Raw genomic sequence first — 144,179 nt, forward strand, 5'->3', positions numbered from 1 at the left:
ATGTTAGTGTGACGCCCTGGGCAAGCCAGGGGTCACAGGTCATAACACCACCACACCCTACACCCCAGTTAGGAACACCAAAGCTAACCCAAAAATCCTTGTTGCCTTCCTCCAGGAGCTGGTGTCCACACCAGGGGGTGGGCCAGGCGGTTGGCTCCGCCCACCGAGGAGTTCACAGCTCTGGAGGCGGGAAAACCAGGCAGATAGAGTTGAGGAAGAGAAGAGATCAGTGAGGGAAGTGAAGGAGTAAACAGTGAAGTGGAAGGAAGTGGTAGAGGAGCTAAAGAGAAAGTGACAGAAAAGGAACAGTTAAGCAAGCCTAAAGTTGGTCCAGGTGTGTGCCTCGGACTGAGACAGCAAGGTCAGCAGACGGCGGTGACCGTCTGGAGGGGTGACTGCTTGGAGGTTGCTGGAAGGGACCGCGGACGGGTGGTGGCCCGGCGGTACCGGAGCGGTATACAAAGAGCAGTCAGCACCAGGGCAGGGGCCTTTCGGATCCCGGCAAGGCTAGGAGTCGCCATAATTTGCCAAATCCGTCAGTGAAGGGGACGACTGTCTCCCAACAACCAAGTCCCGATTGAAGGCAACAGTCCAACCGTAACCAAGAGACACCGCCACCGCCAAGGCACCAGTTTCTCAGGGCCAGCGCCTGCGGGCAAAGTAGGGCTCCTCCGGCCCATATCCAAGCCGGGGAGCGGGTTACCGGTGGGAACCCATCGCAACCATCATCATCTTAGGTGCAGGGAAAAGTGACAGTCACCGTCAACTACTGGGAAAAGCAAGTGCAGCCGTCCGTGGGAACCGTCTTTCCAGCCGTGTGTTTTACCGAGAACTGTGTCATCATCTCAGGCTGAGTGAGTACCACAGTGCCGCAAGGCACAGAGCTGCCCCTGCACCCCTGCACCTCCACAGGCCCCATAACCCGCCTGTCCACCATCCCAACTCCACCATTGGGCCCCGGGATCACCAACCCCTACCCACGGAGGGGCAACACAACAACTGGCTGCTCCATACCATCACTCCCGGGATCCCCATACATAGCAGCGGTGGTGTCACCAAAATCACCACAACCGTGGGTGGCGTCACGGACAATAAACAATCCCCACACCCAAAAACCCCCCTTTCACTCACGGGCGAGGAGCGCCGCTAGAGTCCCCGGGATCCGGCCCATCGCTCGAGCCACCGAGCAGTGGCAGGCCGCAGAAGACGCGGCAGCCGGACCCGAGCAGTGGGAGAGCGCGGCGTCCCCTCCTCCGCCCGCGACATTAGCACGCCCACTGGGATGTACTAACATATGTACTAACATAGAGCCAACCAGCCAGGGAACCCTGATTGTGGCCTTGAGCAGCCGTGTTCTCCTGCGGACATCCAGGGCGCAGTGAGTCCTGATCGTGGGCACATAGCCTAAAATGGTCCAGGTGTGTGAACATCACAAACTGTTCAGGTACAGCAAAAATAAGTAGTGATAATATTCACAGTGGTGTGGATAACAATAAAATGAAGTGGTGTAAAGTGCACATGTGAATAAGATAATACCGGTGGCCATACACAGGACATAGCAAGCCATGGGGCTTCCTTGGCTCTGAAATCCATCATAGTACATGGAAATATAACAGGGAAAATAGAAACGCATTGACTAATCCCCTAAGAGAACTGGCCTAAGCGAGAATCGCAATAGCCAGCTACGGAGGAGAGAGGGAGAGAAATCCCTCCCTCCCCTCCTCCGTGCCGACCCGCCTCTCCGCAGCACTGGCTCGCCCGTCCGCAGCGCCGGCCCGCCCCTCCGCAGCTGAGGTCCGCTCGCACAGTGGGACCTCAGTCGCATGGATACTAGCATGACACTCGGCTCCTGCGGTGCTGCCAGCGCGAGCCGAGTGTCATGCGAGCATCGCAATAGGCCAGGGCCACACGGGGTTATGTGCGAGTCCTCGCATGACACTCTGCTCATGTTCGCAGCACAGTGGAAACCGAGTGTCTTGCAAGGGCCATGCAATGGTGGTCCGATTGTGCAATCAGACCATAGCTGAGCAGGGGAGGGAGGGATTTATCCCCCTATCTCCTCCGTTGCTGACTGATGCGAGAACCGCACTGCTTTTGTGTTACACCGGTGACTTGTATGGGTGCAAATGGAACAAGATCGCATTCTACCTGCAGCATGCTGCGATTGTTTTCTCGGTCCGATTAGGGCTGAGTAAATAATCGCTCATGGCAGCTGCTCCATAGAGTTATATTGGTCTGAGTGGAATGACATTTTTATCGCATTCCACTCGCACCGTTTTTCTCACCGTGTGTCCTAGGCCTAAGCCGGTGACTGAATATGTGCTATTAGGCTTGGTCACAAAGGCTGAATATACTGTATCATTATCATGCATGAACAATAATTAGGTTACTCACCTTTTGATATCTAGTAACATGATGATTCACCATAATTATTTGTTTATAATTCTGTAACTATAATAAAGCTTGTATTTGTTTGTGGTAATCATCTTTACAGGTTTATTATGTATCATCCATTTGACCTTCTATTCTGTTGTCGTTAACGTGCTACTCTGCAAATAGCCACTAGATGTCAGCAGAGCACAGACTCTGCGCCTCTCAAGCTCAGGCGTGATAAATCGAGCAGGATAGTGTGTAACAGTGCTAGACACGAACAATCCATTCCCGAGATGAGCTGAGTGACACCTGTGAGTGGATGTGACGCTGTGTCTCCCTGGTAGTATGTGGGCTCTGTTTAGGGCACCGAGAGGGGTCACCTGCTTCATAAGGGCTCCCTGCCACCCGCGAGCTGCAGTCTCCTGTGTCGGCCGCTGTGTTACACTGAAGGTGAGTCCTGCTTGTGATGTGAGGACCTGCATTATGTAAATTCATGCTGACAGCACATGGAGAGCAGTGTAGGGCTCGCAGGGGGCGGTGCCCTGAGCACTCATCTGATAGGCTGAGGTGCAAGCATGACCAGTCACATGACTGGGAATCCCAGCGATAACCGTGCTGCCGCCTATGTATATAGCGTCCACTACTACAGCCATAATATACAGCTTATGGTACAGGCAGCATTGATTGCTCCTAGGCTGTGTATACAGTGCTGCCGCCTGTGTATATACCATGTACTACAGCCATAATATACAGCTTAGGTTACAGGCAGCAGTGATGGCTCCTAGGCTGTGTATATACCACGTGCTACAGCCATAATATACAGCTTAGGGTACAGGCAGCACTGATTGCTCCTAGGCTGTGTATACAGTGCTGCCGCCTGTGTATATACCACTACTACAGCCATAATATACAGCTTATGGTACAGGCAGCACTGATTGCTCCTAGGCTGTGTATACAGTGCTGCCGCCTGTGTATATACCACGTACTACAGCCATAATATACAGCTTATGGTACAAGCAGCAGTGATAGCTCCTAGGCTGTGTATACAGTGCTGCCGCCTGTGTATATACCACTACTACAGCCATAATATACAGCTTATGGTACAGGCAGCATTGATTGCTCCTAGGCTGTGTATACAGTGCTGCCGCCTGTGTATATACCACTACTACAGCCATAATATACAGCTTATGGTACAGGCAGCAGTGATTGCTCCTAGGCTGTGTATACAGTGCTGCCGCCTGTGTATATACCACTACTACAGCCATAATATACAGCTTATGGTACAGGCAGCATTGATTGCTCCTAGGCTGTGTATACAGTGCTGCCGCCTGTGTATATACCACTACTACAGCCATAATATACAGCTTATGGTACAGGCAGCATTGATAGCTCCTAGGCTGTGTATACAGTGCTGCCGCCTGTGTATATACCACTACTACAGCTATAATATACAGCTTATGGTACAGGCAGCATTGATTGCTCCTAGGCTGTGTATACAGTGCTGCCGCCTGTGTATATACCACGTACTACAGCCATAATATACAGCTTATTGTACAAGCAGCAGTGATAGCTCCTAGGCTGTGTATAGAGTGCTGCCGCCTGTGTATATACCACTACTACAGCCATAATATACAGCTTATGGTACAGGCAGCATTGATTGCTCCTAGGCTGTGTATACAGTGCTGCCGCCTGTGTATATACCACGTGCTACAGCCATAATATACAGCTTATGGTACAGGCAGCATTGATTGCTCCTAGGCTGTGTATACAGTGCTGCCGCCTGTGTATATACCATGTACTACAGCCATAATATACAGCTTATGGTACAAGCAGCAGTGATAGCTCCTAGGCTGTGTATACAGTGCTGCCGCCTGTGTATATACCACTACTACAGCCATAATATACAGCTTATGGTACAGGCAGCATTGATTGCTCCTAGGCTGTGTATACAGTGCTGCCGCCTGTGTATATACCACGTACTACAGCCATAATATACAGCTTATGGTACAAGCAGCAGTGATAGCTCCTAGGCTGTGTATACAGTGCTGCCGCCTGTGTATATACCACTACTACAGCCATAATATACAGCTTATGGTACAGGCAGCATTGATTGCTCCTAGGCTGTGTATACAGTGCTGCCGCCTGTGTATATACCACTACTACAGCCATAATATACAGCTTATGGTACAGGCAGCATTGATTGCTCCTAGGCTGTGTATACAGTGCTGCCGCCTGTGTATATACCATGTACTACAGCCATAATATACAGCTTATGGTACAAGCAGCAGTGATAGCTCCTAGGCTGTGTATACAGTGCTGCCGCCTGTGTATATACCACTACTACAGCCATAATATACAGCTTATGGTACAGGCAGCATTGATTGCTCCTAGGCTGTGTATACAGTGCTGCCGCCTGTGTATATACCATGTACTACAGCCATAATATACAGCTTAGGTTACAGGCAGCAGTGATAGCTCCTAGGCTGTGTATATACCACGTGCTACAGCCATAATATACAGCTTAGGGTACAGGCAGCACTGATTGCTCCTAGGCTGTGTATACAGTGCTGCCGCCTGTGTATATACCACTACTACAGCCATAATATACAGCTTATGGTACAGGCAGCACTGATTGCTCCTAGGCTGTGTATACAGTGCTGCCGCCTGTGTATATACCACGTACTACAGCCATAATATACAGCTTATGGTACAAGCAGCAGTGATAGCTCCTAGGCTGTGTATACAGTGCTGCCGCCTGTGTATATACCACTACTACAGCCATAATATACAGCTTATGGTACAGGCAGCATTGATTGCTCCTAGGCTGTGTATACAGTGCTGCCGCCTGTGTATATACCACTACTACAGCCATAATATACAGCTTATGGTACAGGCAGCAGTGATTGCTCCTAGGCTGTGTATACAGTGCTGCCGCCTGTGTATATACCACTACTACAGCCATAATATACAGCTTATGGTACAGGCAGCATTGATTGCTCCTAGGCTGTGTATACAGTGCTGCCGCCTGTGTATATACCACTACTACAGCCATAATATACAGCTTATGGTACAGGCAGCATTGATAGCTCCTAGGCTGTGTATACAGTGCTGCCGCCTGTGTATATACCACTACTACAGCTATAATATACAGCTTATGGTACAGGCAGCATTGATTGCTCCTAGGCTGTGTATACAGTGCTGCCGCCTGTGTATATACCACGTACTACAGCCATAATATACAGCTTATTGTACAAGCAGCAGTGATAGCTCCTAGGCTGTGTATAGAGTGCTGCCGCCTGTGTATATACCACTACTACAGCCATAATATACAGCTTATGGTACAGGCAGCATTGATTGCTCCTAGGCTGTGTATACAGTGCTGCCGCCTGTGTATATACCACGTGCTACAGCCATAATATACAGCTTATGGTACAGGCAGCATTGATTGCTCCTAGGCTGTGTATACAGTGCTGCCGCCTGTGTATATACCATGTACTACAGCCATAATATACAGCTTATGGTACAAGCAGCAGTGATAGCTCCTAGGCTGTGTATACAGTGCTGCCGCCTGTGTATATACCACTACTACAGCCATAATATACAGCTTATGGTACAGGCAGCATTGATTGCTCCTAGGCTGTGTATACAGTGCTGCCGCCTGTGTATATACCACGTACTACAGCCATAATATACAGCTTATGGTACAAGCAGCAGTGATAGCTCCTAGGCTGTGTATACAGTGCTGCCGCCTGTGTATATACCACTACTACAGCCATAATATACAGCTTATGGTACAGGCAGCATTGATTGCTCCTAGGCTGTGTATACAGTGCTGCCGCCTGTGTATATACCACTACTACAGCCATAATATACAGCTTATGGTACAGGCAGCATTGATTGCTCCTAGGCTGTGTATACAGTGCTGCCGCCTGTGTATATACCATGTACTACAGCCATAATATACAGCTTATGGTACAAGCAGCAGTGATAGCTCCTAGGCTGTGTATACAGTGCTGCCGCCTGTGTATATACCACTACTACAGCCATAATATACAGCTTATGGTACAGGCAGCATTGATTGCTCCTAGGCTGTGTATACAGTGCTGCCGCCTGTGTATATACCATGTACTACAGCCATAATATACAGCTTAGGTTACAGGCAGCAGTGATAGCTCCTAGGCTGTGTATATACCACGTGCTACAGCCATAATATACAGCTTAGGGTACAGGCAGCACTGATTGCTCCTAGGCTGTGTATACAGTGCTGCCGCCTGTGTATATACCACTACTACAGCCATAATATACAGCTTATGGTACAGGCAGCACTGATTGCTCCTAGGCTGTGTATACAGTGCTGCCGCCTGTGTATATACCACGTACTACAGCCATAATATACAGCTTATGGTACAAGCAGCAGTGATAGCTCCTAGGCTGTGTATACAGTGCTGCCGCCTGTGTATATACCACTACTACAGCCATAATATACAGCTTATGGTACAGGCAGCATTGATTGCTCCTAGGCTGTGTATACAGTGCTGCCGCCTGTGTATATACCACTACTACAGCCATAATATACAGCTTATGGTACAGGCAGCAGTGATTGCTCCTAGGCTGTGTATACAGTGCTGCCGCCTGTGTATATACCACTACTACAGCCATAATATACAGCTTATGGTACAGGCAGCATTGATTGCTCCTAGGCTGTGTATACAGTGCTGCCGCCTGTGTATATACCACTACTACAGCCATAATATACAGCTTATGGTACAGGCAGCATTGATAGCTCCTAGGCTGTGTATACAGTGCTGCCGCCTGTGTATATACCACTACTACAGCTAGAATATACAGCTTATGGTACAGGCAGCATTGATTGCTCCTAGGCTGTGTATACAGTGCTGCCGCCTGTGTATATACCACGTACTACAGCCATAATATACAGCTTATTGTACAAGCAGCAGTGATAGCTCCTAGGCTGTGTATAGAGTGCTGCCGCCTGTGTATATACCACTACTACAGCCATAATATACAGCTTATGGTACAGGCAGCATTGATTGCTCCTAGGCTGTGTATACAGTGCTGCCGCCTGTGTATATACCACGTGCTACAGCCATAATATACAGCTTATGGTACAGGCAGCATTGATTGCTCCTAGGCTGTGTATACAGTGCTGCCGCCTGTGTATATACCATGTACTACAGCCATAATATACAGCTTATGGTACAAGCAGCAGTGATAGCTCCTAGGCTGTGTATACAGTGCTGCCGCCTGTGTATATACCACTACTACAGCCATAATATACAGCTTATGGTACAGGCAGCATTGATTGCTCCTAGGCTGTGTATACAGTGCTGCCGCCTGTGTATATACCACGTACTACAGCCATAATATACAGCTTATGGTACAAGCAGCAGTGATAGCTCCTAGGCTGTGTATACAGTGCTGCCGCCTGTGTATATACCACTACTACAGCCATAATATACAGCTTATGGTACAGGCAGCATTGATTGCTCCTAGGCTGTGTATACAGTGCTGCCGCCTGTGTATATACCACTACTACAGCCATAATATACAGCTTATGGTACAGGCAGCATTGATTGCTCCTAGGCTGTGTATACAGTGCTGCCGCCTGTGTATATACCATGTACTACAGCCATAATATACAGCTTATGGTACAAGCAGCAGTGATAGCTCCTAGGCTGTGTATACAGTGCTGCCGCCTGTGTATATACCACTACTACAGCCATAATATACAGCTTATGGTACAGGCAGCATTGATTGCTCCTAGGCTGTGTATACAGTGCTGCCGCCTATGTATATAGCGTCCACTACTACAGCCATAATATACAGCTTAGGGTACAGGCAGCAGTGATTGCTCCTAGACTCTGTATACAGTGCTGCCGCCTGTGTATATACCACTACTACAGCCATAATATACAGCTTATGGTACAGGCAGCATTGATTGCTCCTAGGCTGTGTATACAGTGCTGCCGCCTGTGTATATACCACTACTACAGCCATAATATACAGCTTATGGTACAGGCAGCATTGATTGCTCCTAGGCTGTGTATACAGTGCTGCCGCCTGTGTATATACCACTACTACAGCCATAATATACAGCTTATGGTACAGGCAGCATTGATTGCTCCTAGGCTGTGTATACACTGCTGCCGCCTGTGTATATACCACGTACTACAGCCATAATATACAGCTTATGGTACAAGCAGCAGTGATAGCTCCTAGGCTGTGTATACAGTGCTGCCGCCTGTGTATATACCACTACTACAGCCATAATATACAGCTTATGGTACAGGCAGCATTGATTGCTCCTAGGCTGTGTATACAGTGCTGCCGCCTGTGTATATACCACGTGCTACAGCCATAATATACAGCTTATGGTACAGGCAGCATTGATTGCTCCTAGGCTGTGTATACAGTGCTGCCGCCTATGTATATAGCGTCCACTACTACAGCCATAATATACAGCTTAGGGTACAGGCAGCAGTGATTGCTCCTAGACTCTGTATACAGTGCTGCCGCCTGTGTATATACCACTACTACAGCCATAATATACAGCTTATGGTACAGGCAGCATTGATTGCTCCTAGGCTGTGTATACAGTGCTGCCGCCTGTGTATATACCACTACTACAGCCATAATATACAGCTTATGGTACAGGCAGCATTGATTGCTCCTAGGCTGTGTATACAGTGCTGCCGCCTGTGTATATACCACTACTACAGCCATAATATACAGCTTATGGTACAGGCAGCATTGATTGCTCCTAGGCTGTGTATACAGTGCTGCCGCCTGTGTATATACCACGTACTACAGCCATAATATACAGCTTATGGTACAAGCAGCAGTGATAGCTCCTAGGCTGTGTATACAGTGCTGCCGCCTGTGTATATACCACTACTACAGCCATAATATACAGCTTATGGTACAGGCAGCATTGATTGCTCCTAGGCTGTGTATACAGTGCTGCCGCCTGTGTATATACCACGTGCTACAGCCATAATATACAGCTTATGGTACAGGCAGCATTGATTGCTCCTAGGCTGTGTATACAGTGCTGCCGCCTATGTATATAGCGTCCACTACTACAGCCATAATATACAGCTTAGGGTACAGGCAGCAGTGATTGCTCCTAGACTCTGTATACAGTGCTGCCGCCTGTGTATATACCACGTGCTACAGCCATAATATACAGCTTAGGGTACAGGCAGCATTGATTGCTCCTAGGCTGTGTATACAGTGCTACTGCCTGTGTATATACCACTACTACAGCCATAATATACAGCTTATGGTACAGGCAGCATTGATAGCTCCTAGGCTGTGTATACAGTGCTGCCGCCTGTGTATATACCACGTGCTACAGCCATAATATACAGCTTAGGGTACAGGCAGCATTGATAGCTCCTAGGCTGTGTATACAGTGCTGCTGCCTGTGTATATACCACGTGCTACAGCCATAATATACAGCTTATGGTACAGGCAGCATTGATTGCTCCTAGGCTGTGTATACAGTGCTGCCGCCTGTGTATATACCACTACTACAGCCATAATATACAGCTTATGGTACAGGCAGCATTGATTGCTCCTAGGCTGTGTATACAGTGCTGCCGCCTGTGTATATACCACTACTACAGCCATAATATACAGCTTATGGTACAGGCAGCATTGATTGCTCCTAGGCTGTGTATACAGTGCTGCCGCCTGTGTATATACCACTACTACAGCCATAATATACAGCTTATGGTACAGGCAGCATTGATTGCTCCTAGGCTGTGTATACAGTGCTGCCGCCTGTGTATATACCACGTACTACAGCCATAATATACAGCTTATGGTACAAGCAGCAGTGATAGCTCCTAGGCTGTGTATACAGTGCTGCCGCCTGTGTATATACCACTACTACAGCCATAATATACAGCTTATGGTACAGGCAGCATTGATTGCTCCTAGGCTGTGTATACAGTGCTGCCGCCTGTGTATATACCACGTGCTACAGCCATAATATACAGCTTATGGTACAGGCAGCATTGATTGCTCCTAGGCTGTGTATACAGTGCTGCCGCCTATGTATATAGCGTCCACTACTACAGCCATAATATACAGCTTAGGGTACAGGCAGCAGTGATTGCTCCTAGACTCTGTATACAGTGCTGCCGCCTGTGTATGTACCACTACTACAGCCATAATATACAGCTTATGGTACAGGCAGCATTGATTGCTCCTAGGCTGTGTATACAGTGCTGCCGCCTGTGTATATACCACTACTACAGCCATAATATACAGCTTATGGTACAGGCAGCATTGATTGCTCCTAGGCTGTGTATACAGTGCTGCCGCCTGTGTATATACCACTACTACAGCCATAATATACAGCTTATGGTACAGGCAGCATTGATTGCTCCTAGGCTGTGTATACAGTGCTGCCGCCTGTGTATATACCACGTACTACAGCCATAATATACAGCTTATGGTACAAGCAGCAGTGATAGCTCCTAGGCTGTGTATACAGTGCTGCCGCCTGTGTATATACCACTACTACAGCCATAATATACAGCTTATGGTACAGGCAGCATTGATTGCTCCTAGGCTGTGTATACAGTGCTGCCGCCTGTGTATATACCACGTGCTACAGCCATAATATACAGCTTATGGTACAGGCAGCATTGATTGCTCCTAGGCTGTGTATACAGTGCTGCCGCCTATGTATATAGCGTCCACTACTACAGCCATAATATACAGCTTAGGGTACAGGCAGCAGTGATTGCTCCTAGACTCTGTATACAGTGCTGCCGCCTGTGTATATACCACTACTACAGCCATAACATACAGCTTATGGTACAGGCAGCATTGATTGCTCCTAGGCTGTGTATACAGTGCTGCCGCCTGTGTATATACCACTACTACAGCCATAATATACAGCTTATGGTACAGGCAGCATTGATTGCTCCTAGGCTGTGTATACAGTGCTGCCGCCTGTGTATATACCACTACTACAGCCATAATATACAGCTTATGGTACAGGCAGCATTGATTGCTCCTAGGCTGTGTATACAGTGCTGCCGCCTGTGTATATACCACGTACTACAGCCATAATATACAGCTTATGGTACAAGCAGCAGTGATAGCTCCTAGGCTGTGTATACAGTGCTGCCGCCTGTGTATATACCACTACTACAGCCATAATATACAGCTTATGGTACAGGCAGCATTGATTGCTCCTAGGCTGTGTATACAGTGCTGCCGCCTGTGTATATACCACGTGCTACAGCCATAATATACAGCTTATGGTACAGGCAGCATTGATTGCTCCTAGGCTGTGTATACAGTGCTGCCGCCTATGTATATAGCGTCCACTACTACAGCCATAATATACAGCTTAGGGTACAGGCAGCAGTGATTGCTCCTAGACTCTGTATACAGTGCTGCCGCCTGTGTATATACCACGTGCTACAGCCATAATATACAGCTTAGGGTACAGGCAGCATTGATTGCTCCTAGGCTGTGTATACAGTGCTGCCGCCTGTGTATATACCACGTACTACAGCCATAATATACAGCTTATGGTACAAGCAGCAGTGATAGCTCCTAGGCTGTGTATACAGTGCTGCCGCCTGTGTATATACCACTACTACAGCCATAATATACAGCTTATGGTACAGGCAGCATTGATTGCTCCTAGGCTGTGTATACAGTGCTGCCGCCTGTGTATATACCACTACTACAGCCATAATATACAGCTTATGGTACAGGCAGCATTGATTGCTCCTAGGCTGTGTATACAGTGCTGCCGCCTGTGTATATACCATGTACTACAGCCATAATATACAGCTTATGGTACAAGCAGCAGTGATAGCTCCTAGGCTGTGTATACAGTGCTGCCGCCTGTGTATATACCACTACTACAGCCATAATATACAGCTTATGGTACAGGCAGCATTGATTGCTCCTAGGCTGTGTATACAGTGCTGCCGCCTGTGTATATACCACGTACTACAGCCATAATATACAGCTTATGGTACAAGCAGCAGTGATAGCTCCTAGGCTGTGTATACAGTGCTGCCGCCTGTGTATATACCACTACTACAGCCATAATATACAGCTTATGGTACAGGCAGCATTGATTGCTCCTAGGCTGTGTATACAGTGCTGCCGCCTGTGTATATACCACTACTACAGCCATAATATACAGCTTATGGTACAGGCAGCATTGATTGCTCCTAGGCTGTGTATACAGTGCTGCCGCCTGTGTATATACCATGTACTACAGCCATAATATACAGCTTATGGTACAAGCAGCAGTGATAGCTCCTAGGCTGTGTATACAGTGCTGCCGCCTGTGTATATACCACTACTACAGCCATAATATACAGCTTATGGTACAGGCAGCATTGATTGCTCCTAGGCTGTGTATACAGTGCTGCCGCCTATGTATATAGCGTCCACTACTACAGCCATAATATACAGCTTAGGGTACAGGCAGCAGTGATTGCTCCTAGACTCTGTATACAGTGCTGCCGCCTGTGTATATACCACTACTACAGCCATAATATACAGCTTATGGTACAGGCAGCATTGATTGCTCCTAGGCTGTGTATACAGTGCTGCCGCCTGTGTATATACCACTACTACAGCCATAATATACAGCTTATGGTACAGGCAGCATTGATTGCTCCTAGGCTGTGTATACAGTGCTGCCGCCTGTGTATATACCACGTGCTACAGCCATAATATACAGCTTATGGTACAGGCAGCATTGATTGCTCCTAGGCTGTGTATACAGTGCTGCCGCCTATGTATATAGCGTCCACTACTACAGCCATAATATACAGCTTAGGGTACAGGCAGCAGTGATTGCTCCTAGACTCTGTATACAGTGCTGCCGCCTGTGTATATACCACTACTACAGCCATAATATACAGCTTATGGTACAGGCAGCATTGATTGCTCCTAGGCTGTGTATACAGTGCTGCCGCCTGTGTATATACCACTACTACAGCCATAATATACAGCTTATGGTACAGGCAGCATTGATTGCTCCTAGGCTGTGTATACAGTGCTGCCGCCTGTGTATATACCACTACTACAGCCATAATATACAGCTTATGGTACAGGCAGCATTGATTGCTCCTAGGCTGTGTATACAGTGCTGCCGCCTGTGTATATACCACGTACTACAGCCATAATATACAGCTTATGGTACAAGCAGCAGTGATAGCTCCTAGGCTGTGTATACAGTGCTGCCGCCTGTGTATATACCACTACTACAGCCATAATATACAGCTTATGGTACAGGCAGCATTGATTGCTCCTAGGCTGTGTATACAGTGCTGCCGCCTGTGTATATACCACGTGCTACAGCCATAATATACAGCTTATGGTACAGGCAGCATTGATTGCTCCTAGGCTGTGTATACAGTGCTGCCGCCTATGTATATAGCGTCCACTACTACAGCCATAATATACAGCTTAGGGTACAGGCAGCAGTGATTGCTCCTAGACTCTGTATACAGTGCTGCCGCCTGTGTATATACCACGTGCTACAGCCATAATATACAGCTTAGGGTACAGGCAGCATTGATTGCTCCTAGGCTGTGTATACAGTGCTACTGCCTGTGTATATACCACTACTACAGCCATAATATACAGCTTATGGTACAGGCAGCATTGATAGCTCCTAGGCTGTGTATACAGTGCTGCCGCCTGTGTATATACCACGTGCTACAGCCATAATATACAGCTTAGGGTACAGGCAGCATTGATAGCTCCTAGGCTGTGTATACAGTGCTGCTGCCTGTGTATATACCACGTGCTACAGCCATAATATACAGCTTATGGTACAGGCAGCATTGATTGCTCCTAGGCTGTGTATACAGTGCTGCCGCCTGTGTATATACCACTACTACAGCCATAATATACAGCTTATGGTACAGGCAGCATTGATTGCTCCTAGGCTGTGTATACAGTGCTGCCGCCTGTGTATATACCACTACTACAGCCATAATATACAGCTTATGGTACAGGCAGCATTGATTGCTCCTAGGCTGTGTATACAGTGCTGCCGCCTGTGTATATACCACTACTACAGCCATAATATACAGCTTATGGTACAGGCAGCATTGATTGCTCCTAGGCTGTGTATACAGTGCTGCCGCCTGTGTATATACCACGTACTACAGCCATAATATACAGCTTATGGTACAAGCAGCAGTGATAGCTCCTAGGCTGTGTATACAGTGCTGCCGCCTGTGTATATACCACTACTACAGCCATAATATACAGCTTATGGTACAGGCAGCATTGATTGCTCCTAGGCTGTGTATACAGTGCTGCCGCCTGTGTATATACCACGTGCTACAGCCATAATATACAGCTTATGGTACAGGCAGCATTGATTGCTCCTAGGCTGTGTATACAGTGCTGCCGCCTATGTATATAGCGTCCACTACTACAGCCATAATATACAGCTTAGGGTACAGGCAGCAGTGATTGCTCCTAGACTCTGTATACAGTGCTGCCGCCTGTGTATGTACCACTACTACAGCCATAATATACAGCTTATGGTACAGGCAGCATTGATTGCTCCTAGGCTGTGTATACAGTGCTGCCGCCTGTGTATATACCACTACTACAGCCATAATATACAGCTTATGGTACAGGCAGCATTGATTGCTCCTAGGCTGTGTATACAGTGCTGCCGCCTGTGTATATACCACTACTACAGCCATAATATACAGCTTATGGTACAGGCAGCATTGATTGCTCCTAGGCTGTGTATACAGTGCTGCCACCTGTGTATATACCACGTACTACAGCCATAATATACAGCTTATGGTACAAGCAGCAGTGATAGCTCCTAGGCTGTGTATACAGTGCTGCCGCCTGTGTATATACCACTACTACAGCCATAATATACAGCTTATGGTACAGGCAGCATTGATTGCTCCTAGGCTGTGTATACAGTGCTGCCGCCTGTGTATATACCACTACTACAGCCATAATATACAGCTTATGGTACAGGCAGCATTGATTGCTCCTAGGCTGTGTATACAGTGCTGCCGCCTGTGTATATACCACGTGCTACAGCCATAATATACAGCTTATGGTACAGGCAGCATTGATTGCTCCTAGGCTGTGTATACAGTGCTGCCGCCTATGTATATAGCGTCCACTACTACAGCCATAATATACAGCTTAGGGTACAGGCAGCAGTGATTGCTCCTAGACTCTGTATACAGTGCTGCCGCCTGTGTATATACCACTACTACAGCCATAACATACAGCTTATGGTACAGGCAGCATTGATTGCTCCTAGGCTGTGTATACAGTGCTGCCGCCTGTGTATATACCACTACTACAGCCATAATATACAGCTTATGGTACAGGCAGCATTGATTGCTCCTAGGCTGTGTATACAGTGCTGCCGCCTGTGTATATACCACTACTACAGCCATAATATACAGCTTATGGTACAGGCAGCATTGATTGCTCCTAGGCTGTGTATACAGTGCTGCCGCCTGTGTATATACCACGTACTACAGCCATAATATACAGCTTATGGTACAAGCAGCAGTGATAGCTCCTAGGCTGTGTATACAGTGCTGCCGCCTGTGTATATACCACTACTACAGCCATAATATACAGCTTATGGTACAGGCAGCATTGATTGCTCCTAGGCTGTGTATACAGTGCTGCCGCCTGTGTATATACCACGTGCTACAGCCATAATATACAGCTTATGGTACAGGCAGCATTGATTGCTCCTAGGCTGTGTATACAGTGCTGCCGCCTATGTATATAGCGTCCACTACTACAGCCATAATATACAGCTTAGGGTACAGGCAGCAGTGATTGCTCCTAGACTCTGTATACAGTGCTACCGCCTGTGTATATACCACGTGCTACAGCCATAATATACAGCTTAGGGTACAGGCAGCATTGATTGCTCCTAGGCTGTGTATACAGTGCTGCCGCCTGTGTATATACCACGTACTACAGCCATAATATACAGCTTATGGTACAAGCAGCAGTGATAGCTCCTAGGCTGTGTATACAGTGCTGCCGCCTGTGTATATACCACTACTACAGCCATAATATACAGCTTATGGTACAGGCAGCATTGATTGCTCCTAGGCTGTGTATACAGTGCTGCCGCCTGTGTATATACCACTACTACAGCCATAATATACAGCTTATGGTACAGGCAGCATTGATTGCTCCTAGGCTGTGTATACAGTGCTGCCGCCTGTGTATATACCACGTACTACAGCCATAATATACAGCTTATGGTACAAGCAGCAGTGATAGCTCCTAGGCTGTGTATACAGTGCTGCCGCCTGTGTATATACCACTACTACAGCCATAATATACAGCTTATGGTACAGGCAGCATTGATTGCTCCTAGGCTGTGTATACAGTGCTGCCGCCTGTGTATATACCACGTGCTACAGCCATAATATACAGCTTATGGTACAGGCAGCATTGATTGCTCCTAGGCTGTGTATACAGTGCTGCCGCCTATGTATATAGCGTCCACTACTACAGCCATAATATACAGCTTAGGGTACAGGCAGCAGTGATTGCTCCTAGACTCTGTATACAGTGCTGCCGCCTGTGTATATACCACTACTACAGCCATAATATACAGCTTATGGTACAGGCAGCATTGATTGCTCCTAGGCTGTGTATACAGTGCTGCCGCCTGTGTATATACCACTACTACAGCCATAATATACAGCTTATGGTACAGGCAGCATTGATTGCTCCTAGGCTGTGTATACAGTGCTGCCGCCTGTGTATATACCACTACTACAGCCATAATATACAGCTTATGGTACAGGCAGCATTGATTGCTCCTAGGCTGTGTATACAGTGCTGCCGCCTGTGTATATACCACGTACTACAGCCATAATATACAGCTTATGGTACAAGCAGCAGTGATAGCTCCTAGGCTGTGTATACAGTGCTGCCGCCTGTGTATATACCACTACTACAGCCATAATATACAGCTTATGGTACAGGCAGCATTGATTGCTCCTAGGCTGTGTATACAGTGCTGCCGCCTGTGTATATACCACGTGCTACAGCCATAATATACAGCTTATGGTACAGGCAGCATTGATTGCTCCTAGGCTGTGTATACAGTGCTGCCGCCTATGTATATAGCGTCCACTACTACAGCCATAATATACAGCTTAGGGTACAGGCAGCAGTGATTGCTCCTAGACTCTGTATACAGTGCTGCCGCCTGTGTATATACCACGTGCTACAGCCATAATATACAGCTTAGGGTACAGGCAGCATTGATTGCTCCTAGGCTGTGTATACAGTGCTACTGCCTGTGTATATACCACTACTACAGCCATAATATACAGCTTATGGTACAGGCAGCATTGATAGCTCCTAGGCTGTGTATACAGTGCTGCCGCCTGTGTATATACCACGTGCTACAGCCATAATATACAGCTTAGGGTACAGGCAGCATTGATAGCTCCTAGGCTGTGTATACAGTGCTGCTGCCTGTGTATATACCACGTGCTACAGCCATAATATACAGCTTATGGTACAGGCAGCATTGATTGCTCCTAGGCTGTGTATACAGTGCTGCCGCCTGTGTATATACCACTACTACAGCCATAATATACAGCTTATGGTACAGGCAGCATTGATTGCTCCTAGGCTGTGTATACAGTGCTGCCGCCTGTGTATATACCACTACTACAGCCATAATATACAGCTTATGGTACAGGCAGCATTGATTGCTCCTAGGCTGTGTATACAGTGCTGCCGCCTGTGTATATACCACTACTACAGCCATAATATACAGCTTATGGTACAGGCAGCATTGATTGCTCCTAGGCTGTGTATACAGTGCTGCCGCCTGTGTATATACCACGTACTACAGCCATAATATACAGCTTATGGTACAAGCAGCAGTGATAGCTCCTAGGCTGTGTATACAGTGCTGCCGCCTGTGTATATACCACTACTACAGCCATAATATACAGCTTATGGTACAGGCAGCATTGATTGCTCCTAGGCTGTGTATACAGTGCTGCCGCCTGTGTATATACCACGTGCTACAGCCATAATATACAGCTTATGGTACAGGCAGCATTGATTGCTCCTAGGCTGTGTATACAGTGCTGCCGCCTATGTATATAGCGTCCACTACTACAGCCATAATATACAGCTTAGGGTACAGGCAGCAGTGATTGCTCCTAGACTCTGTATACAGTGCTGCCGCCTGTGTATGTACCACTACTACAGCCATAATATACAGCTTATGGTACAGGCAGCATTGATTGCTCCTAGGCTGTGTATACAGTGCTGCCGCCTGTGTATATACCACTACTACAGCCATAATATACAGCTTATGGTACAGGCAGCATTGATTGCTCCTAGGCTGTGTATACAGTGCTGCCGCCTGTGTATATACCACTACTACAGCCATAATATACAGCTTATGGTACAGGCAGCATTGATTGCTCCTAGGCTGTGTATACAGTGCTGCCGCCTGTGTATATACCACGTACTACAGCCATAATATACAGCTTATTGTACAAGCAGCAGTGATAGCTCCTAGGCTGTGTATACAGTGCTGCCGCCTGTGTATATACCACTACTACAGCCATAATATACAGCTTATGGTACAGGCAGCATTGATTGCTCCTAGGCTGTGTATACAGTGCTGCCGCCTGTGTATATACCACGTGCTACAGCCATAATATACAGCTTATGGTACAGGCAGCATTGATTGCTCCTAGGCTGTGTATACAGTGCTGCCGCCTATGTATATAGCGTCCACTACTACAGCCATAATATACAGCTTAGGGTACAGGCAGCAGTGATTGCTCCTAGACTCTGTATACAGTGCTGCCGCCTGTGTATATACCACTACTACAGCCATAACATACAGCTTATGGTACAGGCAGCATTGATTGCTCCTAGGCTGTGTATACAGTGCTGCCGCCTGTGTATATACCACTACTACAGCCATAATATACAGCTTATGGTACAGGCAGCATTGATTGCTCCTAGGCTGTGTATACAGTGCTGCCGCCTGTGTATATACCACTACTACAGCCATAATATACAGCTTATGGTACAGGCAGCATTGATTGCTCCTAGGCTGTGTATACAGTGCTGCCGCCTGTGTATATACCACGTACTACAGCCATAATATACAGCTTATGGTACAAGCAGCAGTGATCGCTCCTAGGCTGTGTATACAGTGCTGCCGCCTGTGTATATACCACTACTAATGCCATAATATACAGCTTATGGTACAGGCAGCATTGATTGCTCCTAGGCTGTGTATACAGTGCTGCCGCCTGTGTATATACCACGTGCTACAGCCATAATATACAGCTTATGGTACAGGCAGCATTGATTGCTCCTAGGCTGTGTATACAGTGCTGCCGCCTATGTATATAGCGTCCACTACTACAGCCATAATATACAGCTTAGGGTACAGGCAGCAGTGATTGCTCCTAGACTCTGTATACAGTGCTGCCGCCTGTGTATATACCACGTGCTACAGCCATAATATACAGCTTAGGGTACAGGCAGCATTGATTGCTCCTAGGCTGTGTATACAGTGCTACTGCCTGTGTATATACCACTACTACAGCCATAATATACAGCTTATGGTACAGGCAGCATTGATAGCTCCTAGGCTGTGTATACAGTGCTGCCGCCTGTGTATATACCACGTGCTACAGCCATAATATACAGCTTAGGGTACAGGCAGCATTGATAGCTCCTAGGCTGTGTATACAGTGCTGCTGCCTGTGTATATACCACGTGCTACAGCCATAATATACAGCTTATGGTACAGGCAGCATTGATTGCTCCTAGGCTGTGTATACAGTGCTGCCGCCTGTGTATATACCACTACTACAGCCATAATATACAGCTTATGGTACAGGCAGCATTGATTGCTCCTAGGCTGTGTATACAGTGCTGCCGCCTGTGTATATACCACTACTACAGCCATAATATACAGCTTATGGTACAGGCAGCATTGATTGCTCCTAGGCTGTGTATACAGTGCTGCCGCCTGTGTATATACCACTACTACAGCCATAATATACAGCTTATGGTACAGGCAGCATTGATTGCTCCTAGGCTGTGTATACAGTGCTGCCGCCTGTGTATATACCACGTACTACAGCCATAATATACAGCTTATGGTACAAGCAGCAGTGATAGCTCCTAGGCTGTGTATACAGTGCTGCCGCCTGTGTATATACCACTACTACAGCCATAATATACAGCTTATGGTACAGGCAGCATTGATTGCTCCTAGGCTGTGTATACAGTGCTGCCGCCTGTGTATATACCACGTGCTACAGCCATAATATACAGCTTATGGTACAGGCAGCATTGATTGCTCCTAGGCTGTGTATACAGTGCTGCCGCCTATGTATATAGCGTCCACTACTACAGCCATAATATACAGCTTAGGGTACAGGCAGCAGTGATTGCTCCTAGACTCTGTATACAGTGCTGCCGCCTGTGTATATACCACTACTACAGCCATAATTTACAGCTTATGGTACAGGCAGCATTGATTGCTCCTAGGCTGTGTATACAGTGCTGCCGCCTGTGTATATACCACTACTACAGCCATAATATACAGCTTATGGTACAGGCAGCATTGATTGCTCCTAGGCTGTGTATACAGTGCTGCCGCCTGTGTATATACCACTACTACAGCCATAATATACAGCTTATGGTACAGGCAGCATTGATTGCTCCTAGGCTGTGTATACAGTGCTGCCGCCTGTGTATATACCACGTACTACAGCCATAATATACAGCTTATGGTACAAGCAGCAGTGATAGCTCCTAGGCTGTGTATACAGTGCTGCCGCCTGTGTATATACCACTACTACAGCCATAATATACAGCTTATGGTACAGGCAGCATTGATTGCTCCTAGGCTGTGTATACAGTGCTGCCGCCTATGTATATAGCGTCCACTACTACAGCCATAATATACAGCTTAGGGTACAGGCAGCAGTGATTGCTCCTAGACTCTGTATACAGTGCTGCCGCCTGTGTATATACCACGTGCTACAGCCATAATATACAGCTTAGGGTACAGGCAGCATTGATTGCTCCTAGGCTGTGTATACAGTGCTACTGCCTGTGTATATACCACTACTACAGCCATAATATACAGCTTATGGTACAGGCAGCATTGATAGCTCCTAGGCTGTGTATACAGTGCTGCCGCCTGTGTATATACCACGTGCTACAGCCATAATATACAGCTTAGGGTACAGGCAGCATTGATAGCTCCTAGGCTGTGTATACAGTGCTGCTGCCTGTGTATATACCACGTGCTACAGCCATAATATACAGCTTATGGTACAGGCAGCATTGATTGCTCCTAGGCTGTGTATACAGTGCTGCCGCCTGTGTATATACCACTACTACAGCCATAATATACAGCTTATGGTACAGGCAGCATTGATTGCTCCTAGGCTGTGTATACAGTGCTGCCGCCTGTGTATATACCACGTGCTACAGCCATAATATACAGCTTATGGTACAGGCAGCATTGATTGCTCCTAGGCTGTGTATACAGTGCTGCCGCCTATGTATATAGCGTCCACTACTACAGCCATAATATACAGCTTAGGGTACAGGCAGCAGTGATTGCTCCTAGACTCTGTATACAGTGCTGCCGCCTGTGTATATACCACGTGCTACAGCCATAATATACAGCTTATGGTACAGGCAGCATTGATAGCTCCTAGGCTGTGTATACAGTGCTGCCGCCTGTGTATATACCACTACTACAGCCATAATATACAGCTTATGGTACAGGCAGCATTGATTGCTCCTAGGCTGTGTATACAGTGCTGCCGCCTGTGTATATACCACGTGCTACAGCCATAATATACAGCTTATGGTACAAGCAGCAGTGATAGCTCCTAGGCTGTGTATACAGTGCTGCCGCCTATGTATATAGCGTCCACTACTACAGCCATAATATACAGCTTATGGTACAGGCAGCATTGATAGCTCCTAGGCTGTGTATACAGTGCTGCCGCCTGTGTATATACCACGTGCTACAGCCATAATATACAGCTTAGGGTACAGGCAGCATTGATTGCTCCTAGGCTGTGTATACAGTGCTACTGCCTGTGTATATACCACTACTACAGCCATAATATACAGCTTATGGTACATGCAGCATTGATAGCTCCTAGGCTGTGTATACAGTGCTGCCGCCTGTGTATATACCACGTGCTACAGCCATAATATACAGCTTAGGGTACAGGCAGCATTGATAGCTCCTAGGCTATGTATACAGTGCTGCTGCCTGTGTATATACCACGTGCTACAGCCATAATATACAGCTTATGGTACAGGCAGCATTGATTGCTCCTAGGCTGTGTATACAGTGCTGCCGCCTGTGTATATACCACTACTACAGCCATAATATACAGCTTAGGGTACAGGCAGCACTGATTGCTCCTAGGCTGTGTATACAGTGCTGCCGCCTGTGTATATACCACTACTACAGCCATAATATACAGCTTATGGTACAGGCAGCATTGATTGCTCCTAGGCTGTGTATACAGTGCTGCCGCCTGTGTATATACCACTACTACAGCCATAATATACAGCTTAGGGTACAGGCAGCACTGATTGCTCCTAGGCTGTGTATACAGTGCTGCCGCCTGTGTATATACCACTACTACAGCCATAATATACAGCTTATGGTACAGGCAGCATTGATTGCTCCTAGGCTGTGTATACAGTGCTGCCGCCTGTGTATATACCACGTGCTACAGCCATAATATACAGCTTATGGTACAGGCAGCATTGATTGCTCCTAGGCTGTGTATACAGTGCTGCCGCCTGTGTATATACCACTACTACAGCCATAATATACAGCTTATGGTACAGGCAGCATTGATTGCTCCTAGGCTGTGTATACAGTGCTGCCGCATGTGTATATACCACGTGCTACAGCCATAATATACAGCTTATGGTACAGGCAGCATTGATAGCTCCTAGGCTGTGTATACAGTGCTGCCGCCTGTGTATATACCACTACTACAGCCATAATATACAGCTTATGGTACAGTCAGCATTGATTGCTCCTAGGCTGTGTATACAGTGCTGCCGCCTGTGTATATACCACGTGCTACAGCCATAATATACAGCTTATGGTACAGGCAGCATTGATTGCTCCTAGGCTGTGTATACAGTGCTGCCGCCTGTGTATATACCACTACTACAGCCATAATATACAGCTTATGGTACAGGCAGCATTGATTGCTCCTAGGCTGTGTATACAGTGCTGCCGCATGTGTATATACCACGTGCTACAGCCATAATATACAGCTTATGGTACAGGCAGCATTGTTAGCTCCTAGGCTGTGTATACAGTGCTGCCGCCTGTGTATATACCACTACTACAGCCATAATATACAGCTTATGGTACAGTCAGCATTGATTGCTCCTAGGCTGTGTATACAGTGCTGCCGCCTGTGTATATACCACTACTACAGCCATAATATACAGCTTATGGTACAAGCAGCATTGATTGCTCCTAGGCTGTGTATACAGTGCTGCCGCCTGTGTATATACCACGTACTACAGCTATAATATACAGCTTATGGTACAGGCAGCATTGATAGCTCCTAGGCTGTGTATACAGTGCTGCCGCCTGTGTATATACCACTACTACAGCCATAATATACAGCTTATGGTACAGGCAGCATTGATTGCTCCTAGGCTGTGTATACAGTGCTGCCGCCTGTGTATATACCACGTGCTACAGCCATAATATACAGCTTATGGTACAGGCAGCATTGATTGCTCCTAGGCTGTGTATACAGTGCTGCCGCCTGTGTATATACCACTACTACAGCCATAATATACAGCTTATGGTACAGGCAGCATTGATTGCTCCTAGGCTGTGTATACAGTGCTGCCGCATGTGTATATACCACGTGCTACAGCCATAATATACAGCTTATGGTACAGGCAGCATTGATAGCTCCTAGGCTGTGTATACAGTGCTGCCGCCTGTGTATATACCACTACTACAGCCATAATATACAGCTTATGGTACAGTCAGCATTGATTGCTCCTAGGCTGTGTATACAGTGCTGCCGCCTGTGTATATACCACTACTACAGCCATAATATACAGCTTATGGTACAAGCAGCATTGATTGCTCCTAGGCTGTGTATACAGTGCTGCCGCCTGTGTATATACCACGTACTACAGCTATAATATACAGCTTATAGTACAGGCAGCACTGATTGCTCCTAGGCTGTGTATACAGTGCTGCTGCCTGTGTATATACCACTACTACAGCCATAATATACAGCTTATGGTACAGTCAGCATTGATTGCTCCTAGGCTGTGTATACAGTGCTGCCGCCTGTGTATATACCACTACTACAGCCATAATATACAGCTTATGGTACAAGCAGCATTGATTGCTCCTAGGCTGTGTATACAGTGCTGCTGCCTGTGTATATACCACGTACTACAGCTATAATATACAGCTTATAGTATAGGCAGCACTGATACAGAGCTGTGTATACAGTACTGCCGCCTGTGTATATACCACTACTACATCTATAATATACAGCTTAGGATACAGTCAGCAGTGATTGCTCCTAGGGTCTATAGAGTGCTGCCGCCTGTGTATATACCACGTACTACAGCCATAATATACAGCTTAGGGTACAGGCAGCAGTGATTGCTCCTAGGCTCTGTATAGAGTGCTGCTGCCTGTGTATATACCACGTACTACAGCCATAATATACAGCTTAGGGTACAGGCAGCATTGATTGCTCCTAGGCTGTGTATACAGTGCTGCCGCCTGTGTATATACCACGTGCTACAGCCATAATATACAGCTTATGGTACAGGCAGCATTGATTGCTCCTAGGCTGTGTATACAGTGCTGCCGCCTGTGTATATACCACTACTACAGCCATAATATACAGCTTATGGTACAGGCAGCATTGATTGCTCCTAGGCTGTGTATACAGTGCTGCCGCATGTGTATATACCACGTGCTACAGCCATAATATACAGCTTATGGTACAGGCAGCATTGATAGCTCCTAGGCTGTGTATACAGTGCTGCTGCCTGTGTATATACCACGTACTACAGCTATAATATACAGCTTATAGTACAGGCAGCATTGATTGCTCCTAGGCTGTGTATACAGTGCTGCTGCCTGTGTATATACCACGTACTACAGCCATAATATACAGCTTATAGTACAGGCAGCATTGATTGCTCCTAGGCTCTGTATACAGTGCTGCTGCCTGTGTATATACCACGTACTACAGCCATAATATACAGCTTAGGGTACAGGCAGCAGTGATTGCTCCTAGGCTCTGTATAGAGTGCTGCTGCCTGTGTATATACCATGTACTACAGCTATAATATACAGCTTATAGTACAGGCAGCAGTGATTGCTCCTAGGCTCTGTATACAGTGCTATCTGCTGTGTATATATCACATAGTACAGTTCAGCCATGTGTAGTGCCTAAATGGCTGGTGTCTCCCTGTGTAATGTACAGCTGTAGAGGACAGGGACGCCACTGATGGCTCCTGGGCTATGGAAAGTGCAATGCACTGTAAATGTAGCTCCGGTTATATACATATTCTAGGTGCACCCCATGCTTTAACATACGGCGGCTCCACCTGGGCACACTTCAGATACATAAATGTGGGCAGGCTAGAGACACCGTCAGGTTGCAAATGCATGGATACGGGAGCCTCAGATTTCTTACAGATCTGGGTGTGTTGGGAAAAAAAAATGGCGCTGTGAGTAACTACATTGTTCCATTTTCCCGTCAGAGTGCATGACTTCTAAATAGGCCGGTCATTTGGAGCTTTATAACCACAGAAATGAATGTAAAGTGGAAAACATGAATTACTATTTCTTTTTTTACTTCTAGAGTCAGATATGCTCAAGCCCCCGAGTACAGACCGTCCACAGCAGCAGTGTAATAGCCATAAGCAGAGCGTCTGGGACGCTGACCAGTACCAGGTACGGTGAATAGGGCTTTCTTATTGTGGTTATGTCATTACATTAATTCTAAGGTGTTGGGTTTTTAAAGTGTTTTTCCCACTAAATACATGTATATTTCACAGGAGGTGATGTATATATGCTCATTGGTACCACACTGCGTCTGAGAGCGGAGTGCCAATCTCCCTTATGTAAATGGAGCAATGGTGCACACCCCTTTATGGAAAATAATATTGCAAATATGTACTAAATTACAGGAGGGGGGCTAGCTGAGCCAGGGTAGGGCCCATTTCTACAGGCCTATAATCAGAAAGGAGCGTATCTAATCGTGCAGTGTAAATAGGCCGCCAATAGCCTAACAAAAGAACTAATGTCCAGTTGTAGGATGAAATAATTTTTAATCTTATTTAAAAATGATAGAAAAAAGCAAAAAAGAAAATATCATTACTTACAGCAAGATGGAATTGCAGCTGTATATTGCTCAGGCCAAAAGACTACTGCTACTCCAGCAGGATACAGCTAAACCCCCACTAGGTGGAGGCAACACAGGTGCAGGTGGAGCCATTCACACTCACTCCCAAATATGGAGGAGGTGATGGCTGGATGGTAAAACTGCACACTGGTGGCTTGCATAGAGCACTGTTCACACTAGCAGACGCACAGTCACAAACCCGCAGCCTATTAGGTGACGCCCATACTATTAGATCAGGCGGGCTGCCAAGCCGTACCCCCACTGCACGCTAAGTAGGGACAGAAACTCTGATAGCAAGGCCTAACAAAAAGGGGCCTGGCTGTATCCTGTACAAAAAAGTTTTTGAGGTTTTTTGTTAGCGTTATGGCCATAAGACGTAAGCCTACAACCCTCGTCACGGGAACCTCATGCTTGTAGGTCCCTACACTATATATATAATATAAAAAAGCAAAAAAGAAAATATCATTATTTAAAAATGATGTGTAAACATTGTGAGATGCTGCCTATAACAATTTGTTTTATACACTAAACAATACTATTAAAGGGAATCTATTAGCAGTTTTTTTGCTTTGTAATCTGAAGAAAGCAGGAGATGGGGCTGAGACACTGATATCAGTGATGTGTCCCTTATTATGCTGTGTGCTGTTGCTTCAAAACAATCAGTGTTTTATCAGCAGGGGATTATCACTGCTGGACTATCTGCCCATGTGCCTTCTGGTTCAACCACTGCCCCAGCACTGATTAACAGCTTACTGTCAATATACAGTGTACACAGAAAGGTGTGGACACAGTTAGCTTTCTGAGCTCTGCTATATGCTACATCTAAGCACTCTGTTTGTATCACAGCTGCGGCACCCAGTAAACTAAGTTATACATTGTTAGAATGAAGGTCTCTTTTCCTATATTCTGCTGCTTTCAGATGAGGTAGGAGAAACATAGTGATAGTTTCCTTTTAACCCCTTCATAATCAATGACGTATAGGTACGGCCTCCCTTTGATGTGGGCTCACGTGTTTGTACTCACAGGAGATCAGCATTTATGCTGTTCAGAGCTGTGCATCAGCACCACCAAGCAGACTGTGCAGGCTTCAAGTACCCTAAGGGGACTAGTAAAAGCAATATAAAGTGAAGAGAAAGTTTTTAAAAATATGAAAAAATAAAAACACTAAAGCTCAAATCACCCCCCTTTTGCCCCATTAAAAATAATATAAAACCATGAAAAAAAATTTGGTAACACCGCTTCCAGAAATACCCGATTCATCAAAATCTATAATAAATTAATCTGATTGGTAAACTACGTAACGGAAAAAATGTCAAAATTACGTTTTGTTTTGTTTTTTTTCCAATCTAAACAACATTGCAATAACAGGTGATTTTAAAAATGCAAACAATAATCTGTCCTCTGAGCCTCAGATCTCGAAAAATGAGAAAGCAATGGGTTTTGTAAAATCGCCGCAAAAGCGCAAATCTTTTTTTTGACAAATTTCAGTTTTTATTTTTCACCACTTAGAAAGTAAAACTATACATGTTTGGTATCGACGAACTTGTACTGACCTGGAGAATCATAATGTCATATTAGTTTTACCATATACAGCTATGGCAAAAATTAAGAGACCGTTGCAAAATTTTCAGTTTTTCTGATGTTCTCTTTATATGTAAATTTGTTCTTTTATTGTATAAACTACTGACGACATGACTCTGAATTTCCAAGCAATACATTTTGTATTTATTTTCTGAAAATGAGAAATGGTCAAAATAATAAAACAATTTATTGCTTTCAGACCTCAAATAATGCAAAGAAAACAAGTTCCTAATAATTTAGAAACAACAATACTAATAATGTTTTAACTCAGGAAGAATTCAGAAATCAATATTTTGTGGAATAACTATGATTTTTAATCACAGCTTTCATGTGTCTTGGCATGTTTCCACCAGTCTTTCACACTGCTTTTGGGTGACCTTATGCCACTCCTGCTGCAAAAATGGAAGCAGTTCTTCTTTGTTTGCTGGCTTGTGACTATCTATCTTCCTCTTGATTACATTCCAAAGGTTTTCAATGGGGTTCAGTTCTAGAGATTGGGCTGGCCATGACAGGGTTTTGATGTGGTGGTCCTTCATCCACACATTGATTGACCTAGCTGTGTGGCATGGCGCATTGTCCTGCTGGAAATAACCTGCCTGAGCAGAAGGAAGCAAATGTTTTTCCAGGATAACCTTGTATGCGGCTTAATTAATACGTCCTTCGCCCAATTCCAGCCTTGCTGAAGCATCCCCAGATCATCACCGATCCTCCACCAAATTTCACAGTGGATGCAAAACACTGTGGCTAGTATGCCTCTCCAGGTCTCTGTCTAACCATTAGAGACCAGGTGTTGGGCAAAGCTGAAAATTAAACTCATCAGAGAAGATTACCTTACTCCAGTCTTCTATGGTCCAATCCTTATGGTCTTTGGCAATCTTCAACCTGGCTCTCATTTGCTTCTCATTGATGAAAGGCTTTTTTCTAGCTTTACATGACTTGAGCCCTGCCTCTAGGAGCCTGTTACGAACCGTTCTTGCCATGCACTTCACCCCAGCTGCCATTTGCCATTCTTTTTGTAGGTCACTTGATGTTATCCTGCGGTTGCTGAGTGACATTCGAATAAGATGACAGTCATCCCGGTTAGTGGAAAGTTACTTTCACCCTCTGCCGGTCTGTACTCTGGTTGGAATTCAACTGACACTGGAATGGAATGGCTGTCACATGTAGAGAAGCTGATTTTTTAGAAAAATGTGCAGTGGTCTCTTAATTTTTGCCAGAGGTAGGTCATAGCGCTACATTCATGTACAGACAGTGGTTCTGATCTTTTACACGAGGCAATACAAAATCGACTTCATGGCTATGTTAAAACTTAAAAATCCTTAGCATTTTGAGTTATGAGGAGGATTTGATGAGATTCTGCTCCAAAAACTCAGTGTGAGTTAGCGTATGTTCACACTTATTTTTTGGAGCAGAAACTGAGCAGAATCTTACCACATCCTCCTCAAATACTTCAAACTTTGCTCTGGTGATGTAGTAATGATGGTGGTTCTGGTGATGTATTCATATAAGTATCCCTTTACATTTTATGTGGCTTTTGGATTGGTTCAGTATGACAATGTGGATCTTGGACCAAAAGATGTTGTCCCTTGTGATCTATATGGATTACAGCTCTATGCTATAATGGTAGTTACTGCCGTTTTGAGATTGGAAGTATACTCAATTTTAGCAATTAAATGCATAACAACGTGAATTGCATAATAATTTCACGCAAGCCTCGGGGAGACCTTGCACCAACATGGCTGGAGCGTCGCTGATGCTGGAGGTGAGTATCTGTTATTTTACAATGGAAAAATACAGTATTTAAGAAGGGTTTGTCAAAGTAGGGGAAAATTGCTTTAATATTCCTCTTAAAATTCTAGCTAAATTCCTGTTGTTTTGACTGACCACAAGAATAGTACTGCTTCCCACAGTGTTCATGCCCTAAGAAGTGACAGAAACTTTGACAGAAAGCCCCTATGCAGATTTAACCAGAGCCTTATGTCATTTTTTTTATCATGTAACTATGTATTTCACCATTATTTGCCATAAGAATAGGTCATCAATATCACTAGACTGGACAATCCCTTTAATATGTTAGATACAGTGTTGCAGCAAACATACTTATGCCTCATTCAGCCTTCTATTTTCCATGTATGAGTACTAGCTATGTTTTTTACAGTTAGCACTCGTATCTATATATTTATGTCTATACTAAATGTTTTTTTCTTCATAGTACTTTGGATGAAACTACCTATGAGAGGTTGGCCGCAGATACACTGTATTCCTTGGCTGAGTTCTTTGAGGATCTAGCCGATCAGCCATTCACACCTAGTGATTATGACGTTTCCTTTGGGGTTTGTACCTTATTTTATCTTCTCTCTTTACCGTGTTTACTGACATATCGGTCATTGTTGCTCCAAGTTATGTTCACCATCGTTTACATTCTTTTCTTTGGGTATACATTAGAGGGGTTGTCTTTTCTATCATGTTGATTTTTGATTGGCAGTATGATGTAGTATATTGTGTTATTTTTTTAGAAACAAATGTGATGAACAAAGTCTTGGTGAACAAATCATTTTAAATGATCAGCTGTCTTATCGCCCTGTAAAACAGCTCCATGTCTCTACTGCACCCTATTTCTACATTCTAGCAAGCTCCTTCTTGTACCATAGTGATTGGTATAATAATTGTAACGCATGCTCACACTGTGAAGAACTAGTCCGACAGAGTGTTTATTCCCCCGGTGTAATCCTCCCTCCCATCTTGTAAAGCATGCACCCCAAGACATTATTGACATGATTTGAAAGATAACATCACCATCGACTTTTAGCAAATATTGCACCGAAGTGCGATTTTCTGGCTCCCTGGGGATGTGCAACAAATCTGAATGTATTTTCCCTAATTTCATCAGCTCTCTGCACATGCTCAAGGAGAAAGAGAACGACTAACGCATGCGCAAGACTCAAGGGGGCTTTACACGCAGCGATATCGCTGGTGAAAGCACCCGCCCCCGTCGGTTGTGCGTCACGGGCAAATCGCTGCCCGTTGCGCACAACATCGCTCGGACCCGGCACACGGACTTAACTGCTGAGCGACGTCGCTGTTGCCGGCGAACCGCCTCCTTTCTAAGGGGGTGGTTCGTGCGGCGTCACCAAGCGGCCGTCCAATAGAAGCGGAGGGGCGGAGATGAGCGGCCGGAACATGCCACCCACCTCCTTCCTTCCACATTGCCGGCGGCCGCAGGTAAGCTGTTGTTTGTTGTTCCCGGGGTGTCACACATAGCGATATGTGCTGCCTCGGGAACGACGAACAACCTGTGTCCTCTACAATCAACGATTTTTTTGAAAAGGAACGACGTGTCAACAATGGACGATAAGGTGAGTATTTTCCATCGTTAACGGTTGTTCCTTGCTGTCACACACAACGACGTTGCTAACGATGCCGGATGTGCGTCACGGAATTCGTGACCCCGGCGATATAGCGTTAGATACGTCATTGCGTGTAACTGGGCATTTACAAAGAGCAGACTGTGACACTGCTCTTGCAAATCATATCGCTCATGACTTGATGTGCATACGTAAAAGAAGGGAGGTAAGATTAGCATGGGGAATCAAACAAAGCTCTGCCAGACTAGTCCTTGTAGAATTACAGAACAAGCTATAGCAAGGAGCATACTAGAATATAGAAATAGTGTGCAGTAGAGACATAGTGGTCGTTTAGGGGCTAGGGTAGCCGATGGGTTCTATATAAGTTGTAGTAGACACATTTCCATTAGATGGCGCTGCAGTTACACTTGTGTGTGGTCAGGCTCATTTTAGGATGTAGATACTCTATTCATAGAGCAGAAAAGCTTTTTTTTCTTTATACTGTATGTCTGTATCCATATGTAGCAGTTGTTTTATAATATCTGTGTTATGGGAGCATATGTGCTTTTGGACATCTAATGACAAACTACTAGTTATAAAAAAAAAAAAAAGCCATTAGTGCACATAAAAAATGGTTTAAAGGGAACCTGATACCTGATACATGCTGCACTATCCGTATTAGACACAGGCTGCACAATTTCAGTCAGAATTGTTGGACTCTGATTTGTTGCCATATTCCAGCAAAAACATACTTTAAAGGCCGCCAAGGATCGAATCTCATGGAGACTAGTTAAAGAGACTGGTTGTCTGCAGCATCTACCCTCCTGCTGCCAGTGATTGCCTGCGTGCGTGTACTGGATAGACTGGTCTGTCACTGGCAGTGGTGAGGGAATACACGCACAACAGAAGAGACCTGTCAATGGGAGGGTTGAAGGAACCAGGACCTCACCTGTCTGAGTAGTCTCTCGTGTGGCTTGATCCCCGGTGACGTTCCCAAATCGCACTTACCTGGCTGGTATTGTGAAGCCTGTGTCTACACTTCTTTAACACTGTTCACTATTTGATATAACACACCATCTAACATTTTTTTTTTTTCATCCGGATTGATGAAATTCCATATTCATAAATATTATGTTTTTAGGACATTTGTAAAAACAATAATCACCTTTAAAAATAAAGCAATTTTTTTTTCTACAGAGCTTTGTATTGTGTCCATTTTGGGGTATTGGATCATTATTCCATTTTTTTTTTTTTTTTTTTTTTTTTGCAAGGCTAGATAAATAATGCAAGTGTTTAATAGTACGAGTTAGTTCAGATGAGGTGTTACCTTACCAAATGTGTTTTTGTTTTCTTTTTTTGTTGTTTTTTTGTCTTCAAAACCATTTTTTTTTTTTTTTTGTTTAAAACCTAGATTTAGTTTATAAGACCCACAAAAATGCTTTAACATTCAACTTATGTAATGAAGTATTATCCCTACCGAACTGTGTGGTCTCAGTCACATAGCCTTCCATAAATGACAGATCCAAAGTCCATTATTAGGCCTTTAATTGCCATAGCACCCCAGAGATGGTGACATTGTATGAGGGTCAATGGTATCTATTAACCATGGTGCCCGAGAAGTTAAACAGGGTTGAAGCAGGACCTCTGCTGTATAATTTATCCCATGTGGTTTACAGTGGGGATAAAAAAAAACTGGCTTCAATGGGAAGGGGTTAAAGCAGAAAAACATTTAGGTTCTGTAATGTCAGATGAAGAATGTGAATGCTGTTTTTAGACATGAACACTGAGTTCAGGCAGGAGTGTCCCTCACATCTTTAGTCACAAGATAGAAGCCCAGCATTAAATCGTTACTATCCAAACATGTCCTGAACAGAGAGCCATTGTATTAGTAAGCAAAGCTCAGGCGTAATGCTTTGTTCCATTTAGTACTGTACGTTTAAGGTTACTTATTAAGGAATATTCGGGTATAATAAGCCTGAGAAACTGGTCACTTAGTTCAAGAAAAAAAAGATGATAATATTCTAAAAGATCAACCAGCATGCTCCCAACACCGCAAATGGGAATATTATATATATATATGTGTGTGTGTGTGTGTGTGTGTGTGTGTGTGTGTGTGTGTGTGTGTGTGTGTGTGTGTATATATATATAATATATATATATATTTATTCATGGTATATATTAACCACCCCAGTGCAACAGTTGGATCACGGCCGGCTGACAATTCGATGACTGCGAGTGTTAGAAAATCCCAAAGATTGGCAGCACGTGTTATGACAGTTCCCTGTCTCTGCAGCTGCAGACTCTAGGACCCTGGGAAACTGTCAGTTTTGTCTCTGAGTTGCCAGCCTCTGACTTCCTTTATAAACCTCACCCTGGGGGATTTGGGTGCGGTTTATAGTCTGTTCCTGACTGCACTGTGGAGGAGTAGTGTTCTGTTGCTCCAGACTCCTGTGGTTGATGCAGCTCAGATAAGTGTTGCCTTTGCTATCTAACAGGGCTTTGGTGATTGCAGTTGTGTTTCCCCTGTTTTGTTCCCTTGTGTCTTCCATTAGTGATAGTGGTGTTGACGAACCGCTCATACCCTCCATCGTTACTTAGGGAACTTTGCCAGGGTAAAATAAGGCCACAGGTATTCCAGCTCAGCGACAGGTCCGGAACCTGTTTAGGGTCTGTGAGGGAAGTGAGTGTGAGCTTCAGCTTGTAGTCAGGGGTCACCACTTTCCCTAGCGACAGGGCATTCCTTTCCTCTTCCCTATGTGTTGTCCTATATGGCCGGTATAGCCTCTTGCCCCGGCCGTGACACCCAGCCTTTCATCAATAATTATCTACTATGTATCTTAAAAAAAAAGGATTTGTTTTTTTTTTTTCCGCCACCTTTGGTATGGCTATATAGATCATCCTTTTTCTATGTTGCAAAATGGTCTTTGTTCTCTTTTAATATGCAGGGGTCTGTATTTTGTCCTACTGTATAAGGGCCCACATCTAATGCATAGTAGTTTTTTACCTGGGAAAAAAGAAATCCAAAATTATTTTTATCTGTCCACTTTCTCTTCCGGTCGCCTGATGAACCTTAACACGGGAGAAAAGTGTTGAGGGCATGATCTTAGTAATTTTTTAGAGGGAAGTACCGTATTTTTCGCTTTATAAGACGCACCTGATTATAAGACGCACCCCAAAATTTGGTGAAGGAAAAGAGAATTATTTTTTTTAATGTTAAATGGGGTCCATCTTATAATGCCAGTGTCCGTCTAACAAATCATATAGGGTATATGTCCCTCATAGCCCCCCATCATAAAATTAGCCCCCCTTAATCTGGATATGGCCCCCTTATATTGAATATAGCCCCCTTGTGCTGGGACACATCCCCCGTGCTGCCCATGGCCCCTATAGATGGCACACCTCCCCTGTGTTTGATATGGCCCCCATACTGCTGCCCATGGCCACTATAGATGGCACATCTCCCCTGTGTTTGATATGCCCCCCATATTGCTGCCCATAATAAAATAAAACACTCTTTCCTTACCTTCTCAGTGCTGTAATCCCTGTGACTCCCTCCGTGGGGTTGAGCTCCTCCTCCACTTCCTGGTTCTTGCTGCCGGTCATGTGATCGGCATGGCAGAGTGCTTTCATCTCTACGTGCCTTATCACAGACAGCAGCAGCAGGAGACCGGGAGATCAGCGCTGGAGGTAAGTAAAGCTTTTTTTATTTTACTATGGGCAGCAGTATGGGGGACATATCTAACACAGGGGGGATCATGTGCGATCAAAGGGAGCATAGGCAGATATAATATGCCCCGCTGCCCCAGCCCATTAGCGCGATGCGGTTTCAGCACCACGCTGATGGACAGCGGCTGTGCATATTATATGAGCGGGAGCAGGAGATCTAACGCTGCCGCCCGCAGCTTTCACCTGCCCCCAGCACCGCTCCAGAGCGGACCCTGCAGTGTGTGTGTGTGTATGTATGTATGTATGTATGTATGTATGTATGTATGTATAATATATATATATATATATATATATATATATATATATATATATATATATATATATATATATATATATATATATATATATATATATATGTATATATATATATATGTGTGTGTACACCCCCCCCCCCCCACCGTATATTCGGTTTATAAGACGCACCCCCTACTGTCCCCCAAAATTTTGGGGAACAAAAGGGCGTCTTATAAAGCGAAAAATACGGTGCATTTAATTAATGATAAGTGAGCCTGTTCGCCACTGCTCGACACTCTATAGAGCATCGGGGTGCCCGGGTACGCTTGGCAGAGTATTGTGGATGCTTGGATGTGTAGTTCCTGAAACATCGGACACAAGGCACAGGGTCGCTTTGTGAATGATGGGAGCCGGCACCCCAGTAAAAGCCACTTGCAGTCTCTGCATGACTTTCACTGGGGGCAAAAACAACATTTTTGGATACTGTGTGTCAAAAACAAACAAAACCCGCTCTCCCTTCCCTGGAAATGCTTGGTTTATTGCTGGCTGTATGCGGGTGGAGAGCCAGACTGCCCAATCATTGAATTCCATTATACTCGTTACTCAAGTCGAGCCGTTAAGAGCGTCCTACCTGCTCGACTCGAGTAATTAGCACTCTCATCACTGCACCCTTTATTTTCATTTAGCCTCTTGTTGGTGCAAGGTTTGCATTATTATTTCTGGCTGATATTTCCATTTGCTATGTTTAAACAGTGTTTACTAAGTACCCTATGTTTATATGCACTATGCTTTTATTTAGTTACAGCAGGGTATGTTTTCACAATTTTTCCCTTGGTTTCTCTTTGTCTAATGGCCAGTGTGAACATGAGCTCACAAGCTCCATGTATACCATCTCATACTCCGGCTCACTTTTTTTTGTTTTTATGTAGTTTTTTGTATTCAGTACAAATGGGGTGTGGCCCTCCCTCTTGGTGAGCTGGACATTTCATTCTGTGAATCCCCCTGACTGTGTGTGTCCTGTTGGGACCCGGTCGCTCTCAGCCCTTAGCCACATTGAGGCCTATTTTAGACCCATGGTAAGGTTTTAATATTAGAGAGTGTAGGTACTATCCCAACTGGGTACACCTTGGCGTTGGTGGGATAGCTTTATGCTTTTTTTGATCAAAAACAGTGTTTACTAAGTACCCTATGTTTATATGCACTATGCTTTTATTTAGTTACAGCAGGGTATGTTTTCACAATTTTTCCCTTGGTTTCTCTTTGTCTAATGGCCAGTGTGAACATGAGCTCACAAGCTCCATGTATACCATCTCATACTCCGGCTCACTTTTTTGTTTTTATTTGTTTTTTTGTTTTCATTTGCTATGTTGGCAGCATACTAGCCTGTTCACTTTTAGGATAGTATCATTTTTTATTTATTTTTTTTTTTTTTTGTGTGTGGACATATCTTGAACTAAGTGACCGTTTTATCAGACTTATTATAGCTGAGTATTCCTTTTTGTAATCATAATTAGTAGCATAAATTAACTTTTATATTGATAATACCTGAGGGGCTATGTATAATAATTTTTAATAGTTGGTTTCACGACATTGATCTAATTTTTAAACTTTTTGTCCTTTTGGTACATCATTTATATTGGTGAAGTTTTTCGCATACTTTTGTGGTACAGTACACTTGCTGGTAGATGTATGCCATTTTACTAGGGGCGAATACGGATGAACAGGGTTGCACGAGGAGGAGTGGAGGCACCATCTCTTCCATTGCGTACTAGGGTGTCAACTTCGCAGTCAGGCAGTACACAGGGAATAGCTGTGTTTCCTCAAAAATAAGTCCTACCTCAAAAAAAAGCCCTGTGGAGACACAAAGATCAGTTGGTGTTCTTGTCCGATGGCCTGGCTGTCTTCAGAAAGGCCGCACAGACCAGGGCTTACCCCCACTGAACACCCGCACTTTTTGTACGTGGCCAGAATACTACTCAGACAACACAGGGTGAGGGAACCACACATTGGTAAGACTTTATTGGATCACCAACAGGCAAAAACGTTCCCAGCAAGAATACAATGTTATACAAGCTACAGAGTCTCAACCCTCCACTGGCCCGCCAGGGATTAGAAACTTGCCAGCCAGCAGCACCCCGCTTTTGGCAGGCACCCACATACAGGAGATAATGGCAAATTTAAAAAGCTGATCGAGCACAGCAAGATATGTAGCCAGGCGACCGAATCGTCCTAACTTGGGTTCTCCAAGCGAGTTTGTGGGATCAGCGTTGAGCAGTGAAGCAGTTCTGTGATCCTCCAGCTGGGACCAAGGATCTTAGGCTGAAGTCCTGTAGAATGAATGAATTGTGAAGCAGTTCTGTGAACCTCCAGCTGGAACTGTAGAACCCAAGCTGACGTCTTGTAGAATATCTACCTGGTGACAGATCAAGGTTCCGTTTACACCCCTCAATTCTTATTTCAGCGTATTGAGTCTTAAAGGATTGGTGGGAGATGGCTGCCCTCTCATTGGTTGCTAGTTTAATCCGACTGCAAAATTTTCCTCTGAATTAGGTAGTCAAATTGGCTGAGGCAATGCACATTTGAGAATCTGCATTTAACAGACAATAGGGCTCCAATAAGTCTGACATTAGACAATTGCTAACTTCTCTTTTTTTTACCAAACAGAGGAACCATACGTCTGGCCTAATTAAGAATTAAGAACCTTTCATCCCACCAACACATGTGGCTAGACACTGAGTCGCCACAAGTCCTAGCAAATTTATCAGGGCGTAAAATAATATAAGACTCTGTCTTATTTTCGTTGAAACACGTGTAGTAGAAAAGTTTTCGTCTCTCCTTAAGGAGAATAGTGTTCCCCCGTGATCCCTACATAGCTTTCTCATGAGCCAGATCAGACACCCCCATACTTTGCACTGACGAGGGGCAAGCACCCCGAAACACCGTGTCTGCAAATTGGGATTCTGATCTGGCTTATATATCCTGAGTCATATTGCAAAGGATTGTTGAAAATCCACTTGTGACTTTTAGGATTGCCACTTCCAATAGGTGGCGCTGTGCTAGAGTTTGTCTCCTTTACTGGAGAGACAATTTGTCTAAAGACAGTGAGTAAATAACAGTACTACCTTTATAATAGACTGACATGCAGACAGCTGTTAATAGAGGCAGATAGAGAATACGGAACACAGAAGGTAAGGTGCAAAAATAATAATTTAATAATGTCCTGGAACAGACAGACGGAAAACTGACATGTAGCAGAGATACTTTACACAAACGGACAAATGACCTGCACAGCTTTGGCAGGGATACAGACAACTGTAAACAGGGTTGCTGGCAGACAGGTAGCAGAGTTACTGATTGGTGCAGATGGATGTGAGGATTCCTAGAGAACGCTGGCAAACAGGTAATAAGATGACTGAAGACCGTTTGTAGAGAAGTAGCAAGATGGCTGGAGATCGCTGGCTGACAGGTAAAAGAGTTACAGACAAATTGAGACAGATCACAGGCTAAGAGGATCGCTGGCAAACTCCCAATCTCCCATGCGTCCCTCCTGAACAAAAAAAAATCCTCACTTTCAGGGCCCTGTGCACTGCTAAAGTCTACCAAACAACAGAAAAACAAGAGATGTAATGCGTACAAGAGAGAGAGCAATAAGACGAATTACAACTATGTAGCAAAACCTCCCCCTTTTCTGTTTATTCCAGAATAAATAAAACATTTAAAGCACCACTCCATCATTTTCCTTAGTTTTTTTTCACCTCTGGAGTGGTACTTCATGCCTCCACCCCCGATCTTATACTCGCCTTCCAATGTTTTCACCTTTTTATGGCTGGCATCTTATGACTGCAGTGCCTGACTGACCAGAAGTTAGAAGTTACATCACAAGCTTTTAGTACATGTTTATGAAAACCAGAACAAGGCTCTCATAGACTTGTATTGAGTTTGACCTCAGGCTCGCTTCATGAAACATTGGAGACATCTGGCAGGTCCGTGCCGGAGACCGATTGGAGTGATGCCGATAAAAGGTGAAAACACCAGAGGGTGGGTATAAGGGGACTTAGATTAAAATCACCAATCCAGCAAAGGTGACAAAGAGATCAGGTAGACTGCCATACATCTTCCTTATCCCCAAGTGAAACGTCAATATATTCTATTAATAAAAAATCTTGACTTCTTATTTATGGAGGCATCTTCTGGTGAGCATGCAGAACACATCTTTCATAATAGGGTTTGGCATCAGCTGTTGATTGTTTGCCATACCAAAGGGATGTCCTTATATTAATAATGCGTACCATTGGAATTCTAATGCCAGATCTCATTTTGCTTGCTTTGCCAGAATGGGGTTCTTACAGTTAAAGTTGGAAAGAACTTTGGAACATATGTTATCAATAAACAGACACCGAACCGGCAGATCTGGCTGTCGTCTCCCACCAGGTAAGTACAGCTGCAGACCGATAACCAGCTGTATTAACGATGATGTTCGTTGTCCTCTTCTTGATTACTATATTTATTCTGTACCTCCATGGATTTCTTTTACTGCCAGGATGAAAGTTTTCATCTTCACGTATTTTAACAGCTGCAGCTATAAATTTAACGGGTTAGAGTGAGTTAATTTACTTCTGTTATCTGTAACTGCACAGTTTACAATATCATGGTAACACAGTTTCCAACAGTTCCTCTCTGCCAACTGAAAAACGAGAGCCGATTTGTAAATGTTTACCCCATTTGTGATGCGGCCAATTTTGACCTTAATGCCCAGGCCAAATTTTACAATTCTGACCAGTGTCATTTTATGAGGTTATAACTCTGTAACGCTTCAACGGATCCCAGGGATTCTGAGACTGTTTTTTCGTGACATGTTGTACTTCATGACAGTGCTAAATTTAGTATGATATCTTTTGCGTTTATATGTAGAAAAAATGAAAATTTGGCCAAAATTTTAACATTTTTTGTAATTTTCAAAATTAGGTTGTTTTTTGTTTTTTTTTTTTATGGCCTTTAAACCAGAGCGTTATGTCCCATAAAATAGTCAATAGATAACATTTCCCACATGTCTACCTTACATCCGCACACATTTTGAAATGTAATTTTTTGTTTTTTTGTTAGGAAGTTAGAAGGTTTCAAGGTTTATCAGCAATTTCTAATGTTTCCAACGAAATTTACAAAACCGTTTTTTATAGACCACATCACAATTGAAGTGACTATGAGAGGCCTGGGTGACAGAAAATACCCAAAAGTGACAGCATTCTAAAAACTGTACTCCTCACACTGCTCAAAACCACATTCAAGCAGTTTTACTAACCCCTTCAGGTGCTTCACAGGAATGAAAGTGGAATGAAGAAACAAATTTACATTTTATCTAAAAATGTTGCTTTAGGGTGGCTTTACATGCTGCGATATCCGGCCCGATATCGCTAGCATGTGACCCATCCCCATCGTTTGTGCTAAACGGGCATATCGCTGCCCGTCGCGCACAAAATCTGGCACCCCCGTCACACATACTTACCTGCATAGCGACGTCGCTGTGACCGGCGTACCGCCTCCTTTCTAAGGGGGGCGGTCCGTTTGGCGTCACAGCGACGTCACTAATCGGCTGCCCAATGAAAGCGGAGGGGCGGAGATTAGCGGGACACAACATCCCGCCCACCTCCTTCCTTCCGCATTGTGGCCGGAGGCAGGTAAGGAGATGATCCTCGTTCCTGCGGCGTCACACGGAGCGATGTGTGCTGCCGCAGGAACGAGGAACAACATCGCCCCAGCGACAGCAGCAATAACTGGCAGCGGACCCCCATGTCAGCGAGGAGCGATTTTGGACGTTTTTGTAACGATCCAAAATTGCTCCTAGAAGACACACGCTACGACATCGCTACAGCGGCCGGATGTGCGTCACAAAATCCGTGACCCCAACGAGATCGCTTTAGCCTCAATTTATTCACTGCTACAAGGAATAGCATGACAAAATTGACACCATAATTTCATACCCAAATCGGAAGCCTTGGAATGGAATGGAAGGAGCGCCATGTCACATTTGCAGGGCACCTAAGATACCTAAACGCCAGTGACCCCATTCTGGAAACAAGACCCCTCAAGGAGTTTATTCAGGGGTATAGTGAGCATTTGGAACCCACAGGTACTTCACAGTATTTGATTACATTAGGTCGTCATTTTGAAAATTTTCCTTTTTTTTTTCACAAAAATGTTGTTGACGTGCCAACACTTTTAAACTATGTTCCCACGATCCGGTGACACTATGTCTAGGACACAGCATCAGCCCTCCTGCGAAAATGCAACTGTTGTCCACAGGAGAACGCAGCTCCCGTGCCCACGATCAACACCAAAAATTGGACCCATAGTTTGTTACCTAAATTCTTATCAGTGCAGGGTTACCCCACATGTGGTCAGAAACCACTATTTGGACAAACGGAAGGCCTTGGAATGGAAGGAGAAATATTTTAATTTAAAAAATATTTGAGTGAAATAGATTGCCAGCACCATATCTAGTGTTGAGTGAGTAGTTAACTATTCATACTCGCTATGCTTTTAGCGAGTAATGTCCGATACTCACATATTCGTTATGAGTAGCGGGCGCAATGTAACACAATGGTAAATACTTGCTAAGTAGCGAGTAACCCAAAAGCCGTACTATTCGCTACTCGCACAAAAAGTACGGCTTTCGGGTTACTCACTACTTAGCGAGTATTTCCCTTTGACTTACTTTGCGCCCGCTACTCGTAATGAATATGCGAGTAGCAGACAGTAATCACTACTCGCTCAACACTAACCATATCACATTTGTAGGGCCCCCAAGGTACCTAAACAGCAGAAGACCCCCAAAAATGACCCCATTTTCGAAACTAGACCCCTCAAGGATTTTATTCAGGTGTATAATGAGGATTTTATTCAGTGGTACTTTACAGAATTTAATTCAATCCAGTGACACTGTGTCTAGTACGCAGTGTCAGGTCTCCTGCGGAAACGCGAGTGTTGTTGGCGAGAGAATGCAGCTCCCATGCCCACGATCAGGGGTCAGGCTGCTGCAGACTTTAGCTCCTATTCTCCCCCCAGAAAACACTCGCGTCTCCGCAGCATAAATTGACGTGCTGCGGTTCAGGAAGCCGTGCAACCTGTCAGTTTATACTGCGGAGAAAAGAAGCACAGAGGGCATGGGATTTCCAAAAATCTCATCCACTATGTTTGTACTGTACAAAACACATGTCCAAAATGCTGCAAACCCTGATTGTGTGCACGCAGCCTAAAAAGTTAGGATATAGATAGGGGTTGCACATCTATGTATCTAATGTCCTACCCCCTGCATATTGTAAGCATGCACCCTTTAGTGCCTTTCATGTGGCATTAAAGGGTGTTTTTAACTTTCTTTTTAGCCTGCAAAAACTAAATAATACTACTAAAAAAAAAACGACCGGGAGTCCCGTCCCCCCTAATTTTGACATCCAGCTAGGGTAAAGCAGACAGTTGCAGCTTGCAACTTGCAGCTTCACCTTGACTGGTAATCCAAAAGGGAGATCACTCTGCACTGGTTTTTTTTTTTAATCAATGTATTTATAAATTAATAATTTAAAATAAAAAATAGAGGGGTCCCCCCCAAATTGAGTCAGCAGCCAAGGTAAAGCAGATGCCTGCAGGGTGGTATTCTCAGGCTGGGAAGGGCCATGTTTATTGGCACTCCCCAGCCTTAAAAGTAGCAAGCTGTAGCCGCCCAAGAGGTGATGCTTTGTCCCAGCTCTTCCCGTTGCCCTGGTGTGGTGGCAAACGGGGTAATGTTATTTGGGGTTGATGCCAGCTGTGTAATGTCAACTGGCATCAAGCCCAGGGGTTTAGTAATGTCGAGGCATCTATTAGACACCCAACATTACTAATCCAGTTAGTAAAAAAAAAAATAAAAGGCAACAAAAAATATTTTTTTTTAGAAAAAACACTCCCCAACACATTCCCCCTGTCACTTACTTATTTATTGAAAAAAATCCAAAGGAGAAAAAAAAATTCCCGATCTACTTTAATCCATATTGGAGGTCCCACGACGACTTGGTCTTCTATTATATGGGATGTGCTGGCACTCTGTGAGGAGTGTGACTGCAGTGACCTCAGTGAGGTTACTGCAGGTCACAGAGAGGGCAAGAGAGAACTGCGAAACCTCACTAATGTCACCGCAGTTTCACTCCTAGCAGAGAGTCTCTGTGCATGCGCCCGCCATTTTTAATGACGAGGAGGAGGAGAGGTCATGGGGCACTCTGTCTGTAAGGAGATATCGAGGGGGACCTGGGGGCACCATTTCTCTTTCATCCGACATATCAGATGGAGAGAAATCAGAGGAGGAGGACTGTTTTGGCGGGCACACAATTGTGCCTGCCATTTGAGAGGCTCAGGAAGACGGCTGGGGGGACTTTGGCCACATTGGGGTACCGGGGGAGGACATTTATTTCTCATTTGACATGTTTTTCATGTCAAATGGGAGAGAAATCATTTTTTTAACAGCGCTGCCATTTACTATAGTATGATCTCCGTTTTATGGTGTATAACTGCGAAAATGGGGATCAGAAAAACTGGCCCGGATCATGATCCCCCAGGGTCTCCGCTACACCCGGTAGCTGAAACCCAGGAGATTTTACCTATGCTGGGGGGCGTTATACCCTTATTTCTTATCGCTATTTTAAAACTACAATAAGGAATAAGTACCTTTTTAAATGCCGCCGTTTTAAAAAAAAAAAGTATTGTCGGTCATTAAGGGGTTAAACGCATGTTTAGACAGGCAAACTGTGCTTAACAATGTGTACTGAAATATGTTTAACCCTTTCACCCCGTGTGATTTTTCACTTTCAGTTTTTCCTCCCTTTTTTCCAAGAGCCATAACTTTTAATTTTTCAATGTAGCCATAAGAGGGCTTGTTTTTTGTGGGATGAGTTGTACGTTTGAATGACACCATTCATTCTGACCCTGATTGTACTGGAAAACGGTGAAATTGCAAAAGAAAAGTGCAATTTCACAATTGCTTTTTGGATTTTTTTTTTTTATTTACCATGTGCACTATATAGTAAAACTGACCTGGCATTGTGATTCTCCAGTTTAGTACAAGTTAGTAGATACCAAACATGTATAGTTTTACTTTTATCTGTGGGGTGAAAAAAATTCTGAAGCTTTTGTTGACATTTTCTAAGACCCGTAGCGTTCTCATTTTTTGGGATCTGGGGCTCAGTGACTGCTTATTTTTTGCGTCTTGAGCTAACGTTTTTAACAGGGCTGTGGAGTCTGAGTCGTGGAGTCTGAGTCGGAGCTCATTTTGGTGGAGTCTGAGTCGGTATGAAAAGCTCCGACTCCTAAAATATATAATAAATTGGGGACAGTAGTGCAATGCAGAATGTGCTGAATATTTTTTTCATAGGAATTTGGGAAAGTTATGAAATTGTCCTATAAATGTCTGTTCTATTCCTGATCTAAGGCTGCATTCACACACAGTGTTTTTGCTGCGTTTTTTGAGGATACGTTTGGCAGCTGCAAAAGCGGATCAGCTTTTTAAAAACCCGCATCACCTGAAAGGTTTTTGAGCTCATAAATAATGCTTTCAATAGCAAAAGCAGATTAGAAAAAGGCCACACAAACTGATCCTCACAAAATGATGTGTCTGAATGTCCTATCTTGAAACCCATTGCCTTTGCTGGAATGCCAGAGTCACCGCATTTCACTGAATTATTTTGCCATCAATGTTCGATATGTTTGTAACAAGAAAGAAATTGTTACCAAGACACTGGCAGTAAAAGATAGTAAAGCTCATCACACCGGCCAGTTTCTCCAGGTTAGTGGAAAAAGTTCTGTAAGACTACGAGCTCAAAAAAGAACAGGTTCTTGCTATTGTAAAGGACAATGCTTCAAACTTGAGTACAATTAAACTGATGAATGAGAGTAATGAACAAAAGCTAGAAGAAAATTTAGGATTCAGTATGTGTAAGATGGAGCCACAGTGCTGTTCATGTAACTGAGGAACAAACCGATATTACAACAGAAGAACAGAAAAATTATACTTTAGGATTAGATGATCTTGTTGAAGCTGCTTCAAAACACTTTCATATTCATCACATGCGCTGTATTGTGCTCACGCTGCAGCTGGCAATAAGAGGGAGTCTGCAAGAGGGACCCCGGTTTCACACATCCGGCTTTTCGCCGGTTTGGCGGATGCGGCGCACTCCAGTACAGTGTATACAGTACAGTGGCAGCGCGACAATTCCGGTCACATGCTGTCATGTGACCGGAGCATGTCACCCGGAAGTTGCAGTGCTGCCACTGTACTGTATCGTACTGTAAAGCCGGATGTGTGAAACTGGGCGGACATGCTGGAAATCTAATTGGAAAAGTGAGGAAGTTGGTTAGTGCCGCCAGAACCCCTAAAATTGATTCCATCTTGAAGAGATGTGCTGGGAAAGGGGCAATTGTTGATCAAGCCACTCGGTGAGGCAGCACTTATTTAATGACTGAGCGATTGCTTGAACTAAAATCGTTTCTTATAGATATGGTGAACCCTCAAGTAACAGTAAATGAAGGTCAATAGACACAGGTGGCTGAATTGAAGGAATTGCTTAATCACCCATTTACCGTGACTAAAAAATTTCAAGCTGAGGATTTAACTCCTGGGATTTTCATAAGGGAGTGGAAGAACTTGCTATTTTGCCTGTCCAAAAGAGGAGGTTTATTCGCAGATGGCATTTCTGCTTCAATGAAACGGAGAGAGACACAGCTATTGGAAAATAAAATTCTTCTGGCAGCTGTTTATGTGGACCTAAGTCATCATGTACTGCTTGATGATCAACAGCTTACCAAAGGAAAAGAAGCTTTGAGTGAGGTAGCAGTTAGGATGAGCGGCTACAGGACTGCCAGGCGCAAGAGGACTTGGGGCCTGACAGTGCTACTGCTGCCATATCTTCATCCTCATCAGATGAGGAGTTTAACTTTGATAAGTATTTGGATGATATGGAGCAGGCAAAGCGTTGCTGCAAGGAAAAAGATTTCACTCTGTCTCCTATAGCAAGCAGGTTGACCAGATTTCAGCAAAATGTTTGTTTCACTTGCTCTCAAAGAAATAGAAAAATTCAACCGCTCATCAAAACTGACTGCATGAGGCAATTCCTTCATACCCAGAAATTGTTAGAGATGTTGCCCATGTGGTTACGGCTTTGCCTCCAACCCAAGTTACTGTAGAGAGGTTGTTCTCTAGCCTTAAAAAAAAATAGGTCAGATTTGAGGTCATCTATGAAGGAGGATCTGATGGAGGCAATTCTATTTCTTAAAACAAATTCATAGACTGCACAAATGTTATTTAGTATGTTTTTGTTGAAAACAGTTTTTTGCCACTTACATAGTGTATTACATAGTGTTATATATAACACTATATAATAAACTATGTAAGTGGCAAAAAACAGTTTTGAACAAAAACATACTACATAATAACATTTGGTATATTGCTTATATTTAAGTGAAAAATTTATTGTAGTACAATGTGAACATCAGACATTTTAATCATTTTTATGATACAATAATCAAGATATTTAGATAGCACATAAAATATATTTATTGAAATACAACTTTAGAACACAAAAAAATAAATTGTAAATATGTAATACAATATGTAATATACACACACACACAAATTATATATGCAATCTACTGTATATTACATAGTGTATTACATATTTACAATTTATTACAGTTTTTTTGTGTTCTAAAGTTGTATTCCAATAAATATGTTTTATGTTCTATCCAAATATCTTGATTATTGTATCATAAAAATGATTAAATGTCTGATGTTCATATTGTACTACAATACATTTTTCACTTAACTATAAGCAATATATGTCGGAGTCGTGGAGTCTGAGTCTGAGTCGGTGCAAGGGAAATTGAGGAGTCGGAGTCGAAGGTTTGGCTTACCGACTCCACAGCCCTGGTTTTTAATCATGCTATCTTTTGATGAATGCAATGTTTTGATAGTCTGTTATTGCATTTTAATGCAATGTTGCGGGTACTAAAAAACGTAATCTGTGTTTTATTTTGCCATGCCCTTTACCTTTTACCTTTCAGATTAATTGGTTTTATAATTTAATAGATCAAGCATTTTTGAATGCGGCAATACCAAATATACAGGGAGGTTTTATTGTTTTTTAATTGTTTTATTTGAACTTTTTGGTTTTGTCTTGATTTTTTTTTTCTTCATATTTAAAACCTTTTTTTTATTTTGCTTTTTTTTTTTTATTTATTGCTTTTTACTAGTCCCCCAGGGGACTTTATGCCTGCACTGTGTGATCAGTAGAAATGATGATCTCCTGTGAGTGCTCTGTCGGCATTCAAAGGAAGCACCTCTTGACGGCGACAGGGGTCATCATCTGACCCCACACTGTCATGGCAACCCATTAGCTCTGCGTGATCACGTTATGGGGCCTCCATAGGCAGCAGGCAAAAGGGCGATCCCCGCAAGCGCAAGTTGGATCACGCTGCCAGAGTTTGACAGTGCGATCTAAGGGCTAACAGGTATGGTGATCTATCTACGCCTGTTAGGTGCACATCAATCAAAAATAACATCTGGAACACCATACGGAGTCCAAACTGGGTGCAAAAAACCTAAAAAATCTACACTATTTGGAGAGAAGGTATGCACTCCAGTGACTATGTAAGGGAAATATATGAAAAGCAGAAACTGCTGTGTGAATACTGACATGAAAAATCCAATAGCTATATGTAAGAATGAAGGTATGAAAAATGGAATCTGCATTACTGCCATGAACATATGAATAAAGAGAAATTTAGCTATTGAATTGATCAATGCAACAGAGCTCCAACACTACGCCAAAGTATTTCTCTACGTTGGGGTCCCTAGCTAGTGTGTGTCCTCTCATGCAGTTAAAAAATTTAGGTCTTAGGTGCACATGTCTGCTGATCAAATAGTCGTAGCGGCTATTTCCAGGTCCCGCTTTCCCTTCCGGAGCCAACAATTAACCCTCATTGAATATTAACTGCTTTTCCCGCCTACATGCGCATGTAATTGGTTACAGTTAGATGCGCCCCCACCCTGAGTGGCAGTGTGGCAGCTGACTGCAACCAATCACAGGCACCAGGACAGCTGGTGGGCGGAGAAAGCAGTGCAGCGGTCTGCTGGTAATTATCATGATATAAAAATAAATGAATAAATAAAACAATCGCCGCAGGGTCCCCGTATTCTGATACTAGTACAGATAAAGCCCACGGCTGCAGTCCCCAGCTGTCGGGCTTTATCATGGCTGTGTATCAAAATAAGGCCGGAGTCACACGCACAAGTCTTGCATCGCATCACTTGGCAGCCACACACTCTCCTGACAGGAGCGTGAATGTGCATGTATTTCTATGCAGCAGCATGCTCGTGTCCGGAGAGTGTGCGGCTGCTTGGTGATACGATGTGAAAAGCCCAGCGCTTTACTGGTTCTTTCCGAATGTCCTGATGCGGTAGTAATCAGGGTAATAAGGGGTTAATAAAAGCCCACAGCTGCCACTAAGCCCTAGATTAATGATGCAAGGAGTCTGACACCCGCATCATTAATCTGTAAGTGAAAGTAAACAAACACCGAAAAAATCCTTTATTTGCAATAAAATACAAAAACCCACCCTCTTTCAGCACTTTATTAACCCCAACAGACCCTGTAGGTCCAAAGTAATCCACACGAGGTCCCACAATGATTCATCTCTGCTACATCTGAATACTACAGTGAGTAGTACATATGAAATGAGCGGCTCAGGGAGGCCACAAGAACAGCATACAGCAGCACGGGAGCAGCTTACAGCCAGGCTGGAGCCTGGATAAGTATGAATCGCTTGCTTCATTCGTATTTACTTTATTTTTCCTTTTATTTATTTTTTTTATTTTCTCGCGTGCTGGATCAAAAACCCAGATCCGGCACCCGGGCAACTTTAAAATCGCATGGATCCGGACTTTTTCAGTCCGGCTCCGCCCAGCCCTAGTCATGACCTTTATGGTTGACAAGGTGATTTTCCAATGTACTAACCGCACGTGGAACTCCATACCATGTCACTGTCTGTGACCACGACACTAGGAGCCTAGGCTTTGAAATCACTGATGCAATAAGTGATGCCATAAGATCGCTGAGAAGAAATTATTTGTCATAGAAGTGGGCAGTAGATTAAAAAATGAAGCGTTGTGTCCTGTCTTGTAACTGTTATACTTGTCAAATAGTTTTTTTTTTCCAATACTTTTACATTCATCTCTGATGTAAAATACTTTTTTTCTTAAACAGTGGCCCTAAAAGATATGACTGGACTGGAAAAAGTTGGGTGTATTCACATGATGGCGTATCTCTTCATCAGCTTCTGGAACAAGAACTTTCTGTTGCACTAAACGCTACATTAGACCTATCCAACTTGTTGTATTCATCATGATGGAGCGTTTGGAAACTTCCTTGTACTATGGAGAGAAAATCTTATAAATGACTATTATTTATTTTTCATCTTTTTATTTGCCTTTGCTCACAAAATCTTCAAACATTGTGTGGTCTATACATTGTTTCATTTCCGTTTTTACTGCTGGTTCCCTCTGTGCTGTAGTAAAATGTTTATTAAAAAATAAAGTATTGAGGCATTTTCTAAGAATATGAATATTTTAGGCATTATTACAGGAAACAAAACAATTCGCACACATTGAAATCTGGCCTAATGTCAGAATATGCCACCAATGTGGGTTCACTGGTCTCACAACTAGAATGTTCACCAAGAGACTATGTGACTCATTGTGCAAGACACTCTACACCACTCTTATCCATTGGCTGTTTTTGGTATTACAGTAAATTCCAAAGTAAGTTGCAATGTTCCTGAAAAAGGAAACACACTTGTTTATCTTAGATAAATTGTCGATCTACTATTACATCTATCTTATGGTACACTTCATAGTGTCACAATTGTTTCAGATAAGACATAACACTTTGCTCTGGTGTTAGAATTATTGGCATAAATAGATTAACTGTGCTGCCATGTAGACTTAAAAGGATTGTCCACTAATCAACAACCCCTTCTCATTCCCCATGTTTGCTGGAGGAGAGCATTAATTTTTTTAGAACTAAAGCAAAAACTTCTAACATTCAGTTTTAATAGTATAAATTTTAAAAGGGGTAAGGAGTAAACCCCAACACCTATGTTTCAAAAATTACAAATTTCAACTTCACAATGAAACAATAATACAATACAAGGGGGGCTGGCTCTCATATCGCCTAATCTCGCCCCTTCCTTGCCGCAGAGGGGCTTACCCTATAGCCTGCGCAGTTTGCGCCCCCTCTCAACGACGACTATCCCTTCAGGCCCTAATGCGACCCTAGCAAGTCTAAAGGTGAGAGTACTGACAAGGATTAAACAATCCAAAAATGAACCAACAATCAAATCGAATATAGATGATAAGGATAAACTACAACCAATGTGATTTAAATTGGGAAGATATCAAGGTGTAATAACCCAAAATATAACCACTTCTCAGTGTTTTCAAGTTGCTTCAAAAAGAAAACCACCCGACACGTTTCCCCTCATCTATCTGAGGTTCCTCAGGAGTGGACTAGAGAGTTAGTTCAAAAAGACAAAGCACAGTATTCAATACTGGTAGTCCTATATCACACTGGGAATCAAATGATGGTTAAATCTCTCCAATTAAACCAATATTAAACAATGTTCAGATGATAATTAAACCTAAATGTCTAAACCAACCAATGTCCTGGTGAACATTAAGGCATAAAGGGTTAACAGCAGATTCTATTCATATAACATTGGATGCAGATTTAATCAATAGTAACCACCACTCAAGATATAGAGGTTCCCCAACCCCAGTCCTCGAGGGCCACCAACAGTGCATGTTTTCAGGATTTCCTTAGTATTGCATGGGTGTTGGAAGCATCAACTGTGCAGGTGATTAAATTATCACCTGTGCAATACTAAGGAAATCTTGAAAACATGCACTGTTGGCGGCCCTTGAGGACTGGAATTGTGGACCCATGATATAGAGCATTAGCTACTTATCTTAAACCCTAGTGTTCTTCAGATGCAGGACATTCGTAAAAGGACTCCCTAGATGAAAAACGGATCCAAAATCTCCAGTGCAGCCATTACTCGTTTCCTCACATCATCACCCTCCAGCCCAGATGCGCTCAAACAGTAAGGGTGTGAGTTTCACAAGAGCATTTTCATGGGAGCAGAGTCTGCACGCTCTCTCCCATGAGGTTGTTACATTACGCGAGCAGCACACCTGATCACTGCTTGCTTCTTTCTTCTTGCCTTCAGATATATGAGTACTTAACAGGAAGCGACAGCTGCGACTAGCTGCTCACTTCTTGTTAATTACTTATACGTTCAAAGGTGAAGAAAGAAAAGCCAGTGCGGGGTTTGCGTGACGTAACAACTTCGTGTGAGCTTCAGGTGTGCGGGTGCTGACTCTGGTGGAATAGCACCAATATAGGAGGAGCGTAAAAACTTTATTTTAATTAGGGCAAACAAGGGTAATGAGAAGGGCTTGTCCTAGTAGTAGACAACCCCTTTAAACCCCACACTTTAGGCCGGTTTCACACTTGCGTTGTTTTGACGCAAACGGAATCCGTCACTAATGTATTACAGTTCATTTATTTACAGTGGAAGCGCGACACCATGCTATTCTGTGCTTCCTGCACTACCCGCATGTGTCCACATGGTGTCGCGCTTACACTGTAAATAAATGAGCTGTACTACATTAGTGATGAATTCCATTTGCATCAAAACAACGCAAATGTGAAACCGGCCTTAGATAGCTGTTGGCCCAATGATGGTTTGGTCGATATTTTAGCTGACAGCTATCTTTCCCGACCGGATAACTCGCTCTGCCGTACACTCTTGCGTTGTCTATGAGATAGTCACTGTCAGCCATCTTTAGTGGCAGTTTATCCCTATGACTGCCAATCCTTTTGGTTCTCTAAAGAAAGGAAATAGAAGAAATTGCTGAAAAGACAAGAGACACAATATGGAGGACATATCCTTGAGGGATAAAAGGGTGACAAAGAGGGAATTGCTCACCTTGAGGGGTTGTGATCACTCACAACCACCACAGAAGTTTGGAAATCCTAGGCGACAGCAGTCTCTATGAAATAGATATAGCGTAGATGGAGAAGTGAAGGGGTTAAGACCGCGCTGCCGAGGTCATGGATCAGAGTTATTGAAGGTGATTTTATTCTACGTGTTTCGAAGGCTATGCTTCCTTCCTCAGGACAAATCACAAATATGCAACAAGCCTCTGTAATGTTAAGCTATATATAAAGAAACAAATTAGTTTAGAATTCAAAAAACGGCGCTCAGGTATCAGCCTGGTCACCTGACTGATCTTCACGAGGTGGGGAGGAGAATAGGAGCAGAAATAAAATGAAAAACAGAAATTATACAAAAATGTAACAACAATTAATCTGTGATTTTGTGAGCGAAATACTCTGCTTATATGCCCTTGGAATTCCAAATTATTAAGATTTGTTTTACAAGCGCTTGGAGAAATCAATGCATCACAGACAAATGTGGTGTACTGAAGGTTTCTAGTTTATTACATCATGTAACCAGCTTCTATAGTACCTCACACAATGAAATTACCATGCACCAATAAGAGCCGCAGGGGTACGTGCAGAAATGTGAAACGTCCCCGCCCATCAGTGTAAGCTTAACCCTATGACATCATTCATTTGGTTTCTATAGAATACAACATGGTTTGTATTCATACAATTTCTATAATAAATTATTCTAGCACATCTTTAATATATTTTGAATTTTGGTATTCTATTTCACTTGGTATGGAACTTGGAGATTTGGTTGTTAAAGTATGACATACGAGTTGGAGATGGAGAGTGTGATATATAATCGGCTCTTAGTAAAAAAAAAATGTAATTGTGACCTCACCATTTGTGAAAAAATGAATTAAAATAAAATCGCCTTCAATAATTCTGTCTGATCCATGACTTCGGCAGTGCGGTGTTAACCCCTTCTCTTCTCCATCCACGCTATATGTAAAGAAAGGAAATGCCAGATCCTTACCCACCCCCAGTATTGTCTGTAACACATTAGACCATCGGCTGAAGCCATTGATATCAGCAGGTTCAGACAATGTTAGTCCAAAAGAAAAGACAAAACTAGACTGTCACATGGATTCGTGCATGAAACCTAACATGTTAGTTCACTACTTGATGAAATACACCCAAAACAATAGGACATATTGAGGTGTAATTAAACAAGTTACACAGTTAATAATGTGTAACTACCAAAGTCATGTGATACAATGAAGTGTTTTTGTGCCTATAATCTTGATCTGTGCTATAAACGTTCTACTAGGGACTCCTCTCAAGTGTCAAGATGATGTCTGAGCTTTATCATCTGAAGTCAATGTCAATAATACTTTACTAATATCTCTCAAGTTCCTTTTGTTTTATTCTAAACGCCATATAACATATCATTATAATATTAAATACAAGATAAGTCAATAATGTGGCCATGCCAGCAGCGAGGAGACTGACTAGTCCGTACTGGAGCACCGCCTACACGACTAAATGTATAGTTTACAAATGGAATCTAGACTGGAAGTAGTGACAACAGAATAGTTGTTTCATACTGTTCAAACCATTTTCCGACTGGGTAATTTTTCTTTTGTGTTTTTTGTTTACATTTTTTCCCCCTTCCTCCAAGAGTCATATTTTTTTTTTTTATTATTTTGTCATGTGCAGCTTTTCAAAGACAACATTCATTTTATTATACAGTCTACTAACTATGCAGAAAAAGCCCCCCCACATGTCAGCTGATTCATGCTGCCCAAACTACAGACCGCATGAATCAGACCTAGCTGCACAATTCCAACTTAGTATATTTCTGTTTGAAATACTCTGGTTAAGTTTGAAGATCTGGTCGGGGGCCATAGCCGGAGTCTGGTGCCACTCCTACTTAGCTTTTGCTTGTGGTGCCCCAGTTGATTGACATTTCTTTTCCATCGTGCGAGACTTGTTAATCACCTGGAGCAGCGCTGGGAAGAGCCTAGCAGATACAGCACTGGATTAGTCTCACCTCCAGCTATGTTCCGAGGCCAAATCTTTAATACTATATCTTTGAAACACCAAAGAATTTCAGGGAAAAATATACCTGGATGAATGGCTCATTTGAAAGATAAGCCAGCCCCCTTCTCTGGACACCGGAAACTCTACAGTGTTGAACCACAGCTAGAAGCGAGATCGGTGATCATACCTTAAGACTGAGATAATTCAAGAATATTAATATTTTTCTTTTTACTTTCATATAATAAAACTGTAATTCACTATCATACACTGTAATATGAGGGGCTGCTGATAAGTCTTTGGCTTTACCCAGAAAGAAACAAGATAGGATGATGAAACTTTACATTTATTCCACATACTCTCTACTGATTTCAACACACTTCTTACATCAGTATTCCAAGTTCTGTAAGCCTAGCAAAAAGAAGGACTTTGGTTGTGCCTCAAACCAGGCATCCGTAGCACACATGGCATCAGAAATGGTGTAAAATTTGGTACCCTTGAGGTGTTTCTTCAGGTTTGGAAACAGATGATAGTCGAAGGGAGCTAGATCTGGTGAACAAGGTGGGTGATCAACCAGCTGGAAGGCCAGTTCTGCCAGTTTTGCCATGGTTGCTTGTGCAGTGTGAGCGGAGGCATTGTCTTGCAGAAACAAGATTCCTTTGGACAGTTTTCCGCAACTTTTGGCCTTCAGAGCTGTTTTCAATTGGTCCAAAAGGTCAAAGTAATACCTTGCATTGATGGTGGAACCCTTTTGAAGGTAGTCCACTAGCAGTACGCCCTCCTTATCCAAGAACACCGACGCCATCACTTAAGTGGCTGATTTTTGCACCCTGACCTTCTTTGGATGAGGAGGACCACTGTGCCTCCACTGTTTTGACTGCTCCTTGTTTTCAGGGTCATACAAATAAATCCAGGTCTCATCCATAGTGACCAGTCGATCTAGGAAGTTCTTATCAGTCCGGAAACGCTGACAAATGGACCGGGAAGTTTTCACTCGCATGCTTCTCTGATTTGTTGCAGATAGCTTCCTCATGTCCAAATGTTCATGGATAATGACACAAACACATTCACAGGAAATCTCTATGATGTCTGTGATTGCTTTAGCTAAAATTCGTCGATTCTTCAGTATGAGGTTGTGCACAGCATTGACGATCTCCGGAACAAAAAACTTTTGGTCGTCCAGGACGTTCCTCATCATTGGTGCTGAAGTGGTTTGTTTTAAATTTGGCAACCCAGTTCTTAACTGTGGAATATGAAAGGCATTGCTCCCCCAATGTCTGCGACATATCACCATGAATATCCTTTGCGGACTTTCCTTGCAGAATTAAGACTTTTCTCACTTCTCTGCTTTCAGTTACTGTGAATATCACATTAGACTCCAACATTTTATTTCCTGCGTGCGTAGAACACTGTTGCCATAAGAAACTAACACAAAATTTTGAAAACATATATTAGACACATAAGGCTTTTGTGTGATGTAACATTCATTACCATAGAAATAAAAAAAGATCACAAAGCCAAAGACTTATCAACAACCCTCGTACAACAACTTTTTAAAGCTAGACAACCCATTTAAAGAGGATCTGTCGTCAGATTTCTCAATATGCACTAGATACATTATTAGAACTGAAGAAGCTGATGTACTTTGAAAATCTATGTCAGGATGGCTGTATAATCCTTTTGAAGGTTTCCTGCCTGATATTAAAAGGAGCATTCCAGCTGTAGCTGGACTCGGGATGGCTGTATAATCTTGATATTAAAATGAGCATTTTCTGACCTTGTAATTCAAAGAGATTTCATCTTTACCTGAATTTTCAATTTTTCGCTTTCATTTTTCTCTCCCTGTCTTCAAAAAGACATAACTTTGTAACCTTTCTATATAGTAATTAGGATTGTTTTTAATTACACCATTCACTTTATAACATAATGTACTGAAAAAAAACACGAAACAAAAAAGTGATGAAATGATTTGAACGTCCCTTTTATTGTACTTTGATAGGAGATGCATTTATTTATGTGTTTACTGTTCGGTTTCATTAATATTTTTATTTTCAAAGGTCAGACATTTAGGTACAATGTGATAAGAAAAATGTTCAATTTTTGAACATTTTTAATTTTTGCATTTTCAAATTGGGAAAAGGGAGGAAATCAAACTTCAATATTTTCTAATTTTTTATTATTTTTCATTTTTTTAAGTCCCTGAACCTGCCATCTGATGATATTCTGTCAAGAGTAGCCTGTAGTTTGGCTTCTCAAAGATGGGGTAGGTCCCTATAGCCATAGCAGCTAGTGAGCACGTTGTGATTGGGAGGATAGGGGAATGCCAAGCCCAAACCATAACAGCTGCACTCTGACTTGCTAAGATATGTTAAAAAGGAATATAGGAATATTAACATATAGGGATCCAGCATTAAGAGCTACGCCTTGACGTTGGCTGCTGGGCTCACATAAAACTGGCCTTATTAATATGATTAGTATCTCCATTTGTATCTGTTTTTTCTTAGCAGTAATGCATATTATTCATTAACAAATCTTAGCATTTCAAAGTGCAACTGTCTTTTTTGTTATAATATATCTCATGTACAGTATGCACCTGTTCACACTTGCGTTTTATAAAGTGACATCAGTTTTTTACTTAAGCCCACACCCCACATATGCTGCATATGTATGTCGTACATCAGAAAGAGGTTGGAAAAAAATGCAGTTTGGATTGTGAAATCTGGTGACACATCCGCTTTAAAAGTTTAGTGGGAGATTGCTGGAATCCAAGTCTTGCAACAATCTCTCATTAAATTGGATAAGTACTGCTGCTTACTTTTGCAACAGAAAGTTAAGGGCACAAATAAGGTTACATCTGAAAATACCTAATGGCACTGCACAGTTGGCATGTATCGTACTCTTGTACCTTTCATGAATAGTGAGTGGTGTCGGGCAACCCCTTTAATGATAATGAGCATCTAATTAACAAACATAAATTAAATTATTACTGAAAAAACGTATAATAAGCTAATAAAATTATATAGAAGTTCTAAAATATCTAATTACATTATAAATAGGCATAAATAAAGTTTGTGGGACACCCCTGTTTTTCTATTGCTTGTTTCGTAATTTTTTACATTTTTGACATTTAGTTTAGACTGAACCAAGATGGGTTATAATTGGGTTCCTAACTCTGTTGACATGGGAGAAAATGTTTCTTAAAAGATCCGCTGACGCTGCTTTATGATGAATGTGCTCTTGATGTTTTACTAATCTGCACTAGCATAATATTTGTAGCTGGTAGCTGTATGCTCTGTTTATTTTCTTCACATATTTCAGATGGTTTTATCAAGTGAATGCTCATTTCTCTTGCCAAAAATATCAGTCATGAACAAAGGAATTTGTCCTTGTTATAATAAAGGAAAATCTGCAATCAGCTGAATGCATACAAAATATTGTTATTAAAGAATACAAAATGTAAAAGTGTTATATATACAGTATGTGTTCAAAATGTGATTTAGTTGGAGCATTCCACTTTTTGTGGAACAAGTAAAACAGGACTTAAATGCTACCCATTAAAGGGAACCAACCAGCAGGATTTTCATATATAAAGTAAAGCCAGTGCCATACCGGTGCTAGGATGAGGAATGTAAGCATACCTTTTGTTCAGAGATTGGATGTTTTATTTCAGAAATATGTACAAGTAAAAGTCCAGCAATGCACTGCTATTTGATTGACAGGTGCAACAGGAAGTGAATATGTGGGTCGGGTCTTGCTATCTAATCCTACTCCTGTCTGCCTGCCTCGTCTTCCTCCCCTATCGCCATCATAGACATTAATTCCGGGCATGCAGACAGACGGGTGGAAACAGATTACAAAACCTGATCCTCATATTCCCTTCCTGATGCACCTGTCAATCAAATAGCAGTGCTTTGCTGGAACTTTACTTGCACATATTTCTGAAATAAAGCATCCAATCTGTGAACAAAAGGTATGCTTACATTCAGCATCCTAGCTCCAGTATATCACTAGCTTTACTTTATAAATGAAAATCCTGCTGGTTGGTTCCCTTTAAAGTCAGGGCACAGTAATCATTTATGGCATACTGTATGCAGGATAAGTATTTGATAGATAAATCTCTCTGCAACAATCCCTTCCTCCATATCTAGGGTCTGATTGGAGAGCTGATTGCAAATGTGTGATCATTACTTCATTCAAAATAGTCACAAGATGATATTGAGTGATCTCTCATCTTAATATAACTGGTGGTCTCAAGTAATCTATCAGACATTTATGGAATATCCTATAGATTTCCATAGAATGGGTGCAGTACAGGAAACAATTTAATAATGGGAGTGAGAAGATGCAAAAAGTGTGTATGAGACTCGTAGGTCATTGGAGCAAGGGGCACAAGTGTAAATATGTGTTTAGACTTCGATTCCTTTTTGGGGTCAAGTATCGGTCTAAGAATGTCTACAGCCCTGCTGAGGGGTGAAGATTTAAGGGGATGCATATTATAAGATTGCACTTAGACCCTCAAGCATAAAGCCCTCCATACACTTTAGATGACTGTCGGCTGAACGATGGCTCAGCTGATCGTTCGGCAAATAGTGATCTCGCCTAACTCATACATATGAGTGCTCACTCAGCCGAGTGCTCCTCTGTTCGCTATGAGAGCTGCTACCAAACATCTCTGGTGGTGGCATATTTCCATAGAAATAAGAGAATAAAAGGATCGCCAGTCCAAAATCCAATATACTCGGTCCTTATCTTCCCTAACACTGTCTGTTGGAAGAAAAGTCAGGCCTCCCTATACACATTAAACTGTCAGCCCAACCTGTTAATATTGATGGTTCAGCTGATATTAGTCTCATATGTAGGGTGGCACAGTGGCTCAGTGGTTAGCACTGCAGCCTTGCTAGGGTCCTGGGTTCAAATCCCACCAAGGACACCATCTGCAAGGAGTTTGTATGTTCTCAGTGTGTTTGTGTGGGTTTCCTCCTGATTTTCTGGTTTCTTCACACACTTCATAGACATACTAATGGGGACCTTAGATTGTGAGCCCCAACGGGGACATTGATGACCACGCCTGTAAGGCACAGTGGAATTAATAGTATTATATAAGTGAGTAAAATAATTAAATAGGTATAGTGGCATTAAGTTGTCCCTCCAAAAAAAGTTAGTCCTCAGTTGTAGATTTGTCTTTGGAACCCAAGAGCTACAAGTTACTCCTCTACCACAGTGGGTTTATGTGTTTAAAATATTTTTTATTTTGAAAATTTGTGGGGAAGTACAAATTTGAAAGAGTTGTATTGTCATTGCATTAATCATTCTTATATTCTATAATCTTACCATTTAAGTACTATAGAAATGGGAAAGGGAGTAAGGATAGGAAGAAGAGTATGGGGTTGAGGAGAGAAGTGAAATTTTTATTGGGGAAACTGGGAAGATGGGGAAGGAAAAAGGGAGGGAAAGTGGGAAAGGGAGAACATCTAATAAGTTGGTTGCAATATGAGAGAGAATATGAGGATTAAACATATACAACAGTTATAATTGAGAACTATGAAATATATCACATTTGTCAACGTCTAGAGGATTTCAATATTATAAGAAAACCCAAGCTGAAGGCTAAATAATAAGATGAACACAAAGACAACCACATGTTAGGATTCAATTAGTAGGATCATCTGATCTCATGTAACGCCTTGGCGGTATTGATTCCATGGATTCCACTGCCGGAAATATTTCGGGAAATTATTGTTAATAGTGGCATAATGTTTCTCAAAATTGTTGTGTTGGGCTAATGCTTCAATAAGTTGTGTAATAGATGGAGGGAGGGAATTTTTCCAGTTGGCTGCAATAAGGGATCTGGTGGTGAGGAAGATGTGGATAATAACAAATTTGAAGGATGGATCAATCTGGTCAAGGTCTAGAGAGAGGAGAGCTAATTGGGGGGTAATAACTATGTTGGAATGGGTGATTTGATTAATTAGTTTGGATATTTCTAACCAGAGGTTTTTTAATATTGGGCAATCCCAGAAAATGTGCCACAGTGGGTTTATGTTGGAGTGATACAGTGACACGTAAGAATATATGGTAATAGTCCCTGAAAAACATTTTTTTTGTTCATACTGCTTAAACAATATGTGAACATACCCTTAGGGCTCATTCAGACGAACCTATTAAACATCAGTGTGCTGTCATTATACAAAACGGGTACCATGTGGACAGCACACGGACCAATACAAGTCAATGTTGTAGTTGCAATAAACTTACACATGGGGACTGATGGTCTGCGTGTAAAAATTCTTTCCAGTATATAGTACTTTGATTCATATTCCAGATTAGACTCACCCATTAAAAGTCAATGGGTGTGTAAAAACAATTAAGGGTTACCATCTGTATGTCATGCGTTTTTCACGGATACATTACTATTCTAAAGATAGGGATGCTTACTTGTCCTTTATTATTTGTGAAATTGTTATCGTAAAAAACAGATGCCACACAGATGGCCAAAACAGAAATACGGAGTGCATATTGAAAGGGAAGACATTTTTTTTTTCTGGACGTGAAATGTATGATTTTGTATATGTTAGTGTGAACCTGGCCTTACAGATATAAGTTTATGAGGACATGTGCTTAAAGGGAACCTGTCAAGTGCAATAAGCACCCAGAAGCACAAGCAGTTCTGGGTACATATTGCTAATCCCTGCCTAACTGTCCCTGTATACACTAGCATAGATAAAGGGATCTTTAGAAAAAGTATTTCTAAAAATTCTTTATAATATGCTAATGAGCCTAGGGACTAGTTGTGAGGGCATTACTTTCCCTGATTAGTCTGCCCTCTTAGCATGTTAGTGTAATCACACAAAGATTATAAGCCATCTGTTTTCTTTATATGTTCAAGTGAAATAGTATGTCCCAAGAATGACAAAAGTATTTTAGGAGTGATACCTTTATAGGCTAACCAGAAAAAAATCATATGAGCAAGCTTTCAGAGCACAAAGGCTCCTTCTTCAGGCAAATTACAAATGTTCCAAAGATTGATAATAACAGGACCTCTACAGTTTATGAGTCACAACAGCCCAAAATATACAAATAACAATTTATGCAGCCTGAAAGACCCCAAGTGTCAGTCTGCAGGACAGGGGACTGGGTTATACTTCCCCGGCTATTCAACTCCCACCCCTTGCTAATAATGGAGCCTACCCAGGGACGCTACTACAGACGGCGACACGTGGTCCTTCCAGGAGTACAATCCTACAACCACCTCCCACGCTATTCCCAATATAACAGGGGTACCTGGCCTTGTTCCCAATAATTCCTCAGAATGAAGCAAACATATTTAAATATCTCACTATACAGTGTCCTATACCTCACTGTCTCCAGACAGCGCAATGTAGCAGAGGCGAACTTGTCACTTTAGCATTGGTATATTACTTGTAGAACCTCACAGCTTAAACTTTGACAGGCTTCTTTTCAGAGAGAATGTCCCAGGATAAAACAATAAGTACAGTTCCATTTCAGCGTTAGCTTTCAGTGAATAGCCTTGTTTAAAGTGTCTTTAATCCTGACTAACTATCCCTAACTGGCTAACTTTACACAGACCGGGTCTCCAGAAAAATTGTTACAAATGATTTGGTCCGTTTCAAAAGCACACAGATCCCTCTGTCTTTGGCGATATTCAGAGCTCCAGCCTTTCTTCAAGATGGCGTCGGTCACCTACTCCTACTGCAGTTAACACAGTCTTCTACTTCCTGGATAATCTCCACCAGGTCCTTTTTGGTAAAGACCCCAAAAATCAAACACGATGTCCACTCAGGTGGTTCCCCTTGTCCGGGGATGAAAAGATAGAAATAATAAAAAGAAAAATCCACAAAAGAAACACAGTAGTCGAATTTGCCAGGTCACCAAGCAGAGCCTCGAACAGGTCCCACGCACGTCCTTCTTCTCTCTATTGTTTGCCCGGGATTTCTTTTGCTCACCCACTCCCTGGCTGAAAGTTAGTTAAAAGGAACCTGTGACCAGATTTGGTGACTATAAGCTGCAGCCACCACCAGTGGGCTCTTATATACAGCATTCTAACATGCTGTATATAACAGCCCAGGCCGCTGTGTAGAACATAAAAAACACTTTATAATAATCACTTAGGGGTCTGTGCAATGCAAACTGGTCAGATGGGTGGCGCCGTTCTCCAGGACTGGCGCCTCCTCTTTCGGCCATCTTTGTCCTCCTTCTTCTGAAGCCGGCGTATATAACGCATCCTACATCATACACCCTCGCTGGCATTGAAGTCCTGCGCAGGCGCACTTTGATCTACCCTGAGCATGGCAGATCAAAGTATTGTAGTGCGCCTGCGCAGGACCTTAATACCGGCATGTGTACATGACGTAGGATGCGTCATGCATGCCGACTTCAGAAGAAGGAGGACTAAGATGGCCGAAAGAGGAGGCGCCGGTCCCGGAGAACAGCGCCACCCATCTGACCAGTTTTCACCACAATGCCCTCTAGGTGAGTACTATAAAGTGTTTTTTATGTTCTACACAGCAGCCAGGGCTCTTATATACAGCATGTTAGAATGCTGTATGTGACGCCCCTGACTCCATCACGGGTGTCACAGGGAACTGCACCCTGTCTCTCATGGTGCAGAACTCACCCTCCATGGTTCTGGGATCCTAACTACTGGTATTGCTTCCATCAGCACTCAAATCCTAACCACACCTCAATCCACACCCTGTCAGGTACACCACTGGGTGGTCTAGCTGGAAAAGGGCCACCCACCTAGGGGTCAGGCAGACTGGTGGGAGGGAAGAAGTCAGTCAAGTAGTAGCCCTCAGAGAGTGAGGAGCTGAGGGAGTTGGAGGTTCCTTGTGTGACCTTGGTTGGGTCGCAGACGGTGGTCTGGGACTAGAGGAGTTGGAGATCTGGTCACAGGGTATTGGAGAAGGGTGCCCAGACTTAGTTTTGGAAAACGGTTGGCACCGAAAAGTCCAGTAACCAGACCGGTACCGAGCACGGTGGGGTACAGGACTCTAGATCAAGGAGTAGCTTCACGCAACCTGGTAATTCACATGTAGAGGATAGTCTCTTTATGAACTTTCCCCAAGAGCTCAGAGATCGAAGGCACCAACACAACGAGGGGGATAGGGCTTTTCAGCGTGTGCGGCCCACTGAAATCCCAAGTGTCAGCCATCGAGAGCATAGCTCCCCTATTTAGATATAGGGAGCGGGACCCTGACAGCTTCAGGCCGAAGGGTCACTCAGAAACATCTATATAATTGTGCATGGAGGCAGCGGCGGTACTCCCCTTACCGTGAACCACGGGTGGTGTCACGAACACTTATCCCATGTAAATACCCCCCTTCCTTTTGAGTGGCTGCAAGCCCCCGGGTCCAGAGACCATCGAGCCACAGCGACCCCAGATCCAAGCAGTCGACTGCTGCAGGGGCGGCACACTGTATATTAGAGCCCACTGGTGGTTGCCGCAGCTTACAGGGCCCAAATCTGGTGACAGGTTCCCTTTAAAGTCTGTTTATAGAGATTATCTGCTCCACAGTCGCATCTTGTGGCCAATCTAAGCTATAGCATTAAATTGTCAGACATACTGGTGTTGCACCCTGTTACATTAGTATGCCCACAGGGGAGTGCTAACATGCTATTCAACGCAGCGTCTCCAGTGGTGATGTGAATACCTGTGTCAGCGGTGAACGCTGAGCTGAATGTCCCTGCACTTCTGGTCATGCCCACTAGACCTGTCTGAAGCCAGGATGCATACACATTCAGCTCAGTTTTCACCGTGGACACAGGTACGTGCATCACCGCTGGAGATGCTGCATTGAATAGCATGTTAGCACGCCCCTGGGGGTGTACTAACATGCTAAGAGGATGGACTAGTCGAGGGAAGTAACACCCTCACGACTAGTCTCTGGCCTCATTAGCATACGATAAAACATCTTTAGAAATACTTTTTTCTAAAGATCTCTTTATCTATGCTAGTGTATACAGGGACGGTTAGGCAGGGATTAGTAATATGTACCCAGAACTGCTCCTGGGTCTGGGTGCATATTGCACCTGACAGGTTCTCTTTAATTTAGGGGTAAGGCATATGTTTGTTTGGTCTCCATTCCAGACTGAGCAGTTGGGAGTTGGGGAGGGTTTCTGTTACTAAAAGCTACTTTCTGGCTGTAAATGAAAAAAGTCAAAATAATGATGAGGGGCAGATTTAGAAGAAGAGATAATGCTTGCATGCATACACTTTGACATGTGATAGCATGGAAAACTTACCATTGCTGAAACTATACAAATAATGCATTGTTTATTTCCCTATATATTGTCTTTAAGAAGCTGGTATGTTTTTTTCTGTTTATTTTATAGTGTCTCTTTATTAAATGTATGTAAAAGAAACAGCTGCTTATTTTATGGGTTTAGTTAAAATGTCATTGTACAATGCATTATAATAGAGAAGTGGCTTGGATGCATTGTATAGAACATGAATAGGAAACAGAGAAAATATGGAACTGGGAATTTTGCCATGCCGGGATAAGCCCCTGGCAGGTACACATCCTGCGTTCCAGTCATTTTGTTTAGGAATGAAATGCCTGAAAAAGGCTCAAATATACTTGTACTATTGAAGGGAAAACAGTCATTGAAATGCTGCGGACTTAATATCAGCACTACATGTTGCTATCCGTGTGTTTTTTACACAGTGTATAGATAGATTTCATCACCTCAACCTTTTTTAAGACTTTAAAGGCTGCTTTACACGCAGCGACATCGCTAGCAACGTCGCTGGTGAAGCACCCACCCCCTTCGGTTGTGTGTCACAGGCAAATCGCTGCCCGTGGTGCACAACATCGCTAACACCCGTCACACATACTTACCTGCCTAGCGACATCGCTGTGGCCGGCGAACCACCTCCTATCTAAGGGGGCGGTTCGTTTGGCGTCACAGCGGCATCACTAAGCGGCCGCCCAATAGAAGCGGAGGGGCGGAGATGAGCGGGCCAAACATCCCACCCACCTCCTTCCTTCCTCATTGCGGGCGGCCGCAGGTACGGTGATGTTCCTCGTTCCTGCGGTGTCACACATAGCGATGTGTGCTGCCGAAGGAATGACGAACAACCTGCGTCCTGCAACAGCAACGATGTTCGGGAAAAGAACGACGTGTCAACGATCAATGATTAGATAAGTAATTTTGATCATTAACGGTCGTTCCTGCGTTTCACACGCAACGACATCGCTAACGAGGCCGGATGTGCGTCATGAATTCCGTGACCCCAGCGACATCTCGTTAGCGATGTCGCAGCGTGTGAAGTCCGCCGCTTAATACACTGGGGATTTTCTGCCCTGTGTGAAACATACTATTTATGATATAACTAAAATAGAAAGGAATTTTAATTTGCTCACAACTAAAATGTATTAATTTTCATCTGGTCTGTCACATTCACCATTTACATATCCCAAGGTGTACTTCTTTTTTTTAATTTCCCACTTGCTCTTTCACATTATTCTGTCTTTAGAAACAAAGGGAATTTATGTAAAAAATGTATCCATTGCTCAACTGATGTTAACGAAAGTGAGACCCCATGTGTTCGTTTGCATCCGTTGTTATAACAAAAGAAAAGGCACGCTATGTTCTAAATCTGTCAGAAATGGAACCCAGATGGGCGCCATAATAATCGATACGGATTTGCTTCCGCTTGCATCAGTTGTACAATAGATTTATCTTTGGAATTAATTCAATTTATTTGGTCATAACACCGGGAGAGACAAATGTATGTCAAAACACAATTGTGAACGTAACTGTATTTCTCAAAGCATGTGTCACGGACGTCTTCCATTGTTTGGAGCCTTGTGACAGGTTTGGGCCCATAGTTTCTTTTTGCCTTGTGAGACTCTGGAGATGAAATGTATTTTCTTTTTTTTGGGTGTGGCAAGGGTGAATGTCAGTTTTCGTTGCCAGCAGGTTCGGATTCCTTTTCTCAGGTGAATCTGGTTTGTGACCACTCCATCCCCTATATATGGTCACATCTCCCTGTAGATGGTGCCAGTAATACTGAATCCTCAGTCTGAGATTTAGCCTTGAGGTGGAAGGAGCTGCTGGAACTCCTGCTGTCTGAAACGGTCTGAGCTGCAGTCCTGGTGTCTGACTGTAGCCAAGAGGTTGACATTTAGCCTTTGTTATTCCCCTATTTGTCTTCCTTTTCTTTTTGTGGTTTTTGTGTAGCTGTAGGACTAGTGTTCCTCGCTGGTCATCTCACTAGTGAAGGTGAGCTCAGGGTTTTGCGAGGGCATTAGGTATCCTGCTCGTTGGCAGGGTGAAAGAACCCGTATAGGGCTTGCTAGGGAGTGCAGGGTCAGCAGCAGGTGAGTGCAGGAGGTGTCCATCTTCCCTCTCCCTAGCGGCAGGATCCACTGCTGTTAAAGTGTCCCCGGTGTCCTCTGTGTGTTTCGTGATCAGCTGGCCAGTAGATGGTTTGTGCATGTCGGTTGCACCAGACATCGGCTGGTTTGTGCGTGACAGCAAGTAAGGAAATATAAGTCTGCTATTTGCTATGTTGACCCACATAGAGCCATAAAGAAATTATACCATTCTCTCACTTTCTAATGTGAATATGCTCATATGCTCATTCATATCACTGGGTGTTTTGGGTTGTTTTTTTTATAGAAATGCAATATGTGTGGTGAACCCTTGAGATAATAGCAATTTCTTTGCATATTGAGATCTTTGTAATGGATAATTAGCTAGCATAAATAAATATAGTGACAAACTGGCATGTTGTTTCTGCTAGCCTTGATATAATCCTTTCTGACAAAAGAATATCAAGTATACAAGTTGGGGGTTACTTGGGGAATAGTGATCACAAAATAATAAGTTTTCATGTATTCTTTAGTAAGATGTATAGTAGAGGGGCTACAAGGACACTAAACTTCAGGAAAGCAAATTTTAAACGGTTGAGAGATGATCTTAGTGCAATAAAAAAAAGTACACAAAGCAAATGGGAGACTTTTATGAGCATCCTGAATAGGGCTTGTGCAGAAAATATACCCTATGGGAACAAACATGCTAGAAATAGGAAGAAACCCCTATGGCTAAATAGAGCTGTAAGGGAAGCAATAAAAGAAAAACAGAAAGCCTTAAAAGAATTAAAGAGGGTAGGTAGTGATGAGGCATTATATAATTATAGAAAATTAAATAAAATATGTAAAAAGCAAATTAAGTTAGCTAAGTTTGAGACAGAGAGACTCATTGCAAGAGAAAGTAAAAATAATCCTAAAATATTCTTTAACTACATAAACAGTAAAAAACTGAAAAGTGATAGTGTTGGCCCCCTTAAAAATAGTCTTGGTGAAATGGTGGAAGGGGATGAGGGTAAAGCCAACCTGCTGAATGAATTTTTTTCTACGGTTTTTATACAAGAAAATGCCATGGCAGATGACATGACCAGTAATGCCATAAATTCACCCTTGAATATTACCTGCTTAACCCAGCAGGAAGTACACCGCCGCCTCGAAATCACTAAGGTTGACAAATCTCCGGGCCCGGATGGCATACACCGCAGAGTACTACAGGAATTGAGTTCTGTGATAGATAGACCATTATTTTTAATCTTCACAGATTCCTTAATAACAGGGTCAGTACCGCAGGACTGGCGCATAGCAAATGTGGTGCCAATATTCAAAAAGGGGACAAAAACTGAGCCGGGAAATTATAGGCCGGTAAGTTTAACCTCTACGGTTGGTAAAATCCTTGAGGGGTTCTTGAGAGATGCTATACTGGAGTATCTCAAGAAAAATAACCTTATGACAGAGTATCAACATGGGTTTATGAGGGATCGATCCTGTCAAACTAATTTGATCAGCTTCTATGAAGAGGTAAGTTCAAGCCTGGACCAGGGAAATGCAGTGGATGTTGTGTATATGGACTTTTCAAAAGCTTTTGATACGGTGCCACACAAAAGGTTGGTACATAAAATGAGAATAATGGGGATAAGGGAAAATATGTGTAACTGGGTTAAAAACTGGCTCTGTGATAGGAAACAAAGGGTGGTTATTAATGGTACGTACTCGGACTGGGTCTCAGTTCATAGTGGGGTACCACAGGGGTCAGTATTGGGCCCACTTCTTTTCAACATATTTATTAATGACCTTGTTGGGGGCATGCGGAGTAGAATTTCAATATTTGCAGATGATACTAAACTCTGCAGGGTAATCAATACAGAGGAGGATAATTTTATATTACAAGGAGATTTATGTAAATTGGAGAATTGGGCTGAGAAGTGGCAATTGAAGTTTAATGTAGATAAATGTAAGGTCATGCACTTGGGTAGAGGAAATAAAATGTATGATTATGTACTTAATTGTAGAACACTGGGTAAAACAGGCACAGAAAAAGACTTGGGTGTATGGGTGGATGGTAAACTTCACTTTAGTGGACAGTGTCAGGCAACTGCTGCCAGGGCTAATAAAATAATGGGATGTATTAAAAGAGGTATAAGAGTTCATGAAAAAAATATAGTTCTACCTCTGTACAAGTCACTAGTGCGACCACACTTAGAATACTGTGTACAATTCTGGTCACCGATATATAAGAAGGACATAGCTGAACTGGAGAGGGTGCAGAGAAGAGCGACCAAGATTATTAGAGGAATGGGTGGGCTGCAATACCAAGACAGGTTATTAAACTTGGGGTTATTTAGTCTGGAAAAACGAAGGCTTAGGGGGGATCTAATCACAATGTATAAATATATGAGGGGACAGTACAGAGACCTTTCCAAAGATCTTTTTACACCTAGGCCTGCGACTGGAACACGGGGGCATCTGCTACGTCTTGAGGAAAGAAGGTTTAATCATAATCACAGACGAGGATTCTTTACTGTACGAGCAGTGAGACTATGGAACTCTCTGCCGCATGGTGTTGTAATGAGTGATTCACTACTAACATTTAAGCAGAGCCTGGACGCCTTTCTTGAAAAATTTAATATTACCAGTTATGTATATTAGATTTTATGGCAGGGTATTGATCCAGGGAACTAGTCTGATTGCCGGATGTGGAGTCAGGAAGGAAATTTTTTCCCCATTGGAACTTGTTTGTCACATTGGGGTTTTTTTTTTTTGCCTTCCTCTGGATCAACATGTTAGGCTACGGGTTGAACTAGATGGACTTAGGCGGGCTTTGCACGTTGCGACATCGCAAGCCGATGCTGCGATGTCGCACGCGATGGTCCCCGCCCCCGTCGCAGGTGCGATATCGTGTGATAGCTGGCGTAGCGAAAATTATCGCTACGCCAGCTTCACATGCACTCACCTGCCCTGCGACCGTCGCTCTGGCCGGCGACAGGCCTCCTTCCTAAGGGGGCGGGTCGTGCGGCGTCATAGCGACGTCACACGGCAGGCGGCCAATAGCGGCAGAGGGGCGGAGATGAGCAGGATGTAAACATCCCGCCCACCTCCGTCCTTCCGCATAGCCGCCGGCGGCAGGTAAGGAGATGTTCCTCGCTCCTGCGGCTTTACACACAGCGATGTGTGCTGCCGCAGGAACGAGGAACAACATCGTACCTGTCGCGGCATCGGCATTGTGGAAATATCGGTGAATGCAACGATGATACGATAACGACGTTTTTGCGCTCGTTCATCGTATCATCTAGCATTTACACAGTACGATGTCGAAAGTGACGCCGGATGTGCGTCACTTTCGATTTGACCCCACAGACATCGCACGTGCGATGTCGCAACGTGCAAAGCCGCCCTTAGAGTCTCCCTTCAACCTTAAAAACTATGATACTATGATACTATGAATAGTGGCCCAATCAGTCAAAATGCTAATACTATATTTATTAAAAACAAACACAATAATTATCCATGCCAAAGACCATGGCAAATTATCTGTTCAACAAATACTGTACATTTAGCATATATCAAAAATAATTTGTCAGCAGGTTTTTGCTATGTAAGCTGAAGACAGCATGTTTTAAGGGTTAACACATAGAATATAGGGATGCATGTTTTGTTAATGTCCAATCTGTTGTTTATTTGCTATGTTTGTTTAAGCAGCAGGACTTTCTCATTGCTCGGACTACAATGTTATGCACACGGCAGTCCGGAATGCCCTCTCTGATTAGCACCTTACTGTTAACGTACAATCTCTATAGAGAGCCTAATGAGGGTGGGGAAGCTCACTCAGCTCTCAGCTGAAAAAGATTGCGGGCACCATGTCGCATTTGAAGGTCTCCTAAGGTACCTAAACAGCAGAAACCCCGCACAAGTGACCCCATTTTGGAAACTAGGCCCCTCAAGGAATTTATATAGATGTTTGGTGAGTACCCTGAACCCCCAGGTGCTTCACAGAATTTTATAACGTTGAGCAATGAAAATAAAAAAATAAAATTTTACCACAAAATTGTTATTTCAACCAGGTAGCTTTTTTTTTTCACAAGGGTAACAGGAAAAAAATCACCATGAAATGTATTGTGCAATTTCTCCTGAGTTTGGCGATACCTTATATGTGGTGGAAATCAACTGTTTGGGTACACGGAGGGGCTCGGAAGGGAAGGAGTGACATTTGACTGCACAATTGTCTGGAATCAATAGCGGATGCCATGTTGCATTTGGAGAGCCCCTGAGGTGCCTATACAGTGAAGCTCCTCAACATGTGGCCACATTTTGGAATATAGACCCCACAAGGAATTTATCTAGATGTTTGGTGAGTACCCTGAACCCCCAGGTGCTTCACAGAAGTTTATAATGTTGAGCTGTGAAAATAAAAAAATAAATTTTTACCAAAAAATTGTTATTTCAACCAGGTAGCTTTTTTTTTTTTTTACAAGAGTAAAAGGAAAAAATTCAGCATAAGATTTATTGTGCAATTTCTCCTGAGTTTGGCAATACCTTATATGTGGTGGAAATCAACTGTATGGGCGCATGACAGGGCTCGGAATGGAAGGAGTGCCATTTGACTGCAAAAGTGGCTGGAATCAATAGCGGATGCTATGTTACATTTGGAAAGCCCCTAAGGTGCCTAAACAGTGGAGGTCCCCCACCAGTGACCCAATTCTGGAAACAAGACACCTCAAGGCTTTTATCTAGGTGTATAGTGAGCAGTTTGAATCTAAGAGTACTTCACAGAATTTGATAAGCTTAAGTTGCCATATTGAAAATTTTCATTTTTTTTCACAAAAATGTTGCTTTAGCATCATATTTCTTCCTTTTTCAAGAGGCAACAACAAACCATAGACCCAACAGGTTGTTATCCAATGTCTTATGAGCACAGGGATACCCCACATGTGGCCAAAAACCTCTGTTTGGATAAATGGGAGGGCTTGGAATGGAAGGAGCACCATTTGAATTCTGGAAAAGTTGAAATAAATTGCGGACACCATGTCACATTTGCAGGGCCCCTTGGGTACCTATACAGCAGAAACCCCCCACAAGTCACCCCATTTTGGAAACTGGATTTTATTCAGGAGTATAGTAAGCATTTTGAATCCACAGGTACTTCACAAAAATGTTGCTGTAGCAACAAATTTCTCACTTTTAGGCTATGTGGCCATGATCCAGCAACACGGCGTCTAGTACACAGTGTCAGCCTTCCTGCAGAGATGTGAGTGTTGTCCACGGGAGAACGCAGCTGCCCATGCCCACGATTTGGGTTCAGGCTGCTGTGGAGCTCTATGCTACCTGCAGGGAACACTCTTGTCTCCGCAGCATAAATTGACATGCTGAGGCTCGGGAAGCTGCACCACAGGTCAGTGTATGCTGCAGAGAAGAGAAGCACAGTGGGCATGGGATTTCTAAAAATCCTTCCACTGTGCTTCTACTGCACAGCGCAGCGTTATGGACGCAGGGAAAACACTGCGCCCAAAACGCTGCAAACCCTGATCTTGGGCACACAGCCTAAAATGCTACAATGGATGAATGGATAGATGGAAAACAAATATAACATCCCACCCCCTGCATATTCTAAGCTGGCACCCTTTAGTGCCTTTCATGTGGCACTAAAGGGTGCCTAGCCTTGTATTTAGCCCCCCAAAAAATTAATAATTAAAAATAAACGACGTGGGGTCCCCCCTATTTTTGATAGCCAGCTAGGGTAAAGCAGACAGCTGTAGCCAGCAAACCACAGCTGACAGCTTCACCTTGGCTGGTGATCAATTTGGAGGGCTCCCCAGGTGTTTTTTTTTTTTAAAAAAAAACAAACAAACGTGGGGTCCCCCCCAAATTAGATCACCAGCCAAGGTGAAGCGGACAGCTGGGGTCTGGTATTCTCAGGGTGGGAAGAGCCATGGTTATTGGACTCTTCCCAGCCTAAAAATAGCAGGCCGCAGCCGCCCCAGTAGTGGCACATCCATTAGATGCGCCAATCCTGGCGCTTCGCCCCAGCTCATCTCGCGCCCTGGTGCGGTGGCAAACGGGGTAATATACGGGGTTGATACCAGCTGTAATGTCACCTGTCATCAAGCCCTGGGGTTAGTGATGTCACGGCATCTAAACAGATACCCGACATCACTAACCCAGTCAGTAATAGAAAAAAATAAAGACAAAAAAAAAATTTATTTGAAAAAAAACTCCCCGAAACATTCCGTCTTCCACCAAGTTATTGAAAATAAACAAATTCCGGTCGCTGTAATCCATTTTGGAGGTCCCTCAATGACTCTGGACCTTCTAGAATATGGGGGGCACGTTCAGGGAACGTATCCCCCATTTTCTGGAAGAGCAAGCTCTCCATGAGCAGTGTGGGTGCAGTAATCTGAGAATACTGCACTCACACTGCCCCGGTCCAACCTAGGGCAGAGTGACCTACAGTAACCTCATTCCAGAATATGAGGGGCACGCTCACAGAACGTACCCCCCATTTTCTAGAACAGCAGGCTCTCCATGTGAGTAGTGTGGCTGCAGATTACTGCACTCACTCTCCCCCGGTCCACAGTGCAGCAGCGAGGTCAGCGTCCCTGCTTGCAAGGATCCAGCTGACAGCTGCTGTCTGCACCAGCTTTCCAGAAGGAGGCGGAGTGATCGCGGGGACGGAGCAGCAGCCAGGTAATGGGGAAGACCGGGGGCTGACGGGGGGTGACGGCGGGAGACCTGGCGGGACCTGGGGACAACTTTTCTGTCGCATGTGACGTGTCACATGCGGCAGAAAGAGCAGGATGAATGCGGCCGCGTGCTACTGTGCACTGCACGCCGCCATCTTGCATGCTCCGTAGGGGGGAAGGGGGAGCGCTCTGGAGAACTGGTGGGGGCTCCGGTGGACCAGAGGGCTCCGGTGTACCGGAGGAGGGCTCCGGGGGAGGACATTTCCCTGCGATCTGAAATGTTTGATCATTTCAGATCGGAGGGAAATGAATGCAGAGCCGGCGGCGGCGGCAGTTTTCAGTGCTCTTCGGCGCCATTTAGACTGTTTCGGAGGGGGGGTAGGGGTGGGGGGGGACTCTCCGGTACCGGGGGCTTTGGGGGCACTAGAGGTTTATATTTCTTTCTCATCTGACATGTTTGATCACGTCAGATGAAAAAGAAATCAGTTTTACCGGCCATTTCTTTTTTTTTTATGTGATCATCAGTACAGTCAGGGCCAGAAATATTTGGACAGTGACACAAGTTTTGTTATTTTAGCTGTTTACAAAAACATGTTCAGAAATACAATTATATATATAATATGGGCTGAAAGTGCACACTCCCAGCTGCAATATGAGAGTTTTCACATCCAAATCAGAGAAAGGGTTTAGGAATCATAGCTCTGTAATGCATAGCCTCCTCTTTTTCAAGGGACCAAAAGTAATTGGACAAGGGACTCTAAGGGCTGCAATTAACTCTGAAGGCGTCTCCCTCGTTAACCTGTAATCAATGAAGTAGTTAAAAGGTCTGGGGTTGATTACAGGTGTGTGGTTTTGCATTTGGAAGCTGTTGCTGTGACCAGACAACATGCGATCTAAGGAACTCTCAAATTGAGGTGAAGCAGAACATCCTGAGGCTGAAAAAAAAGAAAAAAACCATCAGAGAGATAGCAGACATGCTTGGAGTAGCAAAATCAACAGTCGGGTACATTCTGAGAAAAAAGGAATTGACTGGTGAGCTTGGAAACTCAAAAAGGCCTGGGCGTCCACTGATGACAACAGTGGTGGATGATCGCCGCATACTTTCTTTGGTGAAGAAGAACCCGTTCACAACATCAACTGAAGTCCAGAACACTCTCAGTGAAGTAGGTGTATCTGTCTCTAAGTCAACAGTAAAGAGAAGACTCCATGAAAGTAAATACAAACGGTTCACATCTAGATGCAAACCATTCATCAATTCCAAAAATAGACAGGCCAGAGTTAAATTTGCTGAAAAACACCTCATGAAGCCAGCTCAGTTCTGGAAAAGTATTCTATGGACAGATGAGACCAAGATCAACCTGTACCAGAATGATGGGAAGAAAAAAGTTTGGAGAAGAAAGGGAACGGCACATGATCCAAGGCACACCACATCCTCTGTAAAACATGGTGGAGGCAACGTGATGGCATGGGCATGCATGGCTTTCAATGGCACTGGGTCACTTGTGTTTATTGATGACATAACAGCAGACAAGAGTAGCCGGATGAATTCTGAAGTGTACCGGGATATACTTTCAGCCCAGATTCAGCCAAATGCCGCAAAGTTGATCGGACGGCGCTTCATAGTACAGATGGACAATGACCCCAAGCATACAGCCAAAGCTACCCAGGAGTTCATGAGTGCAAAAAAGTGGAACATTCTGCAATGGCCAAGTCAATCACCAGATCTTAACACAATTGAGCATGCATTTCACTTGCTCAAATCCAGACTTAAGACGGAAAGACCCACAAACAAGCAAGACCTGAAGGCTGCGGCTGTAAAGGCCTGGCAAAGCATTAAGAAGGAGGAAACCCAGCGTTTGGTGATGTCCATGGGTTCCAGACTTAAGGCAGTGATTGCCTCCAAAGGATTCGCAGCAAAATATTGAAAATAAAAATATTTTGTTTGGGTTTGGTTTATTTGTCCAATTACTTTTAACCTCCTAAAATGTGGAGTGTTTGTAAAGAAATGTGTACAATTCCTAAAATTTCTATCTGATATTTTTGTTCAAACCTTCAAATTAAACGTTACAATCTGCACTTGAATTCTGTTGTAGAGGTTTCATTTCAAATCCAATGTGGTGGCATGCAGAGCCCAACTCGCGAAAATTGTGTCACTGTCCAAATATTTCTGGACCTAACTGTATATGGTGTATACTGGCGATCACATTATCGGGGTCCAAAAAAAACACCCCGATTCATAATCTGGGGGGTCTCAGCTACCCCTGGTAGCTGAAACCCCGAGATTTTTGGTCGCTGGGGGGCGCTAAAGGCTTTTTTCGGCCCGATGCTTTAAAGCGGCGGAACAGAATAAGTACCCTGTTTTGCCGCCGCTTTAAGTCGAACGGCCGTCGTTATGAGGTTAAATATGATGTTATATAGACATATAGTTAAATCAAAAGATATATATCAGTGCTAGAAATTAGTGAACCTGAGGTTCCATTTTCGAACCGAACATCCAACTTAAAAAAAATCAAGGTTCGAGTTTGGATGGTCTACATGCGAACTTCACTCACGTGAGCAACGCTGTGCTCATGTACGCTTGATGCTCAGCCCTGTGCGAGCTGCTTGCAGTGTTTGAATGGATCACACTGGGGGTAAGATCAGCACGATTAGCTGTAGTGTGTAACTCAAAATTTTTTTTAAAACAACCAGCGCATCCTCCCCTGGAAGTGATCTGCTTATGGCTGGCTGTATGTGGGCGGAGACTCAAACTGAAATCAGTGGCTTGCTACGCTGTGCGGGTTAAGTTCGAACCAGTGGAGGCTTGGCTCGTTTGCTGCCAACGAATCCAACTTCCACGGAACCGGTCATTTCTAATTAGCACTATCACCAAGCGGTGGTTACAAGAACATTAGCTTTTCCCATAAGACCCTAGTGTTACCTTATCACTAATACTTCAGTGCTACTAATCTGCAAATTGTGATACAGACTATTATAGTAACTTTGTTGCAAGTGGCGACTATATGAAGCAATAACCTAATCATAAAATGATGATAATATACCAATAGCAGATAATAACTACCTTGATTGCTATTCAATACATCTCATGTGTATCCTCCAGACATTTGTACCTTGAGATTTACAGAGCTGCTTACATACAGTATATCACAAAAGTGAATACACCCCTCCCCTATAATATAAATATTATATATTTTGATGGGACAACACTGGAGATATGACACTTTGATACATTGTAAAGTAGTAAGTGAACAGCTTGTGTAACAGTATACATTTGGTGTGTACTCTAAATAACTCAACACACAGTCATTAATGTCTAAACCGCGGCGACAAAACTGAACACATCCCTAAGTGTAAATGGCCAAATTGTGCCCAAAGTGTGAATATTTTGTGTGTCCACCATTATTTTCAAACACTGCCTTAACTTTCTTGTACATGGAGTTCACAAAATCTTCACAGGAGCCACTGGAATCCTCTTCCACTTCTCCATGGAGCTGGTAGATCCACTTCTCCACCTTCAATTTGAGGATGCCCCACAGATACTCAGTAGGGTTTAGGTCTAGCACCTTTACTCTCAGTTTCTTTAGCAAAGCAGTGGTCATCATGGAGGTGTGTTTGGGTTCATTATCATGTTGGAATACTGCCCTGTGACTTAGTTTCCTCTTCAGTATGTCACAGTACATATTGGCATTCATGGTTCCCTCAATGAACTGTAGCTCCCCACAGACAACAGCACTCATGTAACCCCAAACCATGGCCTTCCCACCACTATGCTTGACTGTAGGCAAGGAATATAACAAAAAATGATTCAATGGTGATGAACCAACTCCCTTCTTTTAATCTCTCTATTACAAAATATAAGCACCAAAGTGAGTCTAAAATTAAACCTTTACTATTATTGCAATAAAAATTGCAAAAAATAATTGTGTAACCAACATCCATGTAAAAACCAAGTCTAAAACCAAACTACAGTTGTAAGTGTGGTAGCTGCCATATAATTTAAAGCAATCAGACAAAACTCTCTATCCTGTGTTTATCTGAAATCTGCTAGAATAAAACACACTAGTATAGGGCACAGCAGTCCCTATCACAATACATAGAGTGCTAAGCAGGTACAACAAAGCAAGAAAGCACACCTATATAAATCAGAGGTCTGATCAATATGATCCCCTATATTAAATGCCTAAAAGGTGTTAAAAAAGACAGCAAAATTGCATCAGAGACATTGCCATAAAGTCTATATAAAGACAAAATATTACGCAACATCTCACATAAAAAAGGACCAACATAGAATGTGTCGCGGGCGGAGGAGGGGACGCTGCGCTCTCCCACTGCTCAGGTCCGGCTGCCGCTGCTGCTGCGGCCTGCTGCTGCTCGGTGGCTCGAGCGATGGGCTGGATCCCGGGGACTCGAGCGGCGCTCCTCGCCCGTGAGTGAAAGAGTTTTGGTTTTTGGGATAATTTATTGTCCGTGACGCCACCCACGGTTGTGGTGATTGTATGGACACCACCGCTGCTCTGTATGGGGATCCCGGGAGCGGTGACAGGGAGCAGCAAAGTTGGTAGTTCTCCCCTCCGTGGGTAGGGGGTGGTTGTCCCGGGTCCCAGTGATGAGGTGGGGGATGCTGGATGGCAGGGCCGGTGCAGGGCCTGGTGGGGTGCAGGGACGCGGGGGCAGCGCTGTGCCTCACGGCACTGTGGTACTCACTCAGCCTGAGACGGTGACACAGTTCTCGGTAAAACACACGGCTGGAAAGACGGTTCCCACGGACGTCTGCTGTTGCTTTTCCCCGGTAGTTGACGGTGACGGTCTCTGTCCCTGCACCTAATGAAATGTTGATAGCGATGGGTTCCCACCGGTAACCCGCTCCTCGGCTTGGATATGTGCCGGAGGAGCCCCTCTTTGCCCGCAGGCGCTGGCCCTGAGAAACTGGTGCCTTGGCGGTGGCGGTGTCTCTCTCTAACGGTTGGACTGTTGCCTTCAATCGGGACTTGGTTGTTGGGAGACCCAGAGGTCCCCTTCACTGACGGATTTGGCAAATTCACGGCGACTCCTAGCCTTGCCGGGATCCGAAAGGCCCCTGCCAATGGTGCTGGCTTCTCTTCGTATACCGCTCCGGTACCGCCGGGCCACCACCCGTCCACGGTCCTTTCGGCATCCTCCAAGCAGCCTCTCCTGCAGACGGTCACCGCCGTCTGCTAACCTTGCTGTTCTCAGTCCGGGGCACACACCCGGACCAACTTCAGGCTTTCTCAACTGTCACTTTCTCTTCACCTTTCCTCCTCTCACCTGCTCCTCTACCACTTTTCTCAACTTCCCTCACTGTTCTCTAATCTGATCTGATCTGCCTGGTTTTCCCGCCTCCAGGGCTGTGAACTCCTCGGTGGGCGGAGCCAATCGCCTGGCCCACCCCCTGGTGTGGACATCAGCCCCTGGAGGAAGGCAATAAGGATTTTTGTGTAGCTTTGGTGTACCTATCCGGGGTGTAGGGTGTGGTGGTGTCATGACCCGTGACCCCTGGCTTGCCCAGGGCGTCACAAATGATCTCACCCATCTGTAGGCATCTCGGATTGAGCGTTCTTAATTGTAAAGTGGCCAATGTTTCCAGGCCAGGGACATGAGTAGGCACAATTCTATCCCTGTCAGTGTATAGCTTGCCCTATGTAATGCATCAATGCATTCCACCGCAGGTCCTCGCACTCCACTGTACTGCGTCACAAGCTCCCCTGCCAGCCAGAAGCAATCGGTATCACCGGATGTGGTGAGTGTGTGTGTAGTCTAATCTGTGATTGTATGTGCGATCTGATGTGTTTGTCTGCGATCTGAAGTGTTTTTGTGCGATCTGATATGTTTGTGTTGGCCAGAAGCAGGGGAGGATCGCATGGAGCAACGCAGCTGTCTGGAGCCTGGTAAATATGATTTTCCTGGGAAGGGAGGTCTGCTTTTTTGGGGTGGTAAACTTACCCCCAACTGTGTTTCCCCAAGAATAAGCCCTACTCCGAAAATAAGCCGTTGCGCATTTTTCAGGGGAAAAAATGACAGTGTCTTATTTTCAGGGAAACACAGTATGCACGAGTACACTCAGGATTTCATGACATATGTTCCAATATATGGCCGTCCAGATTTTTTTATTCCAGTTACATGTAATCGAACTTGGCCAGAGATGTGGGAAGAACTTTTGGATGGTCAGGGCCCTTCTGATCGATGTGATTTAACAGCATGAGTGTTTAAACAAAAAGGGATCAAGGTCATGGAAGTAAATAGAAAGTGTTTTTGGTGAAACTCAATGTTGGATGTACTCAATTGAGTGGCAAAAAAGATATAGCTAAAGGGCAATATATATATATATATATATATATATATATATATATAAATCGCGTAAGAACAATATCTGCCCTGACCAAATTGACAGTGTTATTTCGGCTGAGCTTCCAAACCCAGAAGAGGATCCATTACTTTTTGAAACTATTTTGAAAAACATGATCCATGGGCTATGTGGGCCACTTAACCCAAAGTCGTCATGTATGAAGAAGCAAAATGCACTAAAAAGTATCCTCGTGACTTGATTGAAGAAATAGACAGGAGATGATGTTATCCTCTTTACAGCTTAACCAACAACTTACCTTACAGGTTTCTGCTCGCGAAGCCGTGGGTATGTTGTTAGTAGAAAATAAATTAACCCATATGGTAAATGCTGTAAATAGAAAAAAAATCAAAGCACCAGAATTGTGTCTTTTTGTTCATCACACCCTCTTAACAAATGAAATAAAAAGCTATCAAAACATTATGTGAACCCCAAACTGGTAACAATAAAATCCTCAGCTGAGAATGCAAAAACAAGTCTTCAAAAAGCTCCATTGACAGAAAAATGCTATAAATCTTGAAAAATGGTGACACAAACCACTTTTTGATTTTAGAACTTTTACAATCAAATGAGAAACAATTGGAGAAATATGGAGTGGTTCACAATTTACTGCACTTGGATTTTTTCACCAGTTTTTACAAGTCATCCCACAGAAAACCAGCCCTCATACGGCTCTGTCAACATAAAGAATTAAAAAGTTATAGCTCTTTAAATAAACAAACTGAAAGAGCAAAAATGAAAAATTGCCCACTCTTTAATGGGTTAAAATAAAGCAGAATGCTTTGAATGAAAACAAAATCTGTTCTTAAAATCATTCATATGCCCAAACCTTTGTGACATTTGCAAAAACATATACTGAAGTAAGTCATTGCTGTCCGGGCTGCACATATCTCATGTATATTCTAATTAGAGTATAACATATTCAAAGGCTCAAAATCCATGACCAGTAAAGGCCCAAATGTCACGGTGGGAAATGAGAAATTTCAGTTCTGAAGTGTAAACTAGTATGAAGTACTTAGCATGAGCTAAAGGTTGTTTGCGATTTAAGTCACTTTCAAAAATGTTAATGTCCTGTTAATAGCTCATTGGTTAATAATTACAGAACGGCTAACATGTTTCTTCATTTTGTCAAATAAATGTGGATAGTTTAGGATTCTGTGTGTATAGCTGCATGCTAAATAGAGATTAATATTCACAGTTTACAGCTAAATGACCAATGATAACAGTGTTATCTAAAAATTCTGCACATTAGTGTGTGCATTATATAGCTGAGTTTATAGTGCTTTAAAGCTGGGTTCACACTAAACGACAGCGACAACGACGTCGCTGTTACGTCACCATTTTCGGTGACGTAACAGCGACCTTGTAAGTCGCTGTTATGATCGCTGCTTAGCTGTCAAACACAGCAGAAGCAGCGATCATAACGTCGCTGTGCTACATGTTCAGAGAGCAGGGAGCCGCGCTTAGCGCTGGCTCCTTGCTCTCCTGCAGCACACATCGGGTTAATTAACCCGATGTGTGCTGCAGCTGCATGTCACAGTTCAGAGAGCAGGGAGCCGCGTGCACTGCTTAGCGCTGGCTCCTTGCTCTCCTTGCTACAGTATACATCGGGTTAATTACCCGATGCATACTGCAGCCACATGTCACAGTGCAGGAGCCGGCGCTGGCAGCAAGAGCGGAGGCTGGTAACCAGCGTAAACATCGGGTAACCAGGGAAAGGTCTTCCCTTGGTTACCCGATGTTTACGCTGGTTACAGCTTACCGCAGCTGCCAGTGCCGGCTCCTGCTCGCTTCATTTCGTCGCTCTCTCGCTGTCACACACAGCGATGTGTGTGTCACAGCGGGAGAGTGACGACCAAAAAATGAAGCTGGACATTCAGCAACGACCGGCGACCTCACAGCAGGGGCCAGGTCGTTGCTGGATGTCACACACAGCGACAGCGACGGGACGTCGCTGCAACGTCACAGAAAATGGTGACGTAGCAGCGACGTCGTTGTTGTCGTCGTTATGTGTGACACCAGCTTTAGTTTTAAAGGGAACCTGTCAGGTGCAATATGCAGAACCACGAGCAATTCTGGGTGCATAGTGCTAATCCCTGCCTAACCGACCCTGTATCTAGTAGCATAGATAAAGGAGTATTATCAAAAAGTATTTCTAAAGATCCTTCATTATATGCTAATGAGGCCAGCGACTAGTAACAAGGCCGTTACTTCCCTTGGCTAGTCGGCTCCACTTAGCATGTAAGCACGCCCCTGTGGGCATGTTAACATGCTAATGAATGCACAGATTGATAGGTATGGTCGGGCTCACGTCTGCTAGCACCGTGCCCGATGCTGGATTTCGGTTCAGTGCGCATGATAACTGGACTTCCGGTCGTGTGCACTATGAAGCAAGGTGTACACGTCCAGGCTTCCAGCTGGTGAAGTGCCGGGGACTTCTAATCATGCACACTGACTCTACGCCCAGCATTCTAAGGCGGTGCAACAGATACAGGTATGAGCGTCACTGCCGATGATGACACTGGGCAGTGGGCATTGAATACCATGTTATCATGCTCCTGGGGGCGTGCTAACATGCTGAGAGGGGGGACTGAGCGCAGGAACTAACGCCCTTGTGACTAATCCCTGCACTCATTAGCATATCATAGAGGATCTTTAGAAATACTTTTTTAAAGATCTCTTTATGTATGCTACTAAATGCAGGGACGGTTAGGCAGGGAATAGCAATATGCACCTGTGACGCCCTGGGCAAGCCAGGGGTGAAGGTCATAACACCACACGCACCCCACATTCCCTGCAGGTACACCAAAGTCAAAACTTAAATCCTTGTTGCCTTCCTCCAGGGGCTGATGTCCACACCAGGGGGTGGGCCAGGCGGTTGGCTCCGCCCACCGAGGAGTTCACAGCCCTGGAGGCGGGAAAACCAGGCAGTCCAGTTAGGGCAGTAAAAGTGAAAGGAAGTTAGAGTGAAGCTGGTGAAGTGGTAGAGGAGCAAGTGACAGAGTGGAAGTAGAAAGTGAAGAAAGTGACAGCAAAGAAGCCTGAAGTTGGTCCGGGTGTGTGCCCCGGACTGAGACAGCAAGGTTGGCAGACGGTGGTGACCGTCTGCAGGAGAGATTACTTGGAGGTTGCCGAAAGGACCGTGGGCGGGTGGTGACCCGGCGGTACCGGAGCGGTATACAAAGAACAGTCTGCACCAGGGCAGGGGCCTTTCGGATCCCGGCAAGGCTAGGAGTCGCCATAATTTGCCAAATCCATCAGTGAAGGGGACCACTGGGTCTCCCAACAACCAAGTCCCGATTGAAGGCAACAGTCCGACCGTTAAGGGGAGACACCGCCACCGCCAAGGCACCAGTTTCCCAGGGCCAGCGCCTGCGGGCAAGAGTGGGGCTCCTTCGGCCCATATCCAAGTCGGGGAGCGGGTTACCGGTGGGAATCCATCGCTACCAACATTGAACATAGGTGCAGGGAAGGGACTGTCACCGTTAACTGCAGGGAACATCAACACCGCAGCCGTCCGAGGGAACCGTCCAACCAGCCATTTGTTTACTGAGAACTTTGTCATCATCTGTTGGCTGAGTGAGTACCTCCGTGCCGTGCGGCACAGCGCTGCCCCTGCGCCCCTGCACCTCCACAGGCCCCATAACCCGCCTGTCCACCATCCCAATCCCATCATTGGGCCCCGGGACCACCAATCCCTTACCCACGGAGGGGCAAATCAACAACTGGCTGCTCCATACCACCACTCCCGGGATCCCCAGCCAGAGCAGCGGTGGTGTCCACACAATCACCACAACCGTGGGTGGCGTCACGGACAATAAACTATCCCAACAACCAAACCCCTTTCACTCACGGGCGAGGAGCGCCACTCGAGTCCCCGGGATCCGGCACATCGCTCGAGCCACCGAGCAGCAGCAGGCCGCAGCGGCAGCCGGACCCGAGCAGTGGGAGAGCGCAGTGTCCCCTCCTCCGCCCGCGACCGCTTGGCGTCACGAACAGGATCTTACCGCTCTGCCGTCTGGTAGAGGTGCGCCTTGTTACCGCCGGAGGTGTCCGGACAGAAAATTTCAGAAGCTGCCATCTTTGGTGCGAAGAGTTCCCGCTCGAGCGTCTTCTCGAGTAGCAGAGGCGCAAAGGCCAAAACCCCGCCCCGATAGAGGAGGGGCCGGAAAGACGCTAAGGGGGACGAAATGGCGGCTGGACGCATGTGAGGTGGCTATAAAAGCAGGGACGCCAGGACCCTGTGGCCATCTTGTTGCTAGTTCCTGGAAAGTATGGCTGCCGAGATGTCCGCTCCAGCTAATAACAGCGAGACCCCCGCACCCGGCACGGCGACGTGGTTGAGGGACCGGACCGTCCCGCTGAGTAATCGTCTGCAGGCCCACATGCAACTCCTCCTGGAGGAGTGGGAGACCGACATGGCGGATGTGGTGGCTGCTATGTGGAGACGCGAGGTAGAAGAGGATTTGGAGGAGCGGGTAAGAGACCCACGCCCCTGTATTCCTGAGGGATCGGCCATTGGAGCTGAGGGGCCCGGCCGGCTTCCGCTCACCCTGCCTCTCTCCCCGCTACCCGTGATAGCTGCTGCCACTCCGCCATTAGGTCCGCTACCTGCCCAACCGGTAGCGATACCCTGCCAAGCCGCCCCGGCGGACCAGCCGGCTGCAGACGTCCAGGACGTCCCTGAAGTATACCAGGGGGAACCGCTAGGACCGCGGCCCCTTAACAGAATGGTGCCAGAAGTCCCGGTAGTGACTGTACCAGACCCCGAGCCCGGGACCGTGGCCTGGATGAAGGCCCGGGTGATCCAATTCCATCAGCGTCAGCAGGATCAGATCTTCCGGATGATGGAGCAGTGGACCAACGAGGTGGAGATGCTGATTACAACTGCCCCGATGTACGGAGGGGGAATGGATGTAACAGAGTCGACTGGTGACCCACGTCCCTATGTCCTACCAGGACCGGCCGCTGCGGCTGAGGGGCCCGGCCTAGTTTCGGCCTATGCATCACCCATGCCGTTACTTATGGGGCGCCTCAGTGTCAGCTCGCCTAATCTGCTGCTCCGTGCTACCGCAGAAGGGTCTGAAGTGCTGGATGCTGGAGGCCAGGAGGCTGCGGCAGCTGGCGGTAACCCGCCTGACGCAGGAACAAGAGATGATGACTCCGGCCCCAGCCCCGGGTCCACTGCTGAGTTGGAAGAGGCAATGGAGCGTGCCCGCTATGTAGGAGGTCCAGTGGTCTTCCATACCCCGCGTACCGGTGGAAATGGGTACCGGGTACCCCTGTCACAGCAGGCATGTCAGTGCATGTTTGATATGCTGGTGGGGGGGGAAGGATCCGCCCTAGCTGAGGACTCTGAGTAGGGCAGCGGAACCCGTTGTCCAGTCCCCGTTGGGACCAAAGTCTGTCTGTGTTTGAAAAAGTTTGAAAGTTTTGCAAATGATGAAAAAGATTAACCGAAGTTAACCTGATTGTCTACCGTGATTGGGGAAAACCGGCCGTTGCCGGCACCATTGTCGGCACCGTTGTCCCCGTGGGGACCGTTTAAAAAGTTGCATAGAGAACTTTCTATGGACAAGCCCGTGAACTTGCAGGGCAACCACAAACGTTAAGTGGCATGTAAATAAGTTGAGTTACCGTTACCGTTTCCGCAATTGCCGCCTTCGGAGAGGCAGGTTGGAGGGAGGGCCCACAGTAGAGCCGGATGGGGCCCAGCCACCACGGGGACCGGTGGCTACCCTCTGGAGGGGAAGGACAGATCCCGCTCGGGTAACTTGGTGCAGGACTGGGGTCAAGGGGTGCTGCCTGTTTTCTAGGGGCAGCATCAGGGCCAGGTTGCTTGGGTGGGAGAGAGCGGAGACCGTAACCGTTAACCATTAAACCGTAACATTTAAGAAATGTGCCTCCCGATGTGGGATGATGTTTTTCTACTTGTATATATGTTACCGTTTTTTTTTTATCTTTACAGAAAAACAAAAGGAAAATAAAACCGGTGTTGGACGGGCAGCCCGAGGACGGTCTGCGTTTTGCTAAGGGGGAATGTGACGCCCTGGGCAAGCCAGGGGTCACAGGTCATAACACCACACGCACCCCACATTCCCTGCAGGTACACCAAAGTCAAAACTTAAATCCTTGTTGCCTTCCTCCAGGGGCTGATGTCCACACCAGGGGGTGGGCCAGGCGGTTGGCTCCGCCCACCGAGGAGTTCACAGCCCTGGAGGCGGGAAAACCAGGCAGTCCAGCTAGGGCAGTAAAAGTGAAAGGAAGTTAGAGTGAAGCTGGTGAAGTGGTAGAGGAGCAAGTGACAGAGTGGAAGTAGAAAGTGAAGAAAGTGACAGCAAAGAAGCCTGAAGTTGGTCCGAGTGTGTGCCCTGGACTGAGACAGCAAGGTTGGCAGACGGCGGTGACCGTCTGCAGGAGAGATTGCTCGGAGGTTGCCGAAAGGACCGTGGGCGGGTGGTGACCCGGCGGTACCGGAGCGGTATACAAAGAACAGTCTGGGCTGGGGCCTTTCGGATCCCGGCAAGGCTAGGAGTCGCCATAATTTGCCAAATCCGTCAGTGAAGGGGACCACTGGGTCTCCCAACAACCAAGTCCTGATTGAAGGCAACAGTCCGACCGTTAAGGGGAGACACCGCCACCGCCAAGGCACCAGTTTCCCAGGGCCAGCGCCTGCGGGCAAGAGTGGGGCTCCTCTGGCCCATATCCAAGTTGGGGAGCGGGTTACCGGTGGGAATCCATCGCTACCAACATTGAACATAGGTGCAGGGAAGGGACTGTCACCGTTAACTGCAGGGAACATCAACACCGCAGCCATCCGAGGGAACCGTCCAACCAGCCGTTTGTTTACCGAGAACTTTGTCATCATCTGTTGGCTGAGTGAGTACCTCCGTGCCGTGCGGCACAGCGCTGCCCCTGCGCCCCTGCACCTCCACAGGCCCCATAACCCGCCTGTCCACCATCCCAATCCCATCATTGGGCCCCGGGACCACCAATCCCCTACCCACGGAGGGGCAAATCAACAACTGGCTGCTCCATACCACCACTCCCGGGATCCCCAGCCAGAGCAGCAGTGGTGTCCACACAATCACCACAACCGTGGGTGGCGTCACGGACAATAAACTATCCCAACAACCAAACCCCTTTCACTCACGGGCGAGGAGCGCTGCTCGAGTCCCCGGGATCCGGCCCATCGCTCGAGCCACCGAGCAGCAGCAGGCCGCAGCAGCAGCGGCAGCCGGACCCGAGCAGTGGGAGAGCGCAGCGTCCCCTCCTCCGCCCGCGACACACCCAGAACTGCTCATAGTATAAATACAGGTATTTAATATTTTTAAGTGATCACTTATCTATCTTTCACCCCTTTACCACCAAGCCTGTTTTCATCTTCCTAACCTGGCCAAATTTTACAATTCTGTCACTGTCATTTTATGTGGACTGATTAAACATATCTTTTAAAACAATTTTTTTTCGTAACACATTGTACTTCATGGTAGTAGTACATTTTGGTTGATATCATTTGCATTTATTTATGAAAAATCAAAAATTTGACAAGAAATTTTGAACATTTCATACTTTCCAAACATTGAATTTGTATGCTCTTATACCAGATGGTTATACCACACAAAATAGTTAATAAATAACATTTACCGCATGTCCACTTTACATTAACATCATTTTTGAACCATGGCTGAAAAGTTTACCAGCAATTTCTAATTTTTCTAACCAAAACATTTTTAGGGACCACATCACATTTGAAGTGACTTTGAGGGGCCTGTGTAACAGAAAATACCCAAAAGTGACACCATTTTAAAACTACTGTAAACTGCACCCTTCAAAGTGCTCAAAACCACATTCAATAAGTTTATTAACCGTTTAAGTGCTTCACCAATACGTGGACCAGTAAGCACGGGCAGGGACGTTATAGCTCTCTAACTGCACACTGGATAAATGTACTGGTGGCTAGCCCTCAAGCGGAAAGCATTTTGGCACATGTCCTGCCACCCCCAAGGATTGCTGGACATTTCTCTGTGTTGCCTCCTCATCTTATTCCGCTTCCTCCATTTCAGCATAATTTGGTCAGCGTAACACCTGCATGACCAATTTCAGCATAGCCAGGGGTAAGCGAAAGCAAGCTGTTCTGAAACTCATCCCTTTGGGAGAAAAATCCCATACCACGTGGGAGTTGTGGACTGGGATCGTACAAAAGACCAATGAATATTTGGTGCCGCTGAACCTCAAGCCTGGCCTGGTGGTGTGCAATGATGGAACGAAAAATCTCATAACAGCTCTACCCAGATTGACACACATCCCTTATCTGGCGCATGTGCTGCATTTAGTGGTGCAGAGGTGGTGCTCAAAAATGACCCAGAGATGTCAAAGCTACTGCAGAAAGTGTGCTTTGTCTGTGTGTGCTTTTGACATTTTCCACATGCTGCTGCTTGCCTGTCTGCACAGCAGCGTAACTTCTGCCTTCCTGCTCACCGTCTCGTACGCGACAGATCCACAAGGTGGAACTCCACCTTGCATATGCTGGAGAGACTGTGCAAGCAGCAGTGATAGTGGAGTTTCGGCTGCAGCTTTTTAACAACATTTTGGAAAAGTATGTCTACACGTTTCCACGTACGGAGTGATGGGTCTGCCCCAGTTAATCTCTGGCTCTCCAAATTGGACACATGGCTTGAGCTTACCGTTTACACCATGGAGGTGCTGGTCTGCCCTGTGGCAAGTGTAACGGGGGCAGGGGGCACCTCGGGGGTGTAATCGTGGCCCCTTCGTGCGACAGACTGACCCCCGGCCCGGCCGTCACTATTAAGACAGGGGTGTTGTTTGTGGGGCAGAGTGTGGGTGGCAGGGACACATGCATATCGGTACCTTGCTTCTCAGTGACACCTTTTCCTCTCGTCTCACAGGCCTCTTCACCACTTTCAGTAAAGAGCCACAGACAGGCAGCTGGTAAACTAAGAGACATTTTATTGAATGTAGATTCTTCTTTGCACTTTCCAGCAGACAGACACTTCAGTTACATATTACACTTCTTGCTGACGGTTTCCTCTTTCCCCGGTAACTTTCCCTCGCCTACAGGGGACATACGTTAACCCCCTAGTAGCTGCACTCTGAACCCGGATTTACTCTGAGGCAGATCTAGCGCAGACTACCGGCTCCGGATAAGTTCTCCTCTCTCCACTTCTTGCCGGGGGACTACTTCTCTTCCTCTCTGCGGGCATTACCCGTGTACTTTCACTTCTTTGTCTGGGCACTCACTCTGGCTGCGACGGGCACTACCCGTGTACTTTCACTTCTTTGTCCAAGCACTCACTCTGGCTGCTACGGGCACCACCCGTGTACTTCTACTTTTTTGTCCAAGCACTCACTCTGGCTTCTACGGGCACCACCCGTGTACTTCTACTTCTTTGTCTGGGCACTCACTCTGGCTGTCTGCCACGTTTCACTCCCACACTCTGCCCCGTCGCCTCGGACTCCTCTCTTCAGTCACATCAGACTATACACTGTCCTGCACACTGCTCTGCTTCAGAGCCCTCCCTTCCCCTCCTAGGCTGCCCTGCCCCTCCTTCTCCTGTCACTGTTCCCAGGAGGACCACTACTCCACTCTGACACCTAGTGGGGGGAACCGGTTATTACTACAACAACAAATAGCATTCTATCAGTACCATTGGCCACCACACCGTCTTCAGGGGGGGAAAACGTTTTTTTCACCACCAGGGGTCCATCCACCCATTACACAAGCATACTGTCAGAACGTGTGGTTAGCATGCCAGTGGATGTGCTCACAGATCAGCGAATCCACCTGTCCACAGCCAATATGAGCTAGCTCTCATTCATTAAAATAAACCAGGTGTGGGTCCCACAGGACATATCCGTACCTTTGGCTGACTAGAGACGGCAGACGTGTACCAGCTGCACCCAGCCATTGTATGATACTCCATCGCAGTTTGTTTGTTTGTTCGATTTGCCATTCCCAATGTTTTGGGCCTCCAAAAATTATTAAAAAAAACAATCAAACAACATAAAAAAACAATGTTGACCACCTCCTCCGGCCACCTCCTCATCTTCCACTTACACATCCATGTCCACATCCTCTTGAACCTCCGCCTCCTGATTCAAGTTTTTTTTTTTATTCTATGTTCATTCAAATGGTTCTGTATGCTCTGTGGGGGAACTCTGTATACAGGCTGTGTGGGAAACTCTAAACAGGCTCTATGGCTGCACTCTTAAAGTAGGAAAGGGGAATTCATATCCAGCACCAATATTAAAACTCATGTTTCACTTCAAAACATTAAAACATGAAGAATAAAAAGTAAAAACACCTGACACGTTTCGGACAGCATCTGTAATCGTAAGTACTATCCTTTACAAACAGTAAGACATTATATACAGTGGTGTAACTAGAGTTTGATGGGCCCCAGTGCAAAGTTCGGACCTGGGCCCCCCCTCTACGTACACCGACACTTGGGGTACCGGACAATAACACTCGGGGTACAGGATAATGACGCTGCCACTTGGCTCTTTCACTCAGCATCCAGCTTTCCTATGTTCTGATATCCATCTTGTCCTCGGCACCCAGCTTCCCCATGCTCTGCTATACATCTTTCCCTCAGCACCCAGCTTTCCCATATCAGAGCATGGGAAAGCTGGGTGCTGAGACATGATGTATAGCAGAGCATGGGAAAGCTGGTTGCTGAGACATGATGTATAGCAGAGCATGGGAAAGCTGGATGCTGAGAGATGTATAGCAGAGCATGGGAAAGCTGGGTGCTGAGGGAAAGAGCCCTTTTCCCTCAGCACAAAACGTTCTCATCCCCTGCTCGTATCTTTGTCCTCCCTTGTATATAGTTGTCCAAGTACTATAATGGCCCCCACATAGCCTTCCATGTTGTATTAAGGGTTCCACATAACCCTTCATATTAGAATGCAGCTCCATAGTCCTGCATGTATTATAATGCATTTCCCATAGTTCTCCATGTATTATAATTCACCCCATAATACTCCATATATTATAATTCACTCCAGGCAGGGCCGTATTTACCATTAGGCACCCGTGGTCCGGTGCCTGAGGCGGCGGGTTGCGGGGGGGGCGGCGCCAAGGGCGAGAATGAAAAAAAATTAAAGTTTCTTTTTTTTAAATTCCCCCCCCCAGACTCATTACCATAACCGGAGTCTTTGCGGGGGGGTCAGGTGTTAGTTGGTCCCGTTTTTAATTTGTATTAGCGTCTTAAATGCTAATACAAATCATCCTCCATACCAGCTCCCTGCGCGATGGCACTTCCGGGGTCACAAGCTGCAATCAGCTCCCTGGCCTGGCGCGCTCACTGATGACGTCACGGGCAGCGCGATGAGTCACCTCACCACTGCCGGCGTCTCTGCAGACTGTGTGCCGCTGAGGAGCTGAGGAGAGAAGTCACCGGAGCCGGGAGGTAGGCGCTCTAGAGCCGAAGATAGCGGCGGTAATCAGCGGGGTGTAATCTGCATGGGACAGGGGCAGCAGCCATAGGAAAGGGGGTGCATGGAGGGGGATCTCTATGAGGCAGGGGGCAGCAGCCATAGGGGGTGCTCTATATAGGAAAGGGGGTGCATGGAGGGGGATCTCTATGGGGCAAGGGGCAGCAGCCATAGGGGGCGCTCTATATAGGAAAGGGGGTGCATGGAGGGGGATCTCTATGGGGCAGGGGGCAGTAGCAGAGGGAGCGCTCTGTATGATAAAGGGGGTGCATGTAGTTGGCTCTGTGTGGGCTCATAGCACGGGGTGTGATCTGTATGGGGCAGGGGGCAGCCTGCGGGGTGGAATCACTGTGGAAAAGGGGGCAGCATGGGGTGGGCTCAGTATGGAAAAGGGGGCAGCGTGGGGTGGGCTCAGTATGGAGAAAGGGCAACATGGCTCAGTATGTAGAAGTCTAATGTGTGGGAGACAGTTTGAATAGGGGGCAGCATGTGGTCCAGACAGTTTGGCGATCATAGTTCATAAGTGAGGAGGGTGTAGTGGGTGTAACTCATGAGGGGAGACGGTGTGGTATTATAAAGGGGGAAGTGTGGAAGCCATGTACCATAATATAGACAGTGTGTGGAGGGGGGTCATTTTTTTGTGCAGGGATTAAAGTGAGGGACAGTTATTTATTTTGGGGGCTTATTTAGGGAACAGCATGGTTGATTATTTTTATAATGACATGTTATTTTTAAGGGCACTGTGTCGTGATGTGCTGCAGAAGAGCAGAGAAGATGGAGGTCTGCAGAGACGAGCTGTGGATGTGAAGTCATCATGGCACCAGGACCTGTGAGGTACCGAGGTTTGAGGCTGGATAAATGCAGGTGATGGCTAAACACATTGCTAAATGCAGGTTTTAAGTGATGGCTGATCTATATCCAGCAGATGGTCAGTGGTTTAACAGCTTCTGAGCCTGTGACCGCACTTTCATGTGCACAGTACGATCTTTATCATGATCGTCCTGTGCACATAGAATAGCATTGTTCTTGGCAGCATGTGTTCACAGGACAATGTGCGGCCAAGAAAGATATTTAAAGGCGTCTGTCACCCCCCCAAATGCCAATTAAACTGTACAAACATTTTTTTAGGGAACACAGCCCATATAAAAATCATGCCAGGTAGAAACAGTGTAACCTAACAAAAAAATCTTCTAATTTATTTATTTATTTTGCAGTGAGGGGGCATTGTGCACTTTTGGAGTGGCCTATGCCATAAACAAAAGTGAATCTTTTATCAAATGTTAAGTTGAGCTGTATACACCTGGTGTGATTTCTGTATGGGTTGTATACACCTGGTGTGATTTCTGTATGGGTTGTATACACCTGGTATGATTTCTGTATGGGTTGTATACACCTGGTATGATTTCTGTATGGGCTGTATACACCTGGTATGATTTCTGTGTGAGCTGTATACACCTGGTATGATTTCTGTATGGGTTGTATACACCTGGTATGATTTCTGTGTGAGCGCTATACACCAGGTATGATTTATGTATGGGCTGTATACACCTGGTCTGATTTCCGTATAGGCTGTGTACACCTGGTGTGATTTCTGTATGAGCTATATACACATGGTATGATTTCTGTATGGGCTGTATACACCTGGTATGATTTCTGTATGGGTTGTTTACATCTGGTATGATTTCTGTATGGGCTGTATACACCTGCTATGATTTCTGTGTGAGCTGTATACACCTAGAATGATTTTTGTATGGGTTGTATACACCTGGTATGATTTCTGTATGGGCTGTATACACCTGGTATGATTTCTGTGTGAGCTGTATACACCTGGTATGATTTCTGTATTGGCTGTATACACCTGGTATGATTTCCGTATAGGCTGTGTACACCTGGTGTGATTTCTGTATGAGCTATATACACATGGTATGATTTCTGTATGAGCTGTACAGACCTGGTATCATCTCTGTATGGGCTGTATACACCCGGTATGATTTCTGTATGGGCTGTATACACCTGGTATAATTTCTGTATACACCTCGTGTGATTTCTGTATTCAGCTGTATACACCTGGTGTGATTTCTGTATGGGCTGTATACACCTGGTATGATTTCTGTATACACCTCGTGTGATTTCTGTATGGGCTGTATACACCTGGTATGATTTCTGTATGGGCTCTATACACCTGGTGTGATTTCTGTATGGGCTGTATACATCTGGTATGATTTTTCTATGGGCGACGTTCCCTATTATGAATATTTGTGCCGGGTGATCGGCATTTTGTGGGTGACAGATATTTTGCTCCTGCATCAGGTGATTGACAGTTTGTTGAGGTAGACAGATAATCCGCAGCAGTGTAAACACACCTTAAAGAGCGACTTAATGTTTCAGAAATTATTTTATATGTTTTAGGCTACTTTCACACATCAGTTTTCTGCATTCAGGCACAATCCTTTTTTTACCTGATCCAACGGATCCGGCAAAAAATGTAAAAACCGTATCCACCGGATCCGTTATGCCGGATGTGTAAAAAAACAGATCCGTTGGATCCGTTTTGCATCCGTTTTTGCATCCGTTTTGTCCGGTTTTTTTTGCTGGATCCGTTTTTTCAAAACATTGGAGCATGCTCAGTTTACAAAACGGATCCGGCGTCCATAGGCTTCTATTGTAAAACACGCCGTATCGCGCCGGATCCGGCGCGATGCGTTTTTTTTTTGCCGGACAAAAAAACGTTACAAGATACGTTGCCTCCGGCCGCCGCTTTAATTAATTTTGCCGTATCCGGAAAAAAGCGGATGCAACGCAAAGCCATCAGGCACAATCCGGTAGCAATGCAAATCTATGGGGATAAAACGGATGCTGTACCGGATCCGTTTTACCCATTTTTTTCCGGATTGTGCCTGATGGAAAAAACCTGATGTGTGAAAGTAGCCTTAGGGTAATTAATTTTGAACAGATCTGAGGGGAACCCGGTCCCGAGTCCCCCACAATTGCTCCAAAGACCTATTAGGAAAGTGCAGGAGAGCAGACAGAGCAGCGCGTCTTCAGTAGAAAGTCAGAGTTCTGTCTCCTGAGCCATGCACTACACCTATGGGGGTCTCAGGACACATTACTGCACCAGTCTAAGAATTAATGGACCTTTTTGATGACCCTTCTTTTGAGAATCCTAGAGCATGGTGCATGCTGGGATACTCGAAAGAAGCGTTATCATGGGGCGGAGGCTGCAGTCACTGCCACAGCCTCAGAAAGCCATGGAACCCATAGGGTGTAGGGGCGACATGACAGCCCGGAGGGTAGGGAGTTGATGGGGTTAAACAGTGTTGGTTCGTTTAGGAATGAGGAAAAGAAGGTGATTGGTTAGGGGGTGGAGTGTGGTGGAAGGAAAGGATGGAGCTTTATGGTGTATATAATAGGAGGTGGGAGTCAATTACCTCCTTTTGCACTTCCTGGATGACAGCTTGGACGGGCTGGGGAACCTCCATCATGACATCCAGCCTGATGGATCCGAACATCGCAGATCTGCAGCTTGGACGGGCTGGGGAACCTCCATCATGATGTCCTGAGGAATCCTCGGATCTGGTCAGCATGGCGGTACAGGGCGCCCAGGCAGTGCAGTCCCACACCCAGGCTGCCTGGGTGTCTCCTCGGCACCTTCCCCTCCCCCCCCCCCTCTTTGCTGCAGTGCTGGCAGTTTCAGGACTCGCCGGGGTCTTTTGGGGAAGGTGGGGGTGAGGAGGACAACGTGAGAGCCCCCACTCCCGTGGGGACCCTCCGCAGCTGGGCGGGCGGCGGTAGCTTGCTGCGCCCGCTCTGGCTGTCGGGAGGAATCTCCTGCAGGGCCGCGACGGCCGAAAAGGGGGCATGTCCAGCCCGGGGGCCTACTTCCGGTGTGAGGCCTCAGCCTGGATTTTTGAGCGATGCGGCCGATGGACAACACCCCCCCTCCCTCCGCGGGGGGGCCGGAGGACGGCTGCCTGCAGGGTCACCTCACCTGTGTGGCTGGATTATCGGGACCGGAGGACTGGGCGCAGCAGGCGGCGGCGAGGAGGAGACAGGAGGCGCCTGCAGGGTCACCTCACCTGTGTGGCTGGATTATCGGGACCGGAGGACTGGGCGCAGTAGGCGGCGGCGAGGAGGAGACAGGAGGCGCCTGCAGGGTCACCTCACCTGTGTGGCTGGATCATCTGGACCAGAGGACTGGGCGCAGCAGGTGGCGACGAGGAGGAGACAGGAGGCCTGCTGTCTATCCTGGAGCAGGCATTGGGACAAGGGTGCAGCTCTCATCAGAAGCGGCTTCCCCCAGGAGGGGAGCGCCCAGCATTGTGGAGGCGACAATTGGCCCAAACAGGGCATGTGGACACGGTGCTCCTGGCGTCAGGGGGTGAACCCGGCATTAGGTGCCTGCAGCTTGAGGGACTGTCCCGGGATCAGCGACAGACGACTGGCGAAAAGGACGGTGACGGCTGATCTGAGGGCGTCCTCTGGAGGCAGCCTGGCGCGGTAATCAATTTAAGTTTCAGCCTTTTTGTAGTGGTGGAGTGACAGTCGCTGTAGTGGAGTAGTGTCTGGAGATATGGGTAGCAGCTGGGGGGGTTTGGAGCATGTGGTTAGTTCATAGGTCGGTTGGTGCCGTGGTCCCCGGGGGGTGTGGGTTCATGTTCTGGAGGCCAGGGGCAGAGTTACGGATGGGGTAGTCTCATGGCAGCGGGGCCGTGAGGGTGCAGGTGGCGTCAGGTCCGGTGGTTACAGTTGCAGGTTGGGGATGGCGAGGTTCGGCGTTTACCGCAGTTTAGGTCTTGTGAGACTTGGTTAAGGGGGCTGATGATTGCGGCACATGTGAGCGGGTGAGACGGCGCAGTTATTGAAGGTTTGCTGGGGTGTTTCATTATTAATCTTCTGATGCATGGTGGTTCTTATTGGATGAATTATGGTGGGTCAGGTAAAGGGGCGGGGAGTCCCGCGGTACGGTGTGTGCGAGGAGTTTTCAGGGTTTTTTTGTGAGTGATGTGTAGGTGCGGGGCCCCGGTATGGCGTGAGGGTTGCTGTGGATAAGTGAATAAAGGAGAGCGGAAATGTAGGAGAAGGTGAAGTGTTGGTTGCTGTAATGGGTTTATAGGTTTGCAACCGCATCAATGGTAACATGGGGTTAATTTGTGGCTAGTCAGCATGTTATCCCATTGTGGAAGTTGGTGCTGGGAGGAATGTTGAGTACAGCGTGACTGAATTGGTGTTAATGTAGGTGCTGGGCAGCTTTGGGCTGCTGTGGGTGAACTCGGTTAATCAGCAATGGTGGGCTGCGGACGGAATAATGGAGTTCTTCGGACAGCCGTGATTACGGGTGGGGACTATGCGAGTTATGGTTTGGACTAGAGGATTGGGTACTTGTGGTGCATAGAGTGTAAGTCGGATAGCTTGGGGCCATCTGGTATTATTGGGTGTTTTGCATGGGTGGACTCCTGGCATCTGTGGGCTGGTGGAGTCTATTTTATATTCATATACAATTTAAAAAAAAAAAAAAAAGGAATTCTTGGCCCGGTGGTAGGTATGGGCATCTGGGTAAGGGTTTGCTTAGGGAGTCGTGGTGCTCCGGTCTCACGGCACGAAGGTATTTGGTTTGAAGGTGCAGTTGTGCGTTACGGGAAAATAGTGGTACGCCCCTCGGTGGTCGGCTTTGAGCGGATACTATGGTGTGGCCAAGGTTCTAATTTATCTTGTGGTGTAATATGAGAGCTCAAAGGGGGTTGCGTGTCACAAGGTTTTTCCTTGAGATCGAAAGGCCCGGACATGGTGTTTGGTAAAGTTGTGTCTCCTGATGCCCATAGTTGCATATGGAGTCAATCGAGCCAGTGGTGTGGCTGCAATTTTCCGGTGGGCATTGTAGTACAGGGAGCTTGTCGTGGTCCGGTTTGCGGAGGCAAGCGGACTATGCATTATGGTTGGAGGTGTTGTTGGGGACCTTGGGATCGAAGGTAATGCTTCAATATCTTCGCCTCAGTAAGGGGTACAGGGCGATGATAACGGTTGTTTTGTTTTTTGAGGCCGTATTAATTTTGGGGTAGAGCGTAGTTCCGTTAGGCCGTGTGGGCCTCGTTGAAATTAAGTGGGCCTGATTTCGGATGAAGAAGGTCCATTAGTATGGTAGTTGAGTATGTGGGAAGATTTTGGGATTTTCTGGGGAAGACAGCTCGAGCCTCTGTTGTTGTCAGAGGGTGTGATGGTGGAATAAATTGGTCAGGGGAGACCGGTAGTGATATTTGGCTCTGGGAAAGCTGCAAGGTCAGCTGTAGGGGAAATTTCAAGGCTATGGATTGCAGTCGTTTTACAGCGGGGTTTCACTTTAGCGGTTTCCTGGGAGAACTAGGTTTGGGGTGCGAAGTGACCCAGTAGCATAAGCAGTATGAGTGTCATCCTGTTGTTGTATTTCAACCCCAGTGGTGGTTTAATTCAGCTGGAGACAGGAGGAGGACTGACTGTACAGGGTGACTGTACAGTGGTTCTTTGGTCGGTACTGGGGAGGACGATGGTACAGTCGGTACTGCATTTAATTGGTTATAATAAGGCCAGCGCGGCATGGTGTGGATTCCGGTATAGTTTGGGAGCTTGTGGCATGGTGGGCCTGAGTGGCCGTCAGAGGGACCCGGTGGCTCCTGCCACTAAGGATCAGGGGAGTGCGGTGCAGTAAGGTGGACTGGGTACGCTGGCTGGTGCATATATTGGATGCTCAGAGTTTAAGTGATGGATGGAAAGGTTTTAATGGTTGGTTTGGCTTGCAAGTTGGGTGAGCAAGCGTTGGGTGTGTGGGGGTCCAGGCCACGCAAGGTGTCACGTGGCCTGTTCTGTGGCGGGGGTAGGTCTGGTCCAAAGGCGGTTTAACGGATAATGTTGTTTGATTGGAGAGTCACTTGTAGGATATAGTGGCTCCGGTTACAAGGATCTTGCAGGCATGGGTCCTGCAAGGTGGGGGGTATTGATCTGTAGGTGATTCATACCTCATCTCCGGCCCGGTGTGTGTTGCGGCCAGGGATCATGTTTTGGTGGTGGAAGGTGGTTTCTGGACCGGGCCTACCCAGGGTTACGTATTGTATTACGTACTGTATTATTATTATTATGGTATTACCTATTGTTAAATGTTGGGGACGCCCGTTGGACGGCGCCCCCTTGTGTTAGTGTGTAAACAATAGGCAATAAAGGGCTGCTGTGGCCATATTTTACCAAGTCGCAAGCAGTGTCCATGTATTATTGATACCGGGTAAGGGTAATTTGGGAATAATATAGGAATCAACGACCGGAAAATCCCTCCTGGAAATGTCAAGAAAGCCATGGAACCCATAGGGTGTAGGGGCGACATGACAGCCCGGAGGGTAGGGAGTTGATGGGGTTAAACAGTGTTGGTTCGTTTAGGAATGAGGAAAAGAAGGTGATTGGTTAGGGGGTGGAGTGTGGTGGAAGGAAAGGATGGAGCTTTATGGTGTATATAATAGGAGGTGGGAGTCAATTACCTCCTTTTGCACTTCCTGGATGACAGCTTCCCACCCACCCTCCCTTCTATTGTGTATTGTTATCATTGGTGTGTTTATATGCATGGATAATTATTCAATTTTAAGAGCCATTACAACAAAACAAAAAAAAAAAAAAATGAGAAAAGAAAGGATTGGAGAAAGTGTCGTTTATAAAAAAAAAACAAAAAAAAAAAACGAAAGAAAAGAGATTTCTTTGTGGATTGTGATGTATATTGTCATTTGGGATTCTTGTAAGTGGGTGAATAAGATGGGGGTAATGTGGGAATATATGTATATGTATATGATGTGTATGATGTATATGTGTATGATCAGCATAAATAATGGGGATTATGTCCTTTGTCACAGCAGCGGGGGTAGGTCTGGTCCAGAGGAGCTCTAATTGTTACTGGTGTTTGGATGGAGAGCCACTGGGGAAGGTACAGTGGCTCCGGTTACTGGTGACCTGCAGGTACAAGGTTGTCTGCAGGGAGGAGGTATTGCTCCATTGGTGATCAATGCCTTATATGCCTTATATATGGGTCAGGGTTGTTGCCAAGGATTATATATTAAGGAGTTGATGGTTGCCAGGGAGTCACAGGTGGCTATAGTGCCCCAGGTGATAGGTAATTGAAAGTACGGGTGTTTTTGGTTTGGGTAAGGGTATTACTCCTTTGGTGACTTTTACCTCATTTAAATATGAGACCATTGTTATGGTCAGTGATCCATTTTGGTGAAAAGGTAATCGCAGGAGGAGTCACTGGTTGGGGTCATGGTTCTGGATCCAAGTGCAGTGCAAGCACGTGGTTCTGCAAGGCATGGGGTTTTGATCCGTAGGTGATTAATACCTCTTATCTCTGGGCTAGTTGCAGCCGGGGATGTTGTTGGATTAAAGTCGCTAACGGGCTTTAAGGTTTTTGAGGTCACAGTTACTGTCATGCACATGGGGGATTGATCCGTAGGTGATTGATGCCTCATATCTCTGGGCTGGAGGTTGCAGCCGGGGATAATATTGAGTTGGAGGTAAAGAGGAATGTAAGGTTTTGAGACACGGTTGATACTTGATGCTTCTTGGGGGGTTTTAATCCGTAGGTGATTAATGCCCCCATCTCTGGGTCGGTGTGTTGCGGCCAGGGATCGTGTTTCTGACGGTTGTGTGATTGAAGGGTCACTTGTAGGATATAGTGGCTTTGGTTACAGGGATCTTGCAGGCATGGGGTCCTGCAAGGTTGGGGTATTGATCCGTAGGTGATTATTGCCTCGTATTTCTGGGTCGGTGTGTTGCGGCCAGGGATCGTGTTTTCTGACGGTTTGTGTGATTGAAGAGTCACTTGCGGAATACAGTGGCTTTGGTTACAGGGATCTTGCAGGCATGGGGTCCTGCAAGGTTGGGGTATTGATCCGTAGGTGATTAATGCCTCGTATCTCTGGGTCGGTGTGTTGCGGCCAGGGATTGTGTTCTGGTGGTGGAGTATGGCTTCTGGACCGGACTTATGGCAGGGGTAGGTCTGGTCCAAAGGCGGTTTAACGGATAATGTTGTTTGATTGGAGAGTCACTTGTAGGATATAGTGGCTCCGGTTACAAGGATCTTGCAGGCATGGGTCCTGCAAGGTGGGGGGTATTGATCCGTAGGTGATTCATACCTCATCTCCGGCCCAGTGTGTGTTGCGGCCAGGGATCATGTTTTGGTGGTGGAAGGTGGTTTCTGGACCGGGCCTACCCAGGGTTACGTATTGTATTACGTACTGTATTATTATTATTATGGTATTACCTATTGTTAAATGTTGGGGACGCCCGTTGGACGGCGCCCCCTTGTGTTAGTGTGTAAACAATAGGCAATAAAGGGCTGCTGTGGCCATATTTTACCAAGTCGCAAGCAGTGTCCATGTATTATTGATACCGGGTAAGGGTAATTTGGGAATAATATAGGAATCAACGACCGGAAAATCCCTCCTGGAAATGTCATGCCCCTCCCTGAAATGAAGTGTCATCAAGGGACAGGATAGGAAATTATTAATGCAAGTATATTAAAAAAAAAATTATATTTTGGCACTAAATAGATAGCGATTTAAAATGAAAATTACTTTGCCTTCGGACCAAACCTTTAAATTACTCTTTAAATCATGGGTCCCCAATTCCAGTCCTCAAGGGCCGCCAACAGTGCATGTTTTCAGGGTTTCCTTAGTATTGCACATGTGATAATTTAATCACCTGCACAGTTGATGATTCCAAGACCCATGCAATGCTAAGGAAATCCTGAAAACATGCACTGTTGGCGGCCCTCAAGGACTGGAGTTGGGGAACCCTGCTTTAAATGTTTACTAGTGCAGCTACTAGCAACTAATCAGTACTGTGGTACCTAGTTTGATGATAGTTGGTAACAACAATTTCAATCATCTCCTTACCATTGTTAAGGTATACAAGTTTATATGATAGGGGCTAACCTGACATTGAAAGTGATTGCTGTATAACGGTGATGTGTCATGTATTGACGGTTGTCCTCAGGCTGTATTTCTGTACTGACAATTGTTCTGGTGATGCAGTCATGTACTGACAGTTGTTCTGTGGCTGTATTTCTGTACTGATGATTGTTCTGGTGATGTAGGCTGTACTGACTGTGGTTCTGGTGATGTATTTATGTACTGATGTTGTTCTTGTGAAGTTATGTACGAACGTAGGAGCGCAGCATGTAGCATTTTTTGAGCGTCGGAATCCTTTTTTTTTTTTTCTGCATGCTCAGCTCTTGTGTTTAATAATTGAAATCAATGTTTCTTCCTCTCTCTCGGCGGCCGAATGATCAGCTGATTGCCTGGCGGCTGGATTTTGAGATCGATCAGCTGGCTTTTGAGAACGATCATCTGATCGCTCGGCTACTGTGAACAATCAGGTGATCGCCAAGCGGCTGGCCGCCGGGTGATCAGCTGATCGTTCACAATAGCCAGCCACTGGTAAAACAGTAAAAACCCCAAAAAACAACGGATTGTTGTTTTGCAGCATCAGTCACATCAGTTGTACCACTATCTACAACGCATCCGTTGCATAAGTCACACAACTGATTGTGACGGATGCAAAACAACGCAAGTGTGAAAGCAGCCTTACCAGTAGGGGGCGTTACAACTTAAAGTGCCTAGGGCAGCATGAATGCCAAATACGGCCCTGACTCCAGGCCTCCATGTACGATGCAGCCAGCCTCCCATGTATAATGCAGCCAGCTCCCCATGCTCCATGTATAATGCAGCCAGCCCCCCATGCTCCATGAATAATGCAGCCAGCCCCCCAGGCCTTCATGTATAATGCAGCCAGCTCCCCATGCTCCATGTATAATGCAGCCAGCCCCCCATGTTCCATGTATAATGCAGCCAGCCCCCCATGTTCCATGTATAATGCAGCAAGCCCCCCCATGCTCCATGTATAATGCAAGCCCCCCCACGCTCCATGTATAATGCAAGCCCCCCTAATGCTCCATGTATAATGCTGGCAGCCCCCCATGCTCCATGTATAATGCTGGTAGCTCCCCATGCTCCATGTATAATGCTGGCAGCCCCCCATGCTCCATGTATAATGCTGGCAGCCCCCATGCTCCATGTATAATGCTGGCAGCCCTCCCATGCTCCATGTATAATGCTGGCAGCCCCCCATGCTCTATGTATAATGCTGGCAGCCCCTCCATGCTCCATGTATAATGCAGCCCCTCATGCTCCATGTATAATGCTGGAAGCCCCACATACTCCATGTATAATACAGGCAGCCCCCCATGCTCCATGTATAATACAGGCAGCCCCCATGCTCCATGTATAATGCTAGCAGCCCCCCCATGCTCCATGTAAAATGCTAGCAGCCCCCCAATGCTCCATGTATAATGGTGGTAGCCCCGCATGCTCCATGTATAATGCTGGCAGCCCCCCATGCTCCATGTATAATGCAGCTGGCCCCCCATGCTCCATGTATATTGCTGGCAGCCCCCCATGCTCCATGTATAATGCTAGCAGCCCCCCTTGGTCCATGTATAATGCAGCCCCCCATGTTCCATGTATAATGCTGGCAGCCCCCCATGCTCCATGTATAATGCTGACAGCTCCCCATGCTCCCCCCCCAGCCACCCATGCTCCATGTATAATGCTGGAAGCCCCCCCATGCTCCATGTATAATGCTGGCAGCTCCCCCATGTCTGGCGCCCTGGACAAGCCAGGTCGTCACAGGTACTACACCAACACACCCTACACCCTGGCTAGGCACACCAAAGCCAAACACAAATCCTTGTTGCCTTCCTCCAGGGGCTGATGTCCACACCAGGGGGTGGGCCAGGCGGTTGGTCCCGCCCACCGAGGAGTTCACAGTCCTGGAGGCGGGAAAAGGGATCAGTTTCAGATTAAGTTTAGAGAGGAAAGTGGTAGTAGAGGAGACTGACCGTGTCCGGGTGTGTGGCCCGGGCACCCAGCAAGGTTGGCAGACGGTGGTGACCTGCAGGAGAGGCTGATTGGAGTGAACCGTACGGACCTGGGATGGGCGGTGGCCCGCCAGTACCGGATCGGGGAGTGAGGAGAAGCCAGCACCATTCGGCAGGGCCTACGGACCCCGACCAGGCTAGGAGTCGCCGTAAAACCGGTCAAATCCGTTAGCGAAGGGAACCTCCGGGGTTTCCCAGCAGTCAAGACCCGATTGAAGGCAACAGCTCACACCGTAGAGGGAAACACAGTCTTGGTGGAACCGTAGGTAGCCGGGGCTGGGCGGTGGCCCACCGTTACCGAACCGGGGAGCCAGCTGGAAACCGGAGCACAGGAGGAGCGTACACGAAAGTGAAGTAAAGGACTTACACTACCTGGGGTCAGGGGAAAAACACTGCAGCCGTCTGTGGGACCCGTTCATCCAGCCGTTTGTTTTACCGGAGACTTTGCATTATTCATTGGCTGAGTGAGTACCACCGTGCCGTGCGGCACAGCGCTGCCTCCGCGACCCTGCACCTCACCAGGCCCCATAACCCGCCTGCCATCCCTAACCCTCACCGGTCCCTGGGACAACCAAACCCCCTACCCACGGAGGGGAGAAAACAACATCCAAGCTGCTCCCTGTCATCGCTCCCGGGATCCCCGTCCAGAGCAGCGGTAGTGTCACAACCTCACCACAACCGTGGGTGGCGTCACGGACAATATCCCCAAACCACACACCACCCCCCTTTCACTCACGGGCGAGGAACGCCGCTCGAGTCCCCGGGATCCGGCCCACCGCTCGAGCCACCACCGAGCAGCAGCAGCAGCCGGACCCGAGCAGTGGGTGAGCGCAGCGTCCCCTCCTCCGCCCGCGACACATGCTCCATGTATAATTCTGGCAGCCCCCCCATGCTCCATGTATAATGCTGGCAGCCCCCCCATGCTCCATGTATAATGCAGCCCCCCCCATGCTCCATGTATAATGCCGGCAGCCTCCATGCTCCATGTATAATGCTGGTAGCCCCCCATGTTCCCCTCCCAGCCCCTGGCCACCGAGTATGCACTGATTTAAAAAAAAACAAAACAAAACAAGTTCTTACCTCTCTCCTCGTTCCCCCACTGTTGTCCTCACGTCTCCTCGTTCCCCTGCTGCTCCGTCCTTACCTCTCCTCCGTTCCCCTGCAGCTGCGGTTGGCGTCCTCCCGCCCTGCGCTCTGTGCTCTCAGCACAGCGGTTGCACAGGAGTGACGTCACCGCGCAGGCACAGAGGGAGAATGATGGAGCGTGGAGCTGCACAGGCCGCTCCACGCTTCTTCATTGTTGCTGTGCGTTATGACGGGAGAGGGGGGCCCGGTGCCGCTGCAGCCGCTGACAATGGGCAGGGGGGCCCGGTGTCAGCGGCACTGGGTCATAAAGCTGGTGCGTGGTCTGCGCCAGAACAGCGCAGCTCCTCTCACAGGAAGGAGCTGCTTGCTGATCTGCAGAGCGGACCCCTAAGCGACCGCGGTAGTTACGCTCCTGATTATATATCCTGGCATAAGTATAACAATCTGGTAACGGACTAGTAACAGGTGTGTGATGTGGGCGGTAGGTAAGTGTGCAATCGGAAATTTAACTATTAACAAATTGGCTGACCTAAACAGGTAAAGTCATGACATGAATATAGTATAAGCCAGGTGTGTATGAGATTAGAATTGCAAGAGAGCTCTGAAAACTCTGAGAACTGAAAGAAGCATCAAGTGAACATCAAGTAAATGGTGTCCAGCATGAATAACAAAGTGGAAAAATGACGTTTATGATTAGACCCACCAAGACCAGAACAAAAGGAAAATAAAAAAACTAAATCCTGACATGGATGTGATGTGAGCGGGTGTGTCAGCGCTATATCATCAAATATCGCACTGATAGCGTAAACTATCTGATATATCTCAAAATTGTATATAATGAATTCAGAAAAGGGTGTTATGCATGTAGCCATGCAAGTGTACCGCCCCGCACTCGGCAGCACCGGAGCCGCTCGAATCCGGGCTCGTTGGTGGGTGGCTCGAGCGCCTCCGGACCCGGGGTCACTTCGCTCTGAAAGGGGCTGGCACTTTGAAGGGGTTCGGTTTACGGCCGGAGCCGTGTTTTTTAGTTACGTTCGTGACGCCACCCACGGGTTGTGGTGAATGTGGACACCACCGCTGCTGTTTACTAGGCACCCGGGGGAGAGGTTGCGCAGCAAAGGTGTTAACCCCTCCGTGGGTAGAGGTGATGGCCCCAGGACCTGATTGGGATGGTATGTCGGTGCTTGGCGGTGCAGGGCGATGCGCGGCCCGAGGGCACAGTTGTACTCACTATAATTGATGCACAAGAGTCTCTGGTAAACCAAGATGATGGTGGTCGGTGCCCGCAGCCGGCTGCGTCTGGTCCCCTACTCGGGTTGGTGGTCTCCGCCTTTCTCCTGCACCTTGTACTGTAGCTCTGGGCTGCCTGTGCTTCAGCAATGGGAGCCCGCTCCCCGGCGTTGTGTATGTCGGGAGAGCCCGTTTGCCCGCAGACGCTGGCCCGTGGGATCTCTCTGCCTATGCGGTGGCTTTCTATCCCCCTCGGTGGGCTGTTGTCTTCAGTCGGGACTTGGGTGGGAAAGAACCTAAAGTCCAGACCTCAATCAGTTAATTGACATGATCCACTGGTTTCTGGACCTCGTTTCAGGGTCTGAGTACCCCCCTTTGTGCTCCGGTTTCCAGTCGGTTCCCCGGTTCGGTACCGGCGTGCCACTACCCTGTCCCGGTCCCTTACAGTTCCACCGAGCCATCTTCCTGGCTCCAGCAAGCTGAGGCCACTGTATGCCTCCTAGCCAAAGGTGACTGGGCTCCGACCCAGACACCTGTTGTTAGACTGCGCAGACCTGGGCACAGGTCTGCCTCTGCACTTGAACCTCACTCCTTGAACTACACAACTTATCTCTCCACTTTTTCCTGCCTCAGGACCTGTGAACTCCTCGGTGGGCATGTCCAACCGCCTGGGCATTTTGCTTTTATGTTGCAAACAGGTAAAAACATTTTTATTAAACGGGAATGGGACAGGGTCCTTTTATATGCCCACCCAAGCAAACCTACACCTTGATGCTGCCTCTAAGAACAGGTCAGCACCCCTTTTCCCCAGTCCAGGAAACGGGTTCAGGTCCGGGTATTGCCCACAACGGGCCGAGTACAAGGTTCCATACCCGGCAATCTCTCAGAGGCCCCACGTCCAGGGGACCCATGGCCCCGGAGGGTAGTCACCGGTTGCCATGGTGACGGGACCCCGGCCTACTCTGCCGCAGGCCCTTCCTCCAACCAGCCTCTCCGGAGACTGTAGACGTGAACGGGTGGTCCAAGGGGCTATTTACAAAACCCAAAAGTTATTGGGTGGCCTGCAAGTTCTCGGCCTTGTCTATATTTAAATGGGGGTAAAACAACGGGACATCAACAAAGTTCCAATGGGGACGGGAACATGGTAGCCGGGAACCGCTACCTTTACTCGTATTCTTTTGACTCTTACGGCGGGGGAGGGGACTTTGGGCGCCTCGGGATGCTGCGGCTCACCCTCCTCTTCACATCGAGGGTGAACCATCCCTTCTCCCCGCAATGCCGGGTGTAGGTTACCAGCTCTCCGGCCTCCAGGTCACGGTCCGGGTGACCCATTGGAAGGTGGGGGTACACATCCCTCCTGGAGACAAGGATCTCGGCCTCCAGGCCGGGCTCGAAGATTAACCCCCATCCTCGGCGAGGATCAAACTGGCGGACTTGGCCTTCCAGGGTCGGGCCCCACACCCGATAGGTGGCGCTGCAGAGATTTTCCTTCTCCCGGATGGTTCGGGCCAGTACCTCAGTCTTCTGCTTCTCCCGGGCCGCTATCTCCCGGCCCAGCTGGTTCTGCCGCCGCTCCCAGTACGGAGCTTCTGCTTGCTCCAGGTCTCTCTGCGCGGGGGTCGGGCCCAGCCAGAGCTCCCCCGTGTCGGCTACGACCGACACGCTCCTTGGGGAACCCCGTTGTGTCACGGCCGGCTCTGCTGCTTGGCAGCGGCAACCCTGCAGGACCTCAGCCGAGGCCTGGGACCTGGGAACGGCCAGCGTAACCTGCTGGGCCCTCTTCCGGTCGGCATCCACCTCCATCTTGGCCGGGCGGACTGTTGGGGCCTTGGACAGCTGGGGCGCGGTCACTTCCGGGACCGGCGGGTCCACCTCGGGAACAGGCATCTTCCGAGAACTGATCTTCCACGGGAGCGGGATTGGTGCGGGCCGAACAAGCGGCCGTCCGCGGGCTGCCTCACCAGGTGGGTCCTCACAGGCGGATGGGACGGGCTCCGCTGCCGGTGTTGGGGGCAGCGGACCGATCAGGGTAGCAGCGGCAACCAGCACGGGTGGTGAGGGAAGCAACATGGATAGCAGGGGCAGACCGGGTCCCTCAGCCGCGTTGGCCGGTCCCTTAGGGACATAGGGACGTGGGTCGCTTACCCGCTCTCCAAAATATTCCTCCACTTCACGCACTTGCACGGCCGCAGCTATCTCTTCCATCTCGGCCACCAATCGTTCCATCAGGAACCGCACCTGGGCTTGCAAGCGGCAGAACATTGGCGTCGTCCGGACTTCCACCCACTCCGCTGTTCCAGGCGCAGGCTTCAGGGTTGCGGGTTTGCCAGACGGGGCGGACATAGTGCACTCTTGGAGTCCAGGAACCAAACGGGTGGCAGAGTTCTGGAGTCCCTGCCATTTATCTTCTCGGTCACATGACACAGGGTCTTCACCCGCCCCCCCTTGGTCTTTTCGCGGCACTCGCTTCTTCGTCCGATCAGTTTCATTTTTCGACTGCTCGCTTTTCAGCACGGCCTCGTTCCCAGGGGGCGGTGCTTCAACTCTCGCGCTCTTTTCGCGGGGAAGAAGGCTTTGGCGGGAATCTTCGCGCCAAAAGATGGCGGCAAGATGGCGGATTCTGAACTATTTCAGCGGGTCACCGCTGACTTCCACTTCAAGGCGCACTTCACCAGGTAGGTGATTAGGTAAGTATCCTGTTCGTGATGCCAGAAGAGTCGATGTGTACCGCCCCGCGCTTGGCTGCAGCCGAGCCACTCAGATCCGTGCTCGTCGGTGGGTGGCTCAAGCGCCTCCGGACCTGGGGTCACTTCTCTCTTAAAGGGGCTGGCTCTTTGAAGGGGTTAGGTTTATGGCCGGAGCCGTGGTTTTTAGTTAAGTTCGTGACGCCACCCACGGGGTGTGGTGAATGTGGACAACATTGCTACTGTTTACTAAGCACCCGGGGGAGATGTTGCGCAGCAAAGGTGTTAACCCCTCCGTGGGTAGGGGTGATGGCCCCGGGACCCGATTGGGATCGTATGTCAGTGCTTGGCAGTGCAGGGCTGTGCGCGGCCCGAGGGCACAGTTGTACTCACTATGATTGATGCACAAGAGTCTCTGGTAAACCAAGAAGATGGTGGTCGGTGCCCGCAGCCGGCTGCGTCTGGTCCCCTACTCGGTTGGTGGTCTCCGCCTTTCTCCTGCACCTTGTACTGTAGCTCTGGGCTGCCTGTGCTTCAGCAACGGGAAAACACTCCCCGGCTTTGTGTATGTCGGGAAAGCCCGTTTTCCCGCAGACGCTGGCCCGTGGTATCTCTCTGCCTATGTGGTGGCTTTCTATCCCCCTCGGTGGGCTGTTGTCTTCAGTCGGGACTTGGGTGGGAAAGGACCTAAAGTCCAGACCTCAATCAGTCAATTAACGTGATCCACTGGTTTCTGGACCTCGTTTCAGGGTCTGAGTACCCCCCTTTATGCTCCGGTTTCCAGTCAGTTCCCCGGTTCGGTACCGGCGGGCCACTACCCTGTCCCGGTCCCTTACGGTTCCACCGAGCCATCTTCCTGGCTCCAGCAGGCTGAGGCCACTGTATACCTCCTAGCCAAAGGTGACTGGGCTCCGACCCAGACACCTGTTGTTAGACTGCGGCAGACCTGGGCACAGGTCTGCCTCTGTACTTGAACCTCACTCCGTGAACTCCACAACTTATCTCTCCACTTTTTCCTGCCTCAGGACCTGTGAACTCCTCTGTGTGTGTGTCCAACCGCCTGGCCATGCCCCCAGGTGTGTCCATCAAACCCTGAGGGAGGTGACTAGGGTTTTAAGGTTGGCTGATGACACCTTTTTAGGGGACAGGTGTTGTGCAAGGGCCTACCTGTGACTACCTGGCTAGTCCAGGGCGTCACACAAGAGATTAGTCATAGATAGAAAATTCATGATGGTAAAATGAAAAAAATCAAATAACAAAACAATAACCAACAACTCTAAAGAACATGCCACAAATACATGAACATCAAATATGGAGAAAAAACTAGATAATTGGCAGTAAATGAAAAAATTGTGATATAATATGATATGGGTGTTCATAGAAACAGACTTTTAAAATGTTAGCTCTGTGAGGAACTCTGAACACAGGCTCTGTGGTGGCACTCTTAACACTAGAAGTCCCAGAAATTTCGAGCTCCCCCCTGAAGTCCCGAAAGAGGGTCAAATGAACTGAATAGAACTGAATAGAACTAACTAGAAACTAAATGGCTAAACTCAATGGAAAACAACAACCTCCTGTGGTGCGACAGTAATGGCCTTAATTACAGAACAAAAGACGGTGATTATAGGATGTTAGCTAAAATCCTTCAGGTCATTTGACCCGTCTCTGGGTTCCAAAGGTAGAAATGTTAAATGATCCCTCTCTGGGACTCCTAATGTTAACCCCTTCACGACCGCGGGCAGTAAAGTTACGTCCTATTTTAACGTGACTTAAAGACCAGGGACGTAACTTTACTGCCTAAAATTCATTTGATTGCCGTGGCCATAGCAACGGCTTTCAAATGATGTCCCCTGCTGTTTCTTACAGCAGGAGACCTTTGCTTGACCCCGGGGGGGTGGCATCGCCACCCCCCATCGACGGTCGTTGTGACTGGCTGTTCAAATCTGAACTGCCAACCACATCGTTCGCATTGATTTCGGCTAAAACAATGCCTAAATCAATGCGATACTGTGAGATCCGGCTATGAGGCTCCCAATCGGCTCCCCGGTTCGGTACCGGCGGGCCACCGCCCGACCCCGGTCCTACGGTTCCACCGACCGTGCTGGCAACTCCTGCAGACGGCCACCACCGTCTGCCGACCTTGCTGGAGATGCCTGGGCTCTGACCCAGACACCTAGCAGTTCCACTGGTGGGCCTGGTCTCAGGTCCGCCTGTGCGTGACTTTCCTCCTCTCCTTCCACTCTCCTCCACTCAACTCCACTGCACTGCACTGAACTGTACTGAACTGAACTGTACTGAACTGAACTGTTGTGTTTTCCCGCCTCCAGGCCTGTGAACTCCTCGGTGGGCGGGGCCAACCGCCTGGCTCCGCCTCACCTGGTGTGGACATCAGACCCTGGAGGGTGGCAACAAGGGTTTTTGTGTGACTGATGTGACATGTCCGGGAGAGGGGTGTGTGTGATGTTGTGTCTGTGACCCCCTGGCTAGTCCAGGGCATCCCACCACCTAGCCAGGTAGTCCAAGAGTTCCTACCTCTGACTACACTGCACAGTCTGCACTTGACTTCCACGCTCCACTGTCGGCTTCAACTGTCAGCACTCCTCTTCAACTCCAACTTCAACTACTGTGTTCCCACCTCTGACACCTCAGGACCCCTAGGTGGGCGTTCACAACCGCCTGATCCCGCCCACTGGTGTGCCCCTATTATCATGAGTGGGTGGCTAGGGTTTAATGGCTGTGTGTTATGTCTGAGCGTGGGTTTCTGGTGGTAACAAGGAGGATTAAGGGGCACTTTGCACACTACGACATCGCAGGTGCGATGTCGGTGGGGTCAAATTGAAAGTGACGCACATCCAGCGTCGCAGACGATATCGTAGTGTGTAAAGCCTTTTTGATACGATTAACGAGCGCAAAATCGTCGTAATCGTATTATCGGTGTAGCGTCGGTCATTTCCATATTTTGGAAATGACCGATGTTACGATGTTGTTCCTCGTTCCAGCGGCATCACTCATCGCTGTGTGTGAAGCCGCAGGAGCGAGGAACATCTCCTACCTGCGTCCTGCGGCTCACGCCAGCTATGAGGAAGGAAGGAGGTGGGCGGGATGTTTACGTCCCGCTCATCTCCGCCCCTCCGCTTCTATTGGCCGCCTGCCGTGTGACGTCGCTATGACGCCGCACGACCCGCCCCCTTAATAAGGAGGTGGGTCACCGGCCAGATCGACGTCGCAGGGCAGGTGAGTGCATGTGAAGCTGGCGTAGTGATAATGTTCGCTACGCCAGCTATCACCATGATATCGCAGCTGCGATGGGGCGGGGACTATCGCGCTCAGCATCGCCTTGCGATGTCGTAGTGTGCAAAGTGCCCCTAACTCTTTTGTGACTACCTAGTTTTGGCCAGGGCGTCACATTAATTTAAAGTGTTTTTTTGTGGTCTGTGGAGGAACACTGTGAACAGGCTCTATAGCTGCATTCTTAAAATGTTGGCTCTGTGGGGAACTCTGAAAACAGACTCTGTGGCTGCATTTTTAAAATGTTAGGGCCGTTTCACATTTGCGCTATTTTAACGGATTCGGGCTCCGTTACAAATACAGTACAGTTAATTTATTTACAGTGGAAGCGCGACATCGTGTGGACACAAGCGGGTACTGCATGACACACACACGCGCCATAGTAACGCGCTTCAAATGTAAATAAATGAACTGTACTACATTAGTGACGGATTCCGTTTGCGTCAAAACAACGCAAGTGTGAAACTAGCCTTAGCGCTGTGGGAAACTCAGACAATAATCTTTGTGGGGACAGTCCTAAAAATTTGGGTCTGTGGGGGAACTCTGACAACAGTCTCTAAGCTGACACTTAATTTTTTTATTTTATTCATTTACTTCTATTTACATGATTGTTATGGTGACAGAACCCCTTTAAATCATTTCACTATCCACATATGTTTGCTCTTACCCCCATATTACTTACTTTTGCAGCCCCCTAGCCATTACTACGACCATTTACAGCTCACAAGTTTGGGGCCCCATCGACTTCTATGGGGTTTGGGATCCAGGGACAAGTTCTGGTACCGATCCCAACTGTTAACTACAGTTCGGCAGAACCAGGTGAACCCAAACATCAATGGATCCGCTCATCCCTATCCCAACTATTATGACATTTTTTCATTTTAGATTTGTAAGTTTACTTAATAAATTGAGACTGTTTTAGTCACTGTAAAGCCTGAGCTGTGAAAAATACAGTTCATCTACAAACTGTCATGGCGTTAGATATAATATGGTTTGTCCGTATTCCCATGGATGCAACAGGATGCTGAAATGTGTCTGACAGCATACTGTACTAACCTCTGCTTTCTGGGAAGGGTTTCAAAGATTGTGACTACAGCTATGGGAATTCATGTCCATTAAGCCATAAGAACATGAATTGGTTGAGCACTTCAATTCTCAGAGGTCTTATTCTGTCTGCTTTGTGGATGACTGGTTCTGCTGCTAGATGCTTCTACTTTACAACTGCAGGACTTACAGTGGACTGGGCAGCAATAGCAGAAAAGATCAGAGCAGAATATTTGGATAGGTGACATCTGATGGTGGAATGTGAAAAGTAATAAAGCTCCTGCCGTAAGTGCAACAGAATCCACTACCACTGTTTTTATATGAAAAGGGAATGGCTGTAAGATTCATTTTTAACATGCTAGCTAGGAGCGCGGCTAGAATCAGAAAACTATATAATGAGTGATAGTGTAGGAGTATACCTGCTTCCACTCGTTAAAGGGAACCTGCCACCAGTGAAGCCTTACATACAGCATTCCAGAATACTGTATATAAGAGCCCAGGCAGCTGTGCATAACATAATAAACACCTTTTATAATACTCACCTAGGGGAGGTCCGGTCTGATGTGTGTTACTGGTCTCGGTCCGGTGCCTCCTCTATCTTAAGGGATCCCAGTCCTCCTGCCCAGCCCCTTGTGAATGATGCATCCTGCGCCATTCACACAGAGGCCTCCATTGTGCTCCTCCACATGCGCACTTTGATCTGCGCGGCTGAGGGCAGATCAGAGTACTGTAATGCGCATGTGCGGGCGGTCTTTGACCTTTCCTTGCATCTGCGCATTACAATACTTTGCTTTGCCCTCAGCGGGGCAGATCAAAGTGTGCACATGCGCACAATGGAGGCCTCTCTATGAATGATATAGGACATGCATGCATATATAGGACAGATATACAGTGCCTTGCGAAAGTATTCGGCCCCTTTGAATTTTTCAATCTTTTCCCACATTTCAGGCTTCAAACATAAAGATAAAAATTTAAATTTTATGGTGAAGAATCAACAACAAGTGGGACACAATTGTGAAGTTGAACGAAATTTATTGCTTATTTTAAACTTTTATAAAAAATAACTGAAAATTGGGGCGTGCAATATTATTCGGCCCCTTTAAGTTAATACTTTGTAGCGCTACCTTTTGCTGCGATTACAGCTGCAAGTCGCTTGGGGTATGTCTCTATCAGTTTTGCACATCGAGAGACTCAAATGCTTGCCCATTCTTCCTTTGCAAACAGCTTGAGCTGAGTGAGGTTGGATGGAGAATGTTTGTGAACAGCAGTTTTCAGCTCTATCCACAGATTCTCGATTGGATTCAGGTCTGGACTTTGACTTGGCCATTCTAACATCTGGATATGTTTATTTGTGAACCATTCCATTGTAGATTTTGCTTTATGTTTTGGATCATTGTCTTGTTGAAAGACAAATCTCCATCCCAGTCTCGTGTCTTTTGCAGTCTCCAACAGGTTTTCTTCAAGATTGGTCCTGTATTTGGCTCCATCCATCTTCCCATTATTGTTAACCATCTTCCCTATCACAGCTGAAGAAAATCAGGCCTAAACCATGATGCTGCCACCACCATGTTTGACAGTGGGGATGGTGTGTTCAGGGTGATGAGCTGTGTTGCTTTTACGCCAAACATATAGTTTGGCATTGTGCCCAAAAAGTTCGATTTTGGTTTCATCTGACCAGAGCACCTTCTTCCACATATTTGGTGTGTCTCCCAGGTGGCTTGTGGCAAACTTTAAACTACACTTTTTATGGATACTTTGAGAAATGGCTTTCTCCTTTCCACTCTTCCATAAAGGCCATATTTGTGCAGTGTATGACGGATTGTTGTCCTATGGACAGGCTCTCCCACCTCAGCTGTAGATCTCTGTAGTTCATTCCAGAGTGATCATGGGCCTCTTGGTTGCATCTCTGATCAGTCTTCTCCTTGTGTGAGATGAAATTTTTGAGGAACGGCCGGGTCTTGGTAGATTTGCAGTGGTATTATACTCCTTCCATTTCAATGTGATCGCTTGCACAGTGCTTCTTGGGATGTTTAAAGTGGTGGAAATCTTTTTGTAACCAAATCCAGCTTGAAACTTCTCCACAACAGTATCACAGACCTGCCTGTTGTGTGCCTTGGTCTTCATGATGCTCTCTGTGCTTCAAACAGAACACTGAGACTATCGCAGAACAGGTGTATTTATACGGAGACTAGATTACACACAGGTGGCTTATATTTATCATCATCAGTCATTTAGGACAACATTGGATCATTCAGAGGTCCTCAATGAACTTCTGGAGTGAGTTTGCTGCACTGAAAGTAAAGGGGCTGAATAATATTGCACACCCCAATTTTCAGTTTATTCCTTTTTACTAAAGTTTAAAATAAGCAATACATTTCGTTCAACTTCACAATTGTGTCCCACTTGTTGATTCTTCACCATAACATTAACATTTTTATTCTTATATTTGAAGCCTGAAATGTGGGAAAAGGTTGAAAAATTCAAATGAGCCGAATACTTTCACAAGGCACTGTAGGACAGCAGTCGCACAAGATGGAGGAGGCTCCAGATTGAGAGCAGCAACACCCATCGGACCAGACCACCCTCTAGGTGAGTATTATAAAGGTAATTTGTACATATAATTACACATACAGAGAGGCCTAGCATCTTATATACATATATACAGTATTCTGGAATGATGTATATACAGTCATATGAGAAAGTTTGGGCACCCCTATTAATGTTAACCTTTTTTCTTTATAACAATTTGGGTTTTTCCAACAGCTATTTCAGTTTCATATATCTAATAACTGATGGACTGAGTAATATTTCTGGATTCAAATGAGGTTTATTGTACTAACAGAAAATGTGCAATCCGCATTTAAACAAATTTTGACCGGTGCAAAAGTATGGGCACTTCAACATAAAAGTGACATTAATATTTTGTAGATCCCCTTTTTGCAAAAATAACAGCCTCTAGTCACTTCCTGTAGCTTTTAATGAGTTTCTGGATCCTGGATGAAGGTATATTTGACCATTCCTGTTTACAAAACAATTCCAGTTCAGTTAAGTTTGATGGTCGCCAAGCATGGACAGCACGCATCAAATTATCCCACAGATTTTCAATGATATTCAGGTCTGGGGACTGGGATGGCCATTCCAGAACATTGTAATTGTTCCTCTGCATGAATGCCTGAGTAGATTTGGAGCGGTGTTTTGGATCATTGTCTTGCTGAAATATCCATCCCCTGCATAACTTCAACTTCGTCACTGATTCTTGCACATTATTGTCAAGAATCTGCTGATACTGAGTTGAATCCATGCGACCCTCAACTTTAACAAGATTCCCATTGCCGGCATTGGCCACACAGCCCCAAAGCATGATGGAACCTCCACCAAATTTTACTGTGGGTAGCAAGTGCTTTTCTTGGCATGCCGTGTTTTTTTGCCTCCATGCATAACGCCTTTTTGTATGACCAAACAACTCAATCTTTGTTTTATCAGTCCACAGGACCTTCTTCCAAAATGTAACTGGCTTGTCCAAATGTGCTTTTGCATACCTCAGGCGGCTCTGTTTGTGGCATGCTTGCAGAAACGGCTTCTTTCGAATCACTCTCCCATACAGCTTCTCCTTGTGCAAAGTGCGCTGTATTGTTGACCGATGCACATTGACACCATCTGCAGCAAGATGATGCTGCAGGTCTTTGGAGGTGGTCTGTGGATTGTCCTTGACTGTTCTCACCATTCTTCTTCTCTGCCTTTCTGATATTTTTTTTTGGCCTGCCACTTCTGGGCTTAACAAGAACTGTACCTGTGTTCTTCCATTTCCTTACTATGTTCCTCACAGTGGAAACTGACAGTTTAAATCTCTGAGACAACTTTTTGTATCCTTCCCCTGAACAACTATGTTGAATAATCTTTGTTTTCACATCATTTGAGAGTTGTTTTGAGGAGCCCATGATGCCACTCTTCATAGGAGATTCAAATGGGAGAACAACTTGCAAGTGGCCACCTTAAATACCTTTTCTCATGATTGGATACACCTGCCTATGAAGTTCAAAGCTCAATGAGGTTACAAAACCAATTTAGTGGTTTAGTAAGTCAGTAAAAAGTAGTTAGGAGTGTTCAAATCAAGAAATTGATACGGGTGCCCATACTTTTGCACCGGTCAAATTTTGTTTTAATGCGTATTGCACATTTTCTGTTAGTACAATAAACCTCATTTCAATCCAGAAATATTACTGAGTCCATCAGTTATTAGATATATGAAACTGAAATAGCTGTTGGAAAAACCCAAATTGTAATAAAGAAAAAAGGTTAACATTAATAGGGGTGCCCAAACTTTTTCATATGACTGTAGGAGCTCACTGGTGGTGGCAGCAACTCATAAGGGAAAAACCTGGTGACAGGTTCCCTTTAAGAGAAAAGAGGTACAGTTTACACTGAAATTACAATGGAAATTGTCTCTTTATAAAACATGGACTGGACAATTACTGAGTGATAACAAGAGGTAAGTGTCATATCCTTATTCCACACCCGCTATTAAGTTACAATGACTAAAGGCATTTATGATATAGGGAGCAGCACAGCTTTATAGCTAATTGTATCAACAATGGTATGTCTGCTGATAACTTTACACCATAATTAGGATTTTACTCAGGCTGTAGAGTTCTCATAACTGTATGACAGGTACCCATTGATACTTTCAGTGATGAGCTCATTTGTGGAAAAACACCCATATTTCATATAGATTCACCGATTTGAATACATTTTGCCTTATTATTTCGCTCTATTTACATTTTTACTATTAGGGCACCTTCACACAGACTATTTCTTCCCAATTTCAAACTTTTTTCATAGTGTCTTTTATAAGTGACTAGCAAAATACCCCCGGCTTTGCTCAAGGAAAATTATATATTAAATTGTTGGTTATGCTTGCTAAGGTTAGACTTTCAGTTTCACCATAAAGTTTACCATCTTCAGCGTTTAAAATTTCAGAGATCAAATAGATGAATCTATATACAATATATAAAGCAGAAAATGTGTGCACTTAAGGATGTCAAATTTCAGTTATGAAAACTGCCTCACAATCAGACTGTTCTAGTTGTCCATAGCAACCAATCAGAGCTCAGCTTTCATTTTCCCTCAGCAGCTTCAATGCTGAAAGCTGCACTTTGGTTGCTATAGGCAACCAGAATGATCTTACTGTGAGGCAATTTTCAGAAATGAGTCCACATTACTTCTGTTATGGCTATAGCCAACCATAACGATCTTACTGTGGAGCAATTTTCATAAATGAGGCCCCAGTTTCTTCTGCAGTGGCTACAGGCAACCAAAATGATCATACTTTGAGGCAATACTCCTAAATGAGGCCCCAGTTACTTCTGCAGTGGCTATAGGCAACTAGAATGAACTTACTGTGAGACAATACTCATAAATGAGGCCCCAGTTACTTTTGCAGTGGCTCTAGGCAACCAAAACGATCATACTGTGAGGAAATTCTAATAAATGAGGCCTCACTTACTTCTGGACTGGTTGTTGACAGCCATTGTTATAATTATAATTGTTGCCCCTTTAAGAGAAACTCTTTGAGCACAATGGCTTTAATTCTTTAAGATGCTTTGGGCAAAAATGTTGTCACCATCTTCAATGCTAAAAGCTGTACTCTGGTTGCTATAGATAGCAAGAACAATCTTACTGTAAAGCAATCTTCATAAATAAGGCCCCAGTTACTTCTGCAGTGACTATGGGCAAAACGATCTTACTGTAAGACAATCTTCATAAACGAGGCCCCAGTTACTTCTTTAGTGGCTATAGGCAACCAAAACAATCTTACTGTGAGATAATGTTTATAAATGAGGGCCCAGTTACTTCTACAGTGGCTTTAAACCATATATGTGTGGCACCCCTGAGGCTTCAGTTGCCAAAGAGGTACTGCACCTCAGCCAGAGGTGTGGTATTCCATCCTGGGTATGGAGGAGGTCACAACCGGTTCATGCAAAGCACAACACCCTCACTCAGAAACACCTCATCAGACATGGCAAGGGCATGATTAAACCCGAAGCCAGGCTGTGGGGTGGAGTCTTCAGGGTGGGAACATTCAGACAGGGAGGAGTGTGGAGAGAGAAGGAAAGGAGAGGAGCAGTTGAGGAGTGAAGTTCCGTGGCCTGGAGCTGGTACAGCTTGGCCCAGGCACAGATAGAAGGGGTCCTAGAGACCACGGGAGTGCCATAATCTCTCCTGGCTTTGTTCCACATATAATCTACAGGTGCAATGACTTGGTCGCAACACAGGGACTGGTCCCTAGGCTAAAGGAGGAGAAGAACCTACGTACTCCACTAGTAAAACCAGCGGCTGAGGTGACTGCAAGAACTATAGCCACATCTGAATTTGCTGGAAGGTGACCCCACAAGACAAAAGGATAGAGCTTCATGCCACCCAACAGGGTCCACGGGCACTGACACAGGGTTCAGTGTGTGAGGTCGCAAGGCAGGAGGACAAAGCAAGTGCAGGAAGACGACCAGGGAAGGTACACTTAAGAAAGGTGGACCGGATTCCAGCTTCGAAACTACCCGGGGTCAGATGGAGCCCATCACAGTGAAACCCCAGCACTCCAAAGGCGGTCACTGGCATGTCATGTTTCCCTGTAACCTGCTTCAGTGAGTAAAAACTTTGAGACTGCATCCCTGTGTCGCTCTGTTATTCTCCTGCGCCTCCCGCCCAGCAGCCCTGCCATCATAGACTACAACTTCCCCCATCCGCCCTGGGGCCCAGCTCTACCTGTGGAGACCTACACCATCTCAGCTGCGTCACCATCTGCCCAAGAGAGCCCCAACCCACCCGCAGCGGCGGCACCCCAACTTGCCACATACCACAGGTGGCGTCACAAATAAACTGTCATCATCCTCTTCCTATGTACTTTAACTGACATCGCTGGGGTCACGGAGCGGGGCCACGCCATCGCAGCGTCCCAAGAGCAGAACCGCTGCCTGGTAATGAGTCACCCCAGGCCCTGGTGCGGGCATATCATATGCATATGTAGCGCCCCTGACACCCTCAGGGAACTACAGGGAACTGCATCTTCATGGGAATGCAGGACCTACCCCCTGGGACCTGTAACACCGGTGCCAGCAACAGCAACACACACCTAAAAATCCCAGTTGCCACTCACACCAGGAGTACTGGGAGGGCTACCCAGTTGGCAGAGCGAACCCAGGGACTAGACCTCCTGGTGGGAGGGGGCAGGCCAGTCTGTGAGAGAACAGGAAGCAGTCTGTCAGAATGTAGTGAGGAGAGCAGATGTGCCTCTAGCTGGGTCAGATTGCCAGCCAGGGGAAGCGAGTACCTCTGGGCAGGAGTCAAGATCACAATGACGGTACGAGGGAGCCCCACTGGAATCTGGGCATGTACGGAGCACAGGGCCCTAGGTCAAGCGCAAGTTTTAAACTGTTTGACAAATACCTGCACGGTAAGGGCTCTCCAGGGACCTCACTGACCTTTCAGATCCGGGGGCATCAGCAGTAAACTAGGATCGGGGTTCGGACACTTACCTCCCCGCAGGGTCCGCACTGCTAGCCGAACGGACAGACCGCTGTATGACAGCCGGGGGACCCCCAAAGTTCCAAGCTTCGGGGTCTCAACCACACTGAGAGTGCCAGGGAAAGATCAACCTGAGTAACTATCTGGCACTGGCAATACAGGGACCGGAATCAGCAAGCCGAGGGTCCATGTGAGTAGAGACTATTAAAAGTTAACCTGGTATGGTCTCCATCATTAAACACCATACATTTCCAAGGCACAGCCCTACCTGCGGAGGGCCTACCATCTCAGCTCCCACTACCACTGTCCCTGGGAGTACCCACATTGAGCAGCGGCAGTTCCCCATTCTTAACCGCAACCCGCAGGTGGCATCACGAACATTAACTCTATTATCCCCTGTAAAAACCCCCTTTTATTAAGTGTACCCAAGACTTGGGACCGGGCAACGGCCACCTGAAGTGACATTCCCGTTTGCAACCGCCCGGGTCCGAGTACCCCCTTCCCTGGGCGACACACATATTATGTGCAGATCTGCAGAGATCATTAGTAGAAGACTACTCAGTTATAATACAGAATAAAGCATCGTTCAAACTTTCACATTTTGGTAAATATATGACACACATTTAAAATTGTTGAGGAAAGATATGCCCTTCTTTTATATGCTGGACCTTCTACTAAATTTTATAAATACCGATGCAAAATACTGAACACAATTCAGAAGAGTTGGGCCAAACACTAAAATTAGAAACTCTCCTGCTGTCTATACCATTACAGGCGGTGACACCAGCATAGTACAGGCTCAGTGTACAGTAGGAGAGCATGGAGGCATATAATGTATTCATCTAATCTCCTGTAATTCAGCACTTTGGAACACCTAGCACTACCCTTTTGGCCAAAATCACTAGTTTATAAAATTACTAATTCTTCTCTACTCCTCCTGTACAAATCTCCATCCATTCTAACTGTCTGACGCTCACAGGCCACTCCCCATGACTTCACATCATTCCTAGGTGGGCTTTACACGCTGCGACATCGCTAGCAATTGCTAGCGATGTTGAGCGCGATAGCACCCGCCCCCATCGTACATGCGATATCTGGTGTTTGCTGCCGTAGCGAACATTATCGCTACGGCAGCTTCACACGCACATACCTGGCTGGCGACGTCGCTGTGACCGACGAACAATCCGTCCTTCAAGGGGGCGGTGCGTTCGTCATAGCGACGTCACCGCAACGTCACTAAGCGGCCGGCCAATAGAAGCGGAGGGGTGGAGATAAGCGGGACATAACATCCCGCCCACCTCCTTCCTTCCGCATTGCTGGCGGGACGCAGGTAAGGAGATGTTTGTCGTTCCTGCGGCTTCACACACAGCGATGTGTGCTGCCGCAGGAATGAGGAACAACATCGTACCTGAAGCATCAGCGATATTATGAAAAGGAGTGACATGTCACCGATCAACAATTTTTGACGTTTTTGCGATCGGTGATCGTCGCTCCTAGGGTTTACATGCTGCGATGTCGGTAACGGAGCCGGATGTGCGTCACTAACGACATGACCCCGACGATATATCGTTACCGATGTCGCAACGTGTAAAGCCCGCCTTAGAGTCAGAGCTGGTATTATGGGGGACAAACTGGGCAATTGCCCAGGGTTTCCAGTCCCTTGGGGACCCCCAAGGTCTACAGCAGGAGCTACACTGAACATAACATTAAAATAAAAAATAAACATAAAAACACACATATTTGGTATTGCTGCATTCGAATGAGTCTGATCAATCAAAATATAAATTAACTAATCCAATCGGTAAACAGTGTAATGATAAAAAAAATTAAGAAGCCAGAATTACAATTCATTGGCCACAGTAACATTGCAATAAAATGCAATAAGAGGTGATCAAATCATCATATCTGTCCTAAAATGGTTTAAGTAAAAACAAAAGCTCAGCACCCCAAAACATAAGCCCTCACACAGCTCCATATTATGAAAAATGAAAACATTACTGGTCTTGGAATATGGCAAGAAAATGAATTTGTTTTTACATTTTTCATTATTTTTTTCAATTATTAAATAGAAAAAAACTATACATGTTAGGTATCTACAAACTCATCTTGACCTTGATAATCATCTTGTGAGGTCAGTTTTACCATAAAGTATACACAGTAAATAAAAAAAACATTGTGTAATTCAAAAATAGTGACGACAACAACAAAAACAAAATGGAAAATCGACTCCCTGCAGGTTTTGTTCTTCAGATGTTCATGATGGATTTACTAGCAAACTAAAAAATAATCATATCTATAAAATCTAATTAGGGTTACGTACCTCCTTGGTTCCTACATTTGTAGACAGTTATCAGGCAGGCAGAACGTACAAGGCATTAAGTTCAACATTTCCTCTAAAGATCCCATAACAACACATAACAGGAAGTGTTGTCATAGAAATTTTGAAACACCAGGATGGTGCTTAATAATTCAAATGTACCATATTTTTCATTTTATAAGACACACTGGATTATAACTGAATAGGATAACTGAAGTGAGCACTAATATATGTATTTTATGAGTGCAAGCCAAAAAATACATACTATATAAGGATAAGGCTGCACATCAAAGTTAGATAATGGTATAATGTCTCAAACATATGGAAAAATATTGGAAAATACAATGAAAAATGCTACTTGCTAACTTGAACATGTGAATAATGAATTGCATACCTGCCATGAATATTAGGAAAAAGGAGATATTTAGCAATCGCATTGATCAATGTAACTGAGCCCCAAAACCTTGTCAAGGTATATCTCTATATTGGGGTCCCTAGCTCTGTGACCATAACTGTGTGTCATCTCATTGCAATTAAAAACTGCTGTGGGTGGAGAGGGGTAACCAAGGACTTTCTTATATAGGAGATGGAAAAAACATGGCCGAAAGGGGTGGAGCTGTGTTCACATTCAGAAAAAAAAACTACATATAACTGAATAGGATAACTGAAGTGAGCACTAATATATGTATTTTATGAGTGCAAGCCAAAAAATACATACTATATAAGGATAAGGCTGCACATCAAAGTTAGATAATGGTATAATGCCTCAAGCATATGGAAAAATATTGGAATATACAATGAAAAATGCTACTTGCTAACTTGAACATATGAATAATGAATTGCATACCTGCCATGAATATTAGGAAAAAGGAGATATTTAGCATATTTTTTTCTGAATGTGAACACAGCTCCGCCCATTTCGGCCATGTTTTTTCCATCTCCTATGTAAGAAAGTCCTTGGTTACCCCTCTCCACCCACAGCAGTTTTTAATTGCAATGAGATGACACACAGTTATGGTCACAGAGCTAGGGACCCCAATATAGAGATATACCTTGACGAGGTTTTGGGGCTCAGTTACATTGATCAATGCGATTGCTAAATATCTCCTTTTTACTAATATTCATGGCAGGTATGCAAATCATTATTCACATGTTCAAGTTAGCAAGTAGCATTTTTCATTGTATTTTCCAATATTTTTCCATATGCTTGAGGCATTATACCATTATCTAACTTTGATGTGCAGCCTTATCCTTATATACACTGGATTATAAGACGCACCTCAAATTTAGAGACAAAAAAATATGGGGTCCGTTTTATAATCCAGTGGTATCTTACTGTGGGGGGGGGCGATAGCGGTGGTGGAATGGAGGATCACAGGAGGCAGGAGCGGTGCTGGAGTACGGCGATGCTGCAGGTGGTGGCCCAGATGTTCACTGAGGGCTGCGGCGCTGTCCTGGGGCAGCGAGCGTTGCTCTGTGCTGGGGCTTGCTGCAAGCGGTAAAACACTGGCCATTCTGAAGATCTTGGTGGTACGGGTTTCAGAGAAATGGCGACTGCAGTCGGCGCTTGCGCAGATGAGGGCTTGAGCCGAGAGCTCTATCTCCTCACTCACCGACTCTGGGCGATATTATTTGAAGCCCGCATCGCTGACATCTTCAGAATGGCCTCGCTGCCTGCTGCACAGAGCAGCGCCGCCCGCCGCAGAGAGCAATGCCTGCAGTACACTGCACAGCATTGCCCTGCCTCCTGTGTCCCCTCTCCAGCATCCCCTGGTAAGATACATTCGGATGTTAAGATGCAACCCTCATTTTCCTCCCAAAGTTTTGGGAGGAAAAGTGCGTCTTATAATCCAAAAAATACAGTAACTTTTTGTGTGTAAAAATATATTTTGTTATGAAGTATATAGGAACTCTTTGTTAAAGATTATATTAGTTGATGATCCTATGAAAACGTTCTTCTTACTGACTCTTCGGTTTGTAAATCCGATTTTATTTAACATTTCTAGGTAATTCTTAATTAATATAAGGAGTCCTGTGTTCCTGAATTCCCATGTCTTGGTGAGAGTATAAGTCGTTATGTGACGTCCCTGAACTAGTCAGGGTGTCACAGGGTACTGCACTCCTTTCCCTTTTGATGCAGAGCTCAACCCCTATGGTTCTTTGATCCTAACCTTTGGTATTGCTCCATCAGCATTGAAATCTTAGCCACACCTCGCACCACACCCTGTCAGGCACACCAGTGGGTGGTCTAGCTGGAACAGGGCCACCTGCCTAGGGGTCAGGCAGACTGGTGGTAGGGACCGAGTCAGTTACGTGGTAGCCCTCAGAGAGTGAGGAGCTGTAGGGAGTTGGAGCTCCCTGGGAGACGTTGGCTAGGTCGCAGACAGTGGTCTGGGACTGGAGGAGTCGGAAACCCGATCGCAGGGTATTAGGGAGGGGTGCCAGAGCACGGCGGGGTACTGGACCCTAGATCAGGGAGTAGCTTCACGCAACCTGATCATTAACCTGTGCAGGATAGTCTCTTTATGAACTTTCCCCAAGAGCTCAGAGATCGAAGGCATCAACACAACGAGGGGGATAGGGTTTTCCAGCTTATGCGGCTCACTGAGATTCCAAGTGTCAGCCATCGAGAGCACAGCTCCCCTATTTAAATATAGGGAGCGGGACCCCAAAAGCTTCTGTGATGCCCTGGCAAAACCAGGTAGTCACATATGACTGTACCCCCCACCAAGGGTACAGGAATCGCCTCCTCCTTGGGAATTTACACCACACACCCCACACATTGGAACACCAGCCACAAATCCTAGTCGCCCCCCATGACACACAGGACACACCAGTGGGCGGGACCAGGTGGATGGGAACGCCCACCTAGGGGTCTTGAGGTGACACGGGGCGGGAACCAGTCAGTTTTGCAGTCAGAGTTTCAGCTTTGAGTTGAGTGGAGATGAGCTGAGGAGAGTCGGAGTGCAGAGTGGTCAGGGTAAGAGCCCTGGGACCACGGAAGGACAGACTAGGTGGCAGACAGCTTTGTAGGGCCACAGGAGATGGCGACTTGGTCGCGGGAGACCCGAAGTGGACTGGGGCAGGGTCGTAGCCCGCCGGTACCGACGGAGGGAATCCGGTCCAGAGGCTGTGCACGGGCGGGTTACCTGGACATTAGGACGAGGCAAGCTTCAATCCCCTTGTTAATTAACCAGCAGCACAAAGTACCAGGCCTTGTTCCCGAAAAGAGAAGCCCAGATAGAGCAGACCAGCAGCCCAACGCGGGGGGACAGGGTGTCCGCCAAGAACCCATTGAAGTCCCACGAGTCAGCGTCTGCAACGGCTCCCTCTGCGTCTAAAACTGCAAGGGAGCGTATTTCTCCCGTTCCACGCGGGGTTAATCCATACACCACAAAAACACGAGTGCAGGAGGAAGTGCCCTTACACTGCCAACCCATGTGCGGGACCAGCACACCACTCCAGAGGCAACCTGCATCCGGCCATGGTTTACAATACAATGGGGAGATAAGTTATGCACACCAGTGACTATGTAAGGGGAATACATGAAATAGCAGAAACTGCTGTGTGAATATTGACTTGAAAAATCCAATAGCTATATGTAAGAGTGAAAATGTGAAAAATAGAATCTGCATTACTGCCATGAACATATGAATCAAGAGAAATTTAGCTACTGAATTGATCAATGCAATAGAGCCCCAACACTACGCCAAAGTATTTCTCTACGTTGGGGTCCCTAGCTTGTGTGTGTCCTCTCATGCATTTAAAAAACTTACCGTGTATGGGAAGCTGAGACCCAGGCTATTTATGCGTATGATATGGATTGGCAATAGGTGTGGTTGGGGAGGGTTCACAAACGAAAAGCTACTAACAAATAAGGAATAACGTTTGGAACACCATTCTAAGTCTGAACTGGGTGCAAAAACCTAAAAAAACGTAAAAAAAAAAACCCTTATTTGTTAGTAGTTTTTCGTTTGTGATCACTACAGGGGAGTGGAATCCCCGTTCCCGGCTGAGGAGAAAGAGGAAGAGAGTGGAGAGAAAGGCACCTGGCTGCAGGGAAAGAACAGGAGCTGCTGCACCGTGTGTGGGACACTAACACCCCCCGTACCGAAGGCTGCGGACACCGGCAATTCCTAGTTTACCAGTGACTCCGTGTGAATTACTTGTGAGTACGCCCGTGCCCTCGGGCACCGCACCGCAGCACTGCGCCCTGCTCCCCATCACCAGGCCCAGGGACAGCCAACCCCCTACCCACGGAGGGGAGAAATAACATCTAGCTGCTCCATACCATCACTCCCGGGAACCCCGTCCAGAGCAGCGGTGGTGTTCCAATCTCACCACAACCGTGGGTGGCGTCACGGACAATCTCCTTTACCAAATCCCCTTTTACTGTGGAGCCTGGGATCACAGACCGGGTCACGCCACCGTGATACCCACAGAAGTGACCCTGTGGCCCGGATCTGAGTACCCCTGGTCCCCGGGCGACACAGATGTTTTTTTAGGTTTTTGCACCCAGTTCAGACTTAGAATGGTGTTCCAAACGTTATTCCTTATGGTTTACAATACGGCCTTGGTGTGATTTCTTCCTAATTGTGAGTACACCGGTGTCATCCGGTCCAACCTGCCGACAGCGCCCCAGCCCTGCTCCGCACTCTCACCTGGGCCCCGGGACTACACCTCTCCCCTACCCGTGGTGGGGATACCACCTTGCTGCCCCAACGTCATCGGTCCCGGACGCCGGCCCCGAGAGGTAAGCGGCGGTGCCACCATCCCATCACCGCAACCCATGGGTGGCATCACAGACAATCTCCCCTGTCAATCCCCCCCCCTCTTTCACTGTGTGCGAGCCCTGAGTCCGGTCTCCACTCGAGCCCCAGACACGATCCCGGACCCGAGCATCACTTGAGCAACCCCGGTGTCCGCAGCGGAGGCGACACCCATCCGCGACACTTCAGGCTGAGGGTTCACTCAGAACACTCTAAATTAGTGCATGGAGGCAGGTCCAGAACCATCAGCAATACCCACGGGGACGGATTCCCGGACGAGCTTCCCCTGAATCGGCAGCAGCACCCAGAGACTTGGTTTACTTCTATAAAAACAAAAAAGTGAGCCGGAGTATGAGATGGTATACATGGAACTTGTGAGACCATGTTCACACTGGCCATGAGACTAAGAGAAACCAAGGAAAAAAATTGTGAAAACATACCCTGCTGTAACTAAATAAAAGCATAGTGCATATAAACATAGGGTACTTAGTAAACACTGTTTTTGATCAAAAAAAGCATAAAGCTATCCCACCAAACGTCAAGGTGTACCCAGTTGGGATAGTACCTACACTCTCTAATATTAAAACCTTACCATGGGTCTAAAATAGGCCTCAATGTGGCTAAGGGCTGAGAGCGACCGGGTCCCAACAGGACACACACAGTCAGGGGGATTCACAGAATGAAATGTCCAGCTCGCTGAGAAGGGGGCCACTCCCTGTTTGTACTGAATACAAAAAAACTACATAAAAACAAAAAAGTGAGCCGGAGTATGAGATGGTATACATGGAACTTGTGAGACCATGTTCACACTGGCCATGAGACTAAGAGAAACCAAGGAAAAAAATTGTGAAAACATACCCTGCTGTAACTAAATAAAAGCATAGTGCATATAAACATAGGGTACTTAGTAAACACTGTTTTTGATCAAAAAAAGCATAAAGCTATCCCACCAAACGTCAAGGTGTACCCAGTTGGGATAGTACCTACACTCTCTAATATTAAAACCTTACCATGGGTCTAAAATAGGCCTCAATGTGGCTAAGGGTTGAGAGCGACCGGGTCCCAACAGGACACACACAGTCAGGGGGATTCACAGAATGAAATGTCCAGCTCGCTGAGAAGGGGGCCACTCCCTGTTTGTACTGAATACAAAAAAACTACATAAAAACAAAAAAGTGAGCCGGAGTATGAGATGGTATACATGGAACTTGTGAGACCATGTTCACACTGGCCATGAGACTAAGAGAAACCAAGGAAAAAAATTGTGAAAACATACCCTGCTGTAACTAAATAAAAGCATAGTGCATATAAACATAGGGTACTTAGTAAACACTGTTTTTGATCAAAAAAAGCATAAAGCTATCCCACCAAACGTCAAGGTGTACCCAGTTGGGATAGTACCTACACTCTCTAATATTAAAACCTTACCATGGGTCTAAAATAGGCCTCAATGTGGCTAAGGGCTGAGAGCGACCGGGTCCCAACAGGACACACACAGTCAGGGGGATTCACAGAATGAAATGTCCAGCTCGCTGAGAAGGGGGCCACTCCCTGTTTGTACTGAATACAAAAAAACTACATAAAAACAAAAAAGTGAGCCGGAGTATGAGATGGTATACATGGAACTTGTGAGACCATGTTCACACTGGCCATGAGACTAAGAGAAACCAAGGAAAAAAATTGTGAAAACATACCCTGCTGTAACTAAATAAAAGCATAGTGCATATAAACATAGGGTACTTAGTAAACACTGTTTTTGATCAAAAAAAGCATAAAGCTATCCCACCAAACGTCAAGGTGTACCCAGTTGGGATAGTACCTACACTCTCTAATATTAAAACCTTACCATGGGTCTAAAATAGGCCTCAATGTGGCTAAGGGCTGAGAGCGACCGGGTCCCAACAGGACACACACAGTCAGGGGGATTCACAGAATGAAATGTCCAGCTCGCTGAGAAGGGGGCCACTCCCTGTTTGTACTGAATACAAAAAAACTACATAAAAACAAAAAAGTGAGCCGGAGTATGAGATGGTATACATGGAACTTGTGAGACCATGTTCACACTGGCCATGAGACTAAGAGAAACCAAGGAAAAAAATTGTGAAAACATACCCTGCTGTAACTAAATAAAAGCATAGTGCATATAAACATAGGGTACTTAGTAAACACTGTTTTTGATCAAAAAAAGCATAAAGCTATCCCACCAAACGTCAAGGTGTACCCAGTTGGGATAGTACCTACACTCTCTAATATTAAAACCTTACCATGGGTCTAAAATAGGCCTCAATGTGGCTAAGGGCTGAGAGCGACCGGGTCCCAACAGGACACACACAGTCAGGGGGATTCACAGAATGAAATGTCCAGCTCGCTGAGAAGGGGGCCACTCCCTGTTTGTACTGAATACAAAAAAACTACATAAAAACAAAAAAGTGAGCCGGAGTATGAGATGGTATACATGGAACTTGTGAGACCATGTTCACACTGGCCATGAGACTAAGAGAAACCAAGGAAAAAAATTGTGAAAACATACCCTGCTGTAACTAAATAAAAGCATAGTGCATATAAACATAGGGTACTTAGTAAACACTGTTTTTGATCAAAAAAAGCATAAAGCTATCCCACCAAACGTCAAGGTGTACCCAGTTGGGATAGTACCTACACTCTCTAATATTAAAACCTTACCATGGGTCTAAAATAGGCCTCAATGTGGCTAAGGGCTGAGAGCGACCGGGTCCCAACAGGACACACACAGTCAGGGGGATTCACAGAATGAAATGTCCAGCTCGCTGAGAAGGGGGCCACTCCCTGTTTGTACTGAATACAAAAAAACTACATAAAAACAAAAAAGTGAGCCGGAGTATGAGATGGTATACATGGAACTTGTGAGACCATGTTCACACTGGCCATGAGACTAAGAGAAACCAAGGAAAAAAATTGTGAAAACATACCCTGCTGTAACTAAATAAAAGCATAGTGCATATAAACATAGGGTACTTAGTAAACACTGTTTTTGATCAAAAAAAGCATAAAGCTATCCCACCAAACGTCAAGGTGTACCCAGTTGGGATAGTACCTACACTCTCTAATATTAAAACCTTACCATGGGTCTAAAATAGGCCTCAATGTGGCTAAGGGCTGAGAGCGACCGGGTCCCAACAGGACACACACAGTCAGGGGGATTCACAGAATGAAATGTCCAGCTCGCTGAGAAGGGGGCCACTCCCTGTTTGTACTGAATACAAAAAAACTACATAAAAACAAAAAAGTGAGCCGGAGTATGAGATGGTATACATGGAACTTGTGAGACCATGTTCACACTGGCCATGAGACTAAGAGAAACCAAGGAAAAAAATTGTGAAAACATACCCTGCTGTAACTAAATAAAAGCATAGTGCATATAAACATAGGGTACTTAGTAAACACTGTTTTTGATCAAAAAAAGCATAAAGCTATCCCACCAAACGTCAAGGTGTACCCAGTTGGGATAGTACCTACACTCTCTAATATTAAAACCTTACCATGGGTCTAAAATAGGCCTCAATGTGGCTAAGGGCTGAGAGCGACCGGGTCCCAACAGGACACACACAGTCAGGGGGATTCACAGAATGAAATGTCCAGCTCGCTGAGAAGGGGGCCACTCCCTGTTTGTACTGAATACAAAAAAACTACATAAAAACAAAAAAGTGAGCCGGAGTATGAGATGGTATACATGGAACTTGTGAGACCATGTTCACACTGGCCATGAGACTAAGAGAAACCAAGGAAAAAAATTGTGAAAACATACCCTGCTGTAACTAAATAAAAGCATAGTGCATATAAACATAGGGTACTTAGTAAACACTTCTATGTCAGAGTCTGCTTAACGGTCGCACCAACATCCATACGGCCTGAGTGAGTACGCTCTCCCCTGAATCTCCCTGCCTGGCCTGCACCACGCTCCCCTACGACTCCACCATCCAAAGTCCTGGGGCCTCCCCTACCCGTGGAGGGAACGTCATCTGGCTGCCCCACTCCATCTCCCCCGGTTATTCCTATCGGCAGTGGCGGTACTCCCTTTACCACGAACCACGGGTGACGTCACAAACATTAATCCCCTGTAAATAGCCCCCTTTCATTTTCGGGTGACCCCGAGTCCCTGGGACCGGAGACCCTCGAGCCACGGCAATCCCAGATCCAACCAGTCCGACTGCTGCAGGAGCGGTACACATCAAAAACTTTGGCGTCACGAACAGGATTCGGACCTGTGCAGGGACCCACTAACCTGGGTGACATGCGCCTTGAAAAATCCAAGCTGCGGTGTCAAAATTCGATTCCTGCCATTTTCCGTTATTTTTGGCACCTAAACGCCATCTTCCCGACAAAAAGAGCGCGAAGTTGAAGCTCCGCCCCTCTCCCAGAGAGTGCAGCCAGAAGCTGGAGAGCTGGCTGCCAAAAACCAAGGGCGCGTGACGGGATGTAGCAGCGGAAGTGGAGCAGGGACACCAGGACTCTGCTCATAAAGTTCCTGGACATAGCAGCAACAAGATGTCGGAGCAAAGCGACTGGTCGACAGAAGATGCTGCTCCCGGGATGGCTACTTGGATAGAGATGAGGAGCACGGCAGCGGCAGTGCGGGATGCGAGAGGGAAGCCCTGCGTGTGGAGCGGGTAACCAGAAACCCAGTTTCAGTTGACTCGGCTTACCCGGTTGCGGAACCCGGTCTGCCCTCAGCCACCGCCACCATCCTCCCGCCTCCTCCGTCCGCGGCAGCAGCTGCAGCCGAGACCCTACCTGCAACACCGGTAGTGGGATCCTCGGCCGATCAAATCGTCCCGGTTCCTGTGGCTTCAGATCCAGAAGGCGGAGGAAGAGATGGATTCGGGTTCCAGCACCCCAGAAGCTGCCTGGGTTCCACGATTTTGAGAAAACTGCTACCGAGTCTCCCTGTCAGCACGGTCAGTGCCGGAGATATTAGTGATGGAAATGGAGGAGGAATCCACCTCAGATGATGAGCCCCGGCTGATACGATGGAAGTTGTGGTGCCCATATGTCACCGCTGCGGCCTCTCAGGGCACTTTGCTAGAGTGTGCCCAGGGGATCCCCGACACTAAGGAACTGGCACTCAGAAGTAGCAGCAGTAGCTGAACCAGGATGGCTACCTGCCAGTTTGTTTAACAGTTGAAAAGTGACTGTGTGGACCTGCACCCTTGTTTGAGTGTTTGAGTGGAGAAGGCAGTCGGGGACTGGCTACAGGGTCCTCGGTGGAGGGTGACAGGAGGGTTAATGCTCCGGATAGACTGTGTCATCCTTGTTGAACCTTTTTCCATGCTTCATTAAATGTAAAAAGGCCATCAGTGTCTTGGACGATGCGGCGCTGGTAGACGGCACCAGGGGCCCTTGATGGAGGTTGGCACAAAGGGTTACGGCTACCAGGTTACTCAGGACTGTTACCAGAGTAGTCTTTTACACCTCCAGGACTTCAAGGCCGTCACAAGGAACCGGGGGATCCAGGTTGTTTGGGTGGTGGGTTGAAGGGAGTGGGACAATGGGAATGGACTGTTGCAGGAAGGGTAGGCTGAGCCATCGACTACCGCTACAACCGGAAGTGTTCGCCATTGTTATTTTTAGTAATTGAACTCTGGGAGTTTAACGCAACATTTAAGTGTACTGCCTCCCCTGTGAGAGATGAATAAATATGCATAATTTTTTATTCTTTTTCTTTCAGTTAAAACAAAATAAATCCTCTGGGTGGCCTGTTGCTCGGGGACGAGCTACGTTTAACCAAGGGGGAATGTGATGCCCCTGAACTAGTCAGGGTGTCACAGGGTACTGCACTCCTTTCCCTTTTGGTGCAGAGCTCAACCCCCCATGGTTCTGGGATCCTAACCTTTGGTATTGCTCCATCAGAATTCAAATCCTATCCACACCTCGCACCACACCCTATCAGGCACACCAGTGGGTGGTCTAGCTGGAACAGGGCCACCCGCCTAGGGGTCAGGCAGACTGGTGGGAGGGACTGAGTCAGTTGTGTGATAGCCCTCAGAGAGAGAGGAGCTGGAGGGAGTTTGAGCTCCCTGAGAGACGTTGGCTAGGTCGCAGACGGTGGTCTGGGACTGGAGGAGTCGGAGACTCGGTCGCAGGGTATTAGAGAGGGGTGCCAGACTTAGATTGGGAGAACGGTCGGCACTGGAAAAATCTAGTAACCGAACCGGTACCGAGCACGGCGGTGTACTTGACCTTAGATCAGGGAGTAGCTTCACGCAACCTGATAATTAACCTGTGCAGGATAGTTTCTTTATAAACTTTCCCCAAGAGCTCAGAGATCTAAGGCATCAACACAACGACGGGGATAGGGCTTTCCAGCTTATGCGGCCCACTGACATCCCAAGTGTCAGCCATCGAGAGCACAACTCCCCTATTTAAATATAGGGAGCGGTACCCCGAAAGTTTCAGGTGAGGGGTCACTCAGAACACTCTAAATTAGTGCATGGAGGCAGGTCCAGAACCATCAGCAATACCCACGGGGACGGATTCCCGGACAAGCTTCCCCTGAATCGGCAGCGGCACCCAGAGACTTGGTTTACTTCTGTGTCAGAGTCTGCTTAACGGTCGCACCAACATTCATACGGCCTGAGTTAGTACACTCGCCTCTGAATCTCCCTGCCTGGCCTGCACCACGCTCCCCTACGCCTCCACCATCCAGAGTCCCGGGGCCTCGCCTACCCATGGAGAGAACATCATCTGGCTGCCCCACTCCATCTCCCCCAGGTATTCCCATCGACAGCGGCGGTATTCCCCTTATCGCGAACCACGGTTGGCGGTAAGGGGAACATTAATCCCCAGTAAATAGCCCCCTTTCATTTTCGGATGACCCCGAGCCCCCGGAGACCCTCGAGCCATGGCAATCCCGGATCCAAGCAGTCCGACTGCTGCAGGGGCAGTACAGTTACAAAGAGCATCGCTCCCAGGAGGAGCCGTCCTTTATGACTCAGAAGCCCAATGATGTGTGTGTGTGTGTCTGTGTGTCTCAATGTGTGGTGGAGTCTAGAATGTATGGATTCTTGGTGGTATAAATATATAGTATATGAAAACATGTCTGCATGTGCTCTGTATTCATGTGGGTGTGCTATGTGTGTCTATACCAGCCATGGCGAACCTTTCAGAGGCCAAGTGCCCAAACTGTAGTCCTAAACCCATTGTTTTTTCTGAAGTCCCAACACAGCAATTTAACCAATTCTATTATGTAAATAATTGATTTTTAACCTTTAGGCCCTTTTACACACTGCAACATCGCTAACGACATCGCTGTAACGTCACCAATTTTGTGACGCAATAGCGACCTCCCCAGCGACATTGCAGTGTGTGAAACGCATCAGCTACCTGGCCCTCGCTGTGAGGTTGCTGATCGCTACAAATCTTTCAGGACCAATTTTTGGTCCTTTGTTTCCCGCTGAGCAGCATGCATTGGTGTGTTTGACACCGTTACAATGACTTCGTTAGCAACTTCCCTTTCAAATAGCTGCTTTAACACGTCCCTAATGACCAGCTAGGTCGTTCTGCAGGTCTGCATTGCTGCTGCATCGTTGGTAAGGTCTGGCTGTTTGACAGCTCACCAGCAACTCAAAAGAGACTTTGTAGCGATCCCAGCCAGGTTGGGATCGCTGGTGGGATCGCTAGACAGTCTCAGTGTGTAAAGGGGCCTTTTACCTTTGCAGTCTTCTCTACCTTTGCAGTCTTCTCTTCTCCTCAGCAGGGGGCATCACGCTCATGCATGCTTATCACACATTTAAGCTCAGCCTCTCCCCACTGCCCTTTCCAGACACAGCAGTTGGATTGATCTTTCTGGAAAAAATTGCAGCATATTAGACGGAGAGACAGATTTTAGCATGGAATGCAATCAGATTTCACCCTGTAATCCACATCTACATTTCAAAGTCTGAACATCTCGAAATCCCATAAAGACGTACGAGTTGCTCCCCTCCCCTTTCATTGTGTAGTTATGTCCCCATTCCTGGGCCACTTCCTGGTAAACATATCCCCCATCCTGATATATATTTCCTGCATTCTGGTATATTTGTCCCCATCATGGCCTCATTCTCGTAAATGTACACCATCCCAGCATATTCCCCATCCTGGTAAATGTTCCTCATCCTGGTAAATGTTCCCCCATCCTGGCATGTACTCCCTTCCTGGTAAATGTACGCCATCTTGGTAAATGTTCCCCCATCTTGGTAAATGTTCCCCCATCCTGGTAAATATTCCTCATCCTAGTAAATTTACCCCATCCTGACATGTACCTCATCCTGGTAAATGTACCCAATCCTGGCATGTCACCCCATCTTTGCTTGTATCTCATCCTGGCATGTTCCCCCAACCTAGTAAATGTACGTTATCCTGGCATGTTACCCCATCCTAGTAAATGTACCCCATCTTGGCATGTTACTCACCCTGGTAAATGTACCCAATCCTGACATGTTCCCCCATCCTAGTAAATGTACCTTATCCTGGCATTTATCCCATCATAGTAAATGTATCCCATCCTGGCATGTTCCTCATCCTAGTAAATGTACCCCATCCTGGTACGTTTCCCCATCTTGGCAGGTACCTCATCCTGGTAAATGTACCCCATCCTGGCATGTACTTCATCCTGGCATGTTCCTCCATCCTAGTAAATATACCCCATTCTGGCATGTATCTCATCTGTGATCAATGGAGTGCTAAGTGAGTCTTGGCCCCCAATTATTAGACACATATGTCCTATCTAAAGAATGGGCCATCCATGTTATTGAATGTGGAAACGTTTTAGTCATTTTGAAAAAAAAAATGACTAAATCTTTGATCCTTAACGATACACACAACCAAACTGTACTGGTTAAAGGAAAACATCTTTTTTTCTTGGGATCAGACCCGAAGTTGTTAACACTCACAGTTCGACATACCCTCACAGAGAAATACTTTACTTTCAATGATAGGAATGTTATACATACTTATGAGAACCCCTTTAAAAGAAAGCTATATCCTTTTGTCCCTCATTTTGCCATTATCAAAGACCATAATTAAGCCCAGTCTATGTACACAATAAGCTTCAGAGGGAAGTTCATTCACACTCCTGGGCTACTTTCCAAGTCTTAATTGCTCTGAAGTTTTGAATAATTAGTGTATGGTGTATAAAGCCCAAATAATGGCCCATTTTCCTGTTGAAAATGGGGGACAGAGGGGCAAATTTCAACATGTTTACTAGTAAATCCCACCAGCCTTCCTTATACTGCTGACTGATTCTCTTTAATATAAAATTGTTAGAAATGAAATCCCCCTGGTGCTTGAGAAGTGAAATAAACCATTTCATAGCTTTTGACGGATTTTGTTTATGATGATCAGAGCTTTCTTTTCTCTCCATTCTCCTGTGTAAAGTAGGTGTTAGAACTGATTTACAACTCTCCATACACCGTTTCCTTTCTATTTGTGGGAAGCAGTGTAAAATTAATGAAGCTTACTGCTAATTATTTCATGTATAATTTAAAAAAATAAGGAAGGGAACAGAAGAGCTTTGAACTCTTACTAATAATGAGTAGATTGCTTTCCTGTTAATGACAAACGCCACAGAAGAAGAATTCTCTTTCTGTCCTTCACTTGCCAATTTGTATTATTGCAACACCGTAGTCCCCGACCAGGGGAGGAAATTGGCAAGCTGGATTAGTGAGTAATAACAAGGGAGGCCGAGAGAAGGATGCCAGCCAACACAAACTGGCTGCTCCGTGCAAAACACCAAGTTATTCCAGGTTTTAATTATAGTGTAGAGTGGGCAGGCAAAAACTCTCTTCTAAAATACACAAATCTATATAGTTTAGAAAAACCATTTAGAATAATACTCTGAAAACAACAGTCAACTTTTCTATTGTACTTTTATCATTAAGTGATTAATGGTTTAGAAGACTTTTTTCAATCTTCGTAGAAAACATCTTTGTCTCTAAAGGGCGCTTTACACGCAGCGACATCGCTAGGGATGTCGCTCGTGAAAGCACCCGCCCCTGTCGTTTGTGCGTCATGGGCAAATCACCACCCGTGGCGCACAATATCATTAGGAGCCGTCACACATACTTACCTTCCTAGCGATGTCGCTGTGGCCGGTGAACAGCCTCTTTTCTAAGGGGGCGCTTCGTGCGGCGTCACAGCGACGTCACACGGCAGGTGTCCAATAGAAGTAGAGGGGCGGAGAGCAGCCGCATGAAAGACATGCCCACCTCGTTGCCGGAGGACGCAGGTATGGTGTTGCTCGTCATTCCTGGGGTGTCACACGTAGCAATGTGTGCTGCCTCAGGAACGACCAACAACCTGCGTCCAAAAGCAGTAACGACATTTGAGAAATGGACGACGTGTCAACAATCAACGATTTGGTGACTATTTTGCATAGATAGCGGTCACTCGTACGTGTCACACGCAACAACGTCGCTAACGAGGCCGGATGTGCATCACGAATTCCGTGACCCCAACGACATCTCGTTAGCGATGTTGTTGCGTGTAACGGGGCCTTTATAGTCATTTGCAGGGCTTAAAGGGGTTTACCCATGAACAAACCTAATTTTAAAGTTGATTTAAATCAATAATCTCCATAAAATGGATGTGCTTAAAAAATGTTCCTGTGCGGAGATAATCTTATATATGTGTCCCTGCTATGTACTGTGTAATGGCCGTGACTTATTCTACAGGGACATGATCTGACCATACCAGATATCCTTGGCCGGGGAGGAAGTAAAATAGTATTCAGACATTACAGCATGGGAGAATAGCTGATTCTTTTGTGAGGTAAATTATTTCCCTGCCTGTTTTTAAAAAATCTTTTATCTCAAAGAATAATTTGCAATCCCATGCTGTAATGTCTGTATACTGTTTTGAGTCCTCCCCTGTCCAGGAGCTGTGGTATGATCAAACCATGTCCCTGTACAGTCAGACACGGCCATTACACAGCACATCGTAGGGGCACATATATAATTATCTCAGTACAGGAACATTTTTATTAAACAGATCCAATTATGGAAATTATTATTATTCCAAAATCTATAGATTAAAATGAACTATGTTTGTGGGACAACCTCTTCAATCCCGAGACGATTTTCCATTTTTTTTTGTATGTGTTTTTGCTACCAAAGTAGTAACTTTTTTTTCCGTCAATATTGCTATATTAGGGCTTGTTTTTGCGGAACGAGTTGTAATTTTAAATGAAATCAGAAGTTTTACAATATGGTGTACTGAAAAACAGCAAAAAAATTCCAAGTGCGCAAAAATTGCAAAAAAAGTGCGATTGCATGATTGTTTTTGCGGTATTTCATTCACCGCGTTCACTATATGATAAAACTGATGTGTCAATGTGATGCCTCAAGTCAGTACGAGTTCGTAGACACCAAACAAGTATAGGTTTATTTTTATCTAAGGGGTTAAAAAAAATTCTGAAGTTTGTCCAAAAAATGTGGTGCACTTTTTGCACCATTTCCGCGACCAGTAGAGGTCTCATTTTTCGGGATATGGGGCTGAGTGATGGTGTATTTTTTGTGTCTCAAGGTGACATTTTTAATGTTACCATTCTTGCGTAGATGCTAAGTTTTGATCACTTGTTATTGCATTTTAGGCAAAATTTGCGACGACCATAAAACATAATTTTGGCGTTTGGAGTTTTTTTGCCACTACACCATTTACTGATCAGGTTAATTGATGTTATATTTTCATAGATCGGGCATTTCTGAATGCGGCGATACCAAATATGTGTATTTTTTTTAACCCTTTAATTTTTAATGGGGGCGAATGGGGTTGATTTGAACTTTTAGGTTTTTTAATTTTTTTTTTACATTTTTTTAAAACCTTTTTTTAACTTTTTTTTAATTTATTTTACTAGTCCCCTTAGGGGACTATAAGGCTTAACAGTCTGATTTCTTGTTCATTTCTGCTGATCATAGCTGCACAGCTCTCATTAGCAGAAATGCAGCGTTCCTGTGAGAGCTAACAGGAACTACATTATGATAGCGACAGGAGTAATCACATGACCCTGTGCTACAAAAGCAACCATTGGCTTCCCATGATTGCATCACTGGGCGTCTGATGGCGTAGGGGAAAGACGCATTCCCCGCCGTGGCCATTGACATCTTGCTGTCACCAGCTTTTGGGTATCAGGACATTAGTCCCATTAACAAATTTCAGTATACTCATTGTTTATTACTTTTTATTAGATCAATCACCATGTCAAAATCATAAAAATAATCTGCAGTATATTAAATTTTGTGTATCCAGTCTGTCATTGTATATTTTTTTCATTCATAATGCAAAAATTTATATAAAATAATTGGTAGTATACCAAGTCCTCCTTTTCACTTACCCAGCATCAAAACCTTAACTCTAATGATTTGGATTTATTTATTACTTACTATACAGCAACAGTCACTTGTATATATTCAGCACCGTGCCCTGGATTTTCTTTTTATGTGCATCTCTTTATTTTATGGTTTTATCAATATCCCTTTCATTATTGAATAAAGGCTTCTCATACTTTCAATCTTTTCAATGTATTTTTTCAGGAGTCATATTTCTTTTTTTCGGATTGTAATGGTGGCATCCATTTTGGAATGTAACACTAGCATCCAATTTGTTTTGTGTATAGTGTTTTAAACACAATGGGTCTATGTTTGAATTTCCTAAGAAGATACACTTCTTCTACACACTGACATTCAAGCTATCTCTGAAGGAACACTCTGTCTATGGCCTTGAAGCTTCCTGCTGAGAGAGCATGTAATGTCCAGTTCTCATAGATAAGGTTTGAGGCACCCCCCCATACCTAAAGGGAGCAGGCCCACACTATGTTAATCAAAAGCTTGAGATGTACCCTATAAATATGTTAGTTTGAAATTAATATCCAATAATGATGAAGGTTAAAATATAACCAATCGGTAGTAAGTGCTAATGCAACCAATAAGATGCTTACATTTTGTACCTTATCTCTTTACAATGCCCAAAAAAGATGCTGTATAAATATGGATTAACTTCCTCTAATAAACAGGGAATCTTGTCATGCTTAGAACTCTGGTGGTGTGTGTGACCTTATTCCCTCCGGCGACGGCATTCATCTGTGACATGAGGCTGATTCCTGTATGGTGTTGGTCCCCATAGTTGCTGTGGCAGGATGTATAGAATTTAGTGACTCCATTACGTATTTTGGCCACATCGGCTACTGCCCATACATTATAGATATTTATATCAATAGGAGCCCATATATTCTAGACCCACCCACACATAGTGACACACAGACCCCCACTCTGTCTCTCTAGAGGACTTACCCCATTTCATCACCTCTGTAGTCCTTTGGTCGGTGACATAATGGTCACATGATCAGTTACATTATGGTGCTATCACCAAAGGTCCTTAAGCAGTCTCCACATCAGAAGCTACACTTATTATCAGAATAGCTCCTGCTGTTGACGCTGGGGGACCTCAAAGTAGTGGGGGCGCTGGGCATTAGTTCCAGTGCAACCTACTGGGGGTAGCAATCCTAAAAGTCAATATTGTTGAATTTCCTAAAAGTCAATATTGTTGAATTAACGAACCTTGCCACATGACCTAGGACAAAAAGCCAAACCAGACACTCCATTTGCAGATATGTGTTTTAGAGTATTTGCCCCTTATCAGTGCAAAGCAAGAGGTTTGATTTGGCTAAGTGAGAGTAATCTTGTGACATGTGCAACTTGTAGAGGGGCCATAAAAAATGTATTTTCTGTTCAAATAACTCATATGAAAACCATATAGCTGCTCAAGCAAATCCTTATTGACATATGAGCTGTCAATCTACAGGCAATTCAGTCACATTTTACATAGTATTTTACAGCCACTTTCAGAACAGAATTGTGTGGGGACAATATGCAACTTTAGGTTGGCCGAAGATGGTGTGTCTGTCAATTTTAACATGTCCAGTTTGTTTTCACAGGACATAAGCTTATTTCTCTCTCCAACAAAAAAAAATAAACTCACCTGATCATCTACAATGAGCATGCGTCAAAGTTGTGGGTACATCTACAAGCGGTGGCAGAATTTCCACTGTAGAAGTGTGTCGCCCCAGGGCTATAGGGTACTCAGTCCCTGGCGATGTATTGCTGAGGAGATGTCACTGGATGGCCCTTGCCCAGTTCCGTGACCTTGGGGTCGCTTTTAAAAGGGGGAATATTTACAGTGGATTTAAAATAAAAGTTTTTGTCGTGACACCACTTGTGGGTTGCGGCTATTTAGTGGAGCCGCTACTGCTCAGTTCTCACTACTGGGGCTGGTGTTAGTGGCAGCCTGGATGTTGGGCCCTCCGCAAGCAGGACCAGGCCCCAGGGGATAGATGATGTTGTTGGGCGCGGAAATAAGGTAGGCCACACAAGTGGTTGCAGTGTAACTGGTTCCTTTACTCACAGTATGGTGGTAGCTTGTAATCTGAGGAAAGCTGGTTTTGACCGCTGGTCCCCTTTGTCCCAGTGCTGGTGTGATGACATGGTGACTTCTTTCTGCTGCACCTGTCTCTGGTTGGTAGGTCCGCGTGGCTTGGAGCATCTGGGGGTCCCCTTCTGGTAGTTTCTCAGTCCGTATAGCAGGTAGCTTGAAGCCTGTGGGGTCGGTTTCTCTTGTCCCGTTCCCCAGTTCTCCCGTTGCTACTGTGTCCCGAACTTTACGGTCAGTGAGGTCCTGCATGGTACCCTCACTGCACATTTTATCAGGTCTGCCTGGAGTGTTTGCCTGACATAGGATTCTGTACCCCATTGGTGCTATGGTTCCGTAGTCCACCGTACTCCACCGGCAACCACACGCCTGGGTCCTCAGGTCACCGTTACACTCTCCTGTCAGTGCTCACGTCCAACTCCTCTCTCTCCGACTTACTGACTTTAACTGACTGTCCGTCTATCTGTCCCCTCCCACCTGGTTGTCATCTAATGGACTGGATCGGCTCCACCCCTAGGTGGCCATCCATTGGGCCCAACCCTAGTTTGTCACCAGTCTTTGGGAATGGGGGAAAAACAGGGATTAAAATGTGTTTTGCTGTTACCGACACTGGTCTTCTGGGTCCCTGGGGGTAGGCCCTGCATCCTGGACAGGATGCAGTACCTTGTAGCTCCTGATGGCTTCAGGGGTGTTACAGAAGCTTCTGACATTGTTTTTAAAAAGGCTAAGTTCACATCAGCATTTAAAAAAAATCTTCCAATTTATAGCCATAAAAAAGATGATTTTCAACTATATCGTTATCTCTATGCCATCCATTTTTATACAATAGCAGTGAATGAAATTTACAAGACGAAAAGTTTCTTTTGTTAAAGAAATACAATGTATCAGTAAAAATTAGATGATATATAGTTGATCTGTATGGGATCTGTTTTTTTTTGTGCACTCATAGACTTGAATAAGTGAGACTCATTTGAAATATGTGAGACTAGTGCAAGCTGCAATTATTTATAATACCTGAAAGAGAAAAAGTGAAAAGGCCCAATTAAACTAATACTAAACTTAGAATAAGATTAATTGAAAAATTCTTGGTTTTCATCCAGAAAATAAAGGTTGGTGTTCTGTAACACTGTTTTTCACATTTGTATGTCCATTTCTGACATCTTATGACTTCTGTTTTATACATTAACAATTAACAAAAGGTAAAACACAGTTTCATATATAATTATTGTTTTTGAGCCATTAAAATGGATTGGGTAGGGATGATATTTATGCGACATCTATTTTTATGCGACATCCATTTTTATGCATCAATTGAGTTTCACGGGCGAGTCTGGTATGAAAAAATGGATCAGAATAGAGCATTCTTTGTTTTTACAAAAAAAGATCATGTTATCAATACACTGCAATTTCCAGTTGTGATTTATATTACAGGAGGTGCCTTAATGGAAACCTATCACAAGGTTTTTCCTTTATGAGCTGTGACCACCACCAGGGTTTATTGTTTATATACAGTAATCTAAAATACTGTATAAGGGTATGTGTGCACGTTGCGTTCTGGTTTGATAGCAAAATTGCACTCTCTAGCAGGCTTTTGACAAATGTAAACACTGCGTTTAACCAAAAAACGCAGTAAAAACGCATACATTTTGACCATGTTTTCCCTTCGTTTTTGTTGCGTTTTGGCCCCATTTTGGACAGTGCGTTTTCAGATTGAGAAGTCAATGGGTGGAAAATGTTGACAAAACGTAATGAATAATGAACATGCTGCTTTTTATTGTCAAAGATTTTGACATACAGTCCTTACGAAAGTATTCGGCCCCCTTGAATTTTTCAACCTTTTCCCCCATTTCATGCTTCGAACATAAAGATAAAAAAATGTAAATTTTATGGTGAAGAATCAACAAGTGGGACACAATTGTGAAGATGAACGATATTTATTTTTGTAAAAAATAAAAACTTAAAATTAGGGCGTGCAATATTATTCGGCCCCTTTACGTGCAGCAAACTCACTACAGAAGTTCATTGAGGATCGCTGAATGATCCAATGTTGTCCTAAATAACTGATGATGATAAATATAAGCCACCTGTGTGTAATCAAGTCTCCATATAAATACACCTGCTCTGTGATAGTCTCAGTGTTCTGTTTAAAGCACAGAGAGCATCATAAAGACCAAGGAACACAACAGGCAGGTCTGTGATACTGTTGTA

The 144,179-nt window shown here is 45.6% G+C and overlaps 1 protein-coding gene across 1 annotated transcript; it reads left to right on the forward strand.

Moving 5' to 3' along the window:
* Window positions 1-2,622: 2,622 nt before the first annotated feature.
* Window positions 2,623-50,393, forward strand: FXN (frataxin). The gene is made up of 5 exons (XM_075340039.1): window positions 2,623-2,823; window positions 26,343-26,434; window positions 30,679-30,799; window positions 40,104-40,201; window positions 50,050-50,393. The coding sequence occupies exons 1-5, from the start codon at window positions 2,719-2,721 to the stop codon at window positions 50,189-50,191; spliced, it is 558 nt and encodes a 185-aa protein (XP_075196154.1). The 5' UTR covers window positions 2,623-2,718; the 3' UTR covers window positions 50,192-50,393.
* The last annotated feature ends 93,786 nt before the right edge of the window (window positions 50,394-144,179 follow it).

Source organism: Anomaloglossus baeobatrachus, chromosome 1, assembly GCF_048569485.1.
Source record: "Anomaloglossus baeobatrachus isolate aAnoBae1 chromosome 1, aAnoBae1.hap1, whole genome shotgun sequence".
NCBI lineage: Eukaryota > Metazoa > Chordata > Amphibia > Anura > Aromobatidae > Anomaloglossus > Anomaloglossus baeobatrachus.

Coding starts and splice junctions, on each gene's coding strand:
- FXN (XM_075340039.1), top strand. CDS start 2,719: ATGTGGGCTCTGTTTAGGGCACCGAGAGGGGTCACCTGCTTCATAAGG. Junction 26,435..30,678: donor GGGACGCTGACCAGTACCAG/GTACGGTGAATA, acceptor TTTTCTTCATAG/TACTTTGGATGAAACTACCT. Junction 30,800..40,103: donor ATTATGACGTTTCCTTTGGG/GTTTGTACCTTA, acceptor TTGCTTTGCCAG/AATGGGGTTCTTACAGTTAA.